Source organism: Azolla caroliniana, unplaced genomic scaffold, assembly GCF_043228905.1.
Source record: "Azolla caroliniana isolate FFs.n. ecotype wild unplaced genomic scaffold, voAzoCaro1.0.p SCAF_1, whole genome shotgun sequence".
Lineage (NCBI taxonomy): Eukaryota > Viridiplantae > Streptophyta > Polypodiopsida > Salviniales > Salviniaceae > Azolla > Azolla caroliniana.
The window spans coordinates 8,867,743-8,990,295 of NW_028230436.1; the positions used below are offsets into that span (position 1 = coordinate 8,867,743).

At 38.8% G+C, this 122,553-nt stretch overlaps 9 protein-coding genes and 1 non-coding gene across 12 annotated transcripts; 6 read left to right on the forward strand and 4 right to left on the reverse strand.

Annotated features, from left to right (window-relative positions):
* Window positions 1–1,498: 1,498 nt before the first annotated feature.
* LOC147868840 (U6 spliceosomal RNA) lies at window positions 1,499–1,601 on the forward strand. The gene has a single exon (XR_015532373.1). It is a non-coding gene; the product is annotated as a U6 spliceosomal RNA (small nuclear RNA).
* A 7,491-nt stretch (window positions 1,602–9,092) lies between these two features.
* LOC147868841 (uncharacterized) lies at window positions 9,093–13,894 on the forward strand. Its single transcript, XM_087323952.1, has 5 exons — window positions 9,093–10,484; window positions 11,673–11,866; window positions 12,298–12,363; window positions 12,534–12,602; window positions 13,393–13,894. The coding sequence occupies exons 1-5, from the start codon at window positions 9,116–9,118 to the stop codon at window positions 13,462–13,464; spliced, it is 1,770 nt and encodes a 589-aa protein (XP_087180078.1). The 5' UTR covers window positions 9,093–9,115; the 3' UTR covers window positions 13,465–13,894.
* A 9,409-nt stretch (window positions 13,895–23,303) lies between these two features.
* Window positions 23,304–25,655, reverse strand: LOC147868842 (UDP-galactose/UDP-glucose transporter 2-like). Its single transcript, XM_087323963.1, has 7 exons — window positions 25,478–25,655; window positions 25,013–25,041; window positions 24,718–24,919; window positions 24,398–24,640; window positions 24,196–24,297; window positions 23,928–24,035; window positions 23,304–23,828 (listed from the first exon to the last, which is right to left on the reverse strand). Exons 1-7 carry the CDS (start codon window positions 25,640–25,642, stop codon window positions 23,559–23,561), a joined length of 1,119 nt encoding a protein of 372 aa, XP_087180089.1. The 5' UTR covers window positions 25,643–25,655; the 3' UTR covers window positions 23,304–23,558.
* Window positions 25,656–60,063: 34,408 nt separating this feature from the next.
* On the forward strand, window positions 60,064–68,195 carry LOC147868843 (uncharacterized). The gene is made up of 5 exons (XM_087323975.1): window positions 60,064–60,390; window positions 60,967–61,733; window positions 65,896–66,034; window positions 67,146–67,492; window positions 67,982–68,195. The coding sequence occupies exons 1-5, from the start codon at window positions 60,169–60,171 to the stop codon at window positions 68,058–68,060; spliced, it is 1,554 nt and encodes a 517-aa protein (XP_087180101.1). The 5' UTR covers window positions 60,064–60,168; the 3' UTR covers window positions 68,061–68,195.
* Window positions 68,196–69,936: 1,741 nt separating this feature from the next.
* LOC147868844 (uncharacterized) lies at window positions 69,937–74,618 on the reverse strand. Of its 2 annotated transcripts, XM_087323986.1 has the most exons (6): window positions 74,249–74,618; window positions 72,855–72,988; window positions 71,976–72,123; window positions 70,693–70,799; window positions 70,454–70,504; window positions 69,937–70,307 (listed from the first exon to the last, which is right to left on the reverse strand). In XM_087323986.1, exons 1-6 carry the CDS (start codon window positions 74,559–74,561, stop codon window positions 70,266–70,268), a joined length of 795 nt encoding a protein of 264 aa, XP_087180112.1. In that variant the 5' UTR covers window positions 74,562–74,618; the 3' UTR covers window positions 69,937–70,265. The 2 variants fall into 2 exon arrangements, with proteins under 2 accessions (XP_087180112.1, XP_087180121.1); XM_087323995.1 differs by lacking the exon at window positions 70,454–70,504 and having other exon boundaries at window positions 74,249–74,611.
* A 1,624-nt stretch (window positions 74,619–76,242) lies between these two features.
* LOC147868845 (uncharacterized) lies at window positions 76,243–80,133 on the reverse strand. Its single transcript, XM_087324036.1, has 8 exons — window positions 79,551–80,133; window positions 78,461–78,608; window positions 78,193–78,343; window positions 77,981–78,106; window positions 77,796–77,876; window positions 77,522–77,714; window positions 77,147–77,417; window positions 76,243–76,966 (listed from the first exon to the last, which is right to left on the reverse strand). The coding sequence occupies exons 1-8, from the start codon at window positions 79,746–79,748 to the stop codon at window positions 76,740–76,742; spliced, it is 1,395 nt and encodes a 464-aa protein (XP_087180162.1). The 5' UTR covers window positions 79,749–80,133; the 3' UTR covers window positions 76,243–76,739.
* A 6,255-nt stretch (window positions 80,134–86,388) lies between these two features.
* Window positions 86,389–91,304, forward strand: LOC147868846 (D-isomer specific 2-hydroxyacid dehydrogenase family protein). Its single transcript, XM_087324006.1, has 9 exons — window positions 86,389–86,570; window positions 87,277–87,421; window positions 87,529–87,656; window positions 88,620–88,691; window positions 88,780–88,891; window positions 89,137–89,231; window positions 89,819–89,860; window positions 90,213–90,425; window positions 91,078–91,304. The coding sequence occupies exons 1-9, from the start codon at window positions 86,451–86,453 to the stop codon at window positions 91,153–91,155; spliced, it is 1,005 nt and encodes a 334-aa protein (XP_087180132.1). The 5' UTR covers window positions 86,389–86,450; the 3' UTR covers window positions 91,156–91,304.
* Window positions 91,305–97,547: 6,243 nt separating this feature from the next.
* LOC147868847 (uncharacterized) lies at window positions 97,548–101,762 on the forward strand. The gene is made up of 6 exons (XM_087324018.1): window positions 97,548–97,802; window positions 99,604–99,848; window positions 99,997–100,255; window positions 100,548–100,727; window positions 101,051–101,206; window positions 101,369–101,762. Exons 1-6 carry the CDS (start codon window positions 97,731–97,733, stop codon window positions 101,540–101,542), a joined length of 1,086 nt encoding a protein of 361 aa, XP_087180144.1. The 5' UTR covers window positions 97,548–97,730; the 3' UTR covers window positions 101,543–101,762.
* An 11,601-nt stretch (window positions 101,763–113,363) lies between these two features.
* Window positions 113,364–115,405, forward strand: LOC147868848 (actin-7-like). Its single transcript, XM_087324025.1, has 4 exons — window positions 113,364–113,453; window positions 113,550–113,943; window positions 114,281–114,894; window positions 115,004–115,405. Exons 1-4 carry the CDS (start codon window positions 113,394–113,396, stop codon window positions 115,067–115,069), a joined length of 1,134 nt encoding a protein of 377 aa, XP_087180151.1. The 5' UTR covers window positions 113,364–113,393; the 3' UTR covers window positions 115,070–115,405.
* Window positions 115,406–116,390: 985 nt separating this feature from the next.
* Window positions 116,391–119,966, reverse strand: LOC147868849 (CAAX amino terminal protease family protein). Of its 2 annotated transcripts, none has more exons than XM_087324047.1 (4): window positions 119,294–119,966; window positions 117,427–117,556; window positions 117,245–117,303; window positions 116,391–117,130 (listed from the first exon to the last, which is right to left on the reverse strand). In XM_087324047.1, the coding sequence occupies exons 1-4, from the start codon at window positions 119,795–119,797 to the stop codon at window positions 116,471–116,473; spliced, it is 1,353 nt and encodes a 450-aa protein (XP_087180173.1). In that variant the 5' UTR covers window positions 119,798–119,966; the 3' UTR covers window positions 116,391–116,470. The 2 variants fall into 2 exon arrangements, with proteins under 2 accessions (XP_087180173.1, XP_087180172.1); XM_087324046.1 differs by having other exon boundaries at window positions 117,245–117,309.
* Window positions 119,967–122,553: the final 2,587 nt, after the last annotated feature.

Here is a 122,553-nt window from a genome sequence, read left to right on the forward strand (position 1 = left end):
GTAGTTGGCATTCCCATCTACCATTTCGTGCAAAGGTATTCATATGGAGAGTCATGATTGGTGGGCTCCGATTAGGTTTGGTCTTAAAGAGACAAGGACTAGGGTCTGGGACTTGTTTCTTTTGCAAAATTCCATTGGAGGATAGTACACATAGGTTCATTAAATTTCCTATAGCGTGTACCATTTGGAAGTACTTAACAGACTTTTGGCAAGTTTTAATCCGTTGTTGTTTGAGACCTCAACAATGGGTTTTTTCTCAATATGTTCAAAACGGTTTAAATCATAGTACGTAAAATTCGTGTTCGTCTGCTATATCATTCATTTTCCTACATTGGAAAACAAACACGAATGATATTCAAATATTCGTGTGTTTTTTTCCTCTTCCCCCCCCCCCCTCTTTTTCCCCTCTTTTCCTCTACACATCAACGCTACGCTCTCCTCCCCTCCCCTTTTCCTCCTTTTCCTTGAACGATCCGCTGCTTGCATCATGCACACTAGTCACTAGTGAGTCAATGACTACACATCTTCTCCAGGCATACCAACGAGATTCTGGTATGTTTGGGGTTAATAATAGGGTCTAAAGTTGTTTAAACTTTAGGGTGTAGTATGTACTATGTAGTAGGTGCTACGTAGTACAAAAATTCTTGTAAATTTTCACTAATTTCAGTAATTTTTTTGTAATTGTTTTGCAATTTCTACAATTTCCTTAATTTCTCTGTAATTTCGTTGTAATTTTTCTGTAATTTCTATTATTTCTGTAATTTCTTTATAATTTTTGTAATTTCTATGTCATTTCTTTGTAATTTTTGTAATTTTTCTTTTATTTGCTCTATAATTTCTGTAATTTTTCTATAAAGCTTGTAATTGCTTTAATTTTTCTATAATTTCTATCATTTTGAAATAATTCGTGTAATTTTTGTCATTTTTCTATATTGTTATTAAGAAGGTAATGTGTTTTTTTTGCAATTTTTTTACCTTGAAAAAATATTTACCTTATAGTAAATAATTTATCCAAAAGTATAGTATTTATCATTCTTCGAGGGTGTTTACCATTCTCGAATGATTGAATCATTCTCGAACACGAATGCACGAATGGTGCGTATGGTTCATACTATGGTTTAAATCATGAGATGGAGATATTGTTCCAAATTTTACGCTATTGGGGACTACAACACAATTGGAATATGCGTAATGCTTTCATGTTTGATAATAGACATGGGGTGAAAGCCTAAATAAAGAAGCTAAAAGAAAAGCTATTCTCATGTGGAATTTTTGGATGTTAGAGCATGTGGGGATCATTTCCTCAAATGCATATTCAAGTTTTTTAATGGCATTACAGGACATCCCTCTCCCTATATAAGCATATGATAGGTAACAGAGACTAAGAAGTGTTGTAACTAAGTGGATTTTACATACAATTAATATAATTGTGTGCTTTTACACACACACACAGAGAGAGAGAGAGAGAGAGAGAGAGAGAGAGAGAGAGAGAGAGAGAGACCCTTCGGGGACATCTGATAAAATTGGAACGATACAGAGAAGATTAGCATGGCCCCTGCGCAAGGATGACACGCACAAATCGAGAAGAGAGAGAGAGAGAGAGAGAGAGAGAGCTTAGTTGGTAAGGATACCCAATGGAGACCAGGTAGTCATGGGTTCAACCCCTACATTCCATATTTAGTAGTGTAAATGACTTACCACTAAGGTAAGCTAATTATGCAAAAGAGGGAGAGAGAGTGAGTGAGTGAACATTTTCTCATACACATCTCCTCATTCTCTTCCCACATCTACACATGGTCACACCCTCCAACTTGATCATCTAACATATGTGACATATCCAAATCAAAGGCCTCAAAGGACTGAGGTGATCTAATGGAATTACATAACATGAGGTTAAAATTTTCCAAGTCAAAAGGTGTGTAAGCATGCTACTTTGCAAATCCTCACATGAATATTCCTAATAACTAACATTCATTTTCCAATATAATATTTGTGTTCATCTTAAGTTTGATAAGCATATGTATCCTACTTTGGTTTTTAATTTTTTTTACATCATGGTCCTTTCTATCTATTGTTCACCATCATTTATCACAACAATCACGTGCATTGCTCATCTCATATATTAAATACTAATCTAGTTATTCTTTGTTTTACAATTATCATTCCTTGGTTACTACAAGACCATATCCCTTTTTGTAAAGATTGGGCCCTCAAGGCTCAAATTCTTTAGATGACAAAAACTTCAATATCATCCTTAATCTTAAACTCATATGCATTAACTTTTTTGAACTTTTTACCTAAGATTGAACTTAATTTTGATTTAAAGATAACCTTAGGTCCTCATGTTTCAATCAAATGCCACACGACAAGAGATTTGAGATAAAGATATAAGTTCACATATGTTGACATTAAATTGTTATTGACTTATGCTATGTATTTTTGGTTGTTTTAACTATTCTTCATTAAAATTTTCCTATACAAAATTGATGTAAAGATGATATTTAATTTCAAATGTCGTATTAATAAAGAGTTATATTTGCATATAATGTTTAAATCAAGCATATTCTGAAATGCACATAAGAGGTCAAAATCAGCCTACTTAGCTTCTTACTTCTTGCTCAATTTATAGTTGATACAAAGGTACCCATTTTGGTTGGCTTAGCTAAAAGAATGGGTTGGCTTAGGTACATGCATCCTCAAAAAGGGTGTGCTAAAAGGGTGGCACAAAGGAACACATCCACACCACATTTCCCCCGTAAGAGAAACAAGAGACTGAGGAACAAGAACAAGAATAGGAACATGAGTAGTGGCTTGTCGAAGGAGGGGGAGCATCTGTTGGAGATAGAGCTCACAAGTGGCACTATCCATGTTGGCGGGTTTCGAATGGACATCAATGGACGATTCTGGTGGGAGGCGAGGGTTACGTCCATAGAGTGCTCGAAAATGGTTGATCCGTGTCGACGCCTGTACAGATGTATTGTAGGTGTGTGTGACGAAAGGCAAGCTTTGATCCCAGGTTTTGTGGCATGAATCGATGTAGGCGACAATCTCCTTCTTAAGGGTCTTGTTGAGGCGTTCGGTGAGGCCATTTGTCGGAGGATGGTATGGGGACTTAAATACATGATGGGCACCTAGTTGAGCTACAACGACATTGAAGACATCCCCGTGGAACTAGCTGCCATGATCAGATAATAGTTGGAGTGGGCTAGTGACGGAAAATGAGCTAGCAATTGGCAGATAGAGATCAATCGCTCCTGTGGAGTCAGGGCCACCTAGACTTGGCTGAGGTGGGGGACAAGAGGGCTACTATCGTGTAGGAGGGGGATCGAGGGAAGATCAATTGGCGAAGAAAGATCAATAGCTTTTGTGGACTTGGCTGAGGTGGGGGACGGGAGGGCTATCGTGTCGGAGGGGAATCGGGGAAAGATCAATTGGTGGAGAAAGATCAATCGCTCATGTGGACCGAGGGCCACATGGACTTGGCTGAGGTGGGGGACATGAGGGCTATCGTGTAGGAGGGGGATCGGAGAAACTTGTGGGACAAGAAGTTAGTGGGCAACCTAAGGTGAGGGGGAAGAGGTGGATGCTTGGACATGGGGAATTGGTACCCCACTTCTCCACCAATATGTGAAATGCACACAAGAGATCAAAACCGACCTACTTAGCTTCTTACTTCTTGCGCAATTTATAGTTGATACAAAGGTACCCATATTGGTTGGCTTAGCTAAAAAGGGTGTGCTAAAAGGGTGGCACAAAGGAACACATCCACACCACAATATGAAGTTGTACTAATGAAACACACTCCTAAACTATTTGACATTGTTAATGTTTCATTTAGATCAAGCCGTCTTTTCAAGCTAATGATGATTATGATGGTGCACTAATGAAACACACTCCTAAACTATTGGACATTCTTGAAACAAAACGCACATGCTCCTGAAATTCTTTTTTGAACAAGAGACAACATTTTGTCATTCCAATGAAAATTGGAAAAATGTAGTTTATAGTGAGAGAATGGAACCCATGTCTCACTTTATGCATGTCTTACAAGTTACAATAATATGCTAAGGTGTGTAAGTGCATCTATATTTATAAGTAAGATAAACAAACAATGACAAAGCGAGTTGAATGGAATTGTGAGTTCAAGTAGAAGAAGGAAGAATGGCAACCTGAACCTAATTTCAATGTTGTTTGTCATGTGGATTTATAATCAAGAAATCTTGAAAACCATGAGTTATATGGACAAATCAATATAGATTACAAGGGATCTCGACTAGGGGAGTTTTTGTTACAATGACAATAAAGAACCTTTTCTCTACAATCCTTTATGCAATTTCAATTTGCCATCGATTTCTTCAGGATTTGAACTCATGCATGACCACTCCTATATTTCTACATGTAAAGAATGTTTATAGAAGCTTAGAAATATATTTGAACTCTTGGATGCAATTTTAAAAAGGATAATCTATCATCACTATATCCATTGGAAAGAACAAGCAATGAAGGTAAAAAGGGCCCAAAGATAAGAGAAATTTGAGAAAGCAATGAGGAAATTGACATTACAAATTAGGAAATGCATATGTGCTCACCATGTCAATATGCACGAAAGTGGGTGTTAATCTCTATCAACACTCGAAGAATAGCTTTGTAATGAGCACCCATAGTTCCACAAAAATATTTTATGGTTTTATAATAATCGAGCTTCAATTGATTGAGGTTGTGCATGTGTTCTTGAGATATTAGAGTGCAATCATGGTAACACTTGAGTGCTAATGTGTCAAGGTGTAGCCCTACCTAAAAATAGGCAAACTGTTGGAGCAAGGAACCTTGTATATTAAGGTGACATCCTAATCTTTCAAAAATGAAACTTGGGAGTGATAGATTGGGTTTAATAACGCAATAAAATAAAATTTATGCAAATTTTGACGTAGTGTACATTACTCTTGCTATTATTTTTTAATGAGCGTGGCAAGTAAAATTAGAAATTTCAAGCCAAGTCTAGAAAGAAATGACATATTTTGTTTCCTTCAAATAATTGTTTCCCACATTGACGCTACGCTTGTACATACACACTTTTACTTGTTTCAAGCGAGAACTCTTTTTATATAAATTTTGTGATTTTCTCGAACTTGTTTTTGATACTTTCTCTTCGATGGTGATAGTTCATTATGACTAATGATTTATGTCGTACAAACACATAGTTTCTAGCTCATTCCCTGGAAATTTTCTCATTCACCTTGGATATCACAAGTTCTAGATTGGCTTATTCCATGTACAAACAAATGTTGTCATGACCTCACCCCCTTGAGCATGTTCTCTTTCAACCAAAAATTCCAATACCCAACTCCTCCACAAACTCACACTCACCTCTACCATAAATAACATAAACTCACACTCATCTCTACCATAAATAACATAAACTCACACTCACCTCTAGAGGGTTTACATGTAGGATTTGTGAGGAGGAGCATTAAAAGGAATGATGCATTAATTGTGAAAGCACAAACACTCAGAAAGGGAAAAATAAATCTATGTTATCAATGGCTTTTCGCTTATCTCACCTACGTGTTTTGGATACTTTTCGTAAACAAACTTTGGTGACCCCTCCCCCCACTCCCGGGAAGATAGAAAGGGGCTGAATTGACGATAAAGTCATTCAAGTAGCACATATAATTGCCCTTTTAGGGTGTTGACATTGGGCATTTGCAAGCATAGCAAAAACATAAGACCGATATGAGAAATAAAGAAAAGTGTATGGTGTATTTTGAAGTTTTCCTAAAAATATGAGTCAATTCTTTGTTCCATGGATTTACAAGAGTCCTTGTTTGCAAATGATCCTCTATCTATCTATAGTTGACAAGAGGCCCCACCAATAATTTAGGATGTCTATAATGGAGACTTTGTATCTATTTATGCACTTTCTTACCTTTATTTTTATGTGATAAGAGTTTTTATTTATACTTATATCTTAAGATAGAATAAACTTAATATGCTTATGAAAGACAAATAATTGTTGGACTTACATTAAAGGATGGGGATGAGCCTCGGTTATGAAAGGTAATCAAACGAATACGAAACCAATTTACAACAATCACCACTATTTTTTTGATAGCTATTACATTAAAATAAGTTGTTTTAGGTGTGCTCTTGAAAAATAAAATTTAGTCCCCTGTTGGTGTAGCTGAAAGCCTGAACATTGGTTTTGTTTTTTATTGCCGGGATATGGAGAGAGAGAGAGAGTTTAAAACAAAAGGCATCCTAGTTGAAGTATCACGAAGATGTGACCATTATGAATTTTCACTTGATCATCATGATGAATCACACTAGAAGTTACCATCCAACTGTAGCTAGTGGCCCACTAGCCAATAATGACAAGTATCATTAGCAAGGAAACAAAACAAAACCCGAGTGTCACGCTACTACAAACATATCCCTCTAGGGACGAAGCGATGGTTATTAGAAATCCCCCGCCCCAATAATTGAACATTAGTTCAAACACATCGACAAGCTCAAATGGTGTTCGATTAAAATATATACATAAATAAATATCATATAAAACACTAATGTTGAGAGGCTAGTTGCCAAGTGTTTCTTCTAAGCCGTAGGCTTTTTTGTGCACGTACATTACAATGATGTTTATCTGAGTAATCATTTTTAAATAAATGTGACTGCTCTCACTATCTCTCTCTCTCTCTCTCTCTCTCTCTCTCTCTCTTATCATATGATGATGTAGTTCGAACTTCTAATAGTGCACGACACATGTTCTTCAGATGAGCTGTTCTTGGTAGATATACATGTATGCATTTGTGTTACACGTATGTCCATATCATCGAAATGTCTTAGTACCGATGTTGTGTTCTAAATGTCGAATGAAGTGTTTCTAGTTCCCTACAAAGTGTCATTGAAAAAAATTCCTGCACAAGGGTCTAAACGGTTGATGCATACATTTATTCTAGAAGCTACCAAGAAACTCTTGTGGAGAACCTGTTTTTTTACCCTTTCACGGTTCACCAAAGACAACTAAAAATAAAGAAGATGAAACATAGAACGAATAAAAAGGTGAAAAAAAACTAGAAAAATCGAAAAATAAAATTTTGAAAAAGGTTAAAAAAAAGCACGACTTAAAGAAAAGGCAAGAAAACAAAATTCAGGAGGCGTAGAAAAGAAGGGCACAAACAACTAAAAGTTCAAATAATAACAGCAGCAGCATCAAACAAATCCAAATCTTCTTGTTTTTATTCTACAGGAGCAAAAAAATAAATCAAAATACACGCGGGGAGAGCAGATAGTAAGTAAAAAGAAAAAGAAAGGAAAAAAAGCAATAAAGAAAATCAGTATCTTTAGTATTTTAGGGCTGAGCTGGACGCCACGTGGCTCTAGCTGCGCTTCTCACCCTTCACTTCCTCCTGACGTTTTGCAAGACCACCTTCTTATTCAATGCGACATTCAGTAGTTCTTTTATCACGACTCTATTTTTTTTTACCTATTTTATTTATTTATTGGATTAAGCTGTCATTCAAATCTCTCTCTCTCTCTCTCTCTCTCTCTCTCTCCCCTTTTTCTTTTTCATTTTTGAAAAAACAAAATAAAAAAATAACAGGTCTTCTTTATATATAATAGACGGAGCCCGTGCTGACGTGGCAGCCAAACAGGATTGACCTGTTTTAAATGCGTTTTTTTACCATTTATTTATTAATTTTAAAAAACATTTTTGGGGAAAAAATATTCAGTAAAATGCCTCGTCAAGACGTCCATGACTTTCTCTGCGAATCTTTTTTTTTTTTTTTTGCTTCTCGAAAACCACACAAAACAAAACAGGGCCATTTATTTTTTCTCACTGGACACAACGTGGCATAAACCATTTTGTAGCTATCCGTGGCCCGGTCAGTCCAGCAAGGACAACACCATGACGTGGCACGCAACGCGCTCTCTTTTTCACCACATATCTGTTTGTGCTGCCCAAATGGAGGGAGGACGTGTATGTAGCTTGGTGCCACATGGCGGTTCATAATTGAGCTTCATGGAAGCCGACGTGGCAGGGGTGACCTCTGCAGAATCTCGTATTCTTGTCATCAACAACACAAGCTAAACAAATATGTATATATAATAACATACAAGAGAGAGAGACACACACACAGATATATATCATATATATATTAATTTATATATTTATACTGCTGGAGCATACAATTAAGGAATTCAATATTAAGCTTCGAACATGTACCAAATTGGAGGAGTAGGGTGGGTGGGGCCTGCATATTTTTATCGTATCGTATACGTATGAATGTGTGTATGTATGTATGTATGTATACATACATAAATAAAATAAATAAACGTATGTGTCTGGGTGGTAGGCATTTTCTGCTTCTGCCGAAACCTGATGAAGAGCCATGTATAATAATAATAACGCTATTTTTTGAAGATAGTATGATGTGGGGGGAGGGAAACAAATAGATGCATTTCCTAAATCATAAATGTTTCTGTTTGCCAATAATAGCTGTATGTTTTTAGGAAAATTTTAAAAAAATAGCTGTACGTATGTATTCGGCCGGGGATTTATCAAGAAACAACACACACACACACTCTCTCATTAAAAATTAAAAATCGAAAATATTTTACCTGCCCTTTTTGCTTTTTGCTTTTTTGTTTTTACTTAGCTCTTCTTGAATCTTTCGTCACTCGTTTCTTTTGGCTACATTTGGAGGTCCCCAAACTCGCCGCTATATTTGGCCGCGCAAACACACACACACACACACACACACACACACTCTCTCTCTCTCTCTCTCTCTCTGCTTTTGTTTTTTTTTTTCTTCTTACGTATCTATATTTTTTTGTTCTCTCTCCTTTTTTCTTGCAATTTTTCTCGTGTTTTTAATTTTTACCTCTTTCTCACAATTTATATATTTTTTTGTTTTGATCTGTTTTTTTTTTTCTCCCTTTTCCTCTTTAATGTTTTCACTCTGCAAATCTCATTTTCTACTTCTTCTGCGTAACCTAAATCTGATTTTCTCTGCATAACCATATACTCTTGCACCAAATCTGTGTGTGTCATGGGATCGATCCATGGCTCCTAACTTTTAGTCTCCACGGCCATCAGATCTGCTTCAATATTCGTATGGATCGATCCAGCGGCACGTCTGCAGCTTCCCCTAAATTTAGCGGGACTCCTGTTAGCTTCATCACCGCCTCCTCTAATAATTCTGACTCCATTGTATCGTCTTCTCCAAGTTCTCTCGGATTAATTAATGACATAAACTCTGTTAATCTCGATCACCCCCAATTATTAATCCGCATTAAAGCGGACATAGAGCAAGCTGCAGCACTAAGAAACCTATATCGACATAATACAAATACTACTACTACTACTACTACTACTACTAATATGTCTCCTATTTCTAGTGGTCTCATGAGATATCACTCTGCCCCTAGCTCCATGTTAAACATGGCAGATAACATTAATACTAACCACAATCATCACAGTTCTTTCAATTTCCTGCAGGAGCCTCAACTCCGTTTTAACAATAATACTTATAATTACGATAACAATAACAATTGTAACAATATAATTACATCTGCCGACAACACTAACAGTAATCCTAATACTATCGTCAATCCTGCAACAGCCAATCCATCGGGTCTCCGTCAATCTCACGAGATTATGTCCAGCCCCGGATCCAGTCCATTCATCACGCCTTCCGCAGGTGCCACAATTGCTACAGTCAGGTCATCGATTAATGAAGCTGGCAATCTCATAAACATTAATCCTAATTTCATCCATAACAAGAACAAAAGTAATGATAAGAAGAACATGGATCAAATTAACGACACTATGACGATAACTACAAATAGCAATGGACTCCTATTGAGGCACAGTAGCTCCCCACCAGGCTTTCTGAATATAGCTTATACTACTAGTCATAATAATAATAACAATCATAATCATAATCATAATCATACAAACAAATATTCCAGTACTCATCCAGAGTTATTATTATTGAACGACCATATGAATGGCATATCTAATTCATCAAGTAATAATAATTCTTCAGATGATCAGGAAGATTTAGACAGCTATAACAACAATGAGGAAACGACAAGAGCACTTAATGATCATCAAATCAATACGTCTGACCCTTCCATTAATGCAGTACCAGCAAATTATAATCATTTGAATATTGGGGTTTATAATAATAATCATAATAGCAGTTGGGATGAAGCAAGTGGCCCAAATGTATTGTTGGATCAATTGACTCCTCCTCCTCCTCCTCCACCTCATAATCATGGATCATCAATATGCCTGTCTGATCATTCAAACACCCATGTTCATGGTACTAATTTATACAGAAAAAGACTCAGATCGTCAGATCATAATTCAGATCGCAACAACAGCAATTTTAACTCAGGATCCAACATAGCTCGTCCCCCTCCTCCTCCTCCTCCTCCTCCACATAATCATCATCATCATCACCAGCACCATCAGGCAAGTGGATTTCAATTCATTATAAATTAATTATTTTGGACTATATCTGTAGGGTATAAGGTCTAGGACCTTATAAAATTTCCGCAGACATATGCATCACTCTAGCTTATGGCACACAGATTTCTTTGGGATGAACCAAACCAGGATAAAGAAAATTCGATGTACACCATATTTCGCCGCTGTAGATTTCTGGGAAAGATATACATGTAATAATACATAACCTTCTTTTAAAGACCTGCACACTTACGGATATGTATGTCGCCGTCATATCAGAGAGATTGATTGATTTAATTGCTATCTTGTCCTTCCCAAATGCAATCAATAAGATTTATGCATCTGATAAAGGGACATAATACAAAAAATCTGCAGAATTACTACATACAGAGATAAAGGGCATATACAAAAAATAATCTGCAGCATTATTAAAACATGCAAATAATAGCGCTTTGCAGATGTGTGGCATTACAAATCACATGGAAATTTGAGGATGACCACTTGTAAGAAAGAGGTGATTTGGACATTAATTAGACATCCCTGTCCTGCCCATACAATATATTAAAACTGCCTAGTACTTTTGTTTGATTAAATAGATTAATTTCCATTCCTTACAGCTCCTTGACTCGTGAAGTGTTTTGCATTACGGACCTCTTAATGAGCTCTAACGGACATCAAATTTTTCTTCTGATGCATGGGTTCGATGTATTGGGCTCTTATTTGGATAGTGTGAAGTCCTGTGATGTAAATGTGTGTGTGTGTGTGTGTATACACACACACACACACACACACTCAATTCTCAGAATGTCCCTCACATCGATAACATTACAAACCCTAAATGCAATACAAGGAATGTCCCTTGCATTTTCGATGGTCGGTTCAAATGATTAGAATTACTGCATACATACATACATACATACATACATACATAAACACATACATAAATGCATACACACACACACACACACACACACACACACATGAAGGCAATTTGTTGCTGCAATGTTAGATCTGCTGGAATTATAGATATATAGTGATATAATAGTATGCAACTGTGGCTAATTCGCGCGATAAGAGCTACATATGTGATTTTGAATACGTCAAGAGAGCGTACCCATGTTTAACAACACAATGTGGTTACAGTGTCCGACCATAATGTAGTGGATGGATATGTATTTTGGTGGATAGCAGGAATTAGGTGGAACTTCTGGTGTGAATCGTGAAGATGATGAAGGTGCTACTAATTTGGCTAGCAATAACCAATTTTGTTATGCGGGCACTTCGGCTACGAGCCCGGAGAATAATACTATGTATTTTAATGCCGATTCGGTACTCTGCCGAGCGAGAGCAAAACGAGGTTGTGCGACTCATCCGCGGAGCATTGCCGAGAGAGTATGCCTCATCCTCCTTTAATCTCCTCTACTTATAATGCCACTCGTATTTAGCATCAAATTTTCTTGCTTCTGTTTTCTTGATCCATTTTCCTAACTGAATAATTAGTAGCATCATGAAGAATATGTTTTGTCTTGCCCATTAACTATACACATATAAATATATGCATAATGCATGTAAATGATATGCCATCCCAATATGTTGGTCCCATTATACATAATATTTGAAGTAATATTATATATAATAAAAACATATGCTATATGTAAAGTATCATTGTGTCATGACTAACCCAAAGGACATGTATTTAGAAAAGCACTAATAACGTATACATATGCATATCAATGCCATGATGTTAATTCAATATTAAAGCTCTCATAATTTTAAAGCCATGCATTAGTTGTTGGCATAGCTCTTACTCTAATTGGCATTAGGTTCGGAGGACGAAAATCAGCGAAAGAATGAAGAAACTGCAAGAACTTGTACCCAACATGGATAAGGTAACATTAATATATTCTACCATCTCATTAGATCTAAGTACATACTTATAGTAAGATGACTGGACCAACAGCTCCCGACACATACATTGATGCTACTGTACTAGTATATTAATTAGGATTGGTTTTCTCATCCGATTTGCTGAGTATTTTGATACATATCATGTTTATAGCAAACAAATACCGCGGAAATGCTAGATGAGGCTGTCGAATATGTAAAGGATTTGCAAAGACAGGTCAAGGTATGAATGAAATTGAATCATAATATAAGCATTGGTTTGTCATTTGGTGAGTTTTCACACCATATCCTTACAACACAATTAAATTGGGATTTGATACACTCAAATATCAGCTACCATTCCCATACATTATTATTCATCATGTGGGTCAACATTATATTAGGAAGCATCTCCGGTTCATCCCCCCACATGGGAAAATGTGTAGGCAGAAAACTTTGTTTATATGTGTAAATGTCTCCTTTTATAGGGAAAGGAGGTAAAGCTGAGGTTATACCGAATTTAAAATATTATACACGGAACCCGCCTGGCAAGGACTCAATGCTAGCACTTTGTTGATGAATAATGGGTGAATTAAATATAGACATTGGGACTAGGGTGAAGGATCATTATAAGGAACCCCGATGATGTTTTACTAAGTCTTGGGCATGTATTTATATCTTAGGGAACTCAGAAAATATAGAAATATATTGCTCTACCAACTAGTGCCAACAGTTTTTGAACCAATTTCAATATTTTGTTTTGGTAAATATTTTAATGTGCACTAAATAGTAATCTCTTAAAGGGATTTGTAAAAACAATTTGGTTGAATATTTTCAAACATGACATCACTGATCTTAAAACAAATACTAGCCAAAAGTTTTCTAAAACCTAGGAGAAATAAGCATTCTCTAATGCATTGTTGCCCTAAATACCCCCTTCAATATTGGGTAGGCCTAATGTTCTATCAGCCACACATCTAAATATTATACATTTATGAAAGAATGATTTACGTATCTTGCTCTTCTTGATACAGGAATTGTCGGAGGCTCAAGGGAAATGTAGGTGCTCAGTTGACAACAACAATACAGTTGAGAAAGAGTTGTAGCATGCTTTCCCATCTAATTTTTTATGGAGAATCCTCTCTTTGTGCATAGTATAGTACACCCACTAGATGTGACTCAAGGTTGAAAACCTAAATGTTGTATACTACGAGAACCACTAGAGCATTAAATTCATAGTCGATCCAATCTACACACAACAAAGCCTACAAAGTTGAATTTGCTTTTAAACTTTTGAGAGGTTGGTAGCCAAGTCAACATGTGATAATATATTGGCTCTAAGACTTGATTGATTGAAGTCACATTATCATAGCAAGAGTCTTAAGCCGAGGCATGGATCAATTCTTAACATTCGCACACAAATTTTGTACGATCCCTTATGGAATGTTTCCCCTTAAGATTATTTATTATTGGACCTATTTGTTATATCTCATGTTATGAAATAATTAAAACAATTTTCCAAAACTTCAAAATAGACCAAGGAACTCTCTTTCTTCTTGGATTAATGTTAATGTTCAAGACCCGTGTTAATATTCTGTCATCATCTTGAATTTCCACACTAAAGACATCTCAATTTCAACATCGAACATTATTGTCTCGAGGGATGATAAAAGGATCAAAGAATATTTGCGTGATGATCCATAATTATGAATGATAAAAAAGTGTTGAACCTAATGCTTTCAAGTTCAACCACTCGGAGCTTTGGCATGACAAGCTTGGAAATGTGCTTGTACACATAGTCTGTACCATGAACAATTGTGAACACCATGAGAAGACTTATCTAACCTTAGCATAGCTGGATCATGGTAGAGAGACAGAATCACTTATCTATGGCATCAATCAAAATTAAAACTGTACATATAGTTGTTAAAAATTCTCTTATACGTTTCCCTTATAAAGTTTTCTGAATATGTGTGTATGTGCTGCCCGACGTCCTTAAAGCAAATTATATTTTAATGTTCTATATCAATAAGTTTTTGGTATTATTATGATTTGACCACAATGTGGATTGCAACCAATAATCGTTGTAGAATATTTATTGCGAAGCACGGTCCCTTACAGAAGCTTCGTAATCTTGAACACATGATTATAATAAAATTGAAGCAAAGTGTGCTTCTTTCCCATGTCATGAGAACATGACTAAAACTTCTTGTGATTGGATGTTAGCGAAAACGAATGCATTGAATCATGACCATTAAGGTCGCGTGCTGGACTTCATGTGACTTAAAACATAAAAAGAGTGCCATGATTTTTTTGGAATAGAAAGCAAAGTTTTTCAACACTTTAATAATATCAATACATTATATACCTTGGGATGTAAGGGTAAAATCTCGAGAATCCTGATCGTGTGGTGTGACTAAAACAATTGTTGGTTGAACTTTTTCTAATTTCTTCCCTTATTTTGGTTGATGTTCTTTGAAAGGGAAATAAAAGTGACACAAAGTAATGAATTGGAAAAGTTCTTTACATTAAAAATCCCTAACCATGGTTTGCGGTAGTTTCTCATTGGAGTATGTGGCTATCCAGATTATTAGTAAACCTCATGAATGACTGGATGGAATTTTTAACTAAGCCTAGTTATCTTGTAAAAAAACGGACGGATTATGAAATAATAAATTAAAAATCATTAACAAATAATTTATAAAATATGAAATGATGAAGTCTCCACACTCACATGGAATCTTTTGTGAAGCAAACAAATTGTCAATTCTTATTTTTGGATATATATATTTGTATAGGTCAAGCTTACATCTTAGTTGTCGTTGAAAAATATATCTAATTCCAGAAATATCAATAGATTGGTAAAGTGCAAAAAAGAGAGGCGCCACCATTCTTTACATAGCCCCAAACAAAAAGGCATATTATGATTACTAATGTTGTTAAGGTCTTTTCGAGAAAAATATGTTTGGGTATCCGTACCCAATGTATCCCCATAGTCCGAAAGTTCCCTACACATAACTCTAAAGCCAATTTTTGTCCACACATTGTAAGTATTCTCATTGTCCTGATTGGCCGCATGAGTTTGGAATAGTACTACCAAGCAAAATATTGTTTTCATATTGCTATGATATCTAGCAACCAATCTCAATAGCCAACCGATTAGATTGTTTTGTTGAGCTTGCCATTGCATATCTAGATGATTGGGAAGTGGCTTGAAATAAGATTGAGACTACATTAGTAAATTTGAGGATATCCACTAAAAATGGGCTAATGTTGTAAAACAATATAAAGAATTTTGGTTTGTATATTCAAAGATGTAATACAAGATATATACATACTCCATATGTAGAGGCTTGCTCAAATGTTCTAATTGTGTTGTTAATATAATATCTTGACAGTAATCATGAATTAAAGATGTTGTGAGGTGAACTTAGACTCTCTCTTGGCAACCTTCTTCTATCTAAAATGTTGTATAAGGTGTTTGGGTTCAACATAATATTTGTAAGTAATAAAGCACCTCAATTCACGAAGTGCTGTATATGAATGGTAGAATGGGGACATAAGCATGCCTAGCATGATGACATCCTTTTTCCTCATTTTCTCCATAGATGATACACCTACTTTATGTGTGGACATTTAGTTGTGTTTCATTTAGCTAAGTTAGTGCTACCATTAACATGTTCTAGCACATTTTATAATGTAGGGCATGGTTTATGAGGAGGCATTGACATGGTACAAGACTTGAGCTAGCCTCACCTTTAGTTCCATAAATGATTTGGTGCAAATATCTATGAGCACAATGCGAAGTTAAAAAAAACTTATTCTAAATCACTAATTCAAACAATAGTTTACTATCAACAATTGACTAAACATAGGATTAATTATTTCAAACTTAAGGTCGGGTGGTAATATTTTCATCAAAAGGAAAGCATGAAGGTTTATAAATCCACATTGCTTATTGATTTGGAAAATAAAACTCTTAAGAGTACTTGAGGCGTGATGCCTTTGTTGAGATGTACTCACATGGTTAGATTAGGAAATTCTGTTGAGTGAGCAAGCTCAACTAGGCCGAAATCGGCTGAATAAGCTGAAAGCTGAATCGGTTGGTAAACCGAATCAGGTGGTCGTTAGAGGCCTATATTCCTATTTTAGTAAATAGGAATATTATAGGCATAGTTAGTGTCAAGTTCAATTAATGAGCATTCAAGTACTTGTGCCAACCCACTCATCAAGGCTTATATATAAAGTGCTCTCGGAGCACATTCATTGGATTGAGCATACATAGAACATTTTGCTAATAGAAGATTATGGTTGTTTGCTCTCTCTGTCTCTCTTTGCCTTTGTCTTTGTCTTTCCCACTATGTGTTTACCTAACTGTCGTGTTGTTGAATAACCGACTGTGTACTCAGTGTCTATCGTATACGCTTCTGCACACATATTCTTTTACTAATTCTCACTCCAAACAAAATATTTTATACTTTTAGGAGAGAATTTGGATGCCCCTTGAGTTATAACACATGCCCGAGATGGGGTCATGATAAAGAAATGGACATGAAAGTGAGCTCTAAGATACTAAAGGTTTTTCTGTCGGAGGAAAAAAGCAAAATTTTGAATGCGGAGATTCAAAGATTAAAGAAATGCTCGTTCATTTGTAAGCTACTTGGTGGTAGGCCTAATAGAGGTATGGTTCGTGACATGTTGCAAGTTGTTGAAGAGGGTGATGTATAATATGCATAATATGGGATGAAATTTCTTCCATGTTGAAGTTGCTGAGGAGGGTGATGTATTGCAAATTATTGATATGAAATTTGTAGAGCTCAAATACATGGAAGAGATATTTTGTTGAAGTGGCATGCTAACTTTAATGCTATGGAGGAAGACAAGAAAATTGGTAATCCTCGGTTGATTTCTATGGTGTTTCCAAATCTTCCTCAGTAGTTATACCCCTTGATGTCAAAGATTGGGGATAAGATTAGGCCCATAATTTTTCCTTCAAAAGCATTTCCCTAAGATTAGAGTGCTTGTGCAAAGCTCGTTCAAACTCCCCCCTATAATTAGGGTTCATGATGTGGAAGCGATACTGATAGATGTGAAAGTGGAATACGAGGGCTTACCTAGCCAATGTTTTTATTGTAAAAAGGAGGGCCATATTGCTAAGGAATACCCTAGGAAGATCAACGGTAACGTGAGGGTGAGAAAGACAAAGGGCAAGTAGCTAAGCAAGAGAATACAGGGGTGGAAGGTCATAACACCATTAATGGGGTTGAGAAGCAGACACTTGGACTCTGGTTTTGGGGTGTAAAAATCGATTGCAGCAAGAAGGAAACACAACTATGCCTCATGTAATGTTGGGAAATAGTTTTGAGGCATTGCAGGAAGAGGAGGGTCTACTACAGGATCAAAGGACAATTAATGTTGAAGAGGTGGTAGTGTGCACATCCAATGCCATGCTAAACAGTGCAAAGGTTAGTAGGGAAAATGTCATGTCATTGAGCTCCCCCACCCCTCGGTAAAAGTGGAAGTATCAGACTGAGAGCGGTGAAAGAATGTTTACGCAATGGGAAGTATCAACAAAGCTCACCCATCAATTCTGAAACCTAGAAACTGCAAGAGATAAGACAAGTAAGTATGGGGGTAGATGGTCAAGTCTCGGTCAAATTTGTTCAGTCCAAAATATTAGTAAGGGTTGCAGGTTTAGCCAACATGCTCTTAAGAGATTGACTGACTTGTGCCATGAGGAAGCCCCACGGTTGAAGGTTTATGTGGTTGTCATTAAACGTAACAAGTTGCCGAATGTATGTTTATCTTTTGATCTGACAAATCTGGAGGTTTCGGCCAACAATATGGAATGGATATCAAGGTCCTTAGTAGGTAGGGCACACAAGTACTTTAACAATCTGCCTATCACTTGGAATGAGGATAAATGGGTTGTGAGGTGGATGAATGCTAGAATGATATGTGGGAGGGTCAATGATTCATGCATTAAAAAGCATTTGCTACTATGCATAGAAGAGAGGGTAGACTCCCTCGATGAGGTGTTGCACTTCCACGAGGAGGAATTGGAGAATGCTTTGAGGCAGGATGTGGTGTTGGGATGGGAGAGAGAGGATCAGTAAGGGAGGTTGGGCATGGACTCAGGGGGAAGGTCTATGTCCTTCATGGGAGACTCCACTCATGTTTTCATGAAATTACTCACATGGAACATACAAGGTCTAGACGGTAGCAAATGTATGTTGGAAAGGAAGAACCTCTGTCAGGAGTTCAAAGCCTTGAGTTTCAAGGGGGTCTCAATCATTTTGATGTTGCAAGAACACCATTTGAGTGCGAACATGATCTTGAGTATTGGCAATCCTCTTGAGGGGGATTGGCATACGTTTTGGCTCCCAGCTCAGGGTGATCACAGTAGGAAAGGGGGCGTCTGTACATCTATCAAGAATTGTCCAAATGTTGTTGTGGTGGGATAGGACACCATAGTAGAAGGACGTGCCATCTATGTAACTATCAAATGGTACCAATGCACAATTTGTCAATGAAACGACCCATTTTTGGAGGCGATTGGCCAATGGCTTGTCGATTGTAGATGTGTGGATCCTCGCAGGGGACTTTAACATGACTCTGTACAAAGAGGACAAGGCGGGCGACATGTGAATGGTGGTGTAGGTGTCAAAGCTAGTTTCATGGGATTTGTTGATGGGTCGAATGGGGTTGAAAGATGTTTAGGATGTATTACAAAAGCCCTGGAGTTCGCTAAGCTTTTTGAGAGTAAGTTCTAGTATGAATGGTTTTTGAATGTCTCACATAGACAGAATATACATAAACTCGGAACTGGAAAAATTTGGAACCAAAGTTGATATCATCGTAAGTTCAGCTTACTCTCATCATATATCGGTTAAGATAACGCTAGTAAGGTAGAGGAGGCCAAAAAGGGTCTGCAATTTGAGAATCAACAGAAAACGTTTTGAGGATGAAAAGGTGAGAAGTAAGATAAGGAGTATATAGGAAAGTAATTTGGTTGGGGGTGGTGCTATTGATAAACTTCAAAGGAAGATTATTGAAACTTCAACATATTTGCAATTTAACAGAGACTAAAAATAGAATTGCGAGGTTTAAGGAAGAAGAAATGCGATTAAGGAGAACAATAACGGCTACCCAAAGATTGTTACAGAAAGATCCCACGTGCCATTGGTCTAGGGTAGGCCTTGAGGTTGCCCGAGAAACATTGCAACGCTTGATTGCGTCTAGGAATACGATGCTATTTAGGAGTTCGGCAACGTGGTGGAGCAAAAATGGGGATAAGGTGAACAAACAATTTTTCATGTATAAAAAAACTAGAACGAACTATAGCTACAAGTTGAAGTTGATTAAGGAAGATGGCCCAATGTTGAATGATGTTTCAGAGATCTTGGAGGCGGTTACATCACACTATCATGAGTTACTTTCAGATAGCTACAATACACCTGAACAACTTGCTCTGATAGAATTTGTGTTGGAAGGAATGCAACAAAGAATTTCAGATGTGGCACAACCTAATCTTTTGTGGCCTCTCTTGGAAAAAGAGGTGGTGGATGCTTTGCCGAGTATTTGTAGAACGTCTTGTTCAGGATCTGATGGATTATCAAAAAAAAGTTTGAATTTTTTTGGGATGTGATCAAGGTTGATGGGCTAAAAGAGGCATGGGATGCTGGATGCTTACTTGCACAATTTCAAGAGGGGATTAAATTTTCTAATTCCTAAGGTACAAAGTGTAATAACTGATGCAAGACAATGGAGACCGATCACTTTGCTCAACACTATATATAAGATATTCGCCAATATACTGGCCAAGGTGGTAAAACTCTACTTGCATGATTTAATCCATGTTGGACAAACAAGGTTCATGGAAAATAGATGCATAATTGATAATGCGTTGACATTTTGGGAGGCGATTTCCTTGGTAAAGAAAACCAATCAACACATTGTCTGTCTCATGCTGGACTTTGAGAAAACGTATGACAGAGTTCAATAGCCTTTTTTAGAAAAAGTCATGGAGAGGCTGGGATTACCCTCAAAATGGAGAGATGATGTGTTGTCCCTTTACAAAGGAAGCTCGAGTATGGTGTTAGTGATAGGGCTTCGGGGCCCATCGATTCTATTACTCAATTCTGTTAGGCAGGGTTGCCCGTTTCCCCCCTACCTTTATTTATTTATTTCTGAGCGGCATTCTCTTTCTTTTTTAACAGAACAGATGCAGGAATAAGGGGTTTAGTTGTCCCACACACGGGCAAGGATTTGTTGGAATCTGAGTATGTAGATGACACTATGCTCTACCTGCAAAGCAATGGCGCTAATTTACTGAAGATCGAAGGACAAATTGAGTTGTTTTGCAATGCGTTAGGGGGAAAAATTAATTGGAACAAAAGTAGAGGTTTTTGGGTAAGTCCAAACCCACGACCACTTTGGTGTCCTAATGTTGATTTTCAACGGGTCTCCAATGGAATGATTATTTAAGTATTTGGGCTTTTTGGTGGAAGTTGAGACACCAAAAAGCCAGCAGCTTGAGCTGGTGAGGGAAAAATTAGAAAAAATCTTGAACTATGGGCATCAATAAAGCTTTCCCTTGCAGGTAGGGTGGTTGTGGTCAACCATATTTTGTTGGGCACCATGTGACACTCAGTGGCATGTTGGTTGTTAGACAAAGCTTGCATTAAAAATATTAAGGCAATGGTGAGAGGGTTCCTTTGGTCGGGCGGAGACAATGAGATGGTGTTAGCTAAAGTGGCGTGGGGTTGTTGAATCAAAGCGAAGAACCAGGGAGAACTTGGGCTAGTGGATCCGATTCACCAAAGTAAGGCTCTACTTGGTAAGCTTCTAGTGAGAAGTTTACAATTCGGACCGGAATTGTAGAAGGTGCTCCTTCGGAATAGAGCCGACCTTTGGTGCCCAAGGAATGATGGTCCTTGGGAGGCAAATACGTGGTGGTTGTTCAGTCCAAGCCTAAAGTTGAAAGAACCGACTAGCACAGAGGATAGGGTGGTTCGTGCTATAATGAAGGCCTAGTCAAGTTTAAGAGAAGGGTTGGTCTTAATGCAACCAAAAATATTGGATGAACAACTACGACAACCATTGTTTTGGAACCCTATGATTAGAAGCGAAGATGGTATGATGCTTGGGTAGAAAAAATATTTGCTTTAGGGGAGGATGCTAGGGCACAAGGTTAGGTTGGTAAGAGATTGGGACGTTTTCAACATGAAGAGGCGGGAGGGTCAAGCTGGTAGCAATAGGTTTACTTGATGACTAGTGATCGTGACCCAACTGATAGATAAGGTCGTTGATGGATTAGGTAAGTTGAACGTGGAAGAGGGAGTTTGTTCAAGTTGGTTTGTAGGTGAGTCTGATGCACAACTTATCCGTGGCAAGTGCTCAACTAACGAGGAGCGTTTGTGGGGTAACTTAAGTGCATTGACAGATGATGGTAGGTGGTTGGTAGTGTGGGTAGTAGTGTTGGAGGGTAAGAGGTGGCAATTGAACCCAGACCCTAAGACACTTGATCATGATTGTAAAATATTGCTTTTCAACAACAAGCCATTATATGATTTGGTGTGGGATCCATTGGAGGTATGGTGGCATACACCAAGAACAAACAAACTGAAAATGTTTTTTGAGTACAATGCTAAACTTGGAAGATGTATCATTGGCTCCAAATTAGTGGGTGTTGTAACGATTCGCAATAGCTGGAAGGATAAATGCATATCAGATGACCTCTTGAAGTCATTTTGGAGGAGGCCCTGGACGTTGGATACGCTAGAAAAAATAAAGGTTTGGATGTGGCTTCTTAGCCTAAAGGCAATACATGTAGGGGAGTGGTTGAGTTCCCATGGTGGTGAGGTTGGTTGTAAGGTATGTGGACACACTTTGGAATCAATCTCTCACTGTTTCTAGAGTTGCACAGAGGCGACTAGCATTTGGAGTAGAAGAAGCCTTGGAATTGTGGTAGCTTGCGGTGTGAATAGGAATGTTGTGTGGGGTTCCAGATAGGGTCTAACCCTAAATGGGGAAGATTGGGCGGAATAGTTAAAACCCACAGAGATATGGATTTATAGTGCATAGTGGTAGCTTGTTCCTATGTGATGGGGTGAGACCTAGCACAAATTTTGAATTTTTTGAGGAGATTTGGCTTATGGTGGGCTGCTTATCAATCTGGCACATTTGGAGCAGGCGCTGTAAGTTTGTTTTTCAGCAGCAAAAGCTCTCATACGATGAGGTGATGCTAAATATCTGGTTCGAGTTAGTGGCCTGGCTAGGTGGACGGTATGATTCAATTCAGGGGGAATCAAATGAAGCAGAAAGGGCAAGGTCTAAGTTCTTGATGAAATGGGGTAGTTCTCCCATGATGTTCAATCTTCGATGAGGCCTAAGAGGAACTATCATGCGCCTAGGTGGTTGTTTCCGCTGATGGCTACCAATATTGTACATGGGATGTAAATATGTAGGTATAACTGATAAAAGAGTACATTTGGATGAGTAGAGATGGTGTAAAATGGGGTTTGTTTCAGTTTTGTTGGGGATAAGGGCCGCATGAGTTTTGTTGGGTTTGAAGTTTTTCCTTTGTGTTGTATATACTGATCCCATTGTGGATTCGAGTTAAACTTTGCCATATTCAGTTTGCTAACTAATGTGAAGTCGTATTTTTTTAATTTTGTTCAATGTCACAGCCTTGGAAAATAGAGAGTGACTCCAAATTTTGATCGTGAAGAACAAGAATGCATCATACATTTCCACTTTCGTTAATAATTGTTAAATAAAATATTACTATAGGTATGTTTACACTAAATAGGCAATGTGGTGATGCAATCCATGCAATTCTGTTTTTTAGCAAATTTTACGATTTCTCGATAATGTTTCACATTACAAAAATTAGAGGTAGACTTTCCATTATGCTATAAGCCAAGGAGTATGATTCTAATATAGCATGAAATGTCTTATTTATATTCACAACTATATTGAGATTAAAAATTCAATGAGTAGTCCCTCCATTGCAAGATGTTTATTACAATGCCTCTCCTTAAATAGTTAACATGTGAGTTGGGGGCTCTGTTCAAATATATACCTCAATGTAGAATACAATTTGTATTATGTATAGCTCAGAATGTACCAAAATTTGCTGATGTTTCAGGTCTTCTATTTGAAACCTCTATGTATTTATTAACTGTACGACTCTAGATTAGGCATCTACTAAACCATGTCCTTCACGAATGCTGGATTGCGAGAGCTCTCTTTTGGTGGTGATTTCACCTCCCTCCGATGTCGATATTTGAACTAGTGGAGAGTATTTTACATGACCAAGCTCACGAACAATGGGATCCACGGGTAACATCTTCCAAATTATGCCCATGGCAATCAAAAGCAAGCCTGTGACATGTTGCTCTGAAAACGGCTTCGTAAACACTAGGTAGGACAGTAACAATGTCAGTGCTTTGCGACCCGTCGTGACCTAAGCTCAAACCCAAGGAAAATTTCATCAAGGACATGCGAGTAACATAACATCAATGAAACACCCTAGACACGACAATATTTTAGCATGCTAAATTACCATAGATGTGGTAGCTGCGCCGAAAAGAGCAATGAGAGAAAGCACAGAGAGTTGGCCTACAAATGTCGCCATTGCTTCAAATATCAACACAAGGTAAACGTAGGCGTGCTATGATTGTCAAAGAAAGAAAGAAAGAAATATTAGTAGGAAACCCGAATATATGTATATAATAACATAACCGCGAACAAACATACCCTAGGTACTAAAATCTAGAAAGACCTTACCCTAGTAAAAGTTTGAGAGATACTCCATGATCTCATGATCTCACCTGTGAACAAGCTGTCCAAGCCCTGAATAGCTCTCCCGTAAGAATCATCGGGACCACAAGAAATGGTAATCCGACAGCAGTCGAACAAAACAACATCTCTACCTAAGTAGAAACCATATCTAGATTTATAAACATATGACACTTTCCAAAACGAATATGAGAAACAACAAGGTTTGTATTCAAGAATTCGGGTATACTTTACTTGAGATGTTCCCGGGTTCATGGTAAATATAGCCTCTTGAAGGTTCCCCATGAAGGCATCGAGGACGAGTGCTCCACATATCATAACCACACCTATGACACTAAAATTGGGGGACATATTGGCGTCCGCCAGTGTGAACACGATCAATCCCGTGACGAGCAAGCAAGCCGAGAAATAATCATGGAGCTTGTACTTGCGACGGAGACCGGGTACAAACGCGCCCATTAACATGACCGGAAGGACCTAGTGAAATACAACAAGACCATGAATTTTTGTTTTCGGGTTAAGAATTTGCACTTGTTTTTTTTTGTGTCCTTTACCTTTGTCGACTTGAACATGATTTGGGCGGGGTAATTGAGGTAGGCTAGGGATCCCTTGGTGAGGCCATGTGAACCCATTAACACTCCAGAGAGCTTCCAATAAGCTTTCCATGGGTTCACCATGTGCTTCAATCGGAAGCCTTGCCATGCCAAGAGACCCATGTAAATGAAACTCTGAACAAATGTGAAATACCATCCAAAGCTGCCCATTTTCCAGGGATTCACATTAGGACTCAATGTGGAATGAATTTACATGAGAAATTTCAAATTTTGGTTAATGAATTTTCTTCCATACCTGAATTGAAGCTGATTGTATACGTATTCCTGGAGAGACAACATATATACATTGAGTGATCGTGAATCAAACAAGCCATAGGGAAGTATTTGAATTATATATATATAAGAAGCCTAATAATCCTTAGTGTGCACGCTTAAAACTTTGATAATGCACTGAATTTAGTCGGAATGAAATGATCAAATCACAAAAACGATTGATTAACTTCAGCAAAAATAGAAATGGGATCAAATTCAACAAAACCAGACGCGATCTAATCTTGTAGGTAAATTGGCCATTAAAAAAAGTACGCAAGAAAATGGAAGAGGAAAGTGATGGATTTTTTGCTGGAACAAATGCTAGAAAAATGCAGCAGGATAAAAGAAAAAGAAAAGAACTGGAAAGAAAAGGAAAGAAAAGGAAGGATAACATGTTTTTTGAAATCTTGAGAGAATGGTAATAATCATTTGAACGAGTTAATGTTACCTCGCAAACTCCATTGATCATGTAGCCGAAGAAGAAACCAGCAGAGCAGATGAGGAGCTGGAAGGTTCTAGGTTTGGAAGTGAGAGTGATGCCAAGGAGGCTGATAACCTTCTCTTCACTGATTACAGTATCACTTGTGGAAGAAGATTTCAGTATATCAGACATACCTCTTTCTCTCTATCTCGGTATCAGAAGAAACCTGTCTTGATCAAAATGGTTTTGTCAGGAAAAACGCGATCAGACCTGTCGTCTTGATCAAATGGCTATGAAGTCAGGAGGAGGTTGGGCTAATCTATATGGGCCCTTCTTGGTATATTATTTATACATATAATTAGGTAGGAGCAGAGCAGAGGTCTTCTGTGGCTGAATCTTCTGTTTCGTTTTATGCGAGACAGGTCTCTGTTTTCTGCTGCTGTCTGAGGTTTTTCTTCTCAGGATTTGGTATATAACTGTAAAGAGAGAGACAGAGTCGTGGAAAAGAAAATGGGAAAACAAATTCTGAGAAATTAATTTAAATGCGATAAATAAATAAGAAATGCGCTAAATTAAACCTACTCTCTTCTCTTCTCTGTAATGTAATGTAAATTACTTACTGTATAAATTGAGTTTCTGTCGATTGGAGATTCCAGAAAATCAAGCGTTTTTAAATTATTATTATTTATATTAAATTCTACTGTTTATATGTAGTTTTTCGATTTATTTTTGTTTTTTTTTTAATATATTCTCTGCTATCTATCTATCTATCACTTTTTCTTGCCATGCATGCAACCAACCAAAAAATTTGCTTCTTCTTCTTCTTCTTCTTTGAGTGGTTTAGTTATAACTAATTCACGCACGCACACACACACACACACGCACACACACACACACACAGCATTTTATTTTCTTCGAAGGCTTTCCTACTTCCCATTGTTTTTTTCCTTTCCTCTGCTACATATTTATTTGTGTGTGGTTTTTTGCAATTTAAGATCCTCAGAGAAAAAAGCGATTCGCAGGATAACATGATGATGATTCATTGATTGATGGATGGATGGATGACCTTCCAAAGATATTTCCATTCCTTCTGATTTTGACAGAGAGAGAGAGAGAGAGAGAGAGAGGAGCAAATCCAAAAGAAAATAATGAAAAAAAAAAACTAACTAATAGACTGCCAAAAATATCCCAAAATCATTAAAATCCCAAGAATAAATGAATGAAATACATATATATATATATATATATATATATGGCATTTGCCGTTTCTCTTCAAATGGGAAATTTATTTATTGCTCTTGCCCTCCTCCTACTCCTCCTTAGTCTCTATTCCTCTACTCCTGATATGTGGACTTATTCTTTAGGTGGGACAGCCTCATGTAGTAGTTTTACGATAACTTAACTTCATTTAAACATATGAGTCTAAATAAAAGATTTGAGTTTATGTAGACATACAGTAACCATTCGGTTAAGTGCGTGCCCACTTAAGTGCACCATTCTATTAAGTGCGCTTTTTTTTATATAGAGGTCAAAATCCCGATCAAAAAATTTACATTGTTCATGATGAAATTACATCAAACGAAATTAAAACTATGTTCCAAACATTCAAAAAACAATAAAAGAAAGGAGTTTCTAACAAAAAAGAATTTTAAAAGAATTTGTTACGTGATGGTGGGTGGGGTCTCGTGATTGTGGGTGGGGCACAAAGAGAAATGCAAGGAAAAAAGAACCAAATTTCAGAATTGGTCTCTCCAATCGTAGCGTTTGTGTGCGTGTTATGTGTTGTATGTGTGTGTGTTTCTATGAGTAGGTAATTTTGATTCTCGTTAAAGAAAATAAACTTTCCTACTTAACCCAATTATCCATTTCCTTTTCCGTATTCATTCATTCTTAATTATGTTTCTTTCTTTCTCTCCCTCCCTCACTTTCTTAATTTTGTTTCTTTCTCTCCATCTCTCCTCCTCTCTCTTTTCTGGTCTCCTCCATCTCCATCTCTACTACGATTCCTCAAACCTACCACCACTAGGAAGAGAATGCAAGGAAAAATCTCATAATATCCAAGGAAGTTCATTAGGTAGGCCTAGCAAAAAGGCAAAAACTCAAGGTAATATGGAATCGGGAAAAAGTGATATCCCACAAGACTATGCTGAAACCATAAACATTTCAAGTCAATTATATCACATTAATCGATCACTTTTCTAATGAAGAAACATATGATACGAACACAGATGGGAAAAATTTCAAGAAACCCTAAATTTTTTCAAAAAGCCCCAAATTTTTTCAGAAAACCCCTAAATGCGCAGCTCGGTTAAGTGCGCACTTCACCCATGCGTTCAAAGTACGAACTTAACCGAATGGTTACTATGTCATGTTAAGGTTTTAGGTTTGAATGTTCAACAATGAATTATGTTGTTTTAAACAACTTTTGCGCTAACAAATAAAAGAAATGAGGGGCAAGGATAATATTAGTAATCAAACATTGTGCCTTTTGTTCTAGTGAATCCAAATATCAACTTTTGATTAATACATTGTACTATGCATGGGTAGCCTAACTTTGGTAGTGTTGCATTCATATAAACATTATTATTTAGATCGTGGCCCAAGCAAGCTTAGAAATCCAACTTCGTGAAAAAAAGATGTACATGAATGAAAACAAAATCAATATGTTTTATTGAAGTATTAACTTACACATGTGATATGTATCATCCTTTTAAGAATTTGAAAGACATGTCCCCGACTCCCCCCACATATATGATGAGATGACATTTAGCGGATCGTGCTTAGTGCCGATTAATGCTTTGTTATGGTATTAACTCAATGGTTGATAGATTGACTTTAAATGAGCAAGTATTGATCCTACTATCAAATATATTCGGCCAAATTATCGCTTGGCTATCGATGTCTTATTTATGCACTCTTTAATCATGAACGTCATTTTTCCTCATTTTTCCTCATAATTCTTCAACCATTCGAACATCTTACATTTTGCTTTGGGCTTTCCGTTGTTGTTTGCGTAATTGGCAACAAGTCTTTATTGGTGGTAATGATTGGTAGTGTGCGAATGGCAACAATGACTTCAATGATGGTGGCAATGACTTGCCCCATGATAGAAGTAGAGATGACATCATAGTGACATTGACATGCCCCTTGCAAGCAACGACAAGCCACACGAAAACATTGACATGTAGCAATATTGTGAACCAATGGTGTTATTAGGATTTGATTGATGCCAATATAGTGACACATATTGGTAGAGCATTGTTCTATTAATTCGAGTTGAGAAAACCTTCATCATATAAGAGTTATGAAGGAGTGTATATTCTTAATAGTAATACAATATCTAGGCCACAAGATCCGGCTCGTAGTGGCCGGTGATGAAGGGCACTAGTTTATAGATATAGGTACCTAATCACATTAACTAGTCAGTTTGAAAGGATATGTACTTAGTCTCATATTCTTGAACTCGGTCCGAGGGTGATTCCCCGATTTATGTATGAGCCACCTTGTATTGTTGTTTTGTAATAATCAATCCTAACTAATGGGAAAGTAGCTTCTTTTTGGAAACAAAAAAATAGTAATACAATATCATAAGGTGAGATATAGCAAACAAATTGACTAACAACTCTTCATTAATTTTGTTCATAGTATTTAAGTGGTAACTAATAACTACGCATAACGAAACTCCACTAGAAGTGAACATGGTGTTAGTGTCATGAACGCATGTTGTCACAATATAATGAGATTGTCTACACTATGATTTTCTATCTTACTTAACATTGCAACTATCATCATTAATTACTCATAACAAAAATCCACTACAAGTGAATATGTTGTTAGTGTCATGGAAGCATTACACAATTTAATGAGAAGGTAAACATCACGTACTTTCTATGATGGAAAACATCACATACTATATGTAACATGAACTATCTAACTACAAATGTGGCCATTTGGAATGCAATCATGATAAAATGGACTTGTTTTTACATGCTGGAGATTGTTTTTTCCTTTACAGGTGGTCTCCTAGCTTGCCGTAGCAAAGGCTTGTGGAAGTGTAGAAGCTATTGACAAGGGAAAAGCAGATATGGCTCTTGTGGATAATGATATAATGGTATTGGGCAATGCTTCGATGGACATGTATGACAAATGTGGTGGGTTTGGAACAGCCAAGGAAGTGTTGGAAAAGTTTGGTTTTCAAGATGTGAATAGCTTGGAATGAACTCATTATAACATATGTCCAGCATGGACAAGGCCACAAAGCACTCGATTCATTTGAACAAATGCAAAGCATGGGCATTTCTCTGATTTGGATAATGGTATGGCATCATTGTAATTTCTTTGCCTATAAAGATTGGCGAGGCCCGGTTTTTTTCTTACTTACCTAGAAAGACTGCCTAGAGTCATTTGGCATGGCTTTACAATATTCGAAGTAATATTAGCCTATTTTGTACATGGCCTTTGGCCACTTTCATTTTAATACCAATGGAGATATTTTTTCAGGAAAAAAAAAAACATGAACTATCTAATGTTTAAGTAGAAGCTCACTTTCTGATATTCCCCTCAATTTACTGTCTCACATTACTGCTCTTGCTTGCTCTTTGGCTCTCATTCATTGTCACTTACTCTTCTCTGTGCCAATTCACATATGTTTCTCACCAATTCTTACATCCTACTAGATAAAGAGATTAGAAATGATATTCACTCGAATATGTGCAAGTTTTATTGTCCACCAGTAGCATCGGAAATGTTCAAGCTTGAATTACCAAAAACAATTGTAGTATAATTTGAGAACATTTTGTTAACATAGATTCCTTACTAAATTGAAAGTTATGTATTTGGGTTTGCAGATCGGTTCAATAAGACGATGATAATATTCAGTTAATTTGATGTGGCATACAATGTACCCAACTATGGATGTCACAATATACATGTTTCTTTGCTAGTGCGAAGATCCCATCCAAATACCTTGCACTCAAATAACGAGATATTCATTTTCTTTAAGTAAATTTGTAAATTCAAATATTCGAATCATCACTAAGATCATCTAGTTTTTTTTTCCAAAAAAAACCCTACTTCCCATTAGTTTGCAAACAAATTACATCAACGTTCACCACTAAGATTCACAGAGACAACCTTAGTGGGAGGAACAACTCCAACACTAGGAAAACTCACCCTACCTATCCCGCCATACTCTTTTACAACAAAGTTAGCTGGGTAATACGACTATGATAACTTACTTGGGCCCCATCTAGACATGCATATTTACATCCCATGTACAATATTGGGAGTTGCCAGGGGATACAACAACTTGGGCGCTTGGTAGTTCCACTTAGGCATTGTCGAAGATTTGATCATCATGGGAGAACCACCCCATTTTAGTAGAAACTTTGATCTTGACATTTCTGCTTCGTTCGAAAACCCCTTGAATCAAGTCATACTATCCACGTAGCTAGGCCACCAGCTCGAACAAGATGTTTAGCATCACCTCACTGCATGGAAGCTTTTGCCTCTGAAAAACAAACTTGCAATGTCTGCTCCAAATGTGCCAGGCCGATAAGCATGCCACCATAAGCCATATCTCTTGAAAAAATTCAAAATTTGTGCCAAGTCTCACTCCAACGCATTGAAACATGTTGCCACCTTGCACTATAAAACCATTTCCCTGTGGGTTTAACCGTTCTGCCCAACCTTCTCCTTTTACCAGGAGACCATGTATGGAACCCCACACAACTTCCCCATTCACATTGCAAGCTGCCACAATTCTAAGGTTTATACACCAAATGTTGATTGCCTCTGTACAATTCCAAAAACAGTGAGGGATTAATTCCAAAGCATGTCCAACCTCACCACCATGAGAACTCAACCACTCCCCTATAGGTATCGCCTTGTGGCTAAGAAGCCACAAACAATCCTTGATTTTTTTTGGCATATCCAATGCCCATAGTCTCCAAGACCTCCAAAACGACTTCAAAGAAGTCATCCGATATGCCTTTATCCTTCCAACTATTGCGACTTTGTACAACACCCACCGATTTGGAGCCAATGATTTGCCTTCCTAACTTAGTATTGTATTCAAAAACCATTCTCAGCTTGGTTGTAGCTAGGTTTTGCCACCATATCTCCAATGGATCCCACTCCAAATCACATAGGGGCTTGTTGTAAAAAAGCCATAGTTTACAACATGATCAAGTTTCCCATGGTTTGAGTTCAATTGCCACCTCTTACCCCCCAAAACTGCCACCCGCACTACCAACCATCTGTCATTGTCCATCAATGCACTTAGTTTGCCCCACAAACAATGCTCGTTAGATGTGCACCTGCCGTGGATAATTTGTGCGTCACCCTCACCTACAAACCAACTTGATCAAACTCCCTCTTCCACGTTCAACTTATCTAATCCATTAACTGTGTTATCTATCAGTTGGGTCACCTTCTCTAGCCTTCCATTAAACCTAATGTTACCAGCCTAACCCTCCCACCTTTGCATGTTGAAAACCTCCCAATCTCTTACCGACCTAACATTGTACTCTAACATACGCCCCCATGGCAAGTATTTTTTTTATCCAAGCATCATACCATCTTCGTTTCTAATCCTCAGATTCCAAAACAATGGTCGTAGTCATTCATCAAACAATTTCGATTACATTAAGACAAACCTTCTCTAAGACTTGACCATACCTTCATTATGGTGCGAACTACCCCATCCTCCATGCTAGCTGGTTCTTTTAACTTTAAACCTGGATTAACATCCACCACGTATTTGCTTGCTAGGGACCGCCATTCCTTGGGCACCAAAGGTCAGCTCTATTCCTAAGGAGCTGGACCATGCCTTCATTATGGTGTGAACGACCATATCCTCCATGTGAGTTGGATCTTTTAACTTTAAACCTGGATTAACATCCACCACGTATTTTCCTGCTAGGGATCGCCATTCCTTGGACACCAAAGGTTATCTCTATTCCTAAGGAGCACCTTCCACAATTATGATCCGAGCTGTAGACTTCGCACCAGAAGGTTGCCGAATAGAGCCCTACTTTGGTGAACCGAGTCCACCAGCTTGAGTCCTCCTTGGTTCTTCACTCCACGCCACTTTTACTGATATTGTATCATTGTCTCTACTCGACCACAGGAAACTGCTCACCGTTGCCTTAATGTTTTTTATGCAAGCTTTGTCTAACATCCAACACGCCATTGAGAGCCACATGGTGGGCAACAAAATGTGGTTCACCATGAACACCTTACCTAGCTTTACTTATGTCCATAGCCAAAGTTTTTTTCTAATTTTCTAGTGTTGATTTTTAGGTCCAAAACTCCTACCAAAAAGCCCAAAAACTTAATAGTCCTCCCTTGGGAACCCATTGAAAATCAGCATTAGGCATCAAATCTGTCGTGGGTTTAGACTTATCCAGAATCCTTTGCTTTTGTTCCAATTAATTTCCCCCTCTCATGCTTTGCAAAATAGCATAATACGTTGTCATGGAGAAAACCGCCCCTAGGAGGAATCAAGGGGAGGAGGCGTGACCCAATCCTTTTCGCGCGCGTGTGTGTTTATGAATTGTACAAGCTAGGAATAGATCGGTTGATGTACCTATGTACTAGGATGGGTATTAATTGTCTAGGGAATCAATGCGTATCTCTGTCCGACAGGACAGAGAATAAAGTTGATATGTTTTGGTGTAACGGTCTCCTCGGCGAACTATAAAAGGGAGGGGAGAAGAAGAACAAATGATATCACGTTTTGGCGAGGACGAAGTGCTGTCGGACTGGGGACCGAGCTCTCTCCTCCTCAACCGTTGCTCTCCACTGTGTTTCTGTGTCGGTTGCCTCTGCTGCGTGTAAGCCCGTGTGCTTCCAGTAGAGGCTCCACTGTGCGTTATCTGTGTCGTCTGTGTGTGTGCATGGGACCTCCGTTCGGGGTCTGTTGCCGGTTTGCCGGTTGTAATCGTTGTTGACATTGTAATTGAATCTTCTGTTCTTGTCTCTCTCTGTGTGTTTCTGTGAATCGCGCTCCCTCTTCTTTTCTCACGCTCCTTGGTTCAGGGTCCCCGCGGTCCCACCTCATTCCACACGCGAGAGCATAACAACACGACAATGTCCTTTGACCTTTTGTAAATTAGCGCCATTGCCTTGTAGGTAGAGCATGGTGTCATTTGCATACGCAGAGTCCAAGAAATTCTTGCTTACATGTGGGACAACTAAACCCCTTATTCCCACATCGGGTATGTTCAAAAAGAAAGAGAACACCTCTGAAATAAATAAATAAAACTAGGGTGCCAACGGGCACCCCTGCCTAACAGACCTGCCTAATGGAATCGGTGGGCTCTGATGCCCCGTCACCAATACCCTACTCGAGCTTCCTTTGTAAAGGGCCAACGCAACCTATCTCCATTTTGATGGTAATCCCAACCCGTCCATGACTTTTTCGAAAAAAGACCATTAAACTCTGTCATGTACGCCTTCTCAAAGTCTAGCATGAGGTAGGCAATGTATTGATTGATTTTCTTTGCCAAGGCAATCACCTCCCAAAATGTCAACACATTATCAATTATGCATCTGTTTTCCATGAACCTTGTTTGTCCAACATGGATTATTTCATGTAGGTAAGATTTTACCCTCTTGGCTAGTATATTGGCAAATATCTTATATATTGTGTTGAGCAATTTGATTGGTATCTATTGCCTTGCATAAGTTATTACACCTTGTACCTTAGGAATTAGAAATATCATCCCCTCTTGGAATTGCTCAAGTAAGAACCCAACATCCTTTACTCTCTTAGTCCATCAACCAAGTCAACCATGATCATGTCCCAAATTAATTTGAAAAAATCTCATGGTAAGCCATTGGGGCCTAAACATGACGTTCTACAAATACCCGCCAAGGCATCTGTCACCTCCTCTTCCAAGAGAGGCATCGATAGATTAGCTTCTGTAACATCGGAAAATCTATGTTGCATTCCCTCCAACACGAATTCTATTAGAATAGGTTGTTCGGGGATACTATAGTTATCTGAGAGCAACCCATGATAGTGTATTGTGACCGCCTCCATGATCTCTGAAATATCCTTCGACATGGAACCATCTTCCTTAATAAGCTTCGGATTGCAACTACTATTTGTTCTAGGATTTTCTTGGGTACTCTCGGAAAGAGGCAACTTTAGTTTGAGCCTAATATCATCATACGGAGAATTTATGGATATCATAATTTTTTGTTTTGTGTATAATCTTAAGAGAATCATTAAAAAAACACTTCTTGAAACCTTCATTATAATTTTCATAAGAATATAACTTCGTTGATTAGATAATCCTTTTCTATTAGCAATAATAGGAGGTGAACATCAATATGACTACAAGTTGGATAATAATATACCACATGGAAATTAAGGAAGAGTTTCATAATCAAGTTTGAATGAGAGAATCTCCATGGAAAATAATGTAGGTCTGAGCTAGAAGGATAGAAATGAAAAGTCTAGGCTATGTATTGAGGTTTGAGATTGGATGTGAGATCAAAAGGGGTATCTCAATCATAAACTAGGCATGTGTTGCAATGTTGTTCTATGCAATAACGTTTAGCATTACACCATCATGTTCGGAAGATTGTGCTAGGAAACAGGTCCCTCCAGATGGGAAGACGAGCACGAGTTGAAGAAAAGGGAGAACCGAATCGGTTCACAACAGCTCGGTGGAGGCTGAAAAATCAAACCAATTGTCCGATTCGGTCGTGGTCAAATAATCAAGTCCAAATCAATTCAGCTAATAGTCGAATCGGTCGAAGCCGACTCGGGGCTATATCTGTAAATAGAGTTTGTTACCCGTAGGAGTGTACGGGGCGGTGTAAGGGTCAAACGCGATAAAGGGGTTATGGTATATGTGTAATGTATACGAGTGTGAGTGAGGATAAATATGTGTATATGTACAAAAATGTAACAGTCATATTGTATAACCGTTATATTATGTACTATATAAATCCCCTATGGGGCATGTAATGGAATATAGAATTTTTCCCTCTTATTTCAGTGTCATTGTTTCTCTCTCTCTCTCTCTCTCTCACGCATAACCCCTTTCGGAGGGGGGTGGAGCTATTCTTGGCCCCACCCCCCACCCATAAACACTTGACACACATGGTGGGACGACCCTCCCTTGAGAAGAAGTCTCTCTCTCCCTCTTTGCTCTACTGTGTCAGTGTGTTGGTGCAACCAATGAAATGATGGGTGTTCCATGAGAGGAGCTTCTTTGGTGTGTGGCTTTGTGCGTAGAATCTCTGTATGGTGATCCGTTTTTATTAGAGGTTTAAGTCACATGCTCTTATCCTGCGGAAACCAGAGTTTGGTTTTATCCTTTGTTTCGCTCAATCTATGCACCATATTTTGGCTTGTGACAATAAAATGGGCATTTTTCCATAGCTGCTACCCTTCCCTACAAAGCTTCTCTTCATTAGAAAAAGAAAAACATGTAGCTTTCGCTTAAGCCCACATCGTGGATTGCAAATATATGACTTGCTCTTTATGTTATATCATATGATTCAATGCATATTTGATTGTGTTGAATACTAAGAGTTATACTACAGCCAAGTTTTTTCATATCCTTCTGCAAATAGATCACAAAGAAAAGATTGATTATTATTGCGAAGAAAAGAGAAAAAGAAATGGTGGCTATGAAGAGAAGCGATGAAGTTCAAGAAGTTTTGCAGATGATGAATTTGAATGAAATCGTTAATGTTGTAAATAATAATCATAACATTAACGAAGAAAGATAGAATTCATGCTATACTGCAGAAGATATTGAGGACATGGGCATCATGTCTGCATCCACAATGTTGCCGATGACCTTGTCTAAGAGGACGAGAACTAGAGACTTTACATCTCGATATAAATCAGCCACAATTTCTTCAACCAATGCAACAACCATTATTGTTGCCCATCGATGCATTTCTCCCAACAGAGTTGGAGGCAGAAGTTCCTCACCAATTTATATGGGAGTGAATGATAAATCTAGAAACATGATTAATGAAGAAACATATGCATGTGGTACTTTCCTTATCTCGGTCCTCTCCTTCTCCCCTTTTGGGCATTGCTTGGCATTAAACTTGTAGTTTGTCGGCAACACAGAATCGACTGGATTTGCTTCTGACTTGTTGAATCTTTCCAAGATCTTTGTCACATATTTTCCTTGTGAGAACCATATCGCTTTCTTAGTTCTGTCCCGAACTATGTGCGTACCCAAGATCTATTTGGCCGGTCCAAGATCTTTCATGGAAAACGATTTTCCTAGGGCTTCCTTTAAGCTCACGATCTTCTTTGTCCTATCTTACTATTAACATGTCATATACGTATAATAGGAGAATCAAGAAGTCACCTTCATGATACCTTTTTACAAACACACAGTGATATGCTTGTGTTTTATGGAACCCATGTTCCAGCATGAAGGATTCGAACTTCTTGTATCATTGGCGTGGAGCTTGCTTCAGACCATACAAGCTTTTCTTCAGTCGACAAACCAGGTTCTCTTTTCCCTTCTCCACAAAGCCTTCGGGTTGATGCATATAGATCTCTTCGTCTAAGTCCCCATGCAAGAATGTTGTCTTGACATCCAACTGTTCAATCTCCAAATCCATACTGGCAACTCTGCTCAGAACAATTCGAATGGATGTCATCTTCACAACTGGTACGCACATTTCATCAAAGTCGACACCCTTTTCTATTGAAATCCCTTCACTACAATGCGGTCTTTATATTTGGGTGTGATGTCAACTTCTGCAGTCTTCACCTTGTAGAACCATTTGTTTCAAAGTGCTCTCTTCCCTCTTGGCAGCTCAACCAAGTCATAGGTGTAATTTTCATGCAAGGAGTGCCTTGCACTCAGTCATTTCTCTTTGTGTTCATCGGCTATGACTTCATCATAGCATTCCGGCTCACCTTCATCAATCAAGAGAATGTATTGACTGGTGTATCATGTGGGTGCTCTCCTTTCTCTGAGTGGATATCTCCTGCCTTCCATCATTGGCTCATGTTCGAATGCCTCTGTCAACTCCTCATTCGGCTCAGGTTCATGCATGTCGGTTGGTTGTTGAAGTTTTACTAAGTCCAACTCATATGTCTCAACTGACTCCTGTAGCTCTGTCGACTCCACTCATATGTATTAGTCGGTTGCTCCTAGTCCACAATCTTGGATTTGGCTGTTCCAACTAGTCTTCTGATAGTCGATTGTGTCATGTCGACTAATCCTATACTCGGAGTCGACCGAGAAGAAAACCTTGATTGTTGTTGTTTCCAGTCTTCGATTGTCTTGCCTTCCATAAACACTATGTCTTGACTCCTCACAACCTTCTTATCGAGAAGGTCCCACGGCCTGTAGCCGAATTCATCCTCCGAGTACCCTAGGAATATGCATGGTTTCGACTTGTTGTTGAGCTTCGACCTTTAATCCTTAGCTACATGCATATATACCAAGCATCCAAACACCCTTAAATGTTGGTAAGAGACATCTTTACTTGTCCACACCCTCTATGGGAAATCACCTTTCAGAGGCACTAAGGGAGACCTGTTGATCAGATAAGCGGTCGTGTACATCGCCTCAGCCCAATATGATTTTGGCAGCTTTCCATGCGACAACAGGCTCCTCACTCTTTCCATGATCGTTGATTCGTCCTCTCTGCAAGTCCATTCAACTCAAGAGTCTTAGGCATTGTATACTCGAGTTGAATACCTTGGGACTATCCTGAAAAAATAATCTCAAAGGGAAAAATAAGGAAGATGTTGAGAAATATATTGTATCAATGGTTGATATGGTCATGGATGAGGGAACATCTCATGGGTTAGAGCGATATCCTAAAGTTCATAATCATGTTAGAGGTGTTGGGGAGGAGAATGGAGTATGCATTAATGATGACCTAGATGTTGAAGATGGAGAGTGGCATCAAGTGAAGCATAAATAAAAGGGAAGGGTGTTGCCATACAAAGGGACACAAAAAATACAAATGGTAAGGCATTACCAAAAGATAATTTGAGATTGAATGAGGGGTTTAAGAAAAATCCTTGGCAGAAACAAGTGCGAAATCAAAGATTACCAACCAATTAAAATTCGATTCTTCAGGAAAGGTGGTACGACCTCAATTAAATCAAGGACTTCGTTCTCGTGGAGCTAGACAACAAAACCCTAATATTGTTGGAGGGGATGTAGTATACATGAATCCTTATGCAGCTCTTGAACAAGTAGTTAGTACATTCATGAATACACTTGCTCATAAAGAGCAAGTTCTTACTAAAGATGTTAAATGAAAGTGGTATCATGGAATGTGAGAGGGGTATCTTCTCCGCATAAGAAATATATATTATGGAAAACTTTATTTGAAAAAGAGTGGGATGTTTTATGTGCAGTTGAACATAAGTGTCATGATTTAGCAAGATCTATGTTACATTTGCATGGATATTGCGCATATTATGCAGGACTATTATCACATCATTACTCAAGGGTTGTCGTAATTATTTGTGATTTTTTTTATCCACATATAGTCTATAATGATCCATATGGACATTTTTTGGTGATGGAAGTAAAGTATTTTGAGGATTTGATATGGTTAGTAGGAATCTATGCACCCAATAATGCTAATCAATGCATTGAGTTATGCTCTTCAATGTATCCACGATCATTAGTGGGCCGTGTTGGTTTGTTAATGGGTGATTTTAATATGTGTGTTGATGCTTCACAATCTACTTCACGATTCTCATTGATGGATTCTCCTGAGCAAGCAGTTTGGGACAAATTGGCATCAGAGGTTTTGAAGTTGGATGTATGGAAATGGTTGCATCAAGATGAGGTTGGGTTTACATTTTAGTCTATGCAACATAAGGAAACACTGAGTAGGTTAGATAGAAAGTATGTTATGCATGATGAGTCCTTTTTGCCAGAGATGCTTAATATGTCAATTATGCAAGAGGTTGTGACATCGGATCATTTTCCCATATGTTTTAAGTTCAATAAACATGAGGTAGATATGTACAGAACATTGCTTGATCGAGTTCCTTTGAGGTTTAATTCGTCTTTATTATTACATTCCTTATTTGATGCCTATATGCAACAAATTTTTGGCATGTTTTCAGAACAAGTTATTTCAAAAGGATGGCATGCATGGGACACAACACTACAAAACATTAATGATATTCACCATCAGTTTTCATATATTCTTACGCGATGCAATGTACTATTGATGAATAATCTGCATGATGAAGAGCTTTTGGATGTTCAAGTTCAAGTACAGGACATTGTGAAGAATTTGTCTTGTCAAAGTTATCAACAGACAAGACTACGTCAATAAAAGGAGGGATTTATAGAATCTCAATCACAATCTCATATGTTTTTTCAAGGATTAAGACCACCATATGCTTGTTCAAATGTGGTACAAATTAAGATAGGGGATGACATTGTTGTAGACCCAATCAAGGTTATTGAGTTATGTATTACTCATTTTAAGAATTTGATTGGGCCAAAGTTAATTATTAATGAGGATTGTGTTGAAAGCACGACAAGAGTTTTATAATGTAATTGGGAGTGTCATGAATATAAATATTTGTCAAGAATTGGATATTGATTTTGAAGAAGCTGAGGTGAAAAAGGTATTGTTACACCTTCCAAATGGTAAAAGCCCTGGTTGGGATGGTGTTACAAATGAAGTTTTTAAGAAGTATGTTGGCATGTTTAAGAGTCCATTCACACAAATGGTTCAACAATGTTGGGATTATGGTTTCATTCCTGAGAGCTAGAAGGTGGGCTTAATCAAATTGATACCAAAGGTACCATCTCCGGAGTCATTTCATCAATGGAGGCCTATTTCATCGATGGGAGGGTTATACAAGGTGTTTGCAAAGATATTATCCAACAGACTTTAGAAGTTCTTACCTCAACTTATTCATCCATCTTAATATGGTTTTATTATAGGTAGAAATATATTGCATAATGTTTTGAATGTTCAAATGGCTACCGATTATGCTCAACATACACATCAAGAAATGATTATGGTGCAATTAGATTTGGATCATGTTAATTGGTCTAATATGGGGTTTGGTCCTCGTATGTGTCGACTTATCTTTTTGCTAGGGCAAAATGCAACCTCACGTGTGATGTTGGCGGAGTTACTCCGAAAGTGTTTCTTACTAGATCCCTGCGGCAAGGATGTCCACTAAGCCCATTGTTACGTTGTCACGTTGTTACGCGTGTGCGTGTAGAAGGGGCGGGACCACGGGGGTCTTGGACTAGGGAGTAGAGGAGAAAGAATAAGACAATAACATAGAATAGACGGGGCAAGATGCTCAACAAGTTAGCGTAAGGAAACATAAACGCTTTACAATGGTGGCTGCCATGGCCGCACCAAACGACTATGAGAAAAACCCTAAAGGAAAAACCAAGAAGAAAACCCTAACCGAAACCCTAAAACCGAATAGGAAACCCTCGACCTAAGTGGTATGCCTCTCTCCCTCAAAATAGGCAACCCCCTCATAAGTGACCCCTCCCTTCCCTTTATAGCCCAAGGAGGGAGGGACCTTACAATGTGGGATAAAATTTCCCCTCTTATTTCTATACACCATTTCCTAGTATACACGTGCACATGGTGCACACCACCAATTTGTCTATTCCACCCCGTTTCCGCCTATGGACGAAAATCTTCACGACATCCGCCCCCACCAAACCGCACATCCACTGGTATGTGCCAAGAAAGGAGAAGAGGTGAGATTTTTCGGCCATGGTGATAAACCGTGGTCCGTCGTGTCCTCGTTGGCCTTGCTCGGGTTCGTTTTCCATTTTGAGCACGCCCGTCCCTTCCACACGAACCGTCGTAGCATCCCGTTCCATCGTATCCGTCGCACGTCCTCGAGCCGACGGCTCCAACCGATCCACCACGTCCACCGTGGGTCCCCGAAACATCAACTCCATCCGAACCGCCATATCCACCGCACACGCCTTCCTCCTCGGTCAGTCCTCCCGAACGCCATTGCCGATCCAGTCACTCTTTCTTTGTCCGCCACGTAGGTCCTCCGATTAGGCCCTTGGTCACCCCGTTTGCTCGCCGGATTCCGCCCCTCACGTACCGCTTGTGTTCTATCTCCGGCTCGATCCTCTCTTCGTCTCGAACACCTCGTGCCGATTCCCTCCGTTCCGTGCTCACCTTCCATAGCCTCTTTCTGTGTGCCCTTGTTGTCTCCCGAACATGCGCTCGTTCTTCGGTCCCTCGGCGACTTCATTACGCACTCCTCGCTTCTCCTTTGCTCGCCGTGCTCTCTCGTCGTAGAGCGTACCGTCATCCCGACCACCATGTCAGTGTCCTTCACGACTCCCGTTACCGCTTCATCCCGACTCTCGTCCTCTTGGCCCGCTTGGGACACCGCGCTTCCTCTTCCTGGCGCGTAGCCCGTTGCTCTCCACACACCTCCTCCGATTCTCAAGACATAGCCTTCCATGCTCGCCGATCATCCGCCGATACCGGCACCTCACCGCTCTGTCTCTCGCCGCGTGCATTCCTCGCAAAGGCTCGACCGGTCCGCCGTTGCCGATCACTCGTTGCCGCTCTTCCGGCTGCATGCTTGCTTCTTGGCCCTTCGCCGGCCGTAGTGCATGCTCCGTTTTACGCGCCTCGACCGTCGTAGACCCTACCTCTGCGTCTGTCTCTTCGTCCGTCGTTGCGTTAGCCCCTTCCGACTCCGGCTTGCTGTCTTGGCCGTGCTCGTCTGTCTTCGCGCACCGGGTACCCGTTCTGGTAGCCTCGTCCGTTCCGGTCTCCGACTCCTCGCCGCCACCCGTCGTCTCTCCGGTCTTATGTTGATCCACAACCGCCGAAGTCTCAAGGATAGATGTGGAGGGCTCCTCTCGCTCTTGGCCTCCCACCGAGTCGTACTCCTCGCGCATGCTTGGCCTCCTTCTCGCGCTCACCGGCTCCCACTGGGTGTTGTGGCTCGTTTGCCTCGACCTCCAATCATGCCGACTTAGCCTTCGCCCGGATCGGTCTCGGCCGATCGAGTTCCGGTTTGGTCGGCTCCCTTCCGTAATCGTGACCGGCCGGTACATGTTTGCCCGAACAAATCCGGCCTTGCTGGCCCTTCTCCGGTTCGGGCCTGGTTGACCGGACCCCGCTCCAGTCTTCTTCCGCGTCCTCTTCCAATCGTGTCGGATTATCAACTAGTGTCGCGAAGAAAACCGTCCCTAGGCAGAAACCAAGTTCCGCATTTGTAAATCAGACCTTGCACGCGAGCACACTTTTCGTTGTGTGGTAAGTAGGTAGGTACAAGTCGGATGAGATGGAATCCTAAGTAGCGCGCATTTAATAGGGAGAGAATCGAGTTGTATCTCTGTCTGAAAGGACAGAGAATTAATATGATGTAACGGATGATAACGGTCTCCCCTCCTTGGGCTATAAAAGGGAGGGAGAGGAAGAGAGAGGTATTGCGCGTTAGAGATGACGAAGTATTGCCGGACTGCGACCGACCTCTTCTCCTCTGCCACTCCCCATAGCCATTTTGCGCAGGTTTCGGGAGGCTGACTCTGCTCCGTGGAACGTCTAAACTTGATATCAGCCGAACGGCTAGATGATGAAGGCTACACGGGTAGCATCCGGAATGGTGTTATGAAGTTCAGCAAAGGGAGCCTGATTGTGGCTCGGGCCCGGAAGGTTAACACGTTGTACCTGATGAATGCCCGGTTATGTCCGGAAGAAGTGAACGTGGCATCCGGCACTGCCGGTGAGCTGTGGCACAAGAGGCTGTGTCACATGAGCGAGAAGGGGATGAAGAGGCTTGCAGAAGACAACCTCATTCCAGTGAAGAACGTGCACTTGGAGAAGTGCACTGATTGTCTAGCCGGTAAACAAAACCGGACCTCCTTCCGATCGAGACCACCAATGAGACAAAATGCACCACTGGAGTTGGTGCATACTGATGTATGTCAAGTGGACACGAAGTCACATGCTGGATCGCAGTACTTCGTGACGTTCATAGATGACCACAGGCGGAAGTTGTGGGCCACACCGTTGAAGACGAAGGATCAGGTGTTATCCGTCTTCAAAGAGCTCCACACGAGAGTGGAAAGAGAAACTAGCCGAAAGCTGAAGGCGGTTCGAGCAGATAACGGAGGTGAATACCGGGGGCAGTTTGAGGAGTACTGTCGCTCGAAGGGAATCCGCCTCGAATTTACCGTGCCGAAGACGCCGGAACTAAACAGGCTGGCCGAGAGGATGAACCGGACCATAATGGAGAGGGTCCGGAGTATGCTAGCGCATGCAAAATTACCCAAGACGTTTTGGGCTGAGGTGCTGTCGACAGCGACATATGTGATAAACAGATCACCCTCAGTGCCCTTGGATGGAGACACACCGCAGAAGGTGTGGACCAGTAAGGAAGTGTCCTACCGGCATCTGAAGGTGTTCGGGTATCTCGCGTACGTGCATGTTGCTAAGGACCGAAGAGGAAAGTTGGATCCAAAGACCCGGCCATGCATATTCCTCGGATACGGCGATGATGAGTTCGGCTACCGAGTGTGGGATCCGGTTGACAAGAAGGCTTTCCAGAGTCGAGATATTATCTTCATGGAGGACAAGACCCTTGCCGACTGGGAGTCGGAGAAGAAGATAATGAACTCCGATGAGATTCGGACACACCCGGCTAAGAGCCGGTTGACACTCGAGGAACCAACCAGTTGCGGTGAGAATACCGAACCGACAGAAGAAGAAGTAGAGGAAGCTGAAATCGGAACCGGCCAAGACCCCGAATCGGATTCGGATGAAGAACAAATAGTGGAGCCGGTTGCCGAAGGCCAAAGACGGAGATATCCTCTCAGAGAGAGAAGGGCCCCCCAGAGATTTCCAGATGCAGAGCATGTGCTGCTGACCGATGAGGGAGAGCCGGAAAGCTTCGAAGAAGCGAAGGATGACACCCACAACCGCAAATGGTTAAGTGCCATGCAGGATGAGATGGATTCCCTGCATGAGAACCATACATACGAATTGGTGGAGTTGCCGAAAGGAAAGCGGGCACTCCGAAACAAGTGGGTGTACAAGTTGAAACCGGGAGATGCCTGCAACCCCCCAAGATATAAAGCCAGGATCGTGGTGAAGGGGTTCCAGCAGAAGAAGGGCGTGGACTTCGACGAGATATTTGCCCCGGTAGTAAAGATGACCTCCATCCGGACGGTGCTGAGTATAGCGGCAAGCATGGACCTCGAGGTACAGTAGCTAGACATGAAGACGACATTCCTTCACGGTGACCTCTAAGAGGAGATCTACGTGCAGCAACCGGAAGGATTCGTGGAGAAACGGAAGGAGCACCTGGTTTGCCGGTTGAAGAAGAGCCTATACGGACTGAAGCGGGCACCCCGACAATGGTACCGGAAATTCGACTCCTTCATGACCGATCAAGGGTACCACAAGACGCAGGCCGATCACTACGTGTTTGTGAAGAAGTTTGAAGGAGGCGACTTCCTGATACTCCTTCTGTACGTGGACGACATGTTGATCGTCAGACGGGACCAAGCCAAAATACGGATGCTGAAGAAGGCTCTCAATCGAACCTTCGCAATGAAAGACTTGGGTCCGACAAGACAGATGTTAGGGATGCATATCATCCGGAACCGGCCAACGAAGCAATTGTGGCTATCACAGGAGAAATATGTGACGAAGGTGCTTCAGCGGTTCAACATGTTAGAAGCGAAACCAGTCGGATCAACACTCCCGGCAAACTGCAAATTATCCGGTAAGCAAAGCCCGAAGACGAAAGCAGAGAAGGCTGATATGATGAAGGTTCCATATGCCTCTGTTGTCAGGAGCTTAATGTACGCAATGGTGTATACCCGACCGGATATAGGATACGCAGTCGGAGTGGTGAGCCGGTTTATGAGCAATCCCAACAAGGAGCTCTGGAACACGGTCAAATGGATACTCCGGTACTTGAAGGGCACTTCAAACATGTGTCTCTGATTCGGCCCCGGCAAACCTCAACTTGACAGTTTTACCGATTCGGACATGTTGGCTGATGTGGATACCAGCCGGTCTACATCCGGGTATGTCATGACATATGCAGGAGGAGTTGTTTCGTGGCAATCGAGGCTGTAGAAGACAATTGCGTTGTCAACCACGGAAGCGGAGTACATGGCGGCTATGGAAGCCGGCAAGGAAATACTATGGATGAAGGACTTCATCGGAGAACTCGGTATCCGGCAAGATGAATATCGGCTCTATTGCGACAATCAAAGTGCCATCCACCTTGCTAAGAACGCAACGTACCACTACAGGACAAAGCACATCCAGCGTAGGTATCACTGGATCCGGGAGTGAGTAGAAGACCGAGAGTTTGCGCTGATGAAGATCCACACGGCCGAGAACGGGTCAGATATGCTGACCAAAGTACTGATACCTGACAAGCTGGATGCATGTCGAAAGTGGATCGGACTAGTAAGACATCCCATGCCGGAGTGAAGGGGGAGTTTGTTAGGAAACAGGTCCCTCCGGATGGGAAGTGAAAAGATACGAATGTTGAGTACCCGGCTACGAAAGACCCGGTGAGAACCGGATGATGAGTACCCGGCAACGGAAGACCCGGTGAGAACCGGATGATGCATGCCCGGTGAGGAGTGCCCACCGGATGAAGGGACATATTCGTAAATATGTTTCTGAGAGTCCATCGGGGCTATATTTGTAAATAGCCGAAAAGTCATATTAGTATAAATATGACTTAGGGCAAACTGAGTACTGTGGTTGTCATTCTTGTTGGTGCAAGATTAGAGCGCGTAACTGTGTACAGAGAGAGTGAGAGAGAGGAAGAGGTCATTGCCTCTGTTGTAACCGTCGCCTATAGCGAAGATAGCAAGCTCGAGGTCGTTGCTTCGGTGCTTTACTATTGTACATTCTAATATAGTGATAGTTTGCAGTCTGTGGGTTGTCGTGGTTTTTCCCTAGTTTGGGTTTTCCACGTTAACATCCTGTGTACTCTTCTCTTCACTGTGTCGTGCATTCATTACCCGTTTTTCTGTGATTTATCCTAGGCTCGGTTGTGGCCGAGCGTTGTTCATCGGGAGCGTGTGTTCCTGTCAGATACTTCGTCTCCTTCATTGACGACTATAGTGGGCACACATGGATCCACCTCATTGAGCAGAAGAGCGAAGTCTTCGACTGCTTCCGGAACCTCCAAAGCATGGTGGAACGGGAATCAGAGAAGAAGATCAAGTGCCTGTGGTCAGATGGTGGAAAAGAATATTTTTCCGGCCAATTCAACAGTTATCTGCAGCAAACAGGAATTCGAAGAGAGTTTAGCTGCATATACACACAGAAGCAAAATGGTGTGGCCGAAAGGAAGAACCGGTCGCTCATCGACGCGGCAAGGGCAATGCTGGAAGAGAAGAGCTTCCCCCATTTCTATTGGGCGGAGGCGGTCTGGACGGCCGTCTACATCCAAAACCGGATCGGTGACAAGGTGTCCGCGCATGAGCTATATTTCAGGCGCAAGCCAAATTTGAGACACCTTCGGATTTTCGGCAGCATAGCATATGTGCATGTGTCGGATGCGAAGCGGAGGAAGCTGGATGCAAAATCGGAGAAGTGCATCCTCGTCGGCTACTCACATGAGCAAAAGGGGTATAAATGTTATAACCCCCGGACGAAGCAGGTCTGAGTTAGCCGTGATGTTGAGTTTGATGAGACGGCATCATGGTATGCCTTACCAGCTCCAACTTCTGACCCCGACCCGATACCAGAGGATGAGGCTAGTGAGCCTAAACCGGTCCAGATAGAAGATGATGAATCCGGGACTCAAGAAGAGAGTCCAGAATCGTTTCGGTTGAGTGGGCCGAACGAGAGACTGGGTCAATCCGACCAATCGAATGAGGAACCGGCGAGTAATGAAGACTCTGCCATGCTCTCCCCACTCAAGGAACCGAGGAGACGGTTCACTCGCAAAGAGAAGGGGAAGAAGAAGATGTCGGATTATGAAACCAGTAATGATGAGTCGGATCAGAGCGGATCCGACTCCGGAAAGGAACATGACAGTTCTTCGGCACCAAAGACCAAACCGGCCAAGAAGGGCCTCAAACCAGGTAACAGTGGGTTACGTCGGTCAACCCGCCAGAAGGAACCTGTTAAGTGGTACGGGTACAATGAGTACATGGCGCATCACTATGCGTACATGACCAAGGTGGCGGAACTGCGTGAGCTAGAGAGCTACACAAAAGCGGCAAAGGACGCACATTGGCGTGCCGCTATGGAAGAAGAGATGCGGGCACTTGATGCCAACGATACATGGAACCTGGTTGACCCTCCCCGTCACAAGAAACCGATCGGATGCAAGTGGGTGTACAAGGTAAAGTACAACGTCGACGGTTCAGTTAACTGGTACAAGGCCCGGTTAGTGGCGAAGGGATACGCGCAGACCCACGGAATCAACTACGACGAGACCTTCGCTCTAGTAGCGAAGATGACGACGGTTCGTGTGGTGCTAGCGGTTGCAGTGGCAAGGGGGTGGCATCTTCACCAGATGGATGTGAAGAATGCATTTCTTCAAGGAGATCTTGAAGAAGAGGTCTTTATGACACAACCCCCCCAGTTTTCAGTTGGAGATGAACAAGTCGGTTGTATGCCGGTTGAAGAAGTCACTTTATGGCCTGAAGCAAGCCCCCCAAGCTTGGAATGCGAAGATCACGCACCGGTTGCGTAAGATGGGGTTTGCGGCCTCCAAGTCCGACTCTTCATTGTTCATCCGGCAAGGTCCGGACAGTCCGGTTTGCATCTTGTTGTATGTTGATGATCTAGTCATCACCGGACCCGGACTCGAGGAAATAAGTCGAGTCAAGTCCCAGTTGTCGGATGCGTTTGAGATGAAGGACCTGGGGGACCTTCATTATTTTCTTGGGATCGAGGTGATCCGAACCCCCGATGGCATATTGCTCTCACAAAGACACTATGTGTTGAGTATGCTATACAAGTTCGGCATAACGGAATCCCGACCTGTCTCTACACCCTTGGACCGGAACCAGAAGCTTCGTCCTGACTCCGGACCACCCTGCGATGAGAAACGGTTCCGACAAATTGTCGGAAGCGTTATATATTTGACCATCACCCGACCCGACATCAACTATCCGATCGGTGTGATTAGCCAATTCATGCAAAAGCCGACCGTAGTGCATCTTCAGTGCGCGCACCGAATACTGCGGTATGTGAGCGGCACGAAGGACCGGGGACTGTTATATCGGCGAGGTATAACCGAAGAGCTGGTCGGTTACACGGATGCCGACTGGGCCGGCGATGCATCAGATCGCCGATCAACCTCCGGTTACATGTTTTCCCTAGGTAACGCGGCGATTGCGTGGAGCAGTAAAAAGCAGCCAACAGTTGCTCTGTCGAGCACTGAGGCTGAGTATCGAGGCGCTATCGTTGCCACTTGTGAAGCCATTTCGCTTCGGCGACTACTGCAAGACCTGTGGATCGAGGTGCCGACCCCAATCCTGATCTACTACGACAACATGAGCAGCATGCAGCTCGCCAAGAACCCCGTATTCCATGCTCGCACAAAGCACATAGAAGTGCACAATCACTTTGTGCGTGAGCGGGTCCTAAGCGGTGAAGTAGAACTTCGGTATGTTCACACGAATCGGCAAGTTGCCGACATCTTCACCAAACCACTCGGATTGAACAAGTTGCAGCACTTCACCGAAATGCTTGGTGTTCAGCATCTCGACGTGCCACACTTGAGGGGGAGAACGGGCAAAGACACCGGAACGGGCAAAGGCAAAGAGACTGCCGATTGCGCCGGTGAGGGAAGAACCGATAAAGGGAGAGACAAGAAGAAGAAAGGAGTCGAGTCGACAAAGGAAGTTTGACTCAACACATCCGAACAAGTCGGAACAAGCGGCAGCGGCGGCAGAGTCAAGAAGGACAGAGCCGACCGAAAGAAGAAGGCCAAGACCCGGACATGGTCCGATGTGGTGAAGGGCCTGGAACCAGAAGACGAATTGGGAGCGACCGATTTGGACAAGAGTGGGAATGAATCAAAGACATCTGATTCGGTTCAAGAGTTGGATTCGAAGGAGCCGGATCAACTAAAGGCCGAGCAGACACAGACGCAGTTGAAGTCGATGCCATCGCGAAGGAACCGACAGATCGGCAAGCGCCGGAGTCGCAGCAGCGAGGGAGCTTAATTGGGCCTGTTGAGCAAACAAGCTGACCGAGGAGGTCGAGGTGCGTAGAACAAGAGGGGTCACGGCAAACAGAACCGAACCGGACGAGGAGCGCGAGCAAGGCGGAGTGATGCCAGAAGGAGCCGGGCAGAAGGACCGGTTGCCACAGACGTTGACACTACGACCGGACCTCAAGTTGAGCTTGAGGGGGAGCGTTGAGCGGAAAACTCAATTGGAGACGGATCGACTGAATAAGCCTGAGCCGGTGAGCAAGACGGATCGGTGAGCCGGTGAGCACCCAGTGAGCAAAAGAGTCGGTGAGCAGGGGAGCCGGTTAGCCGGATCCATCAGTAACCGGAAGCCTTGTAGCAACTAGACTACTAGGGAGTTAATACTCTTGTAGTTAGTGTCAGACGCTCGAGTGAGCATTGAAGTACATCGTACTTCTGTCAGTCTGTATGGACTTGTATAAAAGTGTTCGCTGAACACATACGATGTACACAGAGTGTTAATATAACTTTTTGAATAGTGATTCTTTTTTGCTCTCTCTCTCTCTCTTTGTCTCTCCCGCGTACTATTAAGCTCTCCATTAAACCTGTTTTCTGTTTTCTATTGCTTCCACACGCTATTTGTTTTTACAAAGTCCTTGCAAGCATGTGGGACAACCAATCCCCGAATTCCTACATCTGGTCTATTTAAAAAGAAAGAGAATGCCTCTAAAATAAATAAATAAAGATAGGGGGCCAACGGGCACCCCTACCTGACAAACTTGCATAATGGAATTGATGGGCCCTGTTGCCCTAATACCAACACCCTACTCAAGCTTCCTTTGTAAAGGGCCAACACATCTGATATCCATTTTGAGGGTAGTCCCAGCCGCTCCATGACTTTGTCTAAAAAAGGCCACGATACTCTGTCATATGCCTTCTCGAAGTCCAGCATGAGACATGCAATATGTTGATTGGTTTTCTTTGTCAAGGCAATCACCTCCCAAAAGGTCAACACATTATCAATTATACATCTATTTTCCATGAATCTTGTTTGTCCAACATTAATTAGCGCATGCATGTGGGGTTTGACCCTCTCCGCTAGAATATTAGCAAAAATCTTATAGATTGTGTTGAGCAATGTAATCGGTCTCCATTGCCTCACATCCGTTACTATACCCTTTACCTTAGGAATTAGAAATATTAGTCCCTCTTTAAAATTCTCAAGAAGGTACCCATCATCCCATGCCTCATTTAGTCCAGCAACCAGGTCAACCTTAATTACTTCCCAAAAAATTTCAAAAAAATCTTTTGATAATCCATCAACACCTAGACAAGACATACTACATATACTTGCTAGAGCGTCTGACACCTCCTCTTCCAAGAGTGGCCCTGACAAGTTAACTTGTGCAACCTCTGAAATTCTTGGTTGCATTCCCTCCAATACAAATTCTGCCAGTGAAGGTTGGTCTGGGATACTATAACTATTTGAGAGTAGCCCAGTATAGTGAGATGTGACTGCCTCCATCATCTCTGATACATCTTCTGACAGTGAACCATCATCCTTAATCAGTTTAGGATTGAAGTTACCGTTTGTGCTCGGTTTTTTAAACTTAAAAAATTGTCGGTTCACCTTGTCCCCATTGTTGCTCCACCAAGCTGTTGAACTCCTAAATACCATCTTATTTCTTGACACAATCAACTGCTGTAGTGCTTCTTTAGCAGCCTCCACACCTGATCTCGACCATTGGCACTTGGGATTTTTCTGAAGCATTCTTTGGGCAGCCGCTATCGATCTTCTTAATCTCACCTCTCTTTCCTTAGACCTCACAATTCTATTTTTAGTCTCTTCATGCAAATAATTTGAAGTTTCAATAATCTTTCCTCGAAGATTATCCAATGCACCACAACCAGCTAGATTATTTTCCCATATGCTCCTTATCTTACTTCCCACCTCCACATCCTCAAAAAGTTTACTACTAATCCTCAAATTGCAGTCCCTTTTTTTCCACCTCTAATTGACCAGCATAATCGTAATTGGCATGTGATCAGAGTAAGTTGAACCTGCGATGATTTCAACATTGCTGCCATATTTTTCCAGTTCCGAGCTTATGTATATTCTGTCGATGCGAGACATACAATAGCCATTTATATTGCAACTTGCTCTTGAGAAGCATAGCGAGCTCCAAGGCTTTTTTAGTACATACCAAGCATCTTTCACTCCCATTCTGCCCATCAACAAATCCCATACAACCTACTCTGACCCCTACACCACCGTATGCATGCCCCCCACCTTGTCCTCTGTGTGCAAGTCATGTTAAAATCCTCTGCGAGGATCCATGCATCTGCCATCGGCCAATTACCTCCAAAAGAGGGCTTGCATCGCTGTCGAATTGGGCGCATACACATTTATTATTCCAATGATGCGTTGTTGCCATCTGACAGTCACATAGATGGCACATCCCTCCACGATGGTGCCTTGGCCCACAACAATAATATCTACATTATTCTTGATAGATGTACAAACACCCCATTTTCTACCATGCTCACCTTATGTTGGGGACCAAAAAGTATGTCAATCCCCCGCAACAGGATTGCCAATACTCAAGATTCTGTTCGCACTCAAATGGTGCTCTTGCAAGAGCAAAATGTCTGGGATCCCCCTAAAGCTAGGGGATTTGAACTCTTGGCGGAGGTTCTTCCTCTCCAACATACATTTGCTACCGCCTAGACCTTGTATGTTCCACATGATTAATTTCATGAGATCAATTGTGAAGTCTCCCAAGCCGGACATCGTCCCTCCCTACGAGCCCATGCCCAACCTCCCGCCTTGATCCTCTCCCATCCTAAAACAACATCTTGCCTTGTAGCTTCTGCCATTTCCTCCTCATGGAAGTGCAACACCTCATCGAGGGAGTCTACCATCTCCTCTAGGCATAGTAAAATCTGTTTTTTAATGCAAGAATTATCAAAACTCCCACATATCATTCCAGCATTCAGCCACATCAACATCCAATTATCTCCATTCCAGGTGATAGGCAGGTTGTGAAAATATTTTTGCGCCTTGACTTCTATAAAGTTGGAGATCTGTGGCATGTTATTGGTTGCAACCTTTAGGTCTGTTAGATCAAAAGAGAAGCCTATAGCCGGCAGCTTGTTTCGTTCAGCAATAACTACATAAACCCTTAGCCCTAGAGCTTCCCCATGTGACAAATCAGTCAGTCTTGTGAGAGCTTGCTAACTAAACCTATATCCCTTGTCCAGCATGTCCCCTTCCAATATTTTTGACCTAACAAATTTGATTGGAACTCTAACATTTGCCTACCTACTTCCTTGTCCCAATGCTTGCAACTTTTGAGTTTCGGGAGTGATGGATGAGCTTTCTTGACACCTCCCATTACGTTGTCGTGAAGATTTTTGGCAATGGTGTGAAAATCGCATAAAACATACGAAATCGAGTATAAATCATATAAAACAATAATAGTCAAAATACTATTTTAAATAAGTTTAATATCTTAGTACAAAAAGATGGAGGTCTTCAAGAGCTTTCGAATGCACTTTACTACATAAGAAACGGACATCTAAGTCTCAAGTTATGTGGGTAGGAAGTTTGCAAAGGAAAAGAAAAAGATAAAACTGTGAGATATCCCACATAGACAGGACAAATAAGGATCTCACCATATATAAGGCAGAGCAAAAGCTATTATCTTTGTGTTTATGTGTGGAGTATAGAGAGTTCAAGGTAACTTGAACTAAGCTAATTGGATAAGAGGGTGTGGCCTAGTTACTTGTAAAAGTTTTGGCCAACCAAAATCGGTGGCAATCGGCGAGCCAACGACGGAACTGGTGAGCTGGCGGCAATCGGCGACCGGCGACTGGCAAGCAACGACCATCTGGTTACCGGCAAGAAACTCAAGATGCGAACCGAACCGGATCGGGATGCAGACTAGGCCGGACCAAACGAATGCAAATCGAACAGATCGGTCGGGTCGGTTGATCGTTGTGCATGGTGTCTTAAAGATATTTAGTCCAAAAGCCTAATAGTATTTTGTGCATAAAAGAAAAAGATGTAAGCAAGACTCAAACTTAACACCTCCAAGATAGGAAGCAATAGGCTTACCATTAAGCCAAACCATTTCTTTAGGGATTATATTTTTATCGTTATAACTTTAGATGCAATTCTCATGTGTGAGAGCTTAGATGATGACATGGTAAGCATGCATTGCGTGCATTGCATGCATTTCATGCATTCCGTGCATGTCTTGCACCCTCACATGCACCATATGCATGGGGGCATCTATAAAAGAGTGGAGAAATCAAGCAAAAGGAGATTTTTATCAAGCAAGCTTTGTACTTTATATCAAAATTAATATTAAGAAGAAAATTCGTTATCTAATTGATGTATTAATCTTGTTCTTCAAATCTAAAGTCAAGAGTTCAATCTTAATCTCTCTCTCTTAATCTCAATCTCTCTCTCAATCTATCTTAAATCCTTTCTCACTAAAGCCAGTGCATACTTCGAGTCCTTCTAGTCCAAAACCCTGGTGGTTCCGCCTCACGATCCGCACATAGTGCCAAATCTTCACGACAACGTAACCAGTCTTTCATTGCTCTCAATCCCATACTTCCACTTTTGCCAATGGAGGAAGGGGAGCTCATGGTAGATTCTTGTCTAAGTGTTGCACTTTTTAACATGACCTCCGGTGTACATGCTACCACCTCTTCAACAATAGTTTTCCTTGAATCTTGTGCTAGGTCCTCCTCTTCTTGCAACACTCCAAAACGATTTCTCAAATCTACATGAGGCATATCCGTGTTTACTTCTCGTTGCAAGCCATTTTTGAGTCCCAAAACACGAGTCCAGCCATTTGCACTAGTGTACGCCTTCTCAGCCCCATTGAGGGTACTCAATCTTGTCTCCCTTATCGTCTCTTGCTTATCTAACGGACCCGTAACCTTCTCCCCCCTTACATTTCCATTAATCTTCCTTGGACATTCCTTGGCAATGTGGCCCTTTCTTTTACAATAGAAACATTGGCCAAGTAAACCCTCATATTCCACTTCCACATCTATCAATCTTGCCTCCACATCATGCACTCTAATTAGAGAGGGAAGTGTGGACAAACTTTGCGCAAGCACCCTAATCTTAGGGGAGTCTCGGATTTTGTCTACCATGGTTGCCTTTGAAGGACAAATTGTGCCAATCTTCTCCCCAATATTTTGCATCAAAGGATATAAGTGTTGAGGCAGATTAGGGAATACCATAGATATCACCATGGGATTACCAATTTTCTTAGCCTCATCCATAACATTGAAATTAGCATGCCACCCCAACAACAGAGCTCTTCCATATTTGAGTTCTACACATTTCATATTGATAATTTGTGATACATCACTCCCTTCGATCACTTCAATGTGAAAGAAATTTCATCCCATATTATCCACATTCTTTATTATGTGGGACCTCATCCATTAAAGCTACCTGTAGCATATCACGGACCATACCTCTACTAGGCCTACCACCAAGTAGCTTACAAATGAACGAACATTTCTTTAATCTTTTGATCTCAGCATTTAGGATTGTACTTTCTTCTTTAGACAAAAAAACATCCAATACATCAGAAGTCTCCACCATTTTCAAATCCTTATCATGATCTCCTCTCATGCATGCATTATGTGCCTGACCACATTCTTGCAAAAGATTTTCCACTTGTAACGTGTACTCCATGGCCTCACTCTCCACCATAGGCAACCCTTGAGGTGATCCTCCTTGTAGTCCCCGCTGCCCCTCTTCGTCCTTTTGCCATAATGCAAGGTTGGAATGATCTCCCCCATCTTCTTGCTTCCGGGCATCTACTTTCCAAACATCTGATTCTCCCCACACTCGCGAATCCTCATTGCCATCAACTGTGAAGAGGGTTGCAGCCATACTGCTGGAAGGAGCCCTAATCATCTCTTCCATCCATCTCCTCTTATCTGTCTGATTCACCAATTCCTTACATATCCTACCTGCTCCTCCATTAATATGTTTCCCTACATCTTTCCATGCGTCACTTACTTCCCTGTGTTCCAAATTCCCAACCTGTTGCTTCTCCCGACCATTAACCATCCTTTGTAATGCATACCTCAACTCCACCCACCGGACGGGCGGCACCCTTGCCGCTGGTACTTTAATCGATGACATGGAATCTACTTTACTACCCTCAAATGGCTCCCTTGCCACCATGTTCTTTTGTAGCCCGTTGCCCTTTGGCTCCCTTGCCCTCTAATGCTCTACTCTTATCCTTACACCCTAATAAAAAACGTACCTGATATTGTAGGGGTAGGGAAACTCAGCATCGATTTGGTTCATTCGCGACGCTCTGTGCAGCCAACAAACACTCCAATGCTTCATGTGACTGTTGGTGGTTCACAATGGATTAGATTCCACTTATGGGGATTGAGAGTGAATCATTATATAATATAGACCATAGTCAATCCAATCCAACTTTGAGATGATTTACCATACACATTTGATTGAATCATTCTCAAATGCGAATGCGCGTATGATACGTATGGTTCATTCTATGCATATAGGTAATTACCTGTTTTTCTACCAATGTTAAGTTCTAACTATCAGTATAATAAATACTTCAGTGTAGAGTAAAATCACCCCCACATTGTCAAAAAAATGGCTTTAAAATACCTTTGCTCCATATAGCATGAAACTCTAAATGTCGTAATTCTAACCATCGAGTGGTGCCCTTTATGTTATACAAACAACCTCTTAGATTATGCACAAACTTTGTCCAAATCCCAACAATTGTTTGAGCAAGCCTTTCTATCATATTGTGGAATACCTTCAAGCACGTGACCTTCCAAATATACCGGTAGCTATTTGTGGATTCAGCCGTATAATTGTTTTTTGCACTAGACCATAATTTGAGGCATGTTTTAATTTCGATGATATACAAATAGTTGTCCTCATTTCCAAATATATTAATGTCAGGATTAAAATTGGTTGCATGTTTAAAAGTAATCCCAAGTTTTGGAAGTAATTGGGTAGTCATCACAAGAGTATATACATAAATGAAAGCGAGAGTTGAACCTATACACATATACAATCACCTTCTTATGTGTAGTCATCTTCCACGTCCACTATCTAGGCTTCATTTCTTAAATACATTAAAAGCTCTACAGTTTATGTATTTTAACCAATGAGTTCAATGAGTCGATGTCAAACTTATGAATACACATTATTGCACGAGTAGGAAATACATCCTAAATTATAAATATGGCACTCATATACAAATGCATAAGTCATGACTCGTGAACCATGTTTGATATACTCATCGAATAAGATGTTGCCACACGACCATATTGAGTATTGAGAACTTTTATATATTCTTTTTTCAAGATATTATTCGTCGATACCCCCAAGTCCCTTGAAATTCTTTCTCAAGAGTAACATGCATATGAACCAACCATAATCAATATCCATTAATATTATGAGGTTATGAACCAACATTAAGCTCATATTTTGTTAATGAAACCCCATCAAGAGATATGAGATAGTAAACCTTCTTTTACAGGCATATATGATCCATGTCAATGTGCAGACATATCCTTAGAATATCACAAAGATTGTAATAAATACATAAATATTGTGATTGATTGGTTGGTGAACATCATGAAATCCACTATTTATCTCATAAATAGGATAACCCACCACCTCATCACAATTGTGCATGAGCAACATACATCTATGACACCATTTGTGATGGTTACACCCACAATGCACTCAAGTGACATGGTTATACCCACCAATACTCTCAATTGACATGTTTGCATGGAGTTGTATAAAAGGTTTCCCTAATTTATTTGTTTAAAATTTGCAAATGCTAGAACTCAATGTGATATTGATATTAATAGCAATAAGTCATATTCATACACATACTTTAAATTAAGAAGGGAAAAACATAAGTCATATACATATGCATAATTGTATTCTTGGAGTAGTTTTCTTGGTTTGACCACTATTTGGTCTTATATGATCAATTAAAGATAAGGAAATATGCCTTTCATAAATAACCAAATGTTCATTGGAGGAAAGTTGAAACTATTCTAGAGTTTTTGATATTTCTACAAGTTTCATCTTCCCAAACACCTTTGCTCAACCCTCGAAAGACTCATTAATTCAGCTCTTGTATTTTCCAGCTCAACCTTCCATGACCAATGTGCTTAAGGTCGTGAAAATTTGTGTTTCATGCATGTGTGAAGGATTTACCATGTTCGGTCAATTTTCATCTATTTCATAGTCAACAATCAATGTGTTACTTACAATATGCCTCACTTCGTTCTTGATCTCATAAATGCTTGCATGATGATGTTACACGACATTATGCCTATGACCTTTAATTGTATCCTTTAATGTTTTATTTTAATCGTTATTCTAATATTTTGCATTGTAATATCTGTTCAAAACTCAAAAAATCAAGTTGTGCAAATAAATCTATGCATAAATAACATGGGTGAACAGCTACGACTGGCACATTTGGACAATGGGGACATATATGTTTATTTTTTATGCATACTTATAACTACTTTTTCATCTACTAAACATTTACATCGATAGAGTTTTGTGGGAAACAACCCATGTAAGCTTGATGTTTCATATTTCCTTGTCGTGTTCACTAGCAACAACTTTTGCAAGCAATGTGAAGCACATAAAGTGTTAAGGGTAGGAGGAGGATAAGAGCAACTTAACCCCTAGTTTGAAGTTTTAAAATCCCCATTTTTTTACCCAGTTTCAGGATAAGGCCAACTTAACTTCAATATTCTCATGGATGATTGGGATACTTATTGGTACATTAATGGTTCTTGTAGTGAGTAGTTTTTCCTAAGTGGCTGCAACCTCACCACTTGTGATCACACTTCATTGTTATCTTGGCTCACCAATATCCTAGGGTAGGAGAATCCTTATCATGATTAACATCCATTGTTACATGGCTCGAACATTAGCTCACCGAACTTTGGGAATGTGTTTATTAATTGCAATCATGGACAAGCTCGTAAATTATCGGTGGCATTCATAGTGGTAATGCCCAACTTAGTAGATTTAGAGGTATTTTTCTAAGGGGCGCTCTTTGAAGCTTTATATGAGCATTCAATATCACATTATTTGTTACGATGGTGGTGTCAGACATTTTAAAGGTTGGCTATTCATGCCTACGAGGTCTATCCCGACGAGTTGAGAGGCTAGGGAGTAAGGGATTGATTTTTATAGAGATCCCATCATAATATATATATTGAATTGCCTGCTTCGTACGGGTAAAGATCCAAAGAACTATTAAAGTGACATTGCACCGGGGAGCCATGCAAGGACGTGACAACTTCAATTTTGAATGATGTGTTTGGTGAGTTGGAGTAGTGGTGTCCAAATAGTGCCTTAAGCAACCAAAACCATTCAAAATACATATGTGTGTTTGTGGGTGTGGGAAAGGAAAACAAAAGATGGGTTGTTGACTAGGGAACTCTTTCAAAGTTTGCTAGAAACAAAGCAAAAGCAAGTGTACAAACCGAGGCACAATGTGTGCATGTGCCTCGTATGTGTGTATATGTTTTGTCACGGTGGGGGAGATACGTTAAAACCACATGATGGCATAGGGGAGGTCACAAAAACCGGGGAGATACATACATACATACACTTAGCAATGCAATTTTATAAACAAGATGAGCAATTCCCGAGCTATCAAGTTGTACGTGGGGGGGGGGTAAAAAAAAAGAGAGTATCTAGTGTTTCTCGTGTGTCGTAATTAAGACAAGTAAATCTAGGAGAGCCATTTCATATTAGATGACGAAATGGGGATCTTGGGTGGGTATGCGTATGTACGTGCATATGTATGAATATAATTTAGTATGTATGTATGTATGTATGTATGTATGTATGTATATGAATGTATGTATGTATGTATATGAATGTATGTATGTATGTATTTTCGATTCGTGTGGAAGAGCCCCATGGTCTCATCGGAAACCGAAACATGTGCTCCACATTTCTTCTTCTTCTTCTTCTTCTTCTTCTTCTTCTTCTTCTTCTTCTTCCTTTATTTGTTTTGATCCTTGGTAAATAAAGTGTTGTCCCTTCCCAATTTACATGATGTACATATATATATATACATACATTTGCATGTTTTACCATTGTCCCCCAAATTCATTCATTAAATTTTGAGTAGCTTCTATCAATCCATGTCAATCGAAAAAACAAAACAATGTAAACCATTTATGCACACAACTTAACTTTTATTCCACCCCCCAATTCAATGAATCGATATTAACATACATATTCTTTCCTTTCCTTTTCATTTCTTTTTCTTTTTCTTTTTTTTTTCCTTTTTTAAGAAAGCCTTCGTTTATTAATGCCTTAGGATAGAGATATAATAGAGAGAGATCAGAGAGAATCGAATCGGGGGTAATCCAAGAGGGCCGCATTATTTTCAATTCAGATCAATTTTACTCGCAGTATTAATGTATCACAATCGCCATTAGAATTAGAATTACCGCTGTAAGATTTAAACTGTTGGTAATTAGTTATCATTACTATTCGATTATAGCAATGCTAGGGTGCATAATCACTTGCTCTAATTCCAAGGGCGCTTCTTCTGCTTCTGCTACTGATGATCATGATCCTGAGCGTTCAATATCTGGCTGTGTGAATCCACCGAAATACGACAACAATTGCAGTAATAATAGCAGTAGAAAATCATGTAATGGCGGCATTAATTCTAGTGCTAGAGACCACCACATTACAACGCGGTCAATTATCTCCAACCAGCTGGTAATTTTTGCATACGGATGTTCTGCCTTCATTAGGACCCTTCATTCCTATGTTAATAATGAATCTCTTCTATCATCATCAGTAGTAAGTACATAATTACGACTAAATTGCCTCACATTTTTTTAGGAATTTCTGTTCTTTGCTATATATACTTCTAAAGTCAATTGGAAATTAATTTTGAAAGCACATTTTGTGAAGGAATTTTCTGTGTGGTGGGGATGCTACTAAATTATTATTATAAATTATAATGATCGGCCATGTATATTTAGCTATAAAAATCAAATAAATGGAAGACAATTCCTTCTGCTGCATTTCTAATTATCTATGATCAACATAAATGCATATAAACAAATTCATGCTCATATTATCACATGAAATTCTAATTAATCTTACCCCCTTTTTTAATTTGTCAGCGTTAATTATATTATAATGTTTCTTGCCTGGTTTTTTCACTTTTCATTTCTCAGATTAAGAAACAGTATATGTTGATAAATAAATAAAAAGATTGGCTGTACATTTGAGTTCAGAAAATTGAATTGAATGAAACTGACATGAATTGAATTGAATTGAATGCAGCTTAAAAAGGGGAGGCTCAACATTAATTTCAAGATACCCTCCTGCATGTCGTCCATTTACATGCCCACCTCCTCCACTCAGAGACTAGCTATGGAGCAACAGCTTCTAATCCATGAAGAAGAGGAGAGGATGAGATTATGCAGTAACAGTTATAATAACACCATGGACGCTTCCTCCTCCTCTGATGATGATGATGATGATGATGATGATGAAGAAGAAGAAGAAGAAGAAGAAGACGGCAATGGCACCAAGATCAACAGGCGTAACACCTCCATTAATGCACCTTCATCTTCTTCTTCTTCTTCTTCGTATTCATCCCATCAGATCGGATCGACTCAGTGGATCCATAATCATAGCAATACGAATAAGAAGAAGAAGAAGAAGACGAAGATTAATGGTAGCAGTAGTAGTAATTACGCTAATCACCGTCGTTACACAGATCATCGCTACGCTAATTGTAAGCAAAGGAATGTGAGTATATTGGATCACTCCTCGACACGCATGCCATTAATTAAATCATCCCCATCCTCATCCTCACATTGCGAGGATATAATGAACAGCAAGATTGATACAGTTAATGGCGGGGCCGCCATAATAAACAACAGTGAGGATCAAGTGGAGGAGGAGGAGGAGAAAGAAGAAGAAGAAGAAGAGAAATCAGTTGAGTGGATTGCTCAAGTTGAGCCAGGGATTCTCATAACATTCCAATCCTTCCGAGACGAAGAATCTGGCGATGGTGGGAACGAGCTCAAGAGGATTAGATTCAGGTGAGCAATTTCTTTAAATTCTTTCTGCTTTTTTCGATCTCCTTTTCTTTTTGTCCATCAATCCATTCCCCTTTTTTTTTCCTTCTAAATTTAGCAAAAAACAGAAATGTGTGAAAAAAAATCATATATATTATGGTTAAGAATAAGACGTTTACCCAAAAAAACACTCTATTAACCAAATTTAACTAGATAATACAAAATGGTGTACAATAGTTAGTGATAAACAATGCAATTGACCAGAATTGGCTAAGATGGTGTAAAGAATAATGACAAAATGCAATGACCATATGTGTGTGTGTGTGTGTTGTAAATAATTGTTTTGTTGGCTTGTGTAGTGTCCAATATCGTTTGTGACTAGTGTGTGTCCGTAGGTTAGTCAATTGATCGATCGATCGATCTCCCCCACTTGCATTTTGTCTTGCCTAACTAAGCGTATAAAAGAGTGGCCCCATCTATGATCTTCATAGTGGCCAAGACTTCCTAGTTGTGCTTAGCAACTAAAGAATAGGACGGGAAAAGAACATAAAAAGGAGAAATTCATTTCACCCCCACAGAAAGAACTTCCTAGGTATGTGTTAGCAACTAGTCCATGAAACAAAGACCTATCTCAAGCAGATGTAACATACATATACATGGATGCATTGCATTATGTATACTATATATATCCTTGCCACCTATCATTCTAATTATAAAGCCATAGCGAATGGTGGTGCCATAACTAAGGAATTGGACAATATATAAGGAGTTTTTAAGCCATGCTTGTTGTGCACACACCTAATTGTATGCAATTAATGGCATTGAAACAAGAGAAGGGACAATTAAGTGTATTCATGAAAATGTGCGCAATATAGGGGTTAAAGACCCTACATGCATGTGCATGCTTTCTCCAAAACACACACACACACATGTGCGGGCACGCGCCCACAAATGTGTATAGTTTTTCTTGTATGCGGGGGGGATAGTTTCCATCCAAACTGTTTTTACGAATAGCATTTGATTTGACATGAGCCATTATTTTTTTAACTCTTCTCACATACAGCATGTATATATGCACAAAAGGTAGATGAATGTGATCAAAAGTAAAACCGGGATGTTCAAGGTTTACCGAAATTTTGGATATAGTTCATCTCACAAAAATGCCATTGGCTTTTGCTCAATCTCCCAAAAATAGAGTTGGCTAATCCCTCTATTAATATATTCTAACTTTATTTGGAGTGCTTTTGAGCAATGGAATTTTGTACATTTGGGTTTTTGACCTCAATGTACACTTTTTCCTTAGAAACTTTGAAGTTGGCGTAATTATTTATCAGTTTACGAAACATAGAATATGTATATAGATATAAATTTGCGCAATCCCGTTCAACAATATTTTTTTCAACCACAATAATTCATTCAATCAATAAATATTATTAGCAAAAAGGTTAGAATTCTTGGATTTCGTGAAGTTCATGCCACACAATCTTTAAGAAGCTAGATCAAACCTATTAAACATCAAATGGAGAGTTCAATGGAGTTCATTGTCTACTTGGACACTAAGTTTATTCTTCCATTTCGCAAACTTTGCTCATGAGTCAAAATCATTTAGGATTTCTTTATTTTATGCATATATACAAAGTAATTTAGTGAAATTCCTAAATCTCTCAAGGTCCTCTGCCTCCATGAAGGACCCAAAAAAAAGAAAAGATAGTACAATGTTGATAATTGCATGTACTTTAATGGAGATCTTTGAGTGTCTTGGAAGAAAACTAAACACAGAGATTCAAATACCATCATTATATGATTACTAAAACATCCAAGGAAAATATGATCATCATTGGAAATTGTTTTCTTGGAATAAAACGTAGAACTGCTTCGGCAATGTTCTTATTTTCCTGTAAATGATTCCCTAGGCAATGCAGTGATGAGAAGCCAATGTGTTAATTACGCTAGCTTTAGATTTTCGAAAACTATTAGGTCTTCTTTGCTCGTTGAGTGTACGTTGTGCCATGCCCATGTGAGAAAAGTAAGGTTGTCTTTGACAACTTCCTTGGGGACAGTTTACTTTACTAGATCCATACAATGTATATATGGCTTTACATTACGAGAAAAACTAAAACGCTTTAGTTTGCGTCTACCCAAAAAATAATCATACACGCTTTCGCTTCAAATCACATCATGTGTACCAGTAGCCATGCTTTTGTCCCTTGCTTTCTCGAGTGAAGAGTTTCACTTGCTCACATTACAATTTACAACCACATCTTTTTTGTAATCCTCGATGCATTTCAAATTTATCTATTCCATATAACAAATATACATACACCACAAGAACTAGTCTTCCTTACCTAGGCTCTAACGGAAAAGAGAACATTTTGATATCAACGGATTGCATTCCAAATATTAGGCATTATAACTAATACAATGATTTCATGAGATCAACCCCACTTATGCAATGTGGAATTTGCCTTATAAAGATCTTCACGGTGAACATGATAATAATTGAAATTCCTCCAACGTGGTCTACTCCTAGGAGCACATGATTTACTAGTCTAAAACCCATATCACAATTATAGAGGGCTACATTATTTATTTGACATTATGTGCATGAGTATTCATGTGTTTTGTGTTATCAAGTCAATAGTATACATAGTTATGAGCAACGTATACGATATGTATTTGGTCATTTGTGCATGTACAAACCTACCACAAATCTATTATCTATCCTTGTTTCCGATGATGAATCCATAACACAACCCCATGACCTAAACTTTCAACCATCAAGTACAAAGTTATTCCCCCTATGCCTTAGCTTTATTCATAGGTTTCACATAGGGACCTACACATTGACCCATAAACCCTCCTTACAAATGTGCAATTGTCATGTTATGAATCTAAAGATAATATTCACACACATATATATATATATATATATATATATGCATATAAAACAATATTTAAAAAAATATGTATGCATGCAAACATGTAGGTTAAATGCCCAATTTACTTAATTTGATAGAGTAGAAATTCATTATAATCTACAACTTTGGAAACATGTTTTGAGGGTACAAGTTATATATCTAAATGAGAAAGATGATGATCACATATTATTGTTCTCTAGAGACCCTAACATGACATGGTGGACCAATACTTATAGCAACCTAGCATGATGGCAAAATTCTCATATACTAGATGAAATGAAGGCAAGTATTATTTTCGCCTGAGAAGATGTGGGATGATGAGGGTAGAGAGAGAAATAATGGATTTATAATTGTCTTTAGAGGTCAAAGATATATTGTGGAACCAAAGTAAACATCTTTGCTTAGTGTGCTAGAGTTCATTTGTTAGTCTTGATGTCCAAGACTTTACTAGTGAAACTTGCATGTAAATATAGGTCCAAATTGAAATGTGGAGATCAATGATTGCCCATGTCAATTTGAATGGCATGGGAATGATAATGTGTGGCTTGTTTGCATTATAACATTTCCTTGTAGGTGTCTTAAATGTTTTGTTTATGTGCTTAATCTCTTGCACTTGGAAAAGGTGGTTTTTTGCCGTAGTAAGGTCGTGTTTCCGATTCCTACATACCCCAAAGTTTTTTTGTGTATACCAACATGAGATATCTCCTTCAATGCTGAATTGTTGTTAGAGAGCCTTTGAAGTGTGATGTTTAAAGTATATATATGTGTGGATGAAGTCTCAACTTTGCTCTAATGATCTCATGTGTGCACCAAGGGCATAACTCGAATCCTTAATATGCTTATAATGGATGCAAGGTGTCTTTCCATCAATACATACCCATCATAGTTGCACCCATGAGGGCTTAATTATCATTCAACCAATCTACCTATTGATCTATACCCATCGTAGTTCAACACACAGGTACTCTAAGAGAGACTTGGATCTTCTTATCATCCAAAGTTCAAAGAGAGGGACATGTTGAATTAGTAGAAAAAAATCATGTTTTGTTGAAACACACTTCAAGCATGATACTACAGATGAGGTTATTAACGTTAGACTCTAGACTAGTAAAGAGGCCCATTTCTTTTCAAATGATCTCACAATTATGTTGTTAGGTTACTCTTGGCATATGCTTGAAATCTCTATGTTTTTTTTTATCATTACATTTGCCTTTGCTTTTCTTTTTCTATTTGCGCTAATTCCTAACTTATTTGAGTGTGTTATTCAGTCGTGATATGTTTGATAAATTGGATGCACAACAATGGTGGGCTAATAATTGTGAGAAGATACATGAACTATATAATGTCCGCAAGAGGAACACACAACTCCTTCGATCTCTACCTTTGCCTCAACATCGTGAAGATAAGGTACATCAATATGCATTCCTTTTATTTAAGTTCATTTGTGTAAAGACTTCATAACTTTTACAATTATATTTTGAATCAACCATATACACCTTCAACAAAATTGAACTAACATACATTGATTACTATGTGTGTTGTAGGCAACCTTAGTATTAGTAAGAAACATGCATGTTTTGTCTAATAACCTTGAGTTTGTTTCTTTGTTTGAACACTAAACACAAAAGTTACATGCCCCATTGTTGAACTTGATTTAGAACCCCGAAGATACGTCTTAGAGTCATTAGATGACATGTTTTCTTATTTGTCTTTTGTTAACTTCCCTTTCCTTGGCCAACATAGGCTCTCTCTCTCTTTTTCCAAACAATATATCCTTCCATTAGTTTTAAAAAGCGTATTTGCTACAAAATACAACCAATAGGTCAGTGTTGTTGCTTCCAGCAACACCTTTGTTACAAAAAACTTCAAAAGCTTCCTTTAGAGCCTTGTGAAAAAGGGAATGATGTACAAAGCATTACTCACCTATTGCAGATATTTATTCTACAATTCAAACACATTCCGTACAAATGCTTGGTCTAATCCTGAATGCATGGCATCCAACATAGGCTTTTTTACCTCTACTTAGTCAGATGTCTCAAAAATGAGGCATCTTTGCTCTCATTGAACCAACTCAATTTGTCAATGATTATGTAGTTGTATCTAAGATAAGTCTTCTGGGGTAGTGACAAGAGTATTATTATCAAGAAGCAAATGAGAGATTGGAATTCTCAAATAAGATAGTTCTATAATGCCATATGTGTTTTATACTTTACCTATTGAAGTTTTTATTCTAGATACAATTGATGCCATAAATTCTCCTTCTTTCATCATACATTTGACTTTATACATTTGCCTAATTGCACCATGAATAAGAAAACCACCAATGATCACTTTAAAGGTTGAGTTCAACATACTACAACCAATAGTTAAAATGTTTCTTTATTCTCAATCAAAAGGAATGATTGTTTTGGAGAGTATAATGCATGTATTTGCTCATATGTATACTTGATCACTACTACGTATGCATGTATATACCTCATTTCTTTACATTTTCATTAATAGGTTTTTGTTTATGTAGGATTATATCAAACCAAACACCAATATAAAGCCTCAACATCAACAAATAAGTGGAAGTCATGACAATATTGATGATATTAATGAGACAATGTTTCGTGCATTACCTAGTCATGATCATACGGGAACTCAAAAAAATTCTTTAGTAGGTTCCCCTACAAAGCATGATATTGCACATATGGGCCGTTCAAATCGCTATCACATTGACCAACAAGATGTACAACCATTAGAAATTGGTCGATGTCACTTTACTACTCCTAGTGACAATGTGTACGAGGATGAGCTTGGAGTCTACATCACCACCACATTATCTCCTCAAGGGTTAAGAGAACTGAAGCGCATAAGATTTAGGTAACCTCCATTGCTTCTTGCCAACTATTGAATAATTTTGATAATTTTTCCAAGTACATATATAAAGAAATATATCTTGCACAACATAGGATTAACAATAATTGATTTCTAAATCATCCAAATTCAAATTCCGTTATTGTTATCCTATGTTATTGCAATTTCAACAAATAACTTACCCCTTGAATGGATGAACATAAAATGAATCTAAAAGAATTGCCATTCATCCAAATTTGATGTCTTGCTTTTGTTAAATGCAGCCAAGGTTGCTAAGTTTGACTCATTATATACTTTTTTTATAACTAGAAACGTTTGAAATTATCATTTTATTTTGTTTATACATTAAAAAATATTCTACCTAGGAACTTGCAAAGAATTATGATGCAACTCCATCTAGACACTTGATAGATTATCTACATCTTGCAATAAAATGACATCAAATTTAATACACATTTTTGTGCTTTCCAACAAAATTCAATTGTTTTTTTGCAGCCGAGAAATGTTTAATGAAAAGCAAGCACGGGTGTGGTGGGAGCAAAATCGTGTGAGAATTTACCAGCAATATTTATAAGATATACTTTAAATGTTTATATTGAGAGTTTTATCCAAGTTTAATCAAAAGGCTAATGTAGAAATGTCTTGTTTAGTGTTCATATTTTTCCAATCTAATGCAAGCAAAAAGGTGTGCAATTGCAAACAACCAAAAGAGTGTGATGTCATCTTTCATTTGGTTTTGTTGTCAATTTAAGTTCGAGTTTCATAGAAGCAAAGACAACTTTGGATAGGAAAAAATGCACAACTCATTGCAATTAGACATAATGGGAAAAATCTATCATTAACGTTGAACATTTCATAAATCAAATCCACGATGTCCTAATTGCATGGGAATAACATGTCTGTTTCATAGTTTACATGCTTGCATGCGTGTTCTTCTTTGAAAAGATGCATGCCAAGATGAGATGTTGCATATCGTAATGCAACTAAGGCTGGGCTCAGCTTATTCCAATCATTCGCCACAATATTTAGGTACAAACATTTACAAACCAACAACTATCATTTTCGAACTTCAGTCTATTGAAACTATGGCAGCATTGCAATTGTTAACATGATACCATCTCTAGAAATTTCTTTTTTTAGATAAAATGTAATCATTTCTATTTTAAGCTATGAACATCAAAAGTCTCTCATAAGATTGTGATATATCAAAGAGAATGGTATATCATATAAAAACAATGGTGCACTTTGAATGATGTAACCGTTATGAACTTTCTTTATAACTAATGAAATGATAATTTGTTTTGAAAATAAAAATAAAAAATTGTGTACTATTGTGGTACAATCATTTTCTAAAGCTTGGATTTTCTTTAGAAACTAATATAAACTTTGGCATCAACTCGCACAACCCTCAAAAATCTAGTGTCACTTTTAACGTGCATGAGTTGACAAACTCAACATTATTCCCTATTTCATAAAAGTTAAAATTGTTATTCTCTATTGCAATTTCAATCACATTAGTTCCATTATATTGTTGGCAAATGAAAATCTAGTTTAAGAGCATGAATGATTATTAAACGTAACAAATATAATCTTCTTATAGAAGAAGTACTCTTGGACTAAATGTAAGCGAGGAGCGTGCACTTTGTGGCAAAGGCTCAAAGCTCTCTACGTAACATCCTTGAAATCTAAGCTAGACTTGACCGTCAAATCTTTAAATCCTATCTATTCAAGTATGACGAGATTGTGATATTCCATCATATGAATGCAATGTGATTGAATGACGAAAATGTGATATTTTCATATTCATACTCTCCTAACCATCCTTGTCACAAAATACAAAACCTTCCTTTCACTACCTTCAAACCAATGTTAGTCACAATAGTATAAAATATGTATCCATATACGTGCACACCTCCTAGGAATGCAATTATACAACTAAATTGCACAATATTTATTCAAGGTGAGGACCAAGCTACATGATTGAATTAAGACTCTTTCAAGTTATTTGAGAGACACCCTAAGGGGACAAGGTTTTAGGAAATCAAGTGTAGCCATATTTCAAGGACACCAAACATCTTATACATATATGCTAAATTAGGACACGATCATTGCAACATGAATAGCCATATTACAAGACCTTTAGTTCTTTAGGCATTTGTTTCATTTATCATATTAATGAGCAGCCGTCCCTAATTGGGTTAAGTGCATTATTTAATATAAGTTCGAATTGTACATTTAGTCTGATATTATTTCCTATTCATTCCTTAAAGTTAGGCTGCTAATCAAATGCTTTATGTAGTCTTTAACTCAAAACACGGTCAACATAGCATCTTCAAAAGTGTTGATTGGAACACAAACATGAGTAAATAGAAAAATTTATGCTGCTAATGAAATACTTTATGTAGTCTTTAACTCAAACATGTTCAACATAGCATCTGTGAGAATGTTGGTTGGAATGCAAACATGAATAAATAGAAAAATAACAGAATACACTTCGTTTCTGTTCTAAATATTTCTATATATACAATAATATGACCTTTAACATAAGTAGAAATCTACACAACTCCTGTAGTCAAGCTTAAGAAAGCTTCTTTGCACAATCTCCAAAGCTGATGTTTTGAGGTCGATCAAGTAGATTAACTCAACTAACTTTCACATTATATTAACATATTTTGTTAATAATAAGCATCAGCCTAAATCATTGGGATTTCAATCCCAATGTATTTCTATTACTTATGCTACACACATTTTTGTCCTGACAAATTTGGATTGTATGCCATCAAAATATGTACGTTTTCTTGAGATATGCCACTGCTTCTTGCTACACAAAAAAACAAAAAGATAAGGCAAAAAAATATTGGCATCGTCAAGATTTAAGAAAACTTTATCTCATACTCGTATATTTTTATCCTAAATAAGCTTCGAACAATTGGAATTCCTCAAACAAATGCAGGCAAAAACTTTTACCTGAGCATTTTGGTAAAACTTGTAAGCATTTTGGTGCTTACTCTTTTCAAACTACATCATAAATGCAAATTAATGGATGGATGGATGGATGTTTAGGAAAGATCAAGTTTTGTTTTGAATGGATTTCTGTACAAGTGGGTGCAGACATGCATGAATGCATGTGTATGCATGCATCTATATATGAATGCATGTATGTACACACAAATGGATGTTTGGAAGAAAAGAAAGCTGGACATTACCAATAAGCAGAGAAGAACACATCCAACTGCACTTGGAAAGATTATGTACCACCATTGTAATTTTTGAAACTTGGGAACATCAATAAAGAGAAGGGGAAGTCCAGCAGCTGGCAATACACCAAGGTTTTGCAAATTTAAGCTTAAAAAAATATGAACACATAAAAATGTATCAAGCCTGAACACGTGGCTGGATATGTGATTAAGTTTAATCCTGCACTTCAACGTGACATGCCTCATGATTAAAGAGGTCTATATAGGATATGGCAAAACCCTTTACATTGACTTTATGGAATTGTAATAAAAAGTTCTGCAGACATGTGACCAAAATATCGATCTCCGAATGGATGTAAGTCACGAATAAGTGGTTTGGAATTTGGAACATGAGATAGCTGTACATTTTTTTCATGATGCTTCATATACTCTACAGTGAATAAGCATGTCAATATATTTCATATTTGGAAAAACGCAGAAAACACTCATGCTTCATTCATAACTTAAAAAATATCTTCCCTGAATGTAAAAAAATCACTCCCATGCTATGGTTGGCAATTCGCACTGTCGTTTCCGTTCATCTTAGCCCTCATTATATTGAGAAATGTTATACCCTGAGACAAAACTGGCCTTCCTTTCCTTGAATTTTTTGCCATGATCTATCATGAAGACTATACATGCTAGACAGTGCATTGGGAAACAGTGCGGACTCATCGACTGTGCACCTTATGCCCCGAGTAAATGCAAATGTCTGAGTGCCACACTCTAATTGAAGGCTCATCCTCCGATCATTTCACATCTTGCTTTCCCAACATTTTCAGCCATGATATATCCTTAGGGCTTATATACCTTCCTGTCAGTTACAATGGAACTCTAAACTTCCATTTGAGAATCAAGGACCCAATTTCGCCACCATACCTCTACATATCTATATTTCTCTCTAAATATATAGATCACCTTCAGATAAGTGGTAATCTATGGCTAATCATCTATACTGGGTACACTGAACCCAATGTACAAGACTGCAACTGAGATGTTAATCATCTATACTGGGTACCTCTACATATCTATATTTCTCTCTAAGTATATAGATCATCCTTCTCTCCAATCAATCAATGGTTGTATCAACTGAGAGGAAATATTATATATGGATGTGTGGAGAGTAAGACCCTAGCATCTGTTCAATATGCATACAATCAATCGCTTGTGTTTATAAGGCGAGAGTCAATCCTAAGAGATACATATATCCACGCACATACATTGTGTTTTAACTAGAGCGGATGGTGACTTACCTGGAGGATGTAAAGAGCCAGTGAGACGCATGAAGGCAAGGGACGCAGACAAGGACGTGGCACGAGCTAGCCAACCTGGCCCAAAGAGCGCAACAGCAGCTACCCCTAATGCTGCACACCCAATATGTGCTACAAACATATTGTATTTCTGCATATATACTTGTCATCATAAAGATATATTCTAGCCTTTTCATTCTTCTTTTTAAGATCCATTTGTGGTTATCACAAGTCAGACAAAAGCGCAATTTCATCTTAAATTAGCGGCATATTACTGGTTCGGGCTTCAAAGTCTTATCTGGCTTTTATACAAGTTTCACATTCAAAATCCAAATTAAAGTTTCATAACCATAAGAATAATAAGTTAAAACTTCAGATTATCTACATAATACAATTTTTAAGATTCGTGTAAGCTAATGATTTGGATGTATTAAGATAAGATACTAAGTTGAAACTTCGGGCTATCTATATTTGCATCATTATGCAACTTTTAATTTTCTTGTAAGCTTCAAACTTTTGTTATTGAAATGTTATGAAAGCACTCCTCTTGATTTTGGACGTTTTATGATATTCAATGGAGAATAGAGAGTAGGGTTCAAAGTTGATATATATTGTTTCATGTCTCTATTCACCAATTGGTTCAATAATATGATCATTAATATTTAGAGTTCCAAGTTAGATTTACGCTGATATTATAAAATAAATATACACATACACATACACATGCACGCACGACATGTCTTAAAAATACAAATTGTTTTGTCTATTTTGTGTTTCACCTTCAATCATTCTAAAACATTTTAAGCTTCGCATACTAAAAGCCAAATTGGGCTCAAAGTTTTCTGTTTTATAATTTTGTCACATCTGATGTGGAAATTTTACCTTGGCAGCTGGAGAGTTGGGGGCAGCAAAGAGGACAACACACACAGCGCCAAATGGTGCAATTGTGAAGGTAAGACCGATGGGCTCTATCAGCTTATCCAAGTAGGACATGGCCGCCATTGCAATGAAAGCCCCTGAATGTTACATCATATGCCATGTCAATAACTCAATATTCCACACTCCTCTCTCTTGATCTCTCTCTGTATACTCTGGTCCCGTAGGTCAAATTTGGCCTCTTTATGGACAATAAAAATTCTAATTCTAATTCTAATTCTAATTCTCTTTTTCGGTATTATGGCTGTATCCGATTGGTCAGACATGTTTTTACTAGCCCATGCACCTGGGGTTCAATCTCACTAATAGTGTGAATTTACGACATGTTCATTACCACTGAAAATTCAGAATGTAGCTGTTACATGTATGCCCCACCGGAATTTGTCATACAGCCTTTTCTAATTGAGCTACTGTATCCGTCTCAACAACCTTGCCTAAAATAGATAATATTGAAGCACATAATCTACCAGACCAAGTTTGGGGTTAAAAATCTTCTCTTCTAGCTGGGCAGGACCCACTAATGAGTAGCATCCATGATGTGCTCACAACAGAATTGAACAATCCCATAGAGATTTTTTTACACTCACAGCAAAGTGGAAACAAGGAGAACAAGAACAGAAAATCCCCAACATATTGGGACACCTAGAAGTTGGGTGTACACAGACACACAACCACACATCTTTTCACCCCTCATGCCATTTAACATGAGAAGAGCAATCTCCCTCATTGCACACTCATAGTCATGATATCGAGATTACGAATGAGAAACATCTCACATCTTCCCTACTTAAGCATAGAACTGATATTTAAAAAACTACATTATACATGTGGCTATGCCCTCTACTTCGGCAGAAGACAATGTCTCATAACGCTCTCTCTGGGTTTCTCTCCTGACTCTTGGCTTGGTGGTTACACCATAGCATCAAATTTTGATCAAATAAATTAGGAGAACTGAGGGCTCGGATCCTCATCATATAGGGTATCCATGGACACTAATATCATATCTATCTAATATCCATCTGTATGTCTGTCTGTCTGTGGATTTCAAATTAAACCTATTTCATTACAGAACACTTTGGAATGTAAGGATTATTGAGACTATATCCTGTTAATACAAAGAGCTTATCTTCTATGCTTCTCTACATCTGATCAACACTAGTTTCTTTTGTGAAATACACTTAACGCACCCACCAGTTTCTTTTTATAGGCCAAAAAAACCCTTGAGCTTGTTTTGGAATGTCCTGAACGAGCAACAATATATCCAATTCATCCCCTTTTTTTATCTCATTCTCGATTGACCATGGATATTATCTTAAGTGTCTCTATCTCGTTTATATTACCTGATGCAGGCCACACAACGTCACTAACAGACGAAGAAGACGAATCTTCCATAGCTGCCGAAGTCGAAGAAGAAGCCAGAACCAAAACTTGATTCTTTCTGCTGAATCTTGTGTTTTTTCCTCTTCTCCTACATAGAAGATGAAGGGAATTCTGCATCGGCACACGTTGATCTCCATTGAAGAATAAAGATTTATGTCTCTGAGTGTGGAGAGCAAGCGGAGGAGGAGAAGAGGTAATGCCATCATGATGCAATGGCCAAGTATTGGAGCTAATCTGATTTGGAAAGAACAAAGAAGAAGAAAGAATCGCCATCTCAGAAAGAAGAAGCAATAGAAGGGGAAGGAGAAGGGAAAAGGAGAAGAAGAAGAAGAAGAAGAAGAAGAATCCATGGTGCCCCTTGGCAACTCTGAGAGTCACACATACAAAAACCTTCATATAAAGTACCACAATTTTACATGCTGCCCTTTTTTTGGCCTCATTGAATTGCTTATTTCCAAATATGACCATGAATTAGTTTAATTGCTGATGTTGGTCTGCATTTCACTTACCAAAAGATTTATGGTTCCGCTTCAGCTCACACATCGTGTGTGTGTGTGTGTGTGTGTGTGTGTGTGTGTGTGTGTGTGTGTGTGTGTCTCTCTCTCTCTCTCTCTACAAGGTCTCTCTCTACAAGGTCTGAGGATAATGATGAGGCTCTAGAGACTGATACCATCTTTGGCTTGAGTCTATTTTCACAATCATATATAGGGTATTGGTGCATGGCCATGGAAATTTGTCCACCATACCCCGCCCAAACAAGCAGAAAAAAACATAACTCACTTGTATCCATGAGTGTATTTATGCTTCCTCTATATGTCATTGTGAGAATTGGACACCTATTATGTTCACTTACATCTTTTGAGTCTCCTTTGGGATACTTCCCCTCTGCATCAACACATTCCTTCCTAGGTTCGCTGGCATATGTCATCATACACCACTAGTTGGGGGACATTTTTCTGTCATATAGATCCATGGTTCAAGCCCCACTACATAATTCATAATGGATATGGGCATCTTTGATTCTTTGCCATAACCAAAGAGAGCACGGGTTTCAGGGGGTTACAGCATTCTTTAGTTGTAAATACCCATTAGCCTTAGTAAGCCAATATATTAAAGGGAAAACTACCAGGATACCCTTGGAAGTTCGTCTATTTACCTAAATGCCCCTGGAAGTTCCAAATTTACCAATCTACCCCTATGTCCAAAAAATTACATTTTATAAAGTAATTATACACTCAAATCTTTGGTAAATAGGGCTACTCCGGGTCCATTTCTTCCATCTTTAGTAAATAGGGCTTGTAAATTTGAGTGTATAATTACTTTATAAAGTGTAATTTTTTGGACATAGGGGTAGTTTGGTAAATTTAGAACTTCCAGGGGCATTCATGTAAATAGACAAACTTCCAGGGGTGTCCTGGTACTTTTCCCTATATTAAAAGCAACTTTGGTTTAGAACACAAAGATCTTCAGGGCACTTCGAGCCATTGTTCTATAGAAGCAAGCAGAGAATGCTAAATGACTACCAGCATCTATGTCATAACCAAAACAGCAGGGGTTTCAGGGCTCAATGCATTCTTTAGTTGTAACATACCAATTAGACTTAGTAAGCCAATGTATTAAAAGCAACCTTGACTTAGAAGACAAAGATTGTCAGGACACTTCACTTCAAGTTGACTTTTATTTGAGTAAACATTTTATACAAAACTTGCCCAAGTTACAGAGCAACCAATAGGAGAGTATGAAAACCAGGTCCCACCACTACAATAGTATTTTTCATGCACATTACAGAAACATGAACACGTGATATATGATGAAAAGCAGAACCTAATAAATTCTTGTGTTACACGCTCTCTTTATCATCCATTATAGATAATTGATTTAAATAGTTATATCAAATTGGTAGGCAGGGCTTCAAAAACATTTACTGAGATTGCAGAAGAATTGAGGCTTTAGATTCAGAAAAAGAAGATTTGAACCACCAATGTTTTGAAATTACATTAATAAACATTTTACATTTGTTTCATTTGGGAGCAGCAAAAGATGAAATGATCATCATCTTTCCCAAAGAGATAACCATTCATTCACCAACAAATATTGTTCCTCAGCGGTCTGCTACATGCCGAGAGCACATTCAACACAAGTTCACACAATTCTGAACTTCACTTTTCTAAATCCGGCCATTCGTCTCCAGCTATTATAAGACCTTGATTTCTATGGCTCTTAATAACAAGAGGTTACCAATTCTCTTCACCCAAGTGCATGTGTTATATAGAATTATAATCTTTTCACCCAAGCCACGGGCTTACATGATGAATGAGTAAAAGAGAGCTCCATCCAGAGATTATAATACTGAAGCAAATAGAGATCTCAATCAAGGGATATTAATATTGAACCAAATAGCAGAGATCCTCTGCCAAATCACTACATTTGATGCATGTTGACCTCTTTCTCTCAATTGGACCAAACATGAACCTTCCCATGACGATTCCCAGTGTAGATCTCATTCTTTTCTTCATCATAGAAGAGGGCAGTTATATCCTCCAATGCTTCTCGGACGGTGCTCCTAACATTAGATGAGTTCTCTCTTTCTCTCGAGCTAACCTTCACATTCGAGTCATTCGCACATATCTTTGCTAAACATTTGCCAGTTAGAATGTTACTGATGTTTATAGATCCCACTACAAAAGAGACATAAGATCAATTTTGTTATTCTCAGGCTTTCACATCGTTTATGACAACATTATCATTTGATGCTTTATCTTCCAATCTACAAAATGTTTTCACCAAAATACTACCACCCATTCAACATTTTCAAAGCCATCAAAAGAAGAACGTTAAAAGACATTTCTTTACTATACCTCTTTCTTCCTCGGCACATTCATGTGGATGTGACTTGCAATATGATATGATCAAATCCTGATCACTCGTGATATAGATATTATTTGTATTACAATCAGGATGCCACAGAAGATGATCCTCAAAGGAAGTAACCAGCTCCCCTCGGAAATTCCACACCACAACTGTCCTGTTGCGGAAAGTAAGGAACAACTGATTCTCATACAAAAAGATGAACGCCGAAGGGGTCATAAACTCCGTTCGACTAACATCGGTTAATTGAGAGTTTCTTACCTATATGAAAAATCAACCAAACATATAATAAGAGATTATGTGATACTATCATGTAGAAACTTAGGAATGATCCATGCTTTTATATTAGAATAACATCAACTCACATCAAGGATTTGTAGGTTCTCATTTTCTTGTTTCACAAGTAGCTTCTCATTGAATTGCTCAATAAAGTCAACTTTCTTGTTCCTATGTAATAAATGCCTGAAATCTTTGAGCACAGTTCCATCCTCAATTGACAGTATCTTCAGAGGAACGTGGCTGGCAGCTCTTTCATAAATGAGGAGCATTATCCCAGGACTGAACATTGAAAATAAATCTGTAAATGGTAATGAACCAGAATGACAGCACATAAAACTTCCAGCAAGTTTTCTAGCTAACCTTATTTTAATTTCTGATACGTGCTCATCTGGTATCGAATATAATAGCGTGTAATTCTTTAAATCAAAGACCTTGTAGATCCTGACAAAGATAACATGAATAATAAAAACTACAGCTTTAGACAATCAAGAACACATTCAATTTCAGTTATAACCAAAAAAAAATATTAACATGTGGATCCATACCCATCCTGAGCAGAGTAAGTCAAAACTTTTCCGTTCACATCATCAAACTCAACAAAACCAGGCCATTTGAGTGACTCAGATTCAAATAGAGCAAACCCAGCATCAGGTTGTCCCCGTGCAATATACCTACACCATGACAAGGAATCGTTTGGTTTAACACTAAAACGAAACCAAGAAAGCAAATCGATCATTCTTCCATATGATGTACATACTGGATGGGCGTTGTTCTACACTTCAATGTGCTGAAATTATCAGATGCATAGACCGATACTGTTATAAGTGATTCATTGTTCTTATTGTAGAAAAGGCTTCTTATAACTTCATCAGGGCTGACATTGAGGTAGCAAATCTTCTTATTTGACTCTATTTGCAAGAGAAAAATAAGAAAAATATAGTGATAAATATATGTGAAATGAAATTACAATAGTCGTTAATTCATCAGGTGGGTGGATTCATTACAATAGTCGTTACTTCACTTACCCCTGCTGAATGCAGCACACACTCCGGATTGTGCGAGTGCAAAGACAATATCTTTAGCTGCTACTATTTCCACAATCTTTGATCTCCTCTTTAGGAAGTTGAGCTGAAGAAACCAATTTCCTTTGGGATCATACGTGTCGAACTCTTCCTGAAAATGATCAAAAACATATATTTGTTTGACAAATGATGGAGTGAAGAAATTCACAAAATAAGCATAATCCCATGGAAAATACTTTGATATAAAGTACATAAACATCAGGAAATGGAGTATTTCTTTCAAACTTTGCTAGATTCAAACAAATACTAGCTTTCCGTTTATACAGCCTTCACATGATTCAAAAATGACACTATTTATTACCTGTTACATTCAAAGGCATGATATTTCTCACATACTAAAGACGGTTTAGACGAGGACTATATTGCCCACACACAGCACAAGTCTCAATAATAAATATATATAATCTTCACATACTAATATAAGCATTAAACAAAAGGATTCAAAAATGACACTATTTATTACCTGTTACATTCAAAGGCATGATATTTCTCACATACTAAAGACGGTTTAGACGAGGACTATATTGCCCACACACAGCACAAGTCTCAATAATAAATATATATAATCTTCACATACTAATATAAGCATTAAACAAAAGGCTTTAAATAGCCCACATAAACACTGACAATGTTGCCCACATGCTACAAAATATGGGAATGAAGAATATGTATTGCCCACATGCTACAAAATGCAGGAATGAAGAATATGTATAGCCAACATACAATTTTGCATAACAACCATCAAAAGAGAAACCAAATATGGAGATGAATTGGATTTACACATTTTTATATTTCTTTCATTGAATCACTAATCTTTACATATAGTACGCGATCAATAGTAGTGATAAAAGAAAAAACCGTGTGCCCATACAACATTGCCTTGATTATTTCTTCCACTACAAAATAAACTTAAATACAATACAACTTAAAAGAAATATAAAAAGCAAACAAATGCTCAAATATCCTATATTCATTAAACTTACTTACAAAAAGAAAATTACATAATGTGCAAGTAGAGAAAATAAAAACAAACCTGAAGCATAAAGTTCCGAAATTTCTCTTGAGCATTAGAGCAATTAAAAGATCGATTTCCACATGCACTAATCTCACGTTTGAGAAGCTTCTTGACACAACTAGAAGAAGAATCGAATGGACAAGATCGCTTCCCTGCGATGATCCGACGGCTACAAGATGGCCTAGGGCTGCTCGGTATTTTCTTTTTCGTCTCCATATCAAAAGGAAAAGAAACAAGAAAAACTGGGGTTTCCTGGTCGAGCAGGAAATGCTCTGGGTAATTAAATGAAAAAGTGGGAAGATGAAAATGAAAGAAGGATTAACGATAGGAATGAAGAAACGGAAAGATCAAGTGAAGAAGAAGAAGAAGAAGAAGAAGAAGAAGAAGAGCCGAATCGTTTCAGTGAGGAAGAAGGATCGAGCGATTAGACATGCCGTGTAAGAGATATTAGGGATTTCTGTCTGTATTACTGCATTCTCTAGGGTAGGGTTTCAGTTCTTGTCAGTGACGCCGTACACCAAGTATTTACACTGTATCAGTGTTACAGTGGTAAGATTAGGGTTTCTCTGAGAGAGAGGGAGAAAGAGAGAAATAGAAGTGAACTGAACTGAGTCAGTCGGAGGAGGAGGAGAAAACAAATAGGTTTTCTCTGTCGCGGATCTGAAATCCTCCCCTTAATCCAATTACATGTGGGAGGGAGGGGGTAACGTCCACCGTTAAGTCCCCCATCGCATCGCCGTCAGTCTGTTTTTGCAGCCGTTGGACCGGAATTTTTAAATTTTGTATTTCGTATATAGTTTTTCGTTTTTTAGTTATTTGTTTTACACACGCACTTAAGAATTTGTAGACCTCCTTCCTTCTTCCCTTTGAATCATGTATGTATGTATGTATGTATGTATGTATGTATGTATGTATGTATGTATGTATGTGTGTGTGTATGTGTGTATGTATGTATCTATGTATCTATGTATCTATGTATCTATGTATGTATTTATGTATCTATGTATGTAGTGTGTGTCATGAAGAAATTCTAGCTTTTGCATTCCGATGTTGTTTTCTGAATTGGAATTCTTCCTTATTGAGCACGTAATGGTGGTTTGCTATTGTTTCACACGTACCAGTATGTAGTAAAACATTATTACCTTATTACGTGGGTGAGGCTGAAGGTCTAGTAACTCCTCGACCAAAAGACAAGCAAGGGTTTCCCAATCGATGATGCCCAAACTTCACACCCCTCTGTCTACCAAATAAAGACCTCCACTCGATGGGAGACGATCATTGTCATCGATGTGATTGCCATCATATATCCAAAACTCGACACCATGTAGACGCGTGGCAGAATTTATGGTTAACAATGGAGAAAGAAAGAAAGATATATTAACGTCTTCTAAGGCCAAATTTGGCCCATGAGAGCTAGATGTTGATGAGACAAAATATCTCTTCCTACATATGGGGGTCAAGGTTCACACCATATAAACCCAAAAGCAAACAAGAATATGGAATGTGGTCACAACTCTATCATGAAAGCACGAATGACAATATGAACAAGTGGTCACAACTAATTACAAATAGGACCACACATATCATAATTACAAATATTCACGACTACTAAACTCATTAATGACAAAAAAAACAATCATTGCCATGGAATGGTTCATTAACTCATGGGACACTATCATGCCAGACATGCTTCCAGAATACCTCTTAGCAATCAAGACCCAACAACTTTAAAGGAGGTTGAAAGTTATTGTGTCGACCATTCAACATTTGAAAGTTTCGTGTCCAAAACATAATGAGTGCTTTCGGAAAATATATTGGCATTGTCTTAACAAGGTAGAAGATGGTTATTAGGTTTTGGTTTAAGGCGATAACATTGACAACCAACATAACACAATACAGAAATGATTCAAAGCGTTGGGTTTGACCTTAGCTTTTGTAGAGGGCAAGTGATTGTGTCATCTATCACTTAGTCGAGTTAGATGGGACCCTCTTTCATGTACCTGGTGCGAAGAAGAGGAGTTGAGGTCTTAAAGAAGTGGCACCAATAATGCTCATGATAGATGGAGTAGAATAACAAGAAAAAATTCAAGAGGATGAACATTTTAAAGTCGACGAAGAAGTGTATAGCAAAGTGTTGGGGGGGGGGGGGGTGACAAATTGTTCTTTTCCTAGTTTCTTATGGACAAAGTGAATTCGTATAGGGTTTGTTTTCTCTATATCCCTCTTAGGGACTAGGATATCTTAACTACTAAGAGTCTACATCTTGCTTGCTTATTACTTATTGTTTAAGGAATGTTAGCATGAAAGGCCGACTCCACCCAATTTGTATCTCTAGTGTGAACACGTTCCCCAATTATGGCTTGAGTATATAAACCCAGTTGAGAGGTTGTAAAGAGTGAGAGAGTTTGGAGAGAATCAGAGTTTGCCATTTTCAGCTCTAACAATGTCATTGTGTTTTGTGCTTCTCATCTTCTTGTTTCTTGAATATGTCACAGTGCAACTCTACTTTCTTAGTTTATCTGTGTTGTTTGTCATACACGATTCCTACAGGTCCTCACATCATCTTCTGCAACACAATTCATACTATTTCCCACAAGGGATTCTTCCAAAGGAATAGAGAGATTTCCTTTACTGATTGAGGAGCTTAAACGTTGATTTTTGCAAGTTATGACTTTTCTTTTGCACAATCTCAAAGACACGTGTGGCACTAAAAAACAATATGCATAGTTAACTACCCAATGTTTTCCATGTTATCATAGATTAATCAAATGTTTTTTCGTACATCCGCTAAGCATATACTTACATGTGCAATTATGATGTTAAGGTAAATACATTCCACAATTCATGGGCTTAGCTATATTATTGGATAGAGCTTTGAACATGAATGGATCACCCATCAATACTAGAGTTATCGAGTGTTCTCTTACAAGAGAGCAAATCCAACAAATTTTCCCAACATTTTACTTTTTATGGATGATAATAATAAATGTGTGAATCTTAATGGCAAATAAAAATAGGCTCAACTAATAAGATTGTATGCCAAGCATGTTAAAGGTATTGTCATGTTCATCATCATTTAGCATAGCATGTGATACTACTTTATCTAACCCAACATGAAATTGAGGTGTTGCATCCTTGTATTATAACCTATATAAGACATACGATTGGACAATATCCGATAACCTTACATAGTCAATAGAAGGTTCATGCAACCAACTTTCCATTAATCAAGCATCTTTTCTTCAATTTATTGTATACCTTGGCATGATATATGAGAGAAAATTAATGAATAAATGAATTGTATACCTTGGCATGATATATGAGAGAAAATTAATGAATAAATGAATTGTATACCTTGGCATGATATATGAGAGAAAATTAATGAATAAATGAATTGTATACCTTGGCATGATATATGAGAGAAAATTAATGAATAAATGAATTGTATACCTTGGCATGATATGTGAGAGAAAATTAATGAATAAATGACAGTGTTGTGATTATTTCACACATTCTTTCTACCGTAGTTAAACCACGCACATAGTGGCACATCACAAACAATCATATGTGAATAACAAAAAAAGACATTGTCCGTTATTGAAAAAAATCTCATAATCTCATGAGAGTTCACAATTCACTCTATAAATTGTTTATATGACCATAAAACCACAATTGTTAGTAAGAGTTGGCAATGGCTCGATTTAGGCCAAAATCGAGCCGTAAACCGTTTTTTAACAGCTCGGCTCATCTTGGTTTAGGCTTGAGCTTCCTTAACCGGTTTAACTTTGGTTCGGTTCGGTTAATGTTTGAAACCTTCTAAACCGGTTTGGCTTGGACAAGGCCAATTTGACTAACTCGAAACCGAACTGTTGCCGATTCCAAACTGTTAGACAAATAAGGAGGTAAAATAGGTTGTGCCGATAGATTAGAGTCAAACATATTTTCCTTTACAAATTGCTCACAAAAAATCTTTGTGCATCCCTTCCTTTTGCTTTCACCTCATCTACATAACTTGTGTACCATCTTTGTTACGAGTATTGGCTATACAGATATGCACTTATCCAACACATTTTGAATTAGTACATATTGAGTGGAAAAACTAATTGATTGGTTCATCCTAATATGAATAGTCTAGATAATCTAGGACAAGTTTTGTATTGTATTATACTATTGTTCTAGCTTTGTCACATATGTCAATGTTTTATTTGTCTTGTTGCTCTATTTATTGTGTCCTTGGTTGTGGTTTGGTCTCCACCATTCAATATCTTATCGTTTGCATTGTTTGCAAATTTATGAAACAACCTAGACCTCCTACTCCCTTAAGCAAATACTATCAAGCATTGCTATGTAAGGATGCTCAATTGTGGGGTCATAAGCTTGTGAAGCATGAGACAAACATATTGAGATAGCCTCACGCAATAATGAACTATCATCAAGTAATGTTGGTGTAGTGCATTTCAAATTGTGCAACAATGAAGATGCAATGTCAAAGACATCAAACTTTGGCTCACTCCAGATATTCCTTGACTTATAATGGTACATGCATGTTGGATATGTTGCTAAGTGTTTGTAAGTTTTGTCCCCACAAATAAATAATGTATTGATTATAGAAAGAAGCTACCATATAAATAGATCACCAAAATTTATAATCCCACCCTTAACAAACCATGTATCAAGGGGCTTATACAAATGACATATATGGTAGCTAACCAAATTACACAATCACAATTCCTCTTCATCCAACATACTTGAGTTTCTTTTTTTCCCCAAAAACAACATACTTGACTTTTCCAACAAATAAATTTTCCTAAGCAAAAATCAAACATATTGAAAATGACACAATAATATGCATGAACCCACTTGTGCAAATACTCATTAGAAAAGACATTCAAAAACACATGCTAAAGAAGACGACATTGCATTTATAAACTTGTGAATATATGTTGCCATTGGACACAATGTGAATAGATGCAAAATGTGTTCTATTGCAATTGTGCAAAAGAAACACGGCCTATAAAAAATGTCTCTCATTCCCAAAGCATCTCAAAAGGTAAACCATTGATTAGAACCCGTTATATAATACGTCCTCTTTAAAAGAAATGTGAGGGTGCCACTGTATTTCAAGCGTGTCCTATCACTATAAATCATGCCTTTGAAATTCTCATACTTTTGGCACTCTATCCATCATCCACACGAGCTTACTAATGGTGTTATGATAGATAACATAAGTCATGATACGAACAATCCTTGTACGTCCTCCAAATGTCCAATTTTTTTAACACGAAGATTCCAAATAACTTGGAATTGGACATTGTATAAACAATCTTTATTGTAACTTATCCCAAAGACTTCGATAACTGTCACGAATATGAAAACTCATCCTTATAGTTTGGAAAGCCATCAATCTTACCATTGTGTACTCCACATGGTTGTTTATGTCCAAGGATGACCATCTCCAAATATAGCTATTAAGAAAGAATTGTGCTCCTCCTATATCACTATTATAAGAGTTGTTCTCCTAATCTATTATTCGAACCTCAAGTGTTGTTGCATTGTTGAAGGAGAAATTTCTCCAAATCAACTCTTTCGATGCCTTTGTTTTGTGTTGATTCTATTTCATATTGCGTCATTACCTTTGTGCACTAAGCAAACATATTCATCGTAAGTCACCAAACACTTCAATTTATTATGAAGTCCAACCAATATATATGTCAACTGCCATCCAACAATTATTCACCTTCAATTGTTGTTGATTGGGAACCATCAACAACAACGATGTATTTAGTACGCTCAACACAACCCCTTGTCCTTTGATAATATATATTTTCATTCTCATGCATAATAGGTGTGATAATAAGCACTCCCTCTACATGGGGTGCAATTATATTTGTCACATGGTTTTATACTCTTCCCTTATGAAATATTGACATATTGGTTCGATCGAATGTCGAGGAAGGGTGTAGCCAAAGTCTATGCGGTGTTCTTTCCCAATGGAAAACTATGAGATATTCAATGTTTTTCTTTTTGCAACATTGAGATGAATGCCACATCAAGATTTTTGAGCAGTGACAGAGGTATTTTTATTTATTTATCATAATTACCTTACCCTATTGATAAGTCGATAGACTACTAACCATAGGCCTTAGGTTCGAAACCAATTTTCTCATTTCTTTAGTATTCCATAAATATCCATTCATAGTTTTTTTACTAGATACCACAATGTAATATAAGGGTTGAAGCCATGACCTTATGGTCTCCAAGAGATACCCTCATCACCTGAGCTACACCACACTCAATGTAAGGGTTAAATCTATGAACATATGCTCTAAATGATAACCTTACCACCTGAACTAAATCTCTTTAGACATAATTAAACCCTATATATATATATGGGCTTAACTGGCTACATCTATCGAAGCATAGGATATACATATATCACGTGAAATGTAATATTTTGGGTCTCGAAGACGATAATATAATCTCTCTGTCTTTGTCCTAAGGGAGGTTGCTGGTGGTGGTGGGTGAGATCTACATGCTACACTTTCCTCGATCATAATTTTTGCCAACCGGGGTTCTAATTGGTGTCTTAACGAGTCAACACGATGGGCCACTTGTTAGATGCCGATTGGTAGACGAGCAAACGAGTCAATACGGGCGGGCCACTTGTTCGATGCCGATTGGTTGCTGCTTATCTGGTGGCTCCCATCCATCCCCCCCACAAAGAACACGTGTCATCATATCACGTAAATTCTCTCTCTCTCTCTCTCTCTCTTTCTCTCTCTCTCTCTCTCTGAAAAGCCTATGGGCAATAATATCAAAACCCTGTTCAGCTTCTCTTCTTCTTCTTCTTCCTCCTCCTCCTTTTCGTAGCGAGAGAAGCAGAAGCGGGAAGAAGAAAGCAAGTCTTCCACATTTATAATGGAAGGAGAAGGAGCACCTGCGAAGGATCCCATCACTCGGGTCCTCTTCTGTGGTCTCTCGTTCCCAACCTCTTTCCAGTACACCAAAGAATGCCTCTCATCGCATCCCAACACAGAGGTACACACAGATACACACGAGGATTCTCTCATTTATGCAGAGTGTTGTGTGAATGGGACATAGAAAGAGGAAGTGAGAACAAGAAGAAAGAGAAAGTGAGATGAATTATGGTTCTTGGTCGTGAGTAGTGGAGGGAGGCACTTCGTTTTCCTGAAATTTGCTTCGCTGAAAATAGTTATGGCATGATGTATATGATTCCTCATACCAAAAGCATGCACAATTGAGCATAACCATGCGAACGATACTCACACAATATCAATGGTCATGCGGATGATCACGAATATGTGTGATTGATCGCAACAATGTGAGCTGTTGGTTTTTCCATAAGGAAATATTCATTCCTTTTTATGCAAGGGGTAATTTTGAAATGTTCATAAAAAAGAAGAAGTGATAAAACAAAGGAGAATCAATGGCGTTACTTCCTTTTTTGCAATCAAGGAAACATTTGTCTTTCCATGCAATGGAGAGAGTTTGGAGCATCATAAACGTTATTGGTGATCCAAGAAAAAGGAAATGGATTATACTTTAGTTGTGGTGGTTATGAATATACGTTTTTGTTTCATTTCAATATCATACTTAAAATGACTAAGATGATCACATAATCTCCACCAATGTTTTTCCTGTAAGATGAAGAATTTTGACATCTATGTCATAAGAATGATTGTGATTTTGATGTTAAAATTGAGGCGTCTGTAAAAATGTACAGGTTGTTGCTATACCTCATGAAGAAATTCTCGATAAGATAAATAATTATGATCTTTGTGTTGTGCGCATGATGCGAATTGATTCCAATGTCATCGCTCGTGCGAAACGAGTTAAGCTCTTGGTGCAATTTGGCGTAGGACTCGAAGGTAAATAATCAAATCCACAATCTCATAGTCGTGACAAAAACATTCGCGTTAGTAACAATTGGAAGGTTGCTCAAGAAAACCCTTGTTGCATTGTTTTATGGACACAGGTGTAGATATTGAGTCAGCCACAAAAGCAGGGATAAAGGTCGCAAGAATACCTGGTGATAAAAGTGGAAATGCACTATCTTGTGCAGAGCATGCTATATATCTCATTCTTTCACTTCTTCGAAATCAGGTAGATACACAGTTTGTCTTGAAAACCTGGGTTGTGAATCCGTGTCTATTTTTTGCACTATTTTATGCTCCGTTCTTTAGTTTTGAGCATGTTTGATGATTTTCTCCTCTCTCATGTTCTCAAGCTGGACGATAACACATACATAATGGAATCTTATATAGATCTTAAGTTTATAACCAGAGAATTGAACTACCTCAAATAGAACCCCGTGAATAGTAGTACTATCCTAATATGGGATCTTAGAACTCTTAATGTGTTAATTTTGAAGACGTCATTAATTTCCTCTCTGAGGCGCATTTTTTGCATCTTCAAGATTGTCTTTCATTGGAAGTTTGTATATTTCCAATCTAAGGAGGAGCAACTGGACCCTTATGTACAAAAAAAGGTCCCCATGGTAGAAACAAATGCTGGTTTATCTTGTCATTGGAGTGTGAAATAGTTTTGTCTCCAGAAATATATTGTTTACCATCATGCTTTGATACCTTCCTTTCCAGTCTATGATGCAACCTTTTACATGATCAACCCTCACACAGTCTTGTTATTTTCCTTGTTACATATCCATTTATTGCCCTAATGAAATGGGGCATATACCTATTCATCTTTTCTATACCTGTCACACAGTTTCATTATCTCCATTGTTGTATACCCATTCCTTGCCCTAATGACATGGCATATACCTATTCATTTCTTATATATGGTGCAACCTCCAGCATGGTCACCGCTCACCTAGTCTGCCTATTCATTTCTCATAGAAGGCTTCTTTTGTATTCAATAGAATTGAAGCCACTCTATCTCTTGTGATTTGTGTATTATATACATATTCTCTTGGTATTATATACGTATTCTCTTGTATGATGAGCATTGAGTGAGAAACAAGGAGTCTTGACAAGTGAGATGTCAATAAAGAAAACTTTAGGTTAGAAACTTTCAGCCTTTTATTCCAATCACTTTTTTCCATGATAGAAAGGAATGGAAAAGGCTGTGCAACAAATGGAAGCTGGTACTCCTACTGGACAAAGCTTATTTGGAAAAACTGTAAGTTCCTTAACTTGATTTTTTTGAGAAATGAAGGTTTAGCAAACAATCTGTTGTAAGGGAAAAGTTTGAGAAAATGTGCTTGTAGGTGCTAATCATAGGGTTTGGTAATATTGGCAAAGAACTTGCTTTCCGCTTACGGCCTTTTGGAGTTCATGTGCTTGCTACAAAACGCTCTTGGAAGGTTACCGATACTGATGGTATTGAAAAAAAAAGTGCATTTTGGTTTTAAAAAGGGAAAACACCAAAAGTTTCCTGAAACATGTTGGACAGGAATACCCCTAAAATTTCATTCATCATTTACCAAATTACCCTTTTGGAGTAGAAGGGGGATGCTGGTAAATTTTGAAAAATCCATCTGAAAAGTATGAGAGGTTTGGGGGTGTTTTCCTTTATAATATTTGACATTTCTTCTCAATGTTGGATATATTTCTTGATGTTGCAGGTCTTGTAGATGAGAAGGGAACTCATGAGCAACGCTTGGATTTTGCTAAGAAGGCAGATATAGTTGTGACATGTTGTTCTCTTTCATCAGAAACAGTAAGCACATTTGCATTTCTTGATAACAGCAGATTACCTGATGCCGTTGTACTTGAAATATATGAATTTTCTTTCTGATGTGATGGTGGTTCTAAAATGTAAAAGTAGATTTGTTGGGAGTTTCTACTTTACTAGCTATGTAATTTGTTCAGTGGGTCTAGATGCCTTAACTATTTTGAAATATATAAATTTTCTTTTTGGTATGATGTTGGTTCTAAAATGTAAAAGTAGAGTTGTTGGGAGTTTCTACTTTATGTAACTTGATTATCATTGTTACGAGCTATATAATTTGTTCAGTGGGTCTAGATGCCTTAACTATTTTGAAATGTGTGAATTTTGTTTTTGGTATAATGTTGGTTATAAAATGTACAAGTAGAGTTGTTGGGAGTTTCTAATTTATGAATGTACAAGTAGAGTTGTTGGGAGTTTCTAATTTATGTAACTTGATTATCATTCTTACTAGCTGTATAATTTGTTCGGTGGGTCTAGATGACTTCACTAATTGTTAGGAAATTGCAATTCAGGATTCAAGAATTTCTATGAGCTCAAGAAAATGTTTTCCACTTTGACTTCTGTTGTATTTTTAGGCAGGTATGATAAATGAAGAGTTCTTGGCTGCCTTAAAAAAGGTAAGACAACAAACATTGCTTCGAATACATACTTTTCTGTTGATATTGATACTGCTATGTCTCTGAGTTTGGATAAGCAAGTAATAAAATTTTAAGCACCTGGGGTTTCCATATTTAGTGAATATATATAGAATAAAGTGATTTATAGAGAATCAAGAAACATTTCATGAATTAGGAATGATTTAAGATATATGAACACCTACAAAACCAAATGTTAACATTTCTAAATGAAGCTAGTTTAGTGAAATATTGACTACGATAATTTATAAAGATCAGAAATATCTCATGTATTGAGAATATGATTGATGATGATCTATGCACTGTAATTTTGTAGTGTTTACATTTTCTGTAGGGTTCATATTTGGTGAACATTGCAAGAGGGGCTCTGCTAGACTACAATGCTGTGAAGAGTGCGATTGAGAAGCATCATTTGGGAGGTTTGGGTATGGATGTAGCCTGGTATGAGCCATTTGATCCATCCGATCCACTCTTGCAACACTCTAATGTAATCATGACACCTCATGTGGCTGGAGTAACCGAATTTGCATATCGGAACATGGCCAAGGTGCTTCTTTTACTATCAACTCCTTAATTTTATTTGATATATAATTTTTTCTTGTAATCTTAAACTCCCAAAATGTGGCTTTATATTACATGAGTTGCCCTCATAATTATGTGATTTAACAGGAATTAATGTGTTTTGTTGATTTGAGAAGTAAAAACAACCATAAGGTTAGAGTAAATACATTAATAACTTTACAAACCCAACCCATCCCTCCTGAGTTGACGTCAAGAAGAGAAGCGGAAGGGTAGGTAGCTATGAGATTTATATTTCAGGAACTATATATGGAGAATGTTTATAGCTATGCACATAACTCGTGATATTGCCACTAGAAATACTGAAGGCCCCATTTCTCTTAAAAATGATTGATTTATGCATATCTGCACACTTCTAGCTGTTTAGACAAACTCAGATCAAGAAGAATGACTTCTATTTTGAGGTATTATGTTAAATATCTTGAGGCATAAAAGAACATGTCGATTGGCGCTAATCTCTAGCCTGGATTCTGAGCCCTAATTTGTATTGTTCTATATTATATACTTAAAAAACAGCCTTAAGAGAGGGAGTGAGAGCTTGAACTGCTTACCGAGTACTTGATGGAAAAAGAATATTGAAGGTTTGATTTAATTGGGTCATTTTTTTTCCACATTTCCAGGTTATAACAAATGCTGCTCTCCAGATACAAGCAGGAAAGGATTTCTCATTAGTTGAAGGAATCGAGTGTGTGAATTGAGTAAAAAAAGCAGCATTTATTTTTTAGCCACATAATGATTGTTAGAATGGTGAAATTCTTGAATGCTATATGAGGACTATTATTATAATGCGAGTGTAGGCCCTTTTTGAGAGCAAACTGCAACAATATGATTAAATGCTCTTTGAGCATTTTTTATGTCTGAAATGCAGTTCCTTTTGCGGATTTTCTTTTCTTTTATTGGTTTAAGTATGAAATCTAGAAGGAATAATATTAAGAGATTATCCATGTGGTCATTTGCATATGTATATAGTTCATGGTATCACAAAATTCCTTCTATCACAGTTGTCAGTGACCCTATAGATAGACCTTTTAAGGTATTCAAATACGCATTATGCAAGTATGCCTCTTAAGTTTGTGCATATTCAAACATAACACATTTTGAATGCTAAGACTATCATATAGTAGCCAAAATGACTGTTTTTTTCACCCTTTTGGTTGCGTCTAGATCGGTCCCACGTTACTAATTCGACATTATCGAAAATTCATGGGAAGTGAAATGCTAGCATGTCCTTAGCACCCCATTGACGTAGTGAGCCTATTTTAATATTGGGTTCACCACTTTGTTTGTTTAGTGACTTGTTGAATGTTGAGGGGCGATGAGGGTATGTTTTTCAATAATGCGGTAGTCTCGAGAAAATCCTTTGGATGATCAAAGATTGTGTCTTGCATTAATTGTTTTCTCAAAGTCTCATTAATAGGATGAGGGTAGGATAGTAGCATGTATCCAAAGATGAGCAATTATCATCATATGGGATCTCCATTGGGATTAAATGAGTCTCTAGAAAAAGTGGTCATATGTATGGGAGTTATGGTGTCAAAATTAGGGGGTCTTCTGGAAAAACTAGAGTTTTAACAAAGTTCATATAGATGATATTGTTGCTCACATTCTGACAAAGGTGACCTCAAAAAAAAAGCTTGAGCTATGTGCCAAGCTAGTAGGAATCAATACAAATTGAGTCACTTGACAAAACCTTCTTTTGATGTGGATTTCCATGAAATTTGTTTAGTATTTTTTACCACACATTTTATGTGTGTGAATGGGGTAGGATGCCCAAATAAATTTTTCTATACATACTATGGGAACAAGGTCACGTAATATAGGTATTTACACATATATTTACTCACTTTTTGAATTGAAAATGAAAAGAGGGTGGGGTGAGTCGAATTAGAAAATGTGTGAATTTGAACCTTTAGAGCATGATTTAGCCTCCTTTACTTCCTCCATCAATGCCTTCTTATGCAACAACTGAACACCAATGCCTTGGGCATCATTGCCTCTATCAAGTGTGCAACGAGTTTTTTGTGGTTTTTTTTGGGTTTAAGAATTATAGGAAGCTTTTCTTTTTCTTTGTAAAACTCTAATCTATCTAGAGTAAGAGATTGTTGTGTTTCGTATTTGCTCTCGACTTGGTCCCATGGTTTTTTATTCCTCCTAAAGGGGTTTCCATGTTAAATGTTGGGTGTATTGTGCATTCCTTTTGTTTTCTATCTGAAATAACTTTCAAGGTTATCTTTGCCTCCTAATCGAGTAACATAATGATCTTGATATTCCTAGCACAATGTTTTTGTCGAACTTCATGTTGGTTAGTCTCGACTTTCAGCCCATTCGTTGCTTTTACCAATCTCAAGATTGTTAGCACTCATTCATTAAGTGTTGTTTTGCTTTGGATCATCCACATAGGCCTTTGGTTGTAGCTCAACAACTAGGCCCACTACATTGTCAACAACATACATTTGCCAAAACAAATAAACCTAGGGGTATGTTTGTTGAGCACACATGCTTGTAAGGCCTTTGCCTTTGTAGTTAGGATGATGATCTGAACTTTGGTTGTTGTAGTGACAATTGTTGGTAGTATTCGAGGGTTGGACTCGGTCTAGCCTCATGTTCAAGGTCAAAGTATATCTCTACAATTTACGTTTAGAGATTAGGGTTCTAGATGTGCTATACTCACTTTGTAGTGAGGCATGGAGGTGGCAGATGGGTTGCCTAACATTGCAAGTTGTCACCATAATTGCCACTATTGTGTTGGAATCATTGTTACACTAGCGAAGTGGCCTACATTAAGGCATGTCCTTCATTGTGGGTAAACTCAGGTTCATGTGGCATGTTTGGAGGTTATTCTTGATGATGAATAGTCAAGGTCAAGTAGACAGTCAACCATGTTTTGACATGGTGAAATTGAGGATTCTCAAGGTGATTTGTTGTGATTCAAGGACAACCAATAGAAATGTCCCTTCGAGGTTATCCTTGAGGGTTGCCACAACAAATTTCAAAGAAGTTGTTCATTGGGGGGTTCATTTGGTAGTAGGTATGCTTAGTAAAGTTGAGAATGGGCGACATTAGTTTATTTTCATCTCTCACTTAATAAGTTATTCTAATATAAAACTTTGAGAATACACTTGCTTTCCTTTCATGGATTAAATAGTAACTTTGAAAATGGTTTCAAACATTTTGTCAATATTGTTTTATAGTCAACATTCCATTGGTTGTATGGTTAGTGGGGTCTTGATGGGTTTTAAACGTTATGTAGTCCAAAGGGAAGGCCAATATGATCACTAAGGAAGAAGATGAGAAATTACGGAATTGTTAAAAAGCTCTCTCTCAACCGTGTTAATTTTTTTTTACTATAATTCATATCCCAATTCAGTTTCATGTTTTGTGATAGAATTTGGATTGATCTACATAGAAACAAGCTTCTCTAAATTATTTCATTCTGTCCAATATATGGACCTCGAACAACTTTTGTTGGTTGTAATATGTAGACTTTGGAAATAAAAAATAAAAAATGGAGTGGATGCTCTCAAAAGCTTAGAAATTTATATGTGGATCAACTTGGCTCATGTGAATGGAAATAGATAAGGTATCTAAAGTGGTTGTCAAGATACCCAACTGCCAACCTATAGTTTTCATGTTGTCCTATGTGCCATATCAAAGTATTGAACCAATGACCCCATGGTTCTCTTTGATAAGCCTTTAATCAAGTGATAATGCATTAATTGTATAATGGTGGGCTTTATATGAATAAGTGCATGTCTAGGCTATTTGTGTGTATGTGTGGTTGAAGGAGTTGAGGTTTGTAACTTTAAGTAAGAAGGAAGTAGACAAAAATTGCTAGCACAATGATGGTGACATATCATAAAGAGGCTGAAAATATAATATATGTAGAACGCTCAAATACAAACAAGACATTATCATTAGCATATTCATAATGATATAATTTGATTTCAAGCATTCACAGATGGGAGATGGCCATATTGTGTCCATTGCAAGAGTTATTCAACTTTTAAATTAAAATTGTTGATTTAGGACTCCGCAAGTATGTTGCATTCATTATAATTTATATAATAACTCTCCATAAATTTAGTTAAAGGTAATGAGCATTGCGATTTTGGTCACGATTTTTTTACAACATTGACATTGACACAAACATTTTTTCCACGAGACAACATTGACATTGATACAAACATTTTTTCCACAAGACAACATTGACATTGACATTGGCAGCGTATGGTGTGAATGGGAATGTTGTGTGGGGATCCATACAAGGACGGTCTCAAAAAGGGGAAAGCTGGAGGAATAGTTAAACCCACAAGGACGTGGATTTATAGTGCAAGATGTAGCGCATTCCAATGTGATGGGGTAAGACCTGGCACAAATTCTGAATTTTTTGAGGGGATTTGGCTTATGGTGACATGTTTATCGGTCTGGCACATCTAGATCATGCGTTGTAAGTTTGTTTTTTAGCGGCAAAAAGCTCTCATGTGGGAATGTGATGTTAAATATTTGGTTAGAGCTTGTGGCTTGGTTGCGCGAACGGTATGACTTGATTAAGGGGGAATCGGATGAAGCAGAAAGGGCAAGGCCAAAGTTCTTGCTGAAATGGGGTGGTTCTCCCATGATGGTCAAATCTTCGTCGAGGCCTAAGTGGAATTACCAGGCGCCTAGCTGAATGTTTCCGTCGATGGCTCCCAATATTGTACATGGGTTGTAAATTGTAATTATGTATGTATAGCTGAAGCACAAGTGGGTTAGTATAGTCATGTTACCCGGATAACTTTGTTATACAAGAGTTATTTAGGAGAAGTAGAGTCGAGGTAAAGTGGGGTTTATTTCAGTTTTGTTGGAGTTAAGGGTCGTGTGAGTTTTTGTTTGAAAGTTTTGGAGTTGTTCCTCTGAGTTGTATATTTTGGTTCCATTGTGGATTCGGGTAAACTTTGTTGTATTCTATTTGCTAACTAATGTGAAGTAGTGTTTTTTGGAGAAAATAAAATAAAATAAAATAAAATATTATGTACTAACACAATAGAATGAATGACACGAATATGCCTTTCATAAAGAAGGTTAGTGTAGAGAAGATGAAAACAAGTAAGTAAGTACCTATATAATGGATATTCTCATTTATGAAAATGACTTCTCAGATATTTGTTAGTGAGTGCGTAGAATAGTTTCTGTGATCATTTAAAAATGGTCATATCTTCATTCTATGGAGTTCAATATCAGATATTTGGTATTGATTTTGGTAAGGGGTGATTTGGAGGATGGTTGTTTTAGAGATTGGTGACTATTTGTTTTGGGGTCTCGAATGGATGAAATTCTATACTAAGAATAACAAAACCCCGTTTCTTTGCATCTCTCAAAGGTAGTGACATTGTTTTTTCAATATTTATAAAGACATCATTGTAACTATGTTGTTATTCCAAGTTATGTAAACAGAAATTTCCAAAGACTCCTTGAAACATATGGCTCACAACTTAGAAACATATGCATAAGATAGGAAGACATTGATGTAGCACTTGTGGAGCATTCTATGGTCTCTCCCACTTGAATCTCATTACCACTCCAACCCTCCCAAGGTTTGTCATGAATATCAAGGAATCTACGAGAAAAATGACACTTGATACTCCTATGAGCAAGGAAGGTTCTCAAAGTAGTAGCACACCAAACACACTTTCATTGTTCATGATTCTCAAATACTCATTGCCAACCTCCGAGACAACGGCCAACCAAGCAAGTACTTTAAGCTTCTATGTCTTTAGACGTTGACATCTAATGCTATTCGTGGTAAGGAAGCCTACTGATCACATGATGTTTCGCTTCCCCATGATTCCGAGCACGGTTTCACATTGAGAGTCTTGGGAATGAGGCATGCTAGGAACTTTCATTTCCTCTTCCCGTGAAAAACAACTTCTCTTCTTGTGATAGTAACTTTCGAAAATTTGACATCACCAAATAATAATACCATGTGGGACATAGAAGTTTATCACACGAGATTTCACATGCTTGTGATTCTTGCTTTGGGGGTGCTGGAATAGGAATCGAGATGCAAAAAAAGAACGAGCGGGCTCGTTGTGAGCCCAAACTTCGATGGTTACATCTTAACGGCTCTTTTGGGGAAGGAAGGTTGTGAAAGAAATATGTATGCGAAGGAGGTTACAAGCTTTTGGTTCCACACGAATTGTGGCAAGGGGGGGGGGGGGGGGGACACGGAGGGTGTCGCTGCGACATGATGACTCGCGAGTGCGAGGGAGCATTGGTGAGAGAGTATGTATGTAAGTGGTGAGTGAAAGAAAGGTGTATGTGGGAGAAGAGGCATCCATCCATCCATCCATCCATCCATCCATCCATCCATCCATCATGGTAGGAACTTGAGAGAGAGAGAGAGAGAGAGAGAGCTCTTCACCAGAAATACAAGCAAAAGAGCATGGGGGATTATCCCAAGGAGCTGCATCAGAAGCAGGCAGCAGGGGAGAGAGAGAGAGAGAGAGAGAGAGAGAGAGAGAGAACACGTGTTTCCCTCTCTCTGTGTGTCTCTCTCTCTGTGTGTGTCTCTCTGTCTCTCAAGCGTCTGTGTGTGTGTGTGTATTGTCCTGCGAATCAATCTTTTTCTTGATTGTTTTGTCTTTTCTTGTGTTTATTCATTCATTCATTCATTCATTCACTGAGTGCAGCAATATCCTCTTAGTAAGTAAGTAAAACATACATACATACATACATACATACATACATATATATCACTAAATCTGGTGGGGGTGGGGGGGGGGTGTGATTTTGATGCCTTAGCGAAGAAGAAAAGGCGACGGAAGAAAGAAAGGAAATACCCAAAAAACGAAACAGTAAAGTGAGAAGCTTTTCTTCCTTCCTCTCTCTCTCTCTCTCTCTCTCTCTTTGTGTTTTTCAGTGTGCTTCCTCTTCTCTTCGCTCTCTGAACAGAGGCAATTCCCCTCCTCCTCCTCCTCCTCCTCATGGTTTTTCTTTCCTCTATTTGCCACTAGTTAACTCCTCCTCTTTCTATCTATCTATTTTTTGTTCCTTTCTCTGTCTGTCCTCCCATTCCACTTGTTGCCTTACTTCTCTCCTCTGTTTTCCTCTTCCGGATTGCGCTCTCTCTCTCTCTCTCTCTCTCTCCACACTTCAACCCAAGCTTTTATCCCGTGCCTACTTTAGGGCCCATGTCCATTTGTTCTTCCTGTCTTCTTGTCGCAAAAGCAGCAGCAGAAGAAGAAGAAGACGAAGAAGAAAGAAAGAAAGAAGAAAGAAGAAAGAAAGAAGCTCAATGACTGTTAACCTGACTCGCCCTTTTTCTCCAGACAACAACGCGATTTCTGATCTCACATCTGCTACTAAGGTATGTAATCTCTCTCTCTCTCTCTCTCTCTCTCTCTCTCCCCCTTTTACATTGAATCGTCCCTCGATTTGTTACAGATTTCAATCAATGAAATCTTTATTCTTCACATTTAAATCATCTCTTAACTTGTTATACACTCAATCTATTTTTCTTTGTAATACTTCCAATCTACTTTTATTTGTAATTTACAATCAAACTATTTCTCTTTGTGTAACTAGAAGCAATCTGCTTTTCTTTGTGTTTAGCAATTCTAAATACGGGTATAAAATACTATCAAGAAATGAATTATAAATCTACCAGGAATTAAAAAACAACACATGCGTTTAGTTCTTATTATCTCCCCGGGAAACAAGAATGTGAGCTGATCACAAATAATTTAAGTTCTTATTTAGATTTTTAAAGCTATAATTTGTGTGTACAACTCGATGGATTATATTAAAAATCATGTATAAGTAAAAGGGGATAGTAAATTTGAATAGAAGAATATGATTTGCTATGTCTGAAATGTATGGACATGTTCTCTGAAAGGCAGACCAATATCTGAAGTTTATTTAGGTAATAAACAAGATTCATGGATTGAATCATTGTAGCTATATAAAGGAGGTAATGCAGAGGGTTTTTCTGGTGAAGCCTATGATTAAATCATGGGGTATATAACGCTCATGCAAAAAACTGTCTTATTAGTGTGCCTGGATCCCAGAAATATTGAGAAGGTACGACGGAATATTATGTTTCTCAATGAAGAGGGAATACACCTAGAAAAATTCAAATGCATCCAATTGTATATGGTAAAATCACGGTAAAGATAGAATACAGTAAAAAAATGTAACTAATGTTGTATTCGGATCCAGATCCCTCGCTAGTCTGATACATAATGAATAGTGTAGAAACCTTATAATGAGAAGGTATGTCAAGTGTGTGCTTTTATAAATGGAGGTGTTTTAATGCTATGTATTGAACATAGAATATACTGGTTCCAGTTGTGTATAGAGAATACACTTTGCTTAGAATAGCCTATGTAAATGCATTCAAAAGCTATTGATTCTTAATTGCCTTGTAAAACCAAGTTTTGTTGTCAACTTTTGAAGAAAATAATGAGTTTTGAGTTTCAGCTAGAGTGAATCTAATAAGTAAAAATGAAAATGCTTGATGATATATTCTCACTTACCTCCATAACTTATGGCAATCATGTATCTACGTACATAATACCCCATACATATATTGTTACTTAACGCTCTGCTTCCTTGTTTCTAAAATTGGTTATGCACATATTATGCTACAACTGGAAACATTTGGTGACTTCTGTCTATCTATCTATCTATCTAACGCTGTGCTTCCTTGTTTCTAAAACTGGTTGTGCACATATTATGCTACAAATGGAAACATTAGGTGACTTCTGTCTATCTATCTGTTTCTAAAATTGGTTATGCACATATTATGCTACAACTGGAAACATTTGGTGACTTCTATATCTATCTATCTACCAACTGTTTCAATTTCATCATTCTAATATATTTTGTTTATGAATCTAGTGGCCTTTATTGGTGGTACATGTAATGACAATAGGCTACTATTTTGTCATCCAAAATGCTTGACACAATCAATTAGCGAGAGGAGAATCCATTCCAATATTTTACATTGAGTTGCGCTTCTAATAGCAATACTTAAATTACTTTTCAAGACTTTAATGTACATTCTAATGTTCTGTTTTGGATTGTAATTAGCATGTCCCAAATAAACTGAAATATCTAATTTCTATCTACAGCTAAATATATGTTCCTGTATTAAAAAAATAACGCAGGATATTATTGTTGGGAAGGCGTGGAGAAAGGAAGGTGTTGGGTGTAAGCTGCTGTTGCTGATTATAGTGGGATTATGTGGACTGTCCATATGCTTTATCCGGGCAGGACAAAAGAGTTTGTATGTGGAGAGTGCTTACTACACCCGTCGTGAAACAATCAATCGAATCATTCGCTGCCCTGCATACCTTACAAGCTTAACCGAGGGTTTGCACCTCCACTACCCTAAGCCCAAAAGCTTTGAGAGGTGATTCTTCACATTTAATATCTTTTTACCCTAATGCATGTAGGGTCCTTTTAAACTTCTATTGAATGATGATGAATTGTTCTTTTGTAACCTATATTGAATCTTGACGGGTTGTTATATTTTAAAGAGAATCATTTAAATATGACAGGAAAGAATGCATGTGCACACCAGTACATTATTTTGTCATATTGTCCATGCAAAGATCTGGAAGCGGTTGGTTTGAGACGCTTCTGAACAACCATCCAAATATCAGTTCTCATGGAGAGATCTTCACAGGAAGAGAGAAACACAAGAACTTGTCGACTATATTGACCAAACTTGACAATGTCTATAACCTCGATTACCGAAGTAGTGCGATCAAGGATGAATGCACAGCTGCAGTTGGTTTTAAGTGGATGCTTAATCAGGTTTTCCTCTCAAGGGTTTTCCATAGACAACCTTTTTTTTAAACATTTATTTACAGTAAGGAATTTGACTTGCTCAATTAATGCTTATAGATTGATTCACAAAACTTACCTTCTTAAAACCGCTTCATCTAAATATATAAACATGATGAGCATTGCATGCAAAATTTCTATTCTGCAACCCTAGGGTTGTGGCTACCAAGTCTTCTAGAGTGTTCAGATATATAAATATCTCATTTGTTTAGATTGGGACTGATAACACACACTAACACAATTTTTGTGATCTTAAAAAAAGGGTTTAATGGAGTATCACAAGGAGATTCTTGAGTATTTCACCAAGAAAGGGGTCTCTGTCATTTTTCTCATCCGGCGAAACCTATTGAGAAGGCTTGTTTCTATCCTTGCAAATGCTTATGACCGTGAGGTGAAACTACTGAATGGAACTCACAAGTCTCATGTGCATTCCAAAGAGGAGGTATTTGAACATTTATAGCCTTGAGGCAAAAACAGACAAAGTACCCCCCCAGTTTTTTTATTCGTTTTGATATTTATGTGAATTATGTGTCATCCCAAGTCTTTAAAGAATTATCAAAATACCCCCTTTATAATATTTTTACTTTTGTTTTGTACTATGGAGGGGGTATTCAGGATAATATGCTAGAAACAATTAGGCGTATTTAGGTGTGTTATCTTCCCCTTTTTTCATGGTTGTTTTGTTTAAAGATAACATACATATAAGTTTTGTTATCTTTTGATATTAAAAAGTATTTAATTTCAATATCAATGATGACATTTTAGGCAGAGACTCTGGCGAGCTTCAAGCCAACCATCAATCATAAGGTGCTGGTCATGAGCTTCAGCCGGATTTTGGAAGTGACGGAAAATGCAATGAGGATCTTTAACACCACACGCCACATTGTCGTATACTACGAAGAGCTCTTAAAAAGCAATGAGGTAAGCAGTGTACCTAAAGTGTGTTTATGTATGTAGCCTTAACTAATCGTTTTTATAAACATGCAGACACATGTTTACAGATAGATAAAACATGCTTAAATTTATGAGCTCAGATCCTGACTTTTGTTTTCTGACATATTTTTTTGTTTTTTTATCTCGTAGAAGTTAGATCGAGCTCAAGAATTCTTGGGTGTTCCACCAATGACGCTTAAGAGCCAGCAAGTGAAGATACACACAAAGCCATTGTCAGAGCAAATTCAGAACTGGGATGAGGTATACAAGGTATTACAAGGGACCAAGTTTGAAGAGTTTTTGGCACACAATGAGTTTGTATAAATGAACCAAAAATGCAAAAGAAAAACAAATTTATATGATCACTAAGTCTTATGTAAAATTTATATAATTCACGTGGTGCTTAAAAAGTCTTATGTAAAATTTCCTCTTTCTTTTCTTTTTCTTAATATCAATGTAAGGAGGCCAACTTGTAAGCCACCTTCAGAAATTGGAAATTTAGAAAAGTATCAATACAAAGAATGATTTCATATTTCAATGGTAACCATGTACCCTCTTTCATTCATCTTGGTCAAAAATTTCAATCCCTGCCCACCCCCATAAAAAGGTGCATATATACAAGACGCCTTTTGTTGACATGATTATAGTTGCTTAAAAGAGCTCGATAAGAATATTCACCTTTAGAGGCGTGCTAGAACAATGCAACATCAAGTAGCAATATAAGACATACCATACAAAGACTTGTTTCAAATTGATTGCATAAAGAGAACGTAGAGATTGCCAAGGCCTAGTTGATTGAAGGTTAAGTGATAATCTCTTGCTGTCACTCCAAGCAATAGATCATTAATCCCTTTCTTGAACCAATTTGTGAAGATCATTAATCCCTTCATAGTCATTCTTCTTGTGGTTCAACATAATTCCATGTTCTATGAAGCAAGAAACAAGACATTTAGTTGAATGTATATATAATGTATGTATGTGTATGTGTGCGTATATATATAGAAGAAAGACCATATGTATTTTGTCAAACAGAAATCAAAACATAGATACGATGTTATAAGGGATCCACTATTTCAAGGAGATAAAGAGTGTCCAAAAGAAATGTAATGGTTCTATTCTTCACAAATTTGTGCTCTGATAAGGTTAGCATTACTCTTTTCCTTAGCCATCCCAAGGCCTAATGGGTGTTTATGACATTAAATTTAAGGCAAGTGTGCATGTACATGTAATCTTGTGTATAACTTCTCAAACTTCTAAAAACTGTAGTAAATCGTTTTAAACTAGTTGAGAAGTTGCTCCATAACATTAAGTCATCATAGAAAGAGAATATTGAATGTATCTGTCCATCTGAACGGAACCATGGATTTTGTAAACACTATATAAATATTGAGAGCACATGATCCAAAAAGGTTTAAAAATAAGTTTAACAAAGCAAACTTTTTTCAAGGGTATAAAAAATTAACATATTGCTATTGGGAGAAACACCATAATTTCCCTAACTTTTCTACTATTTAATGGATGCCCACAAGTTTAAAACGAACAGGAGAACATCCGTATGTTTTTAAGAGTTTGCCACACTCTTTAATGAATTTATTCATATAGCAATAACTAACTAGCAATTAACTGCAAATTACATTTATCAGAATAAGTTGTCATTCATTCACATTGTTTTTTGGACAACTTGAAGTTACTAACACTTCTGATTTCGATTTGGCAATGCTATCTCGTAGTGTGTGTGGTTTTTAAATTCCTCATGAAGCATAATAGAGTAGAATGTAACGGAAATTAATGAATTATAACAAATTGATTACATATCTTCATGCATGAGGATACTCCATTACATCTTGTTAGCAATCTTGTGGTATAATGACATTTATTTAAACAAACAAATTACATTATTTTCCATATGTGCGTGCAATTAAATAAAGAAAGCAAGGTGTTGACCTTTGCCCATTCTTATGTCTTCATCAACGAAAGATTTAAGCAATGAAAGCAAAAGCGATAAATAAGTAGCACAACTAGTTTAATTTTCTTTCATATAGATCTTGACCACAATAAAAATAATTTATTTTTAGCTTACTCTTTGTGGAAACATTATAGACATAGCAATATATATTGTTGCATGAATTGTTTTTTTGCAAATACTAAAGATTATCATTCTTGGTTGGTGACGGTGGAAAGAAAATGATGAGCCCTCTATAAATATCTCAACCCAAATCCAGCGTTGAAAAACTCCTCTTCTTTGAGTAAAGACATTGGCTAGTGAATAATGCATATAAAATTTTGTAACGTTCTTTAGGATATATCAATGCACATAAAAATTATAATCTTTGTCACGATAATCCAAATTCATTTTACTTGATCATATGACTACATGCAACTTTTCCCAATGGTTTTGAACTACCTGTCATCTAAATGAGTGTTTAGGAAAAACAATATTTGAACAATGTTGGACAAATTGAGGCACGAGGCTCCATAAAACTCTTTAGTTCCCTTTATCCATTTGGCTCGTATCCATAGTATTAGATTTACTTTTACATTGAAGAAATAAGCAGAAGGCCATTATTAATTGCAACAACTAGGTCCCACAACGGTTTAGGTGCATTTATCTATAGTTTAGAAACCAACGAGCGATGATGAACCAAATCCAACATGAGAGTTCCCATTGGTTGTTTTGACACTCTACACGATTGTTTCAAGATGTATTGTCTTTCAATATCCTTCTTAAGAATCACCTTGAGGTCGGTGTGTGGTTACATACCATCGTCTATCCTCTTGTTGGCACTAGAGGCAAGAGTGAGTGTCAATCACCCCAATGTGCTTACACATTGACTAACTAGCAAAGCAAAGTCTAATCCTACTCTACAACTTGATCATTTAGAGAATATAAAGTAAACACTTAACTCATATGAGATTTTACCACAACTCAAACACTTGATAGAAGAGTGACAAGGCAATAAATCACCAATGTGAGTATGCTTGCATTAATCCATGCTCTAAGTTACAACTTATAAAGATTGCAAGGCTTAGGCTTATAAATAATCTTGAGCTTAGGCTCTAGAAAGATATATCAAATGAGGAAGAACCTCTACAAAAGGTTTACAAATTCCCCTTTGTAGTTCCTCCTTATTAATTGATACTGCAACTTACTCCTTTTTTCGCATGAGATGGCGTTAAGATTTATAGATATTACCTTTATACATAACAACAATGAACCTCTTTGCCTCTCTAATTGCCTAGTTCTACAATGAGTCTTCATTATATATCCTTGGACCAAAGCATTAGAGGTGAGATGCCTGATGGATACTTAACAATTGTAAAAAAAACCAAATTCTTAACAACAACTTTTTTTGAATTGATAGTAGTCGTTCAAAGACAATTTTGCGTTGTCGAATCAAAAGCCTCATTGCCAAGGGGAATGTCATGGTGCATATAATCTCATTTAGTTAGTTGATAACGTTAGTTAGTTGGAAAACAAAATTTCAACTAAACCCCCCAATCACCTAAAACTTCAATCAATAAACCAAATGTTCTCGTCGCCAACAATTCAAACAATGTTAAATTCACCCACATGAAATGATGTAGTGGGTTTAGTAAGGGATTTTTACATTCTAAACTATGACAAACTAGCCCTTACTCATTGTGGAGACAAATAGGAGCTTGGGGTTCCATGACCTATTGAACCTTCTAATGTATAGGATTGGGAACCTTTTTTGTGGGCTTTCCCAAGCAAGAAAACAAATAATGGTATCCATTATAGGAGACAAATATGTTTCTTTGACATGAAAAGCCGATTTCCTAACCACTAGATGAGAACCCTACGAGATGTTAAGTGACCTCATTGGCTTGTAGCACTAGCCATGTAGTTGTTAGTGAATCCACGCCAGTGATGGGAGCTTGGTGGAGTACAACCATGTGCCTAATCTTGCTCACTTCCATGTTGTTAGTGGCTATGCGGGTATCATTCTCCGTGTTAACCTCTTGTACCTATGTTTGGGTTTGTTGTGACACTTCTTCTTGAGAGACCTCAAGGTTGTTATTTGTTGTATGTTATCAAGTGTGTGGTACCCCCAATGAAGTTTGCAGTTGAGTCTAGATTGGCTCATTGGTTGCAATAGATCACACAAATTAGTGGTTGCAAGCATTTTGGGGTAGGGGGAGAGTTGTTTGGTCCTACTTGTCGAATACAAGTGTATAATGGACGTATTCACACTATCCCTTTGTATAGATCAAGTTTGGGCCATTTGTGTAATTAGCATAAATGGTAGTTGCCCTAAGTCGGTCACTATATATAGTGACCTTGTAACCTTTTTGTAAGGTTGGTTGTATTATTGTTTCTATGGAATAGAAAGTCTTTTGTGCCTCCCTCTCTCTCTCTCTCTCTCTCTGTGCACGATCTTAGAAACTGTCATACGCAGGTACTCAACCCCAATCGAATGCTTCTTGATCTTCCGCATTGACGGCCCTTTGTCTCCAACATCTGGTATCAGAGCCTGCACAGTATTCGGTCCTTCAACATCGCTGTCGGCCGTCGTCTCAGCCTGCATAGCATTCGGTTTCCTGCGTCATTCGAAGAAGAGAGAAGAAGAAGAAAAAAACGAGGCTTGCATCTCATCGCATTAGATCATCTTCGCTTGGAGTAAGCCAGCCGGTTGTACTCTGTTCCTTGTGATCGTAACCGCTCGAGGTGAAATCCCCTTGTGCAACATTCACACGATCGTGCTCCACTCGGTTAAACGGCATCCGAAGAGGTCATCAAACGCTGCTCGCCGCTCATTGTAACCACTCGGTGCAGATCGGTCTCAAGACAACAACCCAAATTCGTGCTTCATCCGGCTGATCGACATTCGGGAGGATCAGTTGGATTCGTCTCTCTCATCGCTGCAGTCACCCGAAGCAGAATCGGTCCAGACAATCGGTTTCAATAATCGGTATTTGGCATATATATATTCGGAAGCGAACCGGGCTCACTCCGACTCGGCAACATTCGGGAAGACCAGTCGGTTCTGTCCCTCAAGTTACCGGAGTCAATTCGAGCAAGTTCAACAATACATATATCCGAAGCCGAACCGACTCGGGTTCAAATCCGACTAGAACGATATCGGGTGAGCCAACCGGCTGCACTCCAACAAGGTTCGTAGTCAACTCCGAACCGAGCTTCGTCAACCGAAACCAAATTTGATGGCATCAACATCCGGCTCGTCAGAAATGAGTCTACGAAAGTTCGATGGATCGAACTTCAACTTCTGGAAGGAGCAAATGCAGGACTATCTCATAGTCAAGGGGCAAATCGATCCCATCGAAAATGAAGAACCTCCAGAAGGATACAAACCAATTGAGTGGCAGAAGCTGGACAGAATCGTCCGCGCCACGATTCGGATGCACCTATCGGAATCGGTATACTTTACGGTGCAATCGTGTACGACAGCATTCGAACTGTGGAAAACACTGTCAGACACTTACGAAAAGAAGGTCGCTGCAACAAAGATGTTTCTGATCCGGCGCCTCTACAACTTGCGGATGAAAGAATCCGATTCGGTTCAAGCACATCTCAATGAGTACGAAAGCATAAGCTCCCAAATCTCATCTCAGGGGACGGCAATCGAGGATGAACTCAGAGCAATGATACTCATGAGCAGCCTTCCCTCATCATGGGAAACTTTCGTCACAACCGTGTGCAATGTGTCAACCACGGCTGTTAAATACTCCGAAGTCACGAGCGCAATCCTGACCGAAGCAGCTCGGAGAAAGTCTTTCGCCAAAGACTCAACAGACGACGCTTATGTAGTACAAGGTTCGACAGACCGATCGAACATACGAGGAAGAGATTCCTCACGGCAGCCGAACAATCAGCGAAGACGGAGCCAGTCACGGGATAATCGAATCTGCAACTATTGCAAGAAACCCGGACACATCAAAGCCGACTGCCGCGCACTCAAGAACAAGAACGACAAGTCTCAGAAATCAGACAAGAAGAGTGGCCGGCATGAGGAGATCAATTACGTCAGCTTCTCAGCTGATGTGCTACCAAACGACCCGAATATACTATCAATCGAAAATCCAGTCGGATCAGAAGTTCTGCTCACGACTGAAGAATCGAGCACATGGCTCTTAGATTCGGGCGCGTCATTTCACGTGACTCCTCATCGATCCCAATTTCGGCAATATACGATCCGTCACTCCGACTCAGTTCGAGTCGGCAACTCGCAACACTGTGACATCATTGGAATCGGCACAGTAGAGCTCAACCTTGCAGGTGGCTCTACACTTGTACTTCACAATGTCTGACATGTACCCGAGCTCTCAAGGCCATTGATCTCAGTCGGACAACTAGATGAAGACGACATTCGTGCCGGTTTCTCTTCGGGAGGGTGGACACTCCACAGGGGGAACCTCCTGCTTGCTAGAGGACCCAAGATACACTCACTGTATCCGTTACATGTTACGCTCAGAGAGGGTAACCTGTTTTTGGTGGATATTCCTGTGTCATCACTATGGCACAGAAGATTAGGACACCTCAGCAAGGCCGGCATTACGCATCTATCTAGAGCCGGATACATCCCTAAACTCTCCTTCTCCGACCATCAATTCTGCGAACATTGCCAGTATGGCAAACAAGCAGCCGCATCACACTCGACATCAGCACCAAGAGAAACGAGACCTCTCGATTTAGTCCACTCGGACGTCTGTGGCCCAATGCCGCATCAGTCTCTCGACGGTGCCTCTTACTTCGTCAGTTTTATTGACGATTCGACTCGAAAGGTGTGGGCTTATCCAATTCGCACCAAAGATCGTGTCTTCTCGATCTTCTCCGATTGGCTCACTATGGTAGAAAATCAAACCGACCGAAAACTGAAATGCTTTCGGACCGACAATGGGGGAGAGTTCAAATCAGAAGAATTCGTCAAATTCTGCCGACAACGCGGCATCCGACGTGAATTTACGGCACCACACAGTCCGGAGCAAAACGGGATTGCAGAACGAATGAATCGGACAATCCAAGAACGGATAGTTTCCATGCTCCAACACTCCGGACTGTCGGATGGCTTCTGGGCAGAGGCTCTACTCACGGCAGTACACATAATCAATATGTCGCCAAGTAGACCTCTAGGACTTCAAATTCCTCAGGAACTATGGATCGGCAGTAAGCCGAATTACGACAAGCTGAGGATCTTCGGATGCGAGGCGTACGCCCTTATTCCGAAAGATGATCGCCGAAAACTTGCACCTCGGTCCAGGAAATGCATTTTCCTTGGATATGGATCAGACGGCGAAATGGGATACCGACTCTGGGACCCCGAACGCAGACAAATCGTTCGAAGTTCGGACGTTGTGTTCAACGAGTCGGCTATGAATCCATCAGTTGAAAAACCGATCGAAGTCCGAAGGGTAACATTTTCCGATGTGCCGACCCTTCAAGAAGGCCCCGCTCTTAACACACGGTCAGCTTCACGGGTAGCTGAACCTTACACCACCGACTCGGACAACTCTGACTCGGCACAGCAGAATAATTCGCTTTCGGACCATCCGACCTCGATACCCGACGCGACCAGTCCAATCATACCTCAACGATCCGAGAGACTGTCGCAACCTCCGGAGAGGTATTCTCCTGGAATTTTTTTCACCGACGCCGGCGAACCGACGTCTTACGAAGAAGCATCGACATCTGTCGATTCAGCCACCTGGCATCTGGCGATGGAGTCGGAAATGCACTCCATTCGGGCAAACAAGACTTGGGATCTGGTCGAATTACCTAAGAATCGACGGGCTCTTCCTTGCAAGTGGGTTTATCGACTAAAAGAGACGTCTGATTCGACCACCCCAAAGTACAAGGCCAGATTAGTTGCGAAGGGCTTCCGACAAGAATATGGCGTCAACTTCGACGAGATTTTTTCACCAATGGTGAAAATGACAACCCTTCGTTTTCTACTCGGCGTAGTGGCAGCCGACAACTTGGAGCTGATTCAGCTAGATGTCAAAACAACCTTCCTCCATGGTGATCTTGAAGAGGAAATTTATATGGAGCAGCCAAAAGGCTTCGTGGCAACTGGCCAAGAACATCTAGTCTGCCGACTCAGGAAGAGTCTATACGGCCTCAAACAGGCACCGCGACAATGGTACAAGAAGTTCGACGACTTCATCCAATCGATCGGCTTCTCAAAAAGCGATGAGGACCATTGTCTTTTTACCAACACAGCTCACGATGGATCACCCATCTTCCTCATCATTTACGTGGACGACATGCTAATTTCTGGACGCCACGCGGGCGAACTTGCCGATCTCATTCGGCAACTGCGGTTGAAGTTTGCCATGAAGGACCTCGGTCCGGCACGACACATACTTGGCATGAAGATTAGTCGGCATCGCGATAAACGACATCTTTTTTTGTCTCAGACCGACTATATCGGACGTGTCTTGGAACGCTTCAACATGAAATCAGCCAAATCTGCTTCAACCCCGCTCCCCATGAATCTTCGGCTCTCTCAGCGAGACTGCCCGACATCCGGTCCGGAGGGGGAAGATATGAAGTCGGTACCGTATGCACCGGCAGTCGGCTCCCTTATGTACCTGATGGTCGCGACACGGCCTGATATCTCTCATGCCGTAGGAGTCGTTAGCAGATTTATGCACAATCCTGGCCGATCGCATTGGAACGCAATCAAGCATGTGTTCAAATATCTGGCTGGCACAAAAGATCACGGCATTCTTTTCGGTCCGAACTCAACCTCAGGCGTAGTCGGTTACACCGACTCGGACTTCGCCGGCTGTATAGACAGTCGGAAATCAACAACCGGATACTGCTTCAAATTCGGCAATGGAGCAATTTCGTGGAAGTCGAAACTTCAGGAGTGCACAGCGACCTCAACGACCGAAGCAGAATATGTAGCTGCGTCCGACGCTGCAAAAGAAGCTTTGTGGCTCGGCCGGCTAGCGCACACGTTTCGGCAAGTCGACCATGACTCGGCTCCAGTTGTCTATAGCGACAGTCAAGGTGCTGTTGCCTTGTCGAGAAATCCGGTTCACCACAACGCCTCCAAACATATCGACGTTCGATATCACTTCGTTCGGGACTGCGTCATTTCAGGGAAAATCGGTCTAGAGAAAATATCCACAACCGACAATGTCGCAGATGGAATGACCAAGTGTCTTTCGGCAGACCGCTTTCGGTCCCTTCGGCATCAGATGGGCGTAACGACAAACCAGTCCGGTTAGAGCCGGACACAACGCAGGATGGTTTCAGACAACCGACATCAGTTCCCTAATGATCGGCTTCAACTCTTCCAACCCGACCAGTCCGGTCTTCTGCCTTTGGACCCTGCCGACTCGAACAAAACTGATATGTCCGAGAACCTAGGTTTATACCTGTAATCTTAGATAACCCATGTATACGCCCATTACGGGGGAGTGTCGAATACAAGTGTATAATGGACGTATTCACACTATCCCTTTGTATAGATCAAGTTTGGGCCATTTGTGTAATTAGCATAAATGGTAGTTGCCCTAAGTCGGTCACTATATATAGTGACCTTGTAACCTTTTTGTAAGGTTGGTTGTATTATTGTTTCTATGGAATAGAAAGTCTTTTGTGCCTCCTCTCTCTCTCTCTCTCTCTCTCTCTCTCTCTCTCTCTCTCTCTCTCTCTCTCTCTCTCTCTCTGTGCACGATCTTAGAAACTGTCATACGCAGGTACTCAACCCCAATCGAATGCTTCTTGATCTTCTGCATTGACGGCCCTTTGTCTCCAACACTACTGACCATGATGTGTGTACTTGGATTGACTTTGATGATCATGATGCTTGTGGCAATCCTCTCACTCCCTTTGTTTATGGTGATCATAGTGATTGTGCCAATCATATTGAGATGCATGTTTTGGTGACATTTTCTTACACTCTAAAGAGTTGTTGTAGTGGGATGCTCGATAGGACCTCAATAAATATTTTGATGGCTGCATTTCTCATAAGAATGAGGGGTCACATGAAAGTCGGGAAATGTTATGGGTGGAGATGTTGTCACGAATATATGTTGAAGGGCCCTCATTGTTAGCTATGGTTCAAATACTACATCCTCTCCATCGTGGTGTCAAGAGCATTTGTGAGGAAGTCCATGAGGTCTATGTGTTTAAGGAGGCATTCACAAATGGTTGACTTTAAGATTGTTTTCTAGTCCAATATGTGAGATTAGTTCAAAAGATGGCACAACAAACTCCCCAAACCAAATGAGGAATTAGAATAACGTCTAACGAGAAAGTTTTCACACTATGTAGAAGTAGTTGGTGGCCTCTTACATCAAAACTTCATATGAAACATAGGTTAGAATATCACACATATCTCGTTGAAGGTGAGGAGTAGATTGGCCAATGATTGATTATGATAGGTAATGGTTCGATAATCTAAGGAGAGCTTCAACTTTTACACATCGAACAATCAAGATCGAAAACATTCAAATGTTGAGCCACGTGATTCATATTCTATATCGAGACGAATGCCACTACATGCTCTAATGTTATGCATTAGTTGTTCACAAACAATTATGACACATCATTCTCTAAAAAGAAGTAGTTGAAAATGAGGAAGGTGTGATATGTGTCACCACACTATTGGTGACCTCTTGGACTATCGATGGAACTTTTTGGGTTGATTAGAGTTAAGGTGTTGCTCCCATCTCATCATTTGACTCAATGTAATGTCATCCCTTGGTGGTTGTCATCTCGTTGAACATACTCTACCTTTTGCTACTACCCAATGAATAACTCCTTTGTGGTCACCAAATGTCGACAATTATTCTCTACCATTGGCATGGGTTCCAAATGTGTACATCGATAACAGACAAGTAAACAACGTACTAAAAAACACCGAATTGGTATCGTGACTTAAAAAACTTATGCTGATTAAAGGGCACGCATCTCTCGTCTCCATTACGTGAGGCCATGATTTTCGAGCGAACCATAAGTTCGAACAATGAATTAGAACAATTGTTTGGAGGTTGATACATTAGGGAGCCCAAATCAATTTTGGTTATCAGTTGGATGGATGGGAAGAGAAGGTGTGAATCCAAATTCTAGTCCATATACATACCATATTCCCATTTCCAAGTAGAAACCAGGTGGAAGGCATTTCTGCAGAGAAAGAGAAAGGCAGTGTGTGTTGTAAGGAAGGAAGGAACGCAGGCGGAGAAGACCTGAAGGCTCATTGTCTTCTTCCCCACAATCTCTCTCTCTGTGGCAGAATCAGATCGACGTCCTTCTTCTCTACAGGTTCTGTGTGTGTGTGTGTGTGTGTGTGTGTGTGTGTGTGTGTGTGTGTGCATCTTTTAGCTCTTTTTGGACCTGTGCATCCTTGTGTTTTTGTTTTGAGTTTGCTTGAGGATGATCTTCCAAAGGTTAGATCTGGCTCCGAGTTTCTGTTCCCCATCTCTTTTCCCGTCTGTGCCATATTCTGAGATTTTCTGAGTTCCAATGTGCGTGCTCTAGTTTGGCGCTTTCGGATTCGCCTTTTGTTCCCGATCCGTCCGTTTCTGGCTGTAATTGTCGCCTTCTCTCTGCCTGCCCTTGTGCTTTTTCTACTGTTGTACGGCTTGTGCTTCCAAGTTTCTTGAAGCTGTAGCTCCACACGTTCTAGAAAACGCCACTTCGAACAGTGCCTTCTCTTTCTGCTTCTCTTCGATCGTTTACTCCTGTTTCTAAGTTTGGGAAACGTTATTTGGATAATCATGGAGCTTTCAAGCGCCGTCTTTTCTGGAAACGTTCTGGTTTTTCTCTTGTTATATATGCGATTTCGTGGCGCCATACCTTGTAACTCAATGATTGCTTTGTGAACTCCGTTTTTCGAAAAAAAATCCGTTTTTGCTCTGCTTATCTTTCTGATTTTTTGGAACCATACACTGTCAGTGAATGCTGTCTTCGAGAGCTTTATTTTTATGGTATAAGCTTTAAGATTTTGTGGCAACTTACCACTCCATTTTATGTTACTGAAATTTCTACACGAGACATAAGCTCTCCAAGTACATTACATCATACCGCTTCCTTTTAAGTTAATAAAATGTTTTCTCTGCTTACCGCAGATCATATGTTTTGGAAAATTTCTGAAGACCTATCGTCTCCCAGCAATGGTTTTTGTTTCTTCTAATCAAACATGTTTTATTAAACTGCCACAGCTTGCAGTAACTACAACTCAAGATGGGAGATGCTGATGAAGTTCAACCACTAGTTTGTGACAATGGATCGGGAATGGTTAAGGTAATGTAATGAGAAATGCTTGCCATGATATTAAAGATAAAATAAAATTCTATTTTCATCTGCATGTAATGAAATTTCCACCCTTTCTCTCTCTAGGCTGGGTTTGCAGGTGATGACGCTCCCAGAGCAGTATTTCCTAGTATTATTGGACGACCGCGGCATACAGGTGTAATGGTTGGTATGGGTCAGAAAGATGCATATGTTGGAGATGAAGCACAATCCAAACGTGGGATTTTGACTCTCAAATACCCTATTGAGCATGGCATTGTAACCAATTGGGATGATATGGAGAAGATTTGGCATCATACTTTTTATAATGAACTTCGAGTTGCCCCAGAAGAACACCCAGTACTCCTTACCGAAGCACCACTGAACCCTAAAGCTAACCGTGAAAAGATGACTCAGATAATGTTTGATACCTTTAATGTTCCAGCTATGTATGTTGCCATTCAAGCTGTTCTTTCTCTTTATGCCAGTGGTAGGACAACTGGTAAGTTTCCTACTCATTACTGCTAAAGGGAAAATCCCTGAAGTGCCCCCCTGTGTAAAAACTTTATTTCTCCAAATACCCTAGGTCAATCCTCAACAGAGAGAAGGGAATAAGTATATGTAATTGCTCATACAGCACATATGATTTTTCCTTCATGGATTGGCATAGGGCATTTTGGGAAATAATGAAAATGCGGGAAAATTTAGAAAATGATGATTATAAGTCAGGGATATCTCAGACTTTCCCCCTTGTGTAATGTATTTTACCGTGGATTTCAGTTAGTAAATCGGATTCCAAGTATAATCCCTTGTGTAATGTATTTTGGTTGTATATTTAGGTATTGTGCTGGACTCAGGTGATGGTGTAACTCATACTGTCCCTATCTATGAAGGGTATGCTCTACCACATGCCATTCTTCGTTTGGATCTTGCAGGACGTGATCTAACTGATACATTGATGAAAATTCTTACTGAACGTGGTTACTCTTTCACTACCACTGCTGAAAGGGAAATTGTAAGAGACATAAAAGAGAAACTAGCTTACGTAGCACTAGATTTTGAACAAGAGCTAGAAACTTCAAAAAGTAGCTCTTCATTAGAAAAAAGTTATGAACTCCCAGATGGGCAAGTAATAACGATTGGTGCAGAGAGATTTAGGTGCCCAGAAGTTCTTTTTCAGCCTTCGTTGATAGGATTGGAAGCTTCGGGTATTCATGAGACAACATACAATTCCATCATGAAGTGTGATGTGGATATACGTAAAGATTTGTATGGAAATGTTGTGCTCAGTGGTGGATCTACCATGTTCCCTGGAATTGCAGACAGAATGAGTAAAGAAATAACTGCTCTTGCTCCAAGTAGCATGAAGATCAAGGTGGTTGCTCCACCTGAACGCAAATACAGTGTTTGGATTGGAGGTTCGATCCTTGCGTCATTAAGTACTTTCCAGCAGGTATTCATATTGCTGCATTAAATTCACAAACCTTGGTGTTGATTATCGTATTTATTATCCTCGTTTCTTGTAGTCAGTTTAGTTTACTTGTTTTGTTTCTTTCTTGCAGATGTGGATAGCAAAATCGGAGTATGAGGAGTCTGGACCATCCATTGTGCATAGAAAATGCTTTTAGGTTGAAAAGTATGCAAATATAGTATCAGGTGTATTTGATTTTTCTCTCCAATTTTGATAAAGATGACCTGAGATATGTGTAAGAGACAATTAGACATACAACTTTGAAACAAGAGTTCTTATATACTTGCTGAATTCAGAGAAAAGGAACATTACATGAATTGTATGTGCACACACTGCATTTCTCCCATACTCATAGATGTGAATCGAGGGCTCTTAGTGTCTTTGACTTTAGATAGAAAGAAGTTTGAACATTTAGATGTTTATTTGCACATGTATTGCATACAGCTGTTCATCACTGTCAGATACTACACCAGAACAAATACCATTCTTTGCATGGAAGTTATTTTTATCTAGGTACTTTGCACTTTCTTGTTTTTTAATAGTGAATATTTTATGCTGTTCTATATAAAGCTTACTGTATATAAGAAGACAAATGTCTCCCCATAATTAAGTAATGGCTGAAAAAATTCCAGCTTTTGATATTCTGGTTTTTGGCCTCTGGTGAAGTCCAAGAGGCCCTAAACTACCTTTAAGTTCATATACAACAGAAGTAAGAATAATTTGTGAATCTTCAAACTTTATAGAATGCGGGATTTAGAGAGAAACTTAGAAAATTAAGTTTTCGTTGTTTTATTGAAATTACTGGCAATTATATTATATATTTGATGAACTATATGTTCACAACTTTGTGTTTGTCGTTAAGAAAGCTCACCAATGGATGGTGCATGTCCAAATTTAGTATGCACATATGATATCATGTTAGTTCCATGATTCAGTTGCTATTGTTAGGCAATGTTGAGCATATCATGATGTTGTATGGCATAATCAGTGTCGTGGTACATTTTGTGCGTTTGGAACCTAGGAATTGGGCAGTTAAAACCCACCACAATGCATTAAGTAAATGTCTTAATGTTTATCTCCAAAAGAAATCTGACTTATGCAAGAAACTGAAGTAAACAAATGTTATGTGTAAATATGGGAAGTTTTTAAGTACATGGTGAGAACTAGCAACTAAGGTGAGAACTGGAACTACTCATGGTCTGTGTAAACATACAAGAGGGGCGGATTGATGCAAAGTGATAATCCCTCCACCACAGGTGCTTGGACATCTCAATGGAATTCTAATCGTTCGTTTTACATCTTATCCTTTCAGTTGAAGATTGTATATGTAGGGGCTGAGTGATACAAGGCAGTCATCACCTTTGATACAAAATTTAGGAGAAGCTTTTCTTTGCAAAGACCTCATCATATGACGTCTCTGCAAAGACCTAACAAGATGGATGTTAAAATTCCAGTGTACACAAACAAGCAAATAGAGAGTATTTGGTAAATGAATTTGGTATTGCCTTTTTGAATATTGAAAAGCAGTCGTCAAATAATAAAAATTAAGGAATTTCCTCTACCTTAACAGTCCTAAGAAAATGAATCCATTCCACAAGCTATGTAGAAGCATTGATGAGAGCAAGTTCCGTGATCTCACAAAAATGATGCCCATAACAAGGCCTAAGAAGGTGAGAGGCAGTATCCGTTGTACATTGAAATGAGCCAAACCAAATACAACTGCACTTACAAAGATGGAAGCCCACATGGGCAAATAGCGAGTCAGAGAAGGTAGCAAAAACCCGCGAAAAAGCACTTCCTCCCATATAGGGCAGCAAACTGATACAACTACTGCATATAGTATTGATGCAATCGGATCCTGCGCCATCATGGACTGCTCATGGAAAGATGTTAAAGGTGAAGGAAATGGAAGCAATTCTAAATTTAGTTGGGAAAGTCGGTTGACTACTGGGAAAGTTAAACAGCCAAGAATCACATCGATGTACCAGTGCCCACGCCATGTCAAAGGAAACCAATCTTTCGAGAGAGGTTGAAATCGAGCCAGACATCTGTGAAGGATGCCAAGACCTACCGTTCCTTCAGCGATATCTGTGATAAGACTATACAGTGCTTGTCCACGGTATGTCAACATGTCTCTATTACAACCAAGGTTGTGGGCTGCAAATGGAATTATCCATGACCCTACTAGCCAAAAGGTGCAAAACCACAGGAACATCACCTGCATAAAGACAACAATAATTCTATAATCTGAAAGCATGAATAGATACAGTCGTACTTCATTGACACCAAAGTGTGCCCATGAAGTTTCAAAAAGAAAGTATATTGGGTAGACCTGTAGTATTGTAAACGATGTCCATGGAACTATCCATGGCTCTCGTGTAGTCGTAAAGCCTAATCCTTGTCAAAAGGAAACATATCAGCAGCTATGAACAAAGTGTGAATGTGGCTAGAAATATGAAGCAACTTCACAAATCTAACCAATACACATCACAATTAATAACTCATTTTTCATACTTAATCTTGTAAGCCATGGTTCTTTAGTAGCCTGAGTGCTGTCGTTATCACTTCCACCTGATTCTTGGCATACTTTCTCTGCATTTGCAAGTGGTGTGCTTGATTCCATAGAGGGCATGTTGCTGCTCCCCTAAAAGATTAGCGGTATTAGTTACAAAAAGGAAATGCAGCATGCATGGTTTAGGAATAGTTTTCTGATACTAAGATAAACTTTTCTCAATAAACATAATTCATCAAGATTGCATCATAGTTATGACTACAGTGTTCAGGATCAGAGAAATGCCCACAAAGACATCAACAATTGATAAAAAATATGTCAATAGCATAGCTAGTAAGTTGATCAGGTATCAGAATTAAACAGGTGCCGTAACCCCCAAGGTCAACATACAGCACAATGAACTAGAGAAGCAGCACAGAATTAAACATGCTTCATAGTGATGACTACTGTTGTCGGATCAGAGGAATGCCCACGAAGATGATAAAAAATATGTGAATAGCATAGCTAGTACGTTTATCAAGTATGAGAATTAAACAACTATCGTAATCCGCAAGGTCAACATATAGCACAATGAACTAGAGAATGATGCAGCACACAATTAAACATTCTCAAATTGGCAGCTAGTTCTGTGTGAATAATTCAAGCATAAGAATTTTTCCTACTTACAAATCTAAAATAGAATTCAACCATCTGGCAATGAAATGGACTTTCTTTGGCAACATGCAAAGCCTTATCCAAAAGCGAAGACAAATCATGAATGTAAAAACTCCAGTCTTACGGACTATATCAATTAATGAAGAATGAGCATAATAATACTTTACCAACAAGAATTTGGAAGCCATCTTGTGCTGAGTATTTCAGTATCGACACTAACGATACAGCCCAAAGAGTCCTAATTGCCATGGTACTCAAGGTAATATATAAAAGTCTATTACATATAGCATCAGTTGATGGAAAAAGTACATGGGTCCATCTTGTAGTGTTGAAAATATTTTAAATTTTGTTCTGCTGCCAGGAATTTCAAATTGTGTTCTGCATGCACAGATGTGTATGTGTGGAACCATACATTAATTGACCCAAGCAATAAATTAGATCAAAGTTAGACTGAGTAGCCCATGGTTTGACCAACCAGTTACTAAAGTCTGATAACTGTCGTCCACACATAGAATCAGGGTTGTTAGGTATACGTAGAGCTACCTACCCTATAGTATGTGGGTTCATGATGTGATCAACTTTCCATTGTGAATGCAAATCATGAATCTCCCTTCATACATAAAGAGAGATTAAGAAAAAATATAACAAATATTATTAGGGATCATAAAATTTCACAACAAGTGGATAAGTGGCACTGATTTACAATGCGTTCAATTCTCTAAGTCCCAATGTAGGTCAAGTGAGATTAGCTCACATATACTTAATGGGATTATTCACAAATAATCTGCCCTTATATATATAATTGGATAAGCTCACATAAGGGAGCATGATTAGAGAACCTAATTTCACGTTGATTAGAGAATCTACTATTGTGAATGGAAAAGGAGATCCTCAATTCATATATAAAGAGAGATTCCACCATATAAGAAAACTCCAATAGATAACATCAGTTTCAGATAGAATGGTCTAGTAAGAAGAAAGAGTTTATGTCACGTTTATCACCAGTACAAATTAGTAAACTTAATTCATAATGAAGAGGGATTACACCAGACAAGAAAACATGATTAGGTAATATAAATTTCAGATCAAACTTCAAAACTTCAGATGGAAGCAAAGAACTCCCCTAAATATAATAGGAAAGAAGAGCGATTAAATCACATACCCTAACATGATTAGAGAACATATATTTCACATTTATTGGATAAGAGAGCATACAGTGTGAAGCCGAGGGAAACCTTGAGCCCAATGAGACATATCTTCCATGTTCTTCATCTTCATGTTTGACGCCAAATCTAATTCTGATTTCCTTATTAACTCTTTCATTTCATCATCACCTTCTTTCTGTCCCCCTTCATTTTCTTCTCTCTTTCCTCCTCTAAATCCTTCTATAATTCTTTCTTTGCCATTTCTCACGGTAGTTTTACCAGAGAAAGCAAAAAACACAGAGGCAATGGTAGAAGCAAAACCTGAAACTTTGAGACCTGTCGTAAATCGATGGCTTCTCAGATGGGTTTTCCTTCTTTCTTTTCCTTTTTCTTCTTCTTCTTCCTCTTCTTGCAAGGTGCTTCTGATGCGAAACCCTGGTCTTGTCTGCGCAGAAATGATTCCTAATCCATTTCGATTACAACGGAGACGCAAAGATGATCTCTGTGAGATAAAATCAGAGGAAGGAAATGAAGGCCTTGCCGCGACGCTCTGAGACAACACAAAGTCCATCATGGAAGAAAAAAAGATAATATCTTTGGGGGGGAGATATATATCCGGTTTCTTAAGAGAATGGCGAGATCATTCTATACACTCCATTGAGAGCGAGAGAGAAAGGCGGGCACAGAGAGAGACAGAGACAGAGACAGAGACAGAGAGGAGAAGAAACAATAGCTTATCAGGAGAAACCATAGCTATGGGAGTCCTAGTAAGGTAGCCTCCCAACCCAAGTAAGGCCTCGTTCACATGTGGTTGTGCTTCCAAAGGCATAGATAGATATTATTAGTTTTAGACATTACTCAAATCTCCTTTAACCCCAATTCTCTCCTTGTTGCCCGTCTCATAGGTGCCATGCCCAAATCCCCTTCAGCAAGTAGGAACATAGAACATGTGTTGGTTTTCGACGAACTGGAGGTTCTAACAAGGGAGTCAATGGTGTTCCTTGTGTCGTAAGTCTAGTTTTTGTAATGCAACTCGCTCATTTCCATCCTTGTTGGTTGTTATTAGCCAATGGTTATTGACATCATGTCATCGAAACATTCGTTAGTCGTTGTTCTCAACCCACCCTAGTTGATGACCCTCAACATCACATCATGTCTCTATATCTCTAGGTCTTGCATGAGATAGTGAGTGCTACACTAGTCCGTGGCCTCAACATTAAGTCTCATCAACCTTTGTTCTCCAAATCTAGTTATTCAATGCCATGATAACTCAAGTTTTGCTTTATGGAGTGGAAGTGGGGTAGAAGTATGGGGTGGCGCCATCTCTCTTGATGCATGGAATGAGATTGAGAAAATTCAAAATATGTTTTTAAGGAGGCAATTAGGAGTTGAATGCACTACCTCTTACCAAGTTATGCTCTTGGAAATTGCGGTTTGGCCCATAGAGATATTGGCACTCCAAAGAGTATATAGATGCATTACAAAAGTCAAGAATATGTCAAATCATTGATTACCACATCTTGCTTGGAATGTTGGATGTAAGCTACAAAAGAATCATAAGAGTAAAATTCTCTCATCCGGTTGGGTTGTTGACATAAGAAAATGGTTCGGAAGATGGGTTGTGTATGATCTTTTAGGGCTCTAGGGCGATGCTATAAGGTAAGGTTGGTGGAATGATTGAGGAAAGGTTGGTGTAATCATTAAGGATGAAGTGGGAAGATGCTAAGAGGACAAAGTTAGAATACAACATTGAAAATGTCAACCCTGAATGTTGGTCTCAATATAACGTAAGAATGCCCATTGATCGTATCCAACCTTATCTCATTACCAATATGAGTAGTAATGCTCGTAGAGCCCACACACTACTTCGCATTCGATCTCACAAGTTGGGTATCGAAGTTGCATCATGGTATCAAAATGTAACAAATTTGAAGGCATGTAAAGTATACAATGAAGGCATGATAGAGAATGAATATCACTTGCTCTTCACATGCTCAACATATAGTGCAATTCGTTCAAGATATGATGACATATTAAGAGGGAGTGATAACTTAAGTGCTATACTTAAGACACCACCTAGAAGGTTGAGCTCATATGTCTATGCCTTATTCACGCATAGAGACTTTGTGCTTCAATGTATGAATACCCCTTTTTATGAAGGTTTAGATGTGGTCGAACATTAACTAAAGGGTTATGTCCATGGTCACAACTAGAAGATAAGAGCCATCTAAGGATAGTTTCAAATTCGAAGGTTGGATACTTACATTTGTTCAAGAGGTTTACAAAGATGGGATCCTACAAGAGAAAACTGTGGCGGCAACAAAATCATTCATGTATGATACCTTGGCAAAGAATTTGTAAGGTCCTAACAAAACAATGTTAGTGGTGTGGCATGTCAAACTAGTGTAACCTATTGACTGATCATAGGTGGTTAAGAAATAAACATGAAGTAGAAAAGCAAAGTGATGAATTCTAGGAAACACATTCGCTCAAAAACATTTGAAATGATGAGTGGCATGAAATCCTCAACTTGAAACTAAAACAAAGTAGCATCAAATATACCAAACATATATTTTGCATGTATGAGTGAGTGTGTGTGTGTGTGTGTGTGTGTGTGTGTGTGTGTGAGAGAGAGAGAGAGAGAGAGAGAGAGAGAAGGTTGTTAACTAAGGGTATCTTTGTAATATTTTAAAAGGATGTGGGCTTATTGATTCTCTCTCTTCTCTTTTCTTGTGTCTAATGATTTCAATGTTATTATTGCTTAATGTCTTTCTTGTCCACAAGGACGGTTGGTTGTTTGGCGGAGGGACATGTAATCCTCGTCCAACAGTGTAAATCCATACAACTGTTAGTTTGTTTGGATAGATGAGTAGAGATATATGATGCAAATTGTAGTAAGAAAGATATTTTGGGGATTAGGAAATGGTCTCCAAATACCTATCGAAACACTTGTGAAGTAAGATATCGAATAGAGAATAAGGTCATTCACTTTGTAAGACGCACGGAAGTGAGAGAAAGGAGTTTGCTTTATAAGGTATCGCCATCAATGTAACTTTTTGAGTGCGTAGCATTGGTTAGTACTAGTATATGTAACATTGTTTTCAATACAAATTATGACATCAATCACAATATTAATCACAATGCTCATTACCTCACTAATCACAATGCAATGACCACAATCAACAAAATTCACAATGCTAATTAGCGTTGCGATTACTACATCCCTTCATATGAACGATAAATTTTACGAAGAAATTGATCATGGAGAATAATTGAACATGATTGTAAGCATGTGTGCTAGAACTACGTATTGACGTAGGGCACACATTA

Bases quoted from the DNA above. Each gene is read 5' to 3' on its own strand.
- LOC147868841 (XM_087323952.1), top strand. From the start codon at position 9,116: ATGGATCGATCCAGCGGCACGTCTGCAGCTTCCCCTAAATTTAGCGGG. The intron at 12,364-12,533 runs GTAACATTAATA...TCATGTTTATAG, and splicing joins TTGTACCCAACATGGATAAG to CAAACAAATACCGCGGAAAT. The intron at 12,603-13,392 runs GTATGAATGAAA...TTCTTGATACAG, and splicing joins ATTTGCAAAGACAGGTCAAG to GAATTGTCGGAGGCTCAAGG.
- LOC147868842 (XM_087323963.1), bottom strand. From the start codon at position 25,642: ATGTCTGATATACTGAAATCTTCTTCCACAAGTGATACTGTAATCAGT. The intron at 24,920-25,012 runs GTATGGAAGAAA...GAAAATGGGCAG, and splicing joins TACAATCAGCTTCAATTCAG to CTTTGGATGGTATTTCACAT. The intron at 23,829-23,927 runs GTAATTTAGCAT...GTTTGAGCTTAG, and splicing joins GCGCAGCTACCACATCTATG to GTCACGACGGGTCGCAAAGC.
- LOC147868843 (XM_087323975.1), top strand. From the start codon at position 60,169: ATGCTAGGGTGCATAATCACTTGCTCTAATTCCAAGGGCGCTTCTTCT. The intron at 66,035-67,145 runs GTACATCAATAT...TTGTTTATGTAG, and splicing joins CTCAACATCGTGAAGATAAG to GATTATATCAAACCAAACAC. The intron at 67,493-67,981 runs GTAACCTCCATT...GTTTTTTTGCAG, and splicing joins CTGAAGCGCATAAGATTTAG to CCGAGAAATGTTTAATGAAA.
- LOC147868844 (XM_087323986.1), bottom strand. From the start codon at position 74,561: ATGGCGATTCTTTCTTCTTCTTTGTTCTTTCCAAATCAGATTAGCTCC. The intron at 72,989-74,248 runs GTAATATAAACG...TGTAACATTCAG, and splicing joins CGTTGTGTGGCCTGCATCAG to GGGCTTTCATTGCAATGGCG. The intron at 72,124-72,854 runs GTAAAATTTCCA...GTATATATGCAG, and splicing joins CCAACTCTCCAGCTGCCAAG to AAATACAATATGTTTGTAGC.
- LOC147868845 (XM_087324036.1), bottom strand. From the start codon at position 79,748: ATGGAGACGAAAAAGAAAATACCGAGCAGCCCTAGGCCATCTTGTAGC. The intron at 78,344-78,460 runs GTAAGTGAAGTA...TCTTGCAAATAG, and splicing joins GTGTGCTGCATTCAGCAGGG to AGTCAAATAAGAAGATTTGC. The intron at 77,877-77,980 runs GTATGGATCCAC...TATCTTTGTCAG, and splicing joins ACTTACTCTGCTCAGGATGG to GATCTACAAGGTCTTTGATT.
- LOC147868846 (XM_087324006.1), top strand. From the start codon at position 86,451: ATGGAAGGAGAAGGAGCACCTGCGAAGGATCCCATCACTCGGGTCCTC. The intron at 89,232-89,818 runs GTAAGCACATTT...TTGTATTTTTAG, and splicing joins GTTCTCTTTCATCAGAAACA to GCAGGTATGATAAATGAAGA. The intron at 90,426-91,077 runs GTGCTTCTTTTA...CCACATTTCCAG, and splicing joins CATATCGGAACATGGCCAAG to GTTATAACAAATGCTGCTCT.
- LOC147868847 (XM_087324018.1), top strand. From the start codon at position 97,731: ATGACTGTTAACCTGACTCGCCCTTTTTCTCCAGACAACAACGCGATT. The intron at 97,803-99,603 runs GTATGTAATCTC...AAAATAACGCAG, and splicing joins ATCTCACATCTGCTACTAAG to GATATTATTGTTGGGAAGGC. The intron at 101,207-101,368 runs GTAAGCAGTGTA...TTTATCTCGTAG, and splicing joins AGCTCTTAAAAAGCAATGAG to AAGTTAGATCGAGCTCAAGA.
- LOC147868848 (XM_087324025.1), top strand. From the start codon at position 113,394: ATGGGAGATGCTGATGAAGTTCAACCACTAGTTTGTGACAATGGATCG. The intron at 113,454-113,549 runs GTAATGTAATGA...TTCTCTCTCTAG, and splicing joins ATGGATCGGGAATGGTTAAG to GCTGGGTTTGCAGGTGATGA. The intron at 114,895-115,003 runs GTATTCATATTG...TCTTTCTTGCAG, and splicing joins CATTAAGTACTTTCCAGCAG to ATGTGGATAGCAAAATCGGA.
- LOC147868849 (XM_087324046.1), bottom strand. From the start codon at position 119,797: ATGATGGACTTTGTGTTGTCTCAGAGCGTCGCGGCAAGGCCTTCATTT. The intron at 117,557-119,293 runs GTATGCTCTCTT...CTAATCTTTTAG, and splicing joins GTTTCCCTCGGCTTCACACT to GGGAGCAGCAACATGCCCTC. The intron at 117,310-117,426 runs GTATGAAAAATG...CCTTTTGACAAG, and splicing joins ACCATGGCTTACAAGATTAA to GATTAGGCTTTACGACTACA.